This window comes from Triticum urartu, chromosome 6A (assembly GCF_056163025.1).
Source record: "Triticum urartu cultivar PI428250 chromosome 6A, HENAU_Tu73, whole genome shotgun sequence".
In the NCBI taxonomy this organism is placed as follows: Eukaryota; Viridiplantae; Streptophyta; class Magnoliopsida; order Poales; family Poaceae; genus Triticum; species Triticum urartu.
In genome coordinates, this window is record NC_141878.1 from 39,196,179 (window position 1) to 39,340,357 (window position 144,179).

The following is a 144,179-nucleotide window of genomic DNA, read 5'->3' on the forward strand; positions in this document are numbered from 1 at the left end:
CAGCCAGGCCTCTCTTCATTGTCTAGTAGAAACTAGCATATGATATGCAGATTTAACGGAAAAGGTGCCATTCCTCTCATGCACCCAGCTCCAAAAATCTGGGATATTCATTGTGCATATAGGAATATTAGCTATGATCTTTGCATCAAAAGGCAGGAAAACAGTCTGGAGCATATGTTTGTCCCACGTGGCCGTGGTAGTGTCGATCAGTTCTGAAACTAGTGTTGGAGGGTTCGGGTGTATACATCCACTAGGAAAATGGCCCGTGCGTTGCAAGGGGAAGACAACCGTGTCTGGGTTGACACCCTTTTTGCCCTACCAGGGATCCATCCTAGCCTCGCAATGAAGCCCGACTGTCCACACGACCGTAGAGCATGGCAGTCTCAAGAAGGTCCTCAAGGAATCGGTCAGACCCAATGCGACCCATGGCCTCCTACTACCCATCTGCCCAACAATTCGGCCTATGGGAGAACATGAATGCGCGGTGGTGTGAGGCAGGTGTCCTTGCCGAGGCCTAGCTACATGAGCATCCAATCTATGGCATCCTCCCTCGTCGCATTAGTCCAGGCAGGCGGGTCGGCCGATGGCATCGTCATTGTGTGTGCGTTGCTATGAAAAAAGTGTTTAAGTTTATATCCCGAAGGGGACGTTCAAATGAGAACGATGCGGCTCACATACCCAGGTCATTGTGTCTGAAGTTTCTATTTATTCAGGATAGCATTGGAACACATTCAATAACGAAATATAATCTAATTATAGTAAGGCACTTTATATCAGCTGTTTGTGTTTTTTCTCCAAGTAGCACAGAAACACATCCCATGACCATAATTAATATAATATGTGGTAATAAATAGAAAGGGACTTACTGGTTACTGTCAACTCTCCATGTTGTTCTTACCTTACAAAAGAAAAACATTTTTACAGCTTCAGGAGATGATGACCTTTCTTTAGATAATAAAACTTGGCAAATCTCATAAAGCTTCTACGTTGCAGCCATTGAAATGATCAGCTGAAGGGCTTATATAAGTTAATAAATAAGTCTTAGCCCTGAGAAGAATTCACTTTGAACACATTTCTCTGAGACGGGATAGAACAATCCTTGCGATTTAACTTGTCACTAATTTGTGAAAGGAAAGAATTCACTTTAAACACATTTCCCTCTGCCAGTAAGGAGAAAATTAACATCAACAATCTCGGCAAATGCACATACGCTGCATTTAACTTGTGACTAATTTGTGAAAGGAAATGAGAAGATCACTCGTGCTCATTCCTTTCACATTAACTTCAGGTACCTAACAACCACCAATCTTTGAATAATCATTCTGATTAATAGAGAATTATAGATCGAACTAAAAAATGAAGAGCAATGGTGTTGTCGCTGCTGAACATGACATTTCCCGTTGTTTTGTGTTTTGCAGACTACTTGTGCCTACTTATTCCTCGAAATAGAATTTTCTCAGCGTGGCTCTATGTATGACTAATAGAATGCAGTAGCCAGTAATTGCACGTGTCGGTAATTAATCATGATTCCCCAAGAAAAGGTAATTAGCCATGGTCTCTCTCCATTAAATCTCCACCATTTGTGTCAAATTCCTGAACATGAAGCCTGCCGGCCTATTACTTACAAAATAGCTAGAACACCGGTCAGTGAAAGTCAAGAGAGATGGTGATGAGATTCCTAGACTTGTGCTTTGCCTACGGCATGCTGGAGATCCCACGGCTGGAGCTCAATGACTCCAGCGAGTCGCTGTTCTGGAATGTGATTGCGTTCGAGCAGACATACACATACCTGAATATTATCCTTTGTGAATCTGAATCTTCACAGGAAAGGGTTAATGACATGCAAACAATTTTCCTTCATTCTCGGAGAGAATGTTAATTATATTCTCATACTGAGAAACCATCTTGAGGTTCATTTTCTTCATAATCTGCTTCATCCGACTATATTGATAAAGTATGACCAGCAGCTACATTCACCTCAACATAACCGAGAAGAGAAATATTTTTTACAGTGGAGAAGACAAATAATGATTGATAGAAACCTACCCAACTATGAATAGCTCAGATTAGCTATTTATAATTTATATAATGCTCTCAAAAATCATAATTTGATCAAAAAATAACTCATCCAAGGTTGTGTTGCAACGGATTGCTCTAAGTCCATCAAGGAATTTCGGATTTAGGACCACTCTTTCTGCGGCAAATCAGCCACAAGATTGGGCATCAATTTATGCCAACAATGTATATACAACATTAAAAGATTAATCTAAATAAATAATTTACGGCTATGTGTATGTAGTTTATAGCCAGAAAGCTATATGAAAGCTACAGGACACAACAAATGCTGGACAAAATGAAGGGCGACCAAATTCTAACAATTTGCAAGCATCCGGAATTGGTCCCTAGTCAACATGAACTTAATTAGTAATTATGTAATTACAAAAAGGCAGGATAGTCTACTACAGGCAGAATAGTAAAAGGAACTTGGATTATTCGTGTAATGTTACCATACGTTCAAATCTTCTAGAAATTGTGTGCAAGAGACACAATCACCAAACAACAGTTAAAAAAGAATTATTTATATGCAAGCCTAAATATATATTTAATGGCTCTTGCACAATTAACTTGGTTGCACAGAGAGTACATAGTAGAGACTATATATGCTGAAGAAACCATGAGCATCGAGATGGTATATCCTATTGAAAATTCCCACTATGGGGTACAGTCTGGATATAAAATCTTCTGTTATGGCATCGTTGGTCATCGTTGGTCTGGATATAAACGATTCCACAGGGCTTGTTATCTACATGAAATCTGATTTTGGTGGCACAGCTGTGCATAGAGTGGTGGCCAATGTTGTGACAACCGGGGGACCAGGGAACTCACTCACCTCAGACTCACACATGGCAGCATGGGCAATTTTCCTTTTCTCTCAACTAATCTCATCTAAACAGTCCATGGTTGCATGAACCTCCTCGAGGCCTTCTCCTCTCAAATTCAGAGGAAACGCTGAGCGGAACAGATGGCCACCAGAGGAAACGCAGTATCGCACAAATAGATGGGTCCAGACAAAGCTCGATCTAGAGCTTGAGAGCGGTGGGAATTGGAGTCCGGTGAGCAGCCTGGGGGCAGCGACCTGCTCGACCAGGATGATCCCGTCCGGCCGCATGGCACCACCTCCGCCACGCCCCACTGTCACAGCCTCCCGCTCTCGACCGCACCACCCTCTCCATCGATTGTGAGTCTGGCCGGCCGGCTCCAACGCCACTCCGCCGCCTCCCGCGCCTAAATTGACGCAGCCGCCGCACAACTTAGCTGGCTCCACATACGCATACCATGGCTGAACTCGTCGCCTTAGTTGTCAACGCCGCACATGCACCTGGCTGCCACTGCCGCATGAGCACCCAAGCTCCACGGTGACTTCGATGCCGTCGGCCTCGGCTTCACTCATACCCGGATGAATCGCCCCGTGGGATCGGCCTCGCTTGCGCACGATTCGGCTACTCCTCCGCTCCACGGATCCACCCTTCCCCACCTCTCTCCTCCGCCCCTTGGATTTACGGGAGATGACTGGGAAAGCTGCCATGGATGTTGTGTTCGATTCCAAGTGATGGACCATATTGTGATGGGTCACGAGAAAAATAAACGAGAAAAATAAGATATATTCTTTCCAAAAAGATCCAGGCAAGTCCTAAAAAAAGAAATCCAGGCGAGGCACGTGGAGGTTTGCATGCGTGTGGGATGAGGGAGACATACGAAGCAGACATGAACATATATGTAATCAAACCGAACTTAAACATTGACTCACATGAATAGTACCACCTCGGATGTAGAAAATAATAATATAGATGAAAAAAACTGAAAGCGTAAATTCACGGGAAGAAAGCGTATTGTGACGGTGAACCCACTGAGTCAATCTGTGCTTTATTATTAAAAAAAATAGGGATAGACTGTGCTTTATTATTAGGGATAGATATGGTTTCATCATCTCTTCTCTAGGGATCCAGTTATCCTCCCATATATGTGTAGACTGGCCATCTCCAACCCTCTTTATAAGGCCTTGCTTTAAGATATCCCTCCCCTCGATGATGGCTCTCCACACTTGGCTTGGGTGACCCCCTAGCGTGGCTTGTAGTATAGATGAGTTTGGGAAGTACACTCCTTTTAGCACACGTGCAGCCAGAGAATCAGGATTTTGAAGCAGACGCCACGCCTGACGAGCTAGCATAGCCAAATTAAAAAGCTCAAAATCTTTGAAACCTAGGCCACCCATTCCTTTTGGCTGTGTCATCGCTTTCCAAGAGACCCAGTGTGGTTTATGATGTCCGTCTTTGCTCCCCCACCAGAATTTCCGTATCAACATGTTTAGGTGCTCACATAAGCCTCTAGGAAGTTTGAAGCATGACATTTAAAAAACTGGCACTGCTTGGGCAACCGACTTCACCAAAACTTCCTTACCCGCCAAAGACATTGTCCTCTCTATCCAGCCCTGTATCTTGCTCCATAAACGATCTTTGAGGTATTTGAAAGCACCATTTTTGGAATTTCCAATGTCTGATGGCATGCCCAAATATTTTTCATTTAGAGTTTCATTTGGTATATTCAACAGGTCCTTTACCTCAATTCGAGTGCTCTCTGGCACTCCCTTGCTGAAGAACACCGAAGACTTGGTTGTATTGACACACTGCCCTGTGGCTAGACAATAAGTTTCCAAAACCTGGTTGACCTTGGTAGCTTCCCCACTATTCGCCTTGATAAACAGCAGGCTGTCATCTGCAAACAAAAGGTGGTTTACTTGCGGCGCTGACGGTGCCACTTGTACCCCCCCCCCAAGTTTGGTGACTCACTTCTTGATTTTAACATGCACGAAAGGCCCTCTGCTGCTAACAAGAACAAGTATGGAGATATCGGGTCCCCCTGTCGGATTCCTCGTGAAGGGTTGAACTCTTGAAGTTTCCTTCCATTAAACATAACTGAGAATTTTACAGAGCTTACCATACCCATGACGATGTTCACCCATGTTTCTGTGAAGCCCAACTTAAGCATTATGGCCCTTAGATATGCCCATTCAACTCTATCATAAGCTTTCATCATATCGAGCTTCAAAGCACATGTTTGATGTTTCTTTGCCTTATTGCGGTTCATGAAGTGTAGGCACTCATACGCAGTTATGATATTGTCAGTGATAAATCTACCTGACACAAAGGCTGACTGTTCCTGGGATATGATGTCAGGCAAGATAACCTTTAATCTGTTCGATATAACCATTGAGGCAATTTTATAGAGCACATTACACAGGCTAATCAGGTGAAACTGTGATAACAGTGTTGGATTTTTTACCTTAGGGATTAGAACAAGCACTGTCTCATTGATACATTCAGCAGATTCTGTCCCCTCCACTATTCTCAGTACCACCTTGGTCACGTCCGCGCCACACATGTCCCAATGGCGTTGGAAGAAATGCGCCGGAAAGCCGTCAGGCCCCGGGGCCTTGATAGGGAACATCTGGAAAAGAGCCTTTTTCACTTCATCCTGGCTATACGAGGCATTGAGCATGTCATTCATTTCAGGTGTTACTTTAACTGGTATCGTATCAATTACCCGATCCATGTTCTGCACCCCCTCAGACGTGTATAAGTTTTTGTAGAACTCTATAGTCATCTCCTCCATCTCTACTACATTTTCTTTCAATTGGCCATCTGGTTTCTGCAACATTTTTATTTTATTTTTCCTCCGTCTGCGGCTTGCTCTCAGATGGAAAAAGTATGTATTTTTATCCCCGTGAACGAGCCAATCCAAACGTGCCCGCTGCCGCCACAGGATCTCCTCACGATGATAAAGTTCAATCAGTCTGTCACATACCTTGATTTCCTCACGGCTTGGGCCAGAGCGCCCATTGGCAGCGCAGCACCTGAAGTGCATTGTTTAATTGATGAATCTTAGACTGCATTGATCCAAAGTGTGTTCTCTATCCCATCTGGCGAGGTCGCCCGCCAACTCGCCTAGTTTTCCGCGAAGCGAATCCACAGTGTCGCCCGCCTGCTCTGCTTATCTGCTACTGACCACAGTAAAAAGATTCTCATCCCTCTCCCACATAGTCTCATATTTAAAGGATCTGGCCCCACTGCTGCATGCATGCACGTCACATAGCCGGAGCAGGATAGGCAAATGGTCCGACCCGACAGCTGTTTTGTGCTCAAGATTGGTGGCCGGGAAGTTGAGGAGCCATTCATTGTTTGCAACACATCTATCCAGCCTAACCCTTGTATAAGTTCCTCCTGCTACCCTCTTCTCAAAGGTCCAATTCAACCTTGTGTAACCAATATCAGAAAGGCCGCAGGTATCCAATGCATCTCTGAATGTATCCATCTGGGCTTGACTCCTATTGCCTACTCCATCATGTTCATGACCATGCAGTACCTCATTAAAATCTCCCACCACGGCCCATGGCCTACTGTGAGAACCTGCAATACCACAGAGCATATCCCAAGTTTTGTATCTCTCGGGGACCTGAGCCTCCCCATAGACAAAAGTAACCCTTACTGGAGTTTCAGCAAGATCATCAATCAAAGTGTCAATGTGGTACTTCGAATAGCCAACAACTTCCAATTTTATTTCGTCATTCCAAAAAATGCCAAGTCCACCACTCCTACCAGAGATACTAACTGCATAACTTTTATTGAAACCGAGTGTGTCTACTAGATTTTCTACTCTCGTACCCTCTATTTGAGTTTCCAAAATATAAAGTATAGAGGGGGCAAACCGCCTCGTTAGGTCATGAACCTCTTTAACTGTCGCGGGGTTGCCAGCCCCGCGGCAGTTCCAGGATAAGATACTCATTGCGCTGGGCGCGGCACACTGAGGGGGCCCGCCAAAAGCGCATCATTGATTTTTGAAACTGTGCTCTTAACCAGAGCATTGTCAGGGGTTGCTGGACTCGGCTTGTTCCTCTTGGGTTCCTGCTTCGGTGGTGGGCTATGTGGGATCTCAGGTGGTGGCAGTAGAGGTGGCATCACCCCTGAGGTCGAGGATGATGGGACGGTCCTCGAACCTTTCAGCTCAGAAGTAGCCACACCCCTCTTCCTGTTCCTGTCTGCTTCCTCCATTGTAACATCAAAAGCCCTGTTATCTCGTCCCTCGTGCTCGTCTTGCTCAGGAGAGTCGTGTTGTGAAGATCCACGCCCACGCCCCCTTCCTGATCTGCCTCTTCCGTGGCCTCCCCTGTCTCCTGAGCCTTCACCCGGGCCTCTGCCTGGTCCCCTGAACCAGGTTGCTCGGAGATCTTTGAACACAAGAGCTTTTGGAGGGTGCGCCCCATCTCCACATTCCTTGAAAGTATGTCCAAGATTTCCATAGACTGCGCACCAATCTGGCAGCCTTTCATATCTCACACGGAAGATGTCTCCACGGTGTCCTTCTTGCGTATCACCAGCGACACTGCGTTTTTGAGGGGCTTGGTGACATCTAGCTTGATCCTGACAAGGACGAAATTTCCTTCAAAATCTTGGGATTTTGGTTCAACATAGATAAAATCACCAACTGTAGCCGACAACGCCTTGACCTTAGGGAAAAAACCGTCTGGTAGGTCATGAATCTGAAGCCAAATATCTATCTTGTTGAGATTGATCAACGAGGGCTTCGTGAAGCCATCATAAGGTGCCATGATCACGGCTTTCCCTTTGTACTGCCATGGACCTTCCTCCATCACCCGTTCCCAGTCCCCAAGACACGAAAACTGCATTGTATAGAGATTGTCCTCAAGTGGCCTGATCTTCACCTCCCGGGCCAAGTCCCAAGCCACACGCATGTTCCTATAGAACCAACACTGACTATAGGGTTTATCTGTGTGAACCCTAGCCAGCGCCATCCACCGGGCTGCCTCCCGTGGCAGTTCATCCTCTTCGATGACTACATCCCGCAGATCATCTTGTTTTAGCCCCAACTCCGCCATCAGTTCTTCCAGATCAGAAGTTGCCACCGATCCCGTTGGGGTCGTCGCCATTGATTCCTCTTGCCCGAGGGTTTCTATCCGCTGGCGGTATGGACCCTAGCAAAAACCCCACCCGCATCGCGCCCCGAGACCCTTGCGAGCCTTGGCAGCCGGCACGGCGAGGAGGAGCAGGGGAGATGCGTTCTCTATGGGAGGGGCAACGCCGCCGCCGAGAGGATAGGAAAAATCCTAACGAGAGGGGAGATTTTGAGTCGTTCTAGGTTCTAGGTTATACTCCGTGACCAGACACCGCGAAGTCTCCCGGCCCATTCCTCAGTTTCGACGGGCTGCCGTCCCCCACACCAGAAGTCCAAACCCCCGGAAAATCCCCAAATCTCTGCCAACTGCCGGCGAGGAGGAAGGCGGCGGCGGCGATGGCGGGGACGATCTCCCGCATCCGGCTGGAGAACTTCATGTGCCACTCTAGCCTCGACATCGAGCTCGGTCAGCACGTCAACTTCATCATCGGCCAGAACGGCAGTACGCCTCCGCTCAAACCCTAGCCCCCCTCCCCCCATTCCCCAATCCCCCTCTCACCAATGCGCCTTTTCTTCTTCGTGCCGGCGCAGGCAGGAAGAGCGCGATCTTGACGGCTCTCTGCATCGCCTTCGGCTGCCGCGCCAAGAACACGCAGCGTGCCGCCACGCTCAAAGATTTCATCAAGACTGGCTGCAGGTCGCGTCCGCCTTCTGTACCCGCTCACATCTTTTATTTTATTTTCTGCAAATAACTGTCGATTGCTGAGTCATTGTCCAAAAAGAAAAGATTTTGCTTCGAGGATAGCTTTTCGTTGGGAATAGCTGCTGTGTGGTGCAAATTCCTCTCGTTTTGCAAAACATTTAGAGCTTGTTAGTTTAATCCCTTACCCAAGGGGGCTGGAGAGGTTTGAAGGGGATTGGGGAGGAATTTGACTTACAGGGGATTTAATCCCTCACAATCCCCTTTAATCCCCCTTAATAAACCCAATGCAACTGAACAAGGCCCTAGGAATATTGAAGGCTAGGCAATCTCTTCGGTTGGGTCTAATCCCTGTCGATCCTAACAAGCAGTGCAATGCTGCTACCTGCTACTAGTATTCAGGTGGATTTTATATGAAAATATTTGTTGAACATATGAACAACATGCATTGCTGTACTACCACACACCAAGTTACCTGTCCGTACCCTTGCCACTGCACATGACGCTAACAATCGTCAAAATTTCTTAGCTGAAAATCTGCCGGGGTCATTTTTAGACCATGCCACAGTTGTATGCTTCAGAGAAAAGAACAGAGATCACATGATTTATCAGAAAACTTAAAGACCGGTCTTGTTCTATCGTATTATAATTGATGTATTTTTCAAACAGGGCACAAACTGTCACACACCAAATTGTTAATACTAACAGAGTAAGTGAGTTGTACTCTGCACTAGGCAGATTGCCAATAATTTCACTTTGCAGCATGTGCCATACGGACACATGTTTGAAAAGACCCATAAAAGTTCATACATGTGTATTATGGTATTAAATGTGTACCTATAGTTTTGGTTAGAAAAACACAATTTTGGTTCAAAATTTCATCCATGTTCAGAAAATCTAGACAGCGTTCTATTTGCTCGGATCACATAGTATTCTTTTAACAGAAAATATGCAGGTATACATTCTGCCCTATAATAAACATGTAGCATAATTACTCAGTTTATCGTGAAGATTTTGATGGAAATATCCAACAGATAGCCTGCCTATTAAAAGCAGACAGTCTCTGGGGTTAGACCTTTGCAAATTGGTGAAATAGCGGCTGAATCTGCTTGTTCACCAAAGAACTGCCCTTGGTCGAATAAAATTATATTAAACAATTCCAAATGGTCAACCACCGGCTGAGTGACTGAACAATAAATCAGAATGTTGGCTGGGTAAATGACTGTACAGGTTCCAGTAGTTATCATCTTATAGATGATTGTGGAGCTGATGTCTGCATCGATCACACGTAATATGTTTCTACTGTACAACCTCTGGTTAATGGTTTTGCATTTATCCTCCGACTGTCATATCTCTCTTCCTGTGATCGATTGAAAAATAGTTTATTCTTTAAATCACAGCGATGCAGCAATTTCTGTTGACATCAACAACCAAGGGGAAGACGCGTTCAAGCCTGACGTATATGGAAACTTAATTAAATTGGAGCGCAGGATTACCAAGTCATCTAGTTCTACTATCTTAAAAGATCAACATGGTACTCATACTTGATCCTTCTTCCTCCCAGTTGTTGGTTGTGCCCGTCTATTGTAAGCATTTCTCCTGCAAAGTTGTTTAGATCTCTTTTAGCTGTCATACTAGTACTTTAGGTTTCCATTCTCACTTTGTCAACTTGTATTGTTTTAAGGGTAATCGTATTTCTCTGTGACCCTTCAGAGTTCTCACGTAGTTGTATTTTGCTATTCAGAGATGATACATTTCTGAACTTAGGATTGTTGCATTTCTTATTTGATTATCCATTCTTGTGTCCTGGCTGCATATCTTTATTCTATTTAATGGCTATTTCAAGTTTTAATGTTAAATTATCACATCTTTCCCATCCTTGGTTCTATCAACTTTTCATGTTGGCAAAAGACCTATATGTTCGTTGTGCTTGACTTATACTGTACATGTTTGCATGGCCGCAGAAAATCTCCGGTCCTTTTTAGTTCGCATATAAGATTTGACTGAAGTCAAGCCTCGTAAAGTTTGACCAACTTTATAGAAAAAAGTATCAACATTCACAATCTAAATCAATACCAATAGATGTGTCATGACTTAAAGTTTCATATTGTATAACTTTAGCATGGCAGATGTTGATATTTTTTTCATATAAATACGGTCAAACTTTGTGAAGTTTGACTTCAGAGAATTCTAATATGCAGAGTAAAAAGGACCGGAGGGAGTACCATTCTGTGGAAGTACCTTGTTAGAATGTAATGAATGTGTTATATTTCCACATCCTGATGCGTACACAACTTTTCAGATTGATGTTGAAAATCCTTGTGTAATTATGAGTCAAGACAAAAGTAGAGAATTTCTGCACTCAGGAAATGACAAGGATAAGTTTAAGGTAATCAATTTACCATTATACCAATAAGTGTGCTTTCCCTAATTTATTTGATGCGTTGGAATATCTATGGTTTGACGAACGTAAATGGAATTGTATAGTCGTACTCCGCAGGGTTTCCATGGTATTTTATTCGCTTTTAGATGTACTCGACCATGAAGCACGCCTTCAGTTAGTCAGTTTGTATAATACCATGATTGCATTTTCATTTGCCTCTCGACATCTTTCTAGTTGTGCAGGTAACCAATTAGCATGTTTATATATTCCAATCGATCATCATTTTATGAGAACACGACACTCTATGTATTCAATGCCAGAACAGATATATTTTGGTAGCTTACGACTTCATATGAGTGTATGACCCGTGAACTGAACTGCTATTTGACGCAATGTTGTTTCTGAGTTGAGCTCATAATTCTGCCTTATACCTGTGCTTGCTATATCCCTTCTCTGATATAACTCTGAGCATTATTCCTTTTCTTTCACTGTCCATACATTATGTCTTGTTGCAGTTCTTCTTCAAGGCTACTCTTCTTCAACGACTCAAAGAGTTGCTTGAGACAATAAGAGATCAGGTGCACAAGGCAGACTCTGATGTTCAAGAACTGGAGAAGTCAATTAAGCCAGTGATGAGAGAACTTGATGAATTACGAGAGAAGATAAAGAATATGGAACACATAGAAGAGATAGCACATGAAATTGATAATTTGAAGAAAAAGTTAGCCTGGTCATGGGTTTATGAAGTTGACCAGCAAATTGAGGAACAAACAGTGAAACTCCAGAAACTCAAAGGGCGAGCTCCTGCGTGCCAAGAAAGAATTGACCGAAATACAGTAAGTCGTGTCCTTTTTACTGGGAACCCATTGTGCCATTGTATCCTCTAGAATAACCGGTGTGTTTTTACTGTAATTTTTTTGGTAAACCAAAATAAATCCATGCAAGCTTGCTGGCACATACATCTATTGCCAATTTGAACGTCATTTGTTTGACTAGGGCCAATTTCAAGTCATATTTAATGGAGTGAACTACAGCAATAGTGTGCCAAAACCATCCTGTATAGTTATGTTTGAAAATACATATTCTGAAATAGTAGTCATATTTAATGGAGCTTATTGTTATGTCTGAATTATTTTTTAACCTTTTAGGTTGTTATTGATAAACTGAAGAAAGAACTAATTGAAAAGGAAGAAAATCTCAGATCTTTGGTGGGTAAGACTCGTGAAGAGAACAACATGAAGAAAAGTATGGAAAATAACATTGCTGAGGTATGTGAGTAGATGATGTAGCATCCGGTATGTTCAGAAAAAGCAGCTGTATTTGGACCAATAGGTGGTAGAGCCACATACAGCTCTGTTGTCTTTGTACATGGAAGTAAAAAAGTGATGGTCATGATAAATGTAGCAAGTTATGACCGTCAAGTCTTTGCAATCCTTCTGGTTGTCATATCTTTGTGTCTTCAGTCCTTATTAAGCCTATAAGCTCTGATGTTGGTCATTATTGCAGAACTAAATCTGCAGTAATTTCTGGCTCAGTGATATGTTCATAACATTTGCCTCGAAATATTGCCACTCATCATGAAGTGTTGAGATTCCTATTGTTGGCAGCTTAATTTTTCCTAGTAATACTTCTTTTTGAAATTTAAGGATTATATGTTTGGTAATCTTGTTTGAATATAACGCGTGCATGTAAATTCAGTCATTTTCTCTCCTTTCTGAGTAAACACCCGCACTAACTGATTCCTTATTTTGAAGACATTGACACCATGGGCATCTATCTGCTATGGACATGATTGTGCAATTATTTAACTTGTCTTTCTTAACAATTCTTCATGTTTTGTTTACAGGCTGTGAAGCGGGAGATAGAACTAGAGGCGGAGCATGAGCGTGGTGCACACATGCTGCAGAGAAAGAATGGCCGCCTGAATCAATTGCAGGCACAACTTCGTGATTTCCAAATGCAGCATATGCAATCTACTCAAGTGAGCTGTTATCTAAAACCCATAAAAACTAAATTCACCTTACAAGTATGAAGTTAATAGATAGTGTTACTCCCTCTATCCGGATATATAGGGCCTTATACGTATTTCGAGATTTACTTTGACCATTGTTTAGACCAATAGTATATGATATGTGTTACAAAGAGTATATTGTCGAACTCGTATTTGGAAGGAGTTTCCAGTAATATAATTTTTATACCTACATCTAATACAGTATTAATCTTACTGATGGTCAAAGTAAATCATGAAATGCGTATTAGGCCCTATACATCCAGATGGAGGGAGTATGAAACATTGAGTCTGGCTATCACAGCAGCCTGCATGAATTGGTGAAGATAAAGTACACTGCAATTCACAACAGCCTGCATGTCAGGCTAATATTAGCTAGTACAGGCTGCTGTAGCTACAGCATGGCTCTAAGGGCAGTCCCAGTGCACTATATCTTAAGCTATATCTGATGACATTAAATAGATGTTTACATATAGGAGTCTCAGTGCACTATATCTTACTGTTGTATATAAAACAACCCTCATTTAGTGTCTTTTCTGAGAGAAAAGTTATGAGATGTTTTGGATTTGGTGCTAAGATATATATCCAGATTAAGATGTGGTTGCTCCCTATTTCCTCATTAAATAGTGTCACATCAGATATTTACCAATGAAACTTTGTGAAGATACAAGCATTGGGAGTGCCCTAAAAAGTGCACAGCACATCACAGGCTGGAGCAGCGAAGGAGTGAGCTGCAATCTGGACCCACAACAGCTAGCACGGAGCAGGGGAGCCAGAACAATGGGAGAACATGGCTCTTAGGGCGTCTTTCTGATGTACATACGTGTCAGTGCTATGGTGCCCGGGATTGTAAGGCGTAGCCCTCGCCTTAGACATTTAGCACAGGACTACTATAGAGAAGATCCTTGGCTTGGCTGTGTGCTTCCTCTGCAGCGCGCTCCCTCCTGCGGTCCACCTGCCGGCCGCCTGTTATGCTCTCTCCTGCGGCTGTTCGCTGATATCGCCTCCTGTGCTGCCGTTGCCACCGCTGCTTGCCAAGGCTGAGGCTGTAAGCTGCTCGCCAAGGCTCTAGCTTTTGCTCCTTGTGCTGCTTGCCCGTGGCCCTCCGCCTGGCTCTCCCTACTTCTGCTACTAGCACTGCTTTGCTGCTGCTTTGCTCCCGCCGCTGCGTCTCCCAGCATGGCTCTCTCTGTCTGCTGCCCCGCGTGCAACTCTTCCTGCAGCTGCAGCTGCAGCTAGCATACTTGCCTGCTGCTGCTAGCGTACTACTCAGCCGCTGGTGTACTACTTAGGGTGTCTGGCTCCTATGTGTGCCTATTAGATTCCTTTAGCAAAAAAAAAAGTCATCCGACATCTGTTTTCCCTCCTCAATGTTATGTGATTCTTGACGGTGATCTTTTCCTTGACTCCGTCTCGCCCATGCACCTTCTATTGGTGTTGCACATGCTCATTCGCTAGTTGCTACTCATCGCTGCTCCTCCACCTGCACGGCCTCCTTCGTAGCCTCTCACACATCCACGATGGCTCTTGCATCTTCATCTTGTGTGTGCTTCCTAGCTTCTAGCTCTATATTTTCCGCTACGTCCACCAAATCCGTTGCTATTTCATATTTTTATGTCATCCTTGTCTAACAAATCTTGATACGCGAGCCTCCCTTTTCTCGCCATGGTCCTTTCTATACAATTTGTGGCCTTTTCTGGTCCTTGTTGTTTTATATGGGATTTTTGTGGCCTCTTTTTGCGTTGTCGCACCCATTCTCTTGCCGCCGAGCTTCTTTAGCCGCGGGTTTTCATGGGCTATGATTTTCTACGCAATGCTTCATTCTCTTGTGTTGTCTCAACATAGCTGGTCCCATGCCCGGGTAAAGGAGGAGGGTTGTGATAGGCTTGGCGAGCCAACGTCAAAAATTAGCCACTCTTATGGAGATGAAACCCAAAATAAAATTGTTGGGGCGTAACCCTCTCAGCAACGTGCCATATCGGTACCCGGGTGTGGTGTCAAATGGGCAAGGGCCGGGCACTCACCCCCTGGTGGCGCGCCATATCTTGATCTGGATACGCTGGCAAGTAAGCATCGTTGCATCCTTAGTGGCGCACTACATCGACTCGTTGGTGTAGTGGAAACTGAGCAAGGGTTTTTGCATTTGACTCGACGAGTGCGAAGGGTAAGGAAGATAGCCGAGCGTCGGAGGATCCGCTTAGGCAGCTGGAACGTAGGGTCCCTAGCAGTTAAGCTTCGAGAGCTAGTTGATATAGTGGTGAGGAGAGGTGTTGCTATCCGTCCAGAAACCAAATGGAGTGGACAAAAGGCAAAGGAGATGTAGGATACCGGATTCAAGCTGTGGTACACGGGGACGACTCCAAACAGAAATGGAATAGGCATCTTGAAGTATGGAGTGGTACACGGGGAGCCTCAAGTATGGAGTGGCAGACATTAAGAGGCATGGGGACCAGATTATCCTAGTCAAGCTGGTAGTTGGGACTTAGTTCTCAATGTTATCTGCGTGCATGCCCCGGAAGTAGGCCATGATGAGAACACCAAGAGCGAGTTCTGGGAAGGCGTGGAGGAGATGGCTAGGAGTGTAGCTATTGGTGTGAAGCTCTTCATATGAGGAGACCTCAATGGTCACGTGGGTACATCTAACACAGGTCTTGAAGGGGTGCATGGGACCTTTGGTCGTGGCATTAGGAATCAAGATGTCTTAAGCTTTGATCTAGCCTATGACATGATCGTAGCTAACACCCTCTTTAAAGAGAGAGAATCACACCTAGTGACTTTTAGTAGTGGTCAACACTAGCCAGATTGATTTCATCCTCTCGAAAAGAGAAGACATGTGTGCTTGCCTAGATAGTAAGGTGATATCTGCAGAGAGTGTTTTCCCTCAGCATAAAGCTTGTGGTGGTTGACTTCCACTTTCGGATTCATGTTCAGCGAGATTGTTGGGGAACGTAGTAATTTCAAAAAATTTCCTACGCACACGCAAGATCATGGTGATGCATAGCAACGAGAGGGGAGAGTGTTGTCTACGTACCCTCGTAGACCATTCGCGGAAGCGTTATATCAACGCGGTTGATGTAGTCGTACGTCTTCACGTCCGACTGATCCAAGTACCGAAAGCATGGCACCTCCGAGTTCTGCACACGTTCGGCTCGGTGACGTCGTCGCCTTCTCGATCCAGCAAGAGGGGCGAAGTAGTAGATGAGTTCCGGTAGCACGACGGCGTGGTGACGGTGTTGGTGAAGAACAATCTCTGCAGGGCTTCGCCTAAGCACTATGAAAACTATGACGGAGGATAAACTAGAGGGGACGGGGTTGCCGGCACACGGCTTGGTGTTTCTTGATGTGTCTTTGGTGCTAGCCCTACCCCTCTATTTATATGTTGAGCCCTGGGGTCGAAACTTGGAGTAAAAGCCTCCTCAAAGTCGGTTTCACCCGAAAGGCAAGAGTCCTTCTCGGACTCCAGGGCTAGACGCAGAGTTCCCGGCGTCTACCCCCTAGACGCCAGGGTTCCTGGCGTCTAGCCTCTGGTCTCCGCAAAACTTCCTTTTGCACTTTCCAAAAGCCTCGTGGGCTTTCCCCTTTGGCCCAGATAAAGTGTTCTCGTGCCCAAACATTTCGGAAAACATCCGGAACCCCTTCCGGTGAATTCCAGAACCCTTCCGGAGATCAAACACTACTATCCCATATATCAAACTTTATCTCCGGACCATTCCGGAGTTCCTAGTCATGTCTGTGATCTCATCCCGGACTCCGAACAACATTCGGTCATCAACATACATAACTCATATAGTACTATATCGTCAACGAACGTTAAGCGTGCGGACCCTACGGGTTCGAGAACTATGTAGACATGACCGAGACACCTCTCTGGCCAATAACCAATAGCGGGACCTGGATGCCCATATTGGCTCCTACATATTCTACGAAGATCTTTATCGGTCAGATCGTATAACAACATACGTTGTTCCCTTTGTCATCGGTATGTTACTTGCCCGAGATTCGATCGTCGGTATCTCAATACCTAGTTCAATCTCGTTACCGGCAAGTCTCTTTACTCGTTCCTTAATACATCATCCCGCAACTAACTCATTAGTTGCAATGCTTGCAAGGCTTATAGTGATGTGCATTACCGAGTGGGCCCAGAGATACCTCTCCGACAATCGGAGTGACAAATCCTAATCTCGAAATACGCCAACCCAACAAGTACCTTTGGAGACACCTGTAGAGCACCTTTATAATCACCCAGTTACGTTGTGACGTTTGGTGGCACACAAAGTGTTCCTCCGGTAAACGGGAGTTGCATAATCTCATAGTCATAGGAACATGTATAAGTCATGAAGAAAGCAATAGCAACAAACTAAACGATCAAGTGCTAAGCTAATGGAATGGGTCAAGTCAATCACATCATTCTCCTAATGATGTGATCCCGTTAATCAAATGACAACTCATGTCTATGGTTAGGAAACTTAACCATCTTTGATCAACGAGCTAGTCAAGTAGAGGCATACTAGTGACACTCTGTTTGTCTATGTATTCACACATGTATTATGTTTCCGGTTAATACAATTCTAGCATGAATAACAAACATTTATCATGAAATAAGGAAATAAATAATAACTTTATTATTGCCTCTAGGGCATATTTCCTTCAGAGATAAGCGTGCCAAAGTCGCTAGAACGAAGTGGTGGAAGCTCAGGGGGGGGGGGGGTAGCTTAGGCGTTCAAGGAGAGGGTCATTAAAGAGGTTCCATGGGAGGAAGGAGGTGATGCAGACAATATGTGGATGAAGATGGCAACTTGCATTCCTAAGTTGGCCTTAGAGGAGTTTGGAGTGTCCAGGGGAAGTAAAAGCGAAGCTAAAGATACCTGGTGGTGGAGATGATGTCCAGGCGGCTATTAAGGAGAAGAAAGAGTTTTTCAGACGCCTTTACCTTGATAGGAGTGCGGACAACAGGGAGAAGTACAAGGTGGCATAGAAGGCCGCAAAGCGAGCTGTGACTGAAGCAAGGGGTTCAGGTGTATGAGGACCTCTACCGGCGGTTAGGCACGAAGGAAGGCGCAAGGGACATCTATAAGATGGTCAAAATCTGAGAGAGGAAAACGAGTGGACAAGGGTGCATGGAAGCTTGCTATCCATGTGCTAGAACAATGAGTGGGTTGCGAGATCATATGGGTTTCAGCTCTAGCCTACCCCAACTTGTTTGGGACTAATGGCTTTGTTGTTGTTGCTTCATTATCTTGTGTGCCATCTTTTGATAACTCATCTTCTCTTGTTACTTATCTTGTATCTTCCACTGATGCGGTGTCTTCCTTCGATGCACCATCTTCTGGTTATCCCCTTTGGCTTGACTCGACAGGTTTTGAAGGCTCTCCATGCCACAATGACACTCTCAAGATGCGCTTCTTCAAATGCAGTGCTATAGAGCATCCAAGGGTGTGTGTTAAGTAGTGGTATTGGTCTAGGAGTCTGTATTAGGCTATGTTTTCTTCCTTGTACCCCATGTCTTGTGTGATTCCCCTTGGGCTATACAATAGAGATAAGTTGTATCGTAAAATAGTTTGTTTTCAATAAGGGAGCATCAGTCCTGTTAACTGGACTAATCACATTTTTGGTTTTCACGTGAGCTAACTGTTACCACTTTGTACCTGTTCCTCAGAAGAAGTTGGGCTATCTCCTAAAAATGACATAATCGGTGAACCTTGATATGAATTGTTCTAAAAGATTCACTTGATAGCATGCCTCTTGATTTATTTATTTTGTATTTCCTTGGCTTTGTATGTTTGAATTTAGCTATTTTGTCTGAATCATGTCTCTATCAATCTGAAGGCTGAGGCATCTCAAATGGAGAAAGATATGCAGAACATACAACAACAGATTGATTATCTTCATTCAAATGTTACAAGGTCTGTGACGCCCCCGATTCAATCGTAGACTAATCATACACGCAAACGTGTATGATCAAGATCAGGGACTCACAGGAAAATATCACAACACAACTCTACAAATAAAATAAATCATACAAACATCATATTACAAGCCAGGGGCCTCGAAGGCTCCAATACAAGAGCTCGGTCATAGACGAGTCAGTGGAAGCAACAATATCTGAGTACAGACATAAGTTAAACAAGTTGCCATAAGATGGCTAGCACAAACTGGGATACAATCGAAAGAGGCGTAGGCCTCCTGCCTGGGATCCTCCTAACTTCTCCAGGTCGTTGTCAGCGGGCTGCACGTAGTAGTAGGCACCTCCGGTATAGTAGGAGTCGTCGTCAACGGTGGCGTCTGGATCCTGGGCTCCAACATCTGGTTGCGACAGCCAGGTAGAAGGGATAGGGGAAAAGAAGGAGAAAGCAATCGTGAGTACTCATCCAAAGTACTCGCAAGCAGGGAGCTACACTACATATGCATGGGTATATGTGTAAAGGGGCCATATCGGTGGACTGAACTGCAGAATGCCGGAATAAAGGGGGGATAGCTAGTCCTATCGAAGACTACGCTTCTGGTAACCTCCATCTTGCAGCAGGAGAAGAGAGTAGATGGTAAGTTCACCAAGTAGCATCGTGTAGCATAATCCTAACCGATGATCCTCCCCTCGTCGCCCTGTGAGAGAGCGATCATCGGTTGTATCTGGCACTTGGAAGGATGTGTTTTATTAAGTATCCGGTTCTAGTTGTCATAAGGTCAAGGTACAACTCCAAGTCGTCCTGTTACCGAAGATCACGGCTATTCGAATAGATTAACTTCCCTGCAGGGGTGCACCACATAACCCAACACGCTCGATCCCATTTGGCCGGACACACTTTCTTGGGTCATGCCCGGCCTTGGAAGATCAACACGTCGCAGCCCTACCTAGGCACAACAGAGAGGTCAGCACGCCGGTCTAAATCCTATGGCGCAGGGGTCTGGGCCCATCGCCCATTGCACACCTGCACGTTGCGAACGCGGCCGGAAGCAGAACTAGCCCCCTTAATACAAGAGCAAGCTTACGGTCCAATCCGGTGCGCGCCACTCAGTCGCTGACGTCACGAAGGCTTCGGCTGATACCACGACGTCGAGTGCCCATAACTGTCCCCGCGTAGATGGTTAGTGCGTATAGGCCAGTAGCCAGACTCAGATCAAATACCAAGATCTCGTTAAACGTGTTATTTTGAAATAACCGCGAACGCCGACCAGGGCCAGGCCCACCTCTCTCCTAGGTGGTCTCAACCTGCCCTGTCGCTTCGCCACAAAGATCCACTCAGAGGGCCGACGGGACAAACGTCCTTTCAGACCCAATCTGTGGATCACTCGCGGGTACTCCTACGAGCCAACCTGACTTTTGTCATCACATGTATCATGTATAAAGTATATAGTATATACCCGTGATCACCTCCCGAGTGATCACGGCCCGATAGTATAGCATGGCAGACGGACAAGAATGTATGGCCACTGATGATAAACTAGCATCCTATACTAAGCATTAGGATTGCAGATAAAGGTAACAACAGTTGTAGCAAGGACAGGTTATGCATCAGGATAGGATGAACGGAAAGCAGTAACATGCTACACTACTCTAATGCAAGCAGTAGAGAGAAGAGTAGGCGATATCTGGTGATCAATGGGGGGGCTTGCCTGGTTGCTCTGGCAAGAGAGAGGGGTCGTCAACACCGTAGTCGTACTGGGTAGCAGCTGCGTCGGTCTCGGTGTCTAGCGAGAGAAGAGGGGGAAGAAACAATAAATATAATGCAAACAAATGCATGACGATGCATGACATGACAAGGCGTGATGTTAGGCGTGCCCTAACGCGGTACGAGGTGGTACAGGTGAAGGGGGGGAACATCCGGGAAAGTATTCCCGGTGTTTCGCGTTTTCGGACAAATGAATCGGAGGGGAAAAGTTGCGTGTTCGCTATGCTAGGGATGCGTGGCGGACGAACGGGCTGCGCATCCGGATTCGTCTCTTCATTTTGAGCAACTTTCACGTATAAAGTTTTTCCATCCGAATTACAGTTTATTTTATATTATTTTTCAAAATTTTAAATGATTTTCTAATTTTTTGAATTAATTAAATTCGAAAATAAATTAATATTTAATTGCTAAGTGTACACAGAGAAGTGTACACATCAGTGAGCTTTAAAGGCTGACAGGTGGGCCCAGCCCCCTGAGTCAGCAGGTCAAGTGTTGACCGGTTGACTAGTCAACAGGTCAAGTGTTGACCGGTTGACTAGTCAACAGGTCAACATGGGGCCCACCTGCCATTGACTGGGACTAGCCCAATCAGCAGCTTAACTGGTCAACTAGATAGAGGTGTGGCCCACATATAATTGACTCAAGGTTAATTGACCCAATAACTAAACTAACTAATGCAGGGGCTTACATGCATGTCGTTGGTGGATTCGGCTTGCCTGCTCTTTCTCCATGCTCTCATCTGTGCTCCCATTTTATCCTACGGCTGTTCTTTTTCCTTTTTCTTTTTCAATCTAATCATCTCCCTCCCCTGATTTTCAGAGAATGGGGCCGAGCCTTATTTTCTTTCAATCAAATCAAGTCATGTATGCGAAAACACGGATGGAAGCATGGGAAGAAAGCAGTCTCGTCCGTCGTTGGGCCACCATGCCAATTAACCACTAATTATCCTAATTAGATGGGCCGGCTCACTAGACACTAGCGGCTGTGCACGCACGGGGCGCACAAGCACCATGGCCGAGCACAAAGGCTCGTCAGGATTCGTTTGCGGGAGGAGCTGAAAGGCACGCGGGCCGGCAGTACACGCATGGACAGCGCTTCGGTCAGGGCAACGCCGCGGACGGCTGGAGCATCGAGCGCGCGGTCCTGGGGCGGTGGACGAGCAGCCGGCTGCAACGGCGCTAGCAACGGGTAGCGAGAGAACGCGGGCGGCCAAGTCAGCAGGTGCAGGTATGGGCGGCTGCGGGGCGCGGGTGGCAGAAGCAGCAGTCAGCGTAGGCAGCAGCGGCGACCGAGCATGAGTAGCAGCAGCAAGTAAGCAGCGACAGGAGTAGCAGCGAGGAGGAGTAGCAGTAGCGAACGGTCGTGGCTGCGGCGTGCGTACGCGGATGCAGAGCTACAGTTGGGACTATGACGAGCACAAGGCAAAGGCTACGGCTACAGATCGAAGGGGAAAATGAGGGGAATCGCCTAAGGAGCTCACCGCGAAGCTCGTGGACGTACTCAGGAGGTCGGGGCGGCCTGGAGCAGCAGCAACCGGCGACGAGATGCGGCGGCCGTGGACGAAGATGATGATGATAGCGACATGTGCAAGGCGTCCCTGCTCTATTCGAAGCGCGTAGGCGAAGGAGACATCGATGTTGGGGCTCTTGGACAATTTGGCGCGGCGCGGGACGGCTCCGGAGCACAGGATCGACGACGTGCGTTGCGGCAGTGGTTCGGTCGTGGACCAAATCGAGAAAGGTGAGCAGGAGAGGGGAGAACGAGAGAGGTTAGGGTTCGCAGGGGCGTCGAGGGGGTCTTATAGACGGCAGGGAGGCAGTGGATGGCCGGCGCGTGCACCCCTCCAGCTATGGCGCCGGTGGATGGCCACCACGCACCTCTGTCCTGTACAGAGGAAGGGGATGAACCCCATTGGGCTGGGCCATAGCACTGTTGCACATAGAGCCCACTACTACAACACTAGCTCGGCCCCTTTTTTAATTGTTTCTGTTTTATCCTATCTCCACTATTTTGTATTAACATTTGCTGCCCATTGACTTTTCTTAAATATGGTATTTTACACATAAATACTAGGCATTATTTTGAGCATGCCCACATAGTTTAGAGGCAATCGGAGTTAAATAAATAATTGTTTATTTCGAAAAGGCCATTTATTTGATGTTGGACCATTTATTAATTTACTAGGAATTTAGTTGTTAGTCAAATTAAGTTTGTTTCAACATGAAAATTGATCCAGGTAATTTATAGAATAATACGAACATTTTTTTTACTGTTTGAAGAATTAATAATTGACTTGCAATTTGGATTTGAATTTAGGTTTGATTTTCATCCAGGGGCAACTAGGCTTGGCAAACATGGTGATATGGCATCATTAGGTTGGAATTACTGTTGCTTAATTATCCAGGCGTCACAATTCTCCTCCACTACAAGAAATCTCGTCCCGAGATTTAAGAGGTAGAGTAAAGGGGAAAGACTAGGTTACGCAATTTCTATCGATTCTTCTTGGTCTTGCTTGCTCTTCTCGAAGAGGTCGATCCACTACGTTGATGCCTTCATTTCTCTGCTCCAGGTCATCATGATGAAATTGTCGTCCTTCCTTCAGGATCTTCACCATACTTACGAGAGGATAAGAGGGGAAAACTCTATAGGGACGGATTCTAACAGGATTGAGCATCAGACGGTTAACTCAAGGGAAGAAGCATAAGTATCTCTCGAATTGAAACTTAAGAAGATATTGAGAGCAAAGTAAGAGGTACCATGAGAAGTTTCAAACGGATAGGCGATCGTTCGATGCCTAATCAGACGATGAATGGGTTTCAGGGCAACGAGAATTAAGTATTGCGTCTGATACCAGAATAGATCACTAGGAAGGTGGCTCGTGAATTATCTACGAAACCAAGAGCAAGGGATAACTTTGTCAACAAGGTTTACAGGAGAGTGATATTGTTCTGTCAGTTTGGAAAATAGTTTATCATCAATAGCTTATTTTGACTGGAGGAATTGTTTCCATATCTATTGTTTACTGTAATTATATTACCTTTTGTATTTTATTTACTTAGTGGTACCCTGTCCCTCTATTGATGTATGAATGTGGGTATATGTGTTCCAGATAATGTAATTATGTATAATGTTATTATTAGAGAGTATATGTGTTTTGGATAATGTTATTCTCATAGAATATTTATCTTTTTTGCTAGTTCTCATATGTTATGCTTCTTTCTGATTCCTAATGCTTAATGTGAAAAAAAGAGCGACAGAGTGCGATCATGCACAGTAATAATTAGGCTTAACTATACATTTTCATGCACACATCAATTCTGATTTGATCTTATTTCAATTTCCAAATAGATTTGCACATGACACACAACACACAATGTATGAAAGAAAACCATGTCCACGCGATGCCCCTTACTCATAGTTGACGCTCCATTAACCCTGTCTGTTTATCACATTTCTCCATTTTGTTGAACTTTAAGAACATAGCTCTACTTGTTCAAAAAGATATTTTGAGCGAGGCTGAAAGTGCAGAGTTAGGGGTAAAATACATCTGGGTCTAAGTTCGATTGCCTGTTTAGGGGCTCTTCTGGTATGAAAATGCCAATTATCATGATTCTTGTCTTGAATTATTGGTTACTCTTGAATATGTACTAATAATACCATGTGTAGTAACTTGATGCAAATGATAATTTGGTATATCATTTAGCACTTGTTCTGATCTGCTGTATTTAGCAATAAACTTCATTAATCCACATTGCTTATATTATTATATTGTATTGTTTTATTATTTATAGCATGTCCCTTTAGTTTTGTCATCTTTTAGACTGGTAAACAGTCAAGCCAGGCGTCCACATCACCCATCGGACTGGGGCAAACGGCGGCCTCCTCGCGGCACAAACACCGGAGGCGTGTGAGAGAGGGGGTGTCACTGTTGAAGAGCATCCCATTGTAGTGCTTCCATAGCCATGAGAAGCAAAGGAGAATGAAGGTTGATACCAACCACTTAGGTTATAGCGAGGGAGAGACAGACGTCCTGTAGAGATCGAAGCGAGGCCTCGTGCGACGTCGGCGCACCAACAAACGCCCAGAAGTGCTAGGCGAAGGTGCACTGGAAGACTAGGTGATCTGCAGTCTTGCAGGGCGCCTCACACGGTGGACAACCGGCCTCGGCAGTGGAGGTGATGCTTTTTCGGAGCAACGCACTCCGGGTGTTGATCCGGCCCTGAACCAGGAGCCAAGTGAAGAAACGAACCCAGGAGGGGGCTTGCCTCCGCCATACGTAGTTGTGGAAGGTGGCGACCACCCCACCAAAAGAGCAGAGGTAGTAGAGCTGGGCGGTCTGGAACCCATGGGCAGGTAAGGAACAACGCTCAAGCACCTGGTCATCAGTTGAAGTGGACAGCTGAACCCTGTCTAGAGCCATCAGCAGGGCATTGAGATGACGAGCCCCAGCGGCGGTGAGGCGGGGGATGAGTTGGGACCACACCTCCAGCAAGGCCGCAGGCATCGAGACCATGACGCTCGTCACATGCGAGAACATGGTGGGCATAAAGCTACAAAGGGGGTCGACAGGCAGCCAGTTGTCGTGCCAGAAGGCGGCCCGTTCACCGTTGCCGACTGCAACAAAAGAGATAACCCTGTAGAGCGGCATGAGCTTGATGAGAGCACCCTAGTGGCTCCCAGGTAGCCGCGCGATCGCAACATCACAGACCGGCATCCGGTCCAACGCAGACTAGAGCCACACAGACCAGGGTGTGTTGTCGCTCGAGTGCAGCCGATGCAGGAGCTTCACAAGCAGGAACTTGTTTTGCGTCGTTAGGTCCTGGACATCAGAGTTCTCATCCAGCCTACTACTTTATTACTGTGACTGGGCATCCATATTCTCTGTCCTCTATTCTTCCTAGCACCTCCTACTGCTCTAGAGCTTGTGTTGACTCTGTGAAGTACAAAAGTCTGTATATGTCCCAAGTGCTTCATATTAGAACATGGAAACTTCAAAATTTGTTCCAAGTTTTGGGCCTTTTGGCCGTTTGTGAATTGCAAAATAAGGACAGAAGGTTTCCCTAATCTCTAAGACAATCTTTTTTTTTGGTACAATGGAAAAAAGATCTAAACCTAATCGGCTACTGATACAATGTTAGAGGAATAACAATTTAATCTATTGCCAAGGATCTAGGGCCTTGTGTTAGGAGATAAATTAGGAATTCGAAATACAAAAAGGAAATATAAGAAACTTAGTACAGTAAGTACCTCTCTGTAACAGCCTCAATGTTGACTAGTCTCTGCATCCTGAGTTCTTGAGTCTTGACCCAATCAATTCATTGATCCCTTTAGAAAATTAAGCAATTTGTTTGATCTTTTATGTCATTGATGCTAGTTCATTGGAGTAACTGTAATAATATTTGTTCTCGTTGCATCAAATAGCATGAATGCAAAATCGATTTGTTTCATATAGTATTGCTTTTTCTAGAATGTACTCCGTCCATTCCTAAATATAAGTCTTTCTAGAGCTTCCACTACGGACTAGATACGGAGCAAAATGAGTGAATCTACACTCTAAAGTACGTCTGTATACGTCCGTATTTAGTCCGCATTGAAATCTCTAAAAAGACTTATATTTAGGAACGAAGGGAGTAGGTTATAGCTGTATTACTTTTTCCAGACCTTAATAATGCTTGTTCCATGCAGCAAATTGCTAGTGAGTCCTGGTCCGTGGCAGTTGATCGCGCATGTGGGGGGCTTCTGGATGCATTTATTGTCACGTGTTATAAGGATATACATGTTTTGCGAGAATGTGCAAGTAAAGTGAATTTCAATAACCTTCGAATTATTGTGTATGATTTTACTAGGCCACGGTGAGATTAAAGGCCCTGTATCTTATTCAATATTCTGTTACATTTTGATGAATTCTAATTCTGTGACCTTCTATAGATTGATCATTCTGATGGTTCACTTCCTACAACAGAGCACCCTACGGTACTATCAGTTATTCAGTCAGAAAATCACACTGTGCTGAATGTATTGGTGGATCAGGTACTGCATTATATAATAATCTCAAACAACTACTCTGTTTGGTTCAGAAAAGTGGTCATTTATCATATGCTAAATACCAGGAGGCACAAAATTTGAGTATTATATAATGGAATTGGACTGCCTTTACCCCTACTTATGTCATATTTCAACCATTTGATATCTTCTGTACTATTGACTGTGCGGGTTGAGGATGGAAAAGTTGCAACAAGCCAACAACTGAAATCTTCCCTGAATGGATAATTATTTTGAAACTAATAATCCAAATAAACCTGACATCTGTTATGAAATAATTTTTAATTATGAGATATCAATAAGCATCACACTGTTTTTTTTGCCAGATCCTTCAGTTTGACATGTTATTATTAGAGCAACATTTGCAAAGTTCCTTTGTTTCAGGGGCATGCTGAAAGGCAGGTCCTGGTTAAAGATTATGAAGTCGGAAAATCTCTTGCATTTGATGATAGGATGCGGAATATAAAGGAAGTGTATACTTCTGATGGGGACTAAATGCAAGTCTCGGTGGTGATGCTCATATTAGTTTGGTCATATTCCAGCCATTTACTTGTTATATCAAGCAGTTTACCATAAATAATCCTTGCTAGAAGTAATTCTAGAATCCTTCTAGGCGTTTCTATCTCCATGTGCCGCCAAATATTCATGTAATTGCAGATTCCTGCTTATCAATTTAGATTTGATGAATTACCATCTTGCAATTTTAGCGGGAGTACTCCCCCTTCTGAAAAAAACATCTTGCAATTTTATTGGACCGACTAGCTCGAATGCACCGATACAGATACGGGTGTCAGTATCGGGCCAATACGGATACGTAAATTCGACATTTTGAAAAAGTGCCAATACAGATACGTTGTATTATTTTTAAATAATTGATTTAGTGTTGGCCCCTCCAGTTGATTTCTCTATGATTGTAACATGGCTCCACAATGGTGCCCTTAGATTTGTAGGTACAGTAGGAGGTTCAGCAGAGCCATCTGGAGGAGATGAGAATATGAGATCTTCAGAGATCAGAGGAGAAAGAAGAGGGGATGAGCTTGGCTCTGCAGGAGAAAAGGAGAGGAGAAGTGCACGTACCTGGCTGCTACGTGAGAGGGGACGTTGGTGAGGAGGAGCAGCAGCTCGTCGCCAGCTGGCCGCTGCCGGCGCCAGCCCTGGGTGAGGAGCTGCTAGGCACACAGACGCCGGTCGCCGCCTGGTGTGAGCTCGGGAGGGAGGAAAGAAACTGGGAGGGAAAGGATGGGGGGCATTGGGGTACTAGGATTGCTGGCTGCTTCTTAACTGGGAGTGGGCGCTTAGATGGGCTGAGCCGTATCCAAAACGAATTGAGAAAGTATCCTTCAAATATCTGAATTGTTTTAAATCATTCATTCACAGATACTCCATGGATACGTAGCGGGGGTGTATCGGTACTAGATACAATATAGGACACTGATTCGCTGGTCGCCTGAAGTATCGGTGCATTCGAGACGACTAGTGACTTGAGATCAGTTTCTGGAGTTCCCCAGTTGGTTTGATGGCACACGGGGTCATTTGGAGGGCCAACTAACCACAGTTCCCTGATTCGCAATCCGCTTGTTCATGAGTTGTTATTCATGCTTCGTCGCTTCCTATAAGTAGAGTTATTTGGAGTATGTGCATCTCTAATCGAAAAGCTTACCTCACATGCATTAGATGCAGAGCGAATGGTCAGAAATGATGGTCGGCAGACATACCATCATCGCCAACTTGGTCTTTTATTTTTTTTGAAACAGAGGCAAAAGATTTGCCTCATTCATTAATTAAGAAGGAGAGTTTTGATTACATGAGAACCGGCTTTACAACATAGCCCATCAACAAAAGGTGCAAACGAATTACTCTCGCGGCATGATGATGTTCAGATGTCTAGCCCCCGCGGTGACCCACGTCCTGGCCTCCTCCTGGATGAGTTTTAGAATGTAGTGTGGCGGCGTCGATTTCTTCTGGAAGACTCTAGCGTTTCTCTCATTCCAGATGACCCAACATACAAGCATGGTGAGTGAGGCCATGGCCTTCCTGTTTGTTGTATTTGGTTTGGACATGCTTGTCCACCAACACTTGATGTTGCGTTCCGTCCCCCATCTATTCATCTCCAGCGCCCCAAGTCCAAGCCATGCTTTGACCATTCTCCAAATACGCAGGGTAAACCAGTATTTAAAGAAGAGGTGACCGGATGTCTCGTTGGCCCTCCTGCAAAGGGCGCATAGGCCACAATTCTCCCAACCCTCTTCTGCAGCCTATCCGCAGTCCATATCCTGTTTTGGATGGCCAATCATGAGAAGAACTTGACCTTGGGAGGCGCCCAAACCTTCCAGATGGTCTTGTTCATGACTGTGGAGGTGGAGCCCAAGAATTGTGCCCTATAAGCAGAGCCTGCCGAGTATTCTCCATTTGCCTCAAATTTCCAAGTGATGTCGTCGTCAATGTCCATTTGTAATTGTATGTCTAGAAGCCGCACCCAGAGATCAACAAACTGGACAATGTGCCCCACCGTGAGGTCGGTAGAAGGGTTAATCTTGTGCACCCAAGCCTTGTCGCGCATGGCCTCCCTCATGCACCATTTTTTTCGCTTGCAGGCCGCAAAAATGAGTGGGGCAATATCCTTTGGCCTTTTCCCTCCCAGCCATGGCGCATCCCAGAAAGGTGTCTTCCCTCCGTTGCCCAAGGTGATGACTGTGGATGCGTAGAAAAGGTTCATATCCACCTCAGAGCATGGGTTGCCCAGGCCAACCCACAACTTAGACGGGTCCTTCCATGCCATCCAGGGCCATCTCAGCCTGAGAGCTCTCGCGAATTTCCCCAAATGGAGTATGCCAAGCCCACCGAGCTGTGTAGGGCGGCAGACTGTCTCCCAATTGACCTTGCATTTTGCTCCTGTAGTTGTGTCGCTAGCTGACCACAAAAATGCCCGCTCAATCTTGTTGATACTTTGCAGCACACCAGGGGGGATTGTGAGCGGAGTGATGTGGTAGACAACTTGTGAGGTGAGGACCGATTTCACCAAGGCCGCCCGCCCAATCGTGGTAATGTTCCGCCCCTGCCAGGGGGGCAATCTCGCCGCAACCTTATCCTCAAGGAGTTGAAAGTCAACCCTTTTGAGCTGCCAGATCGAAAGGGGGAGGCCCAGGTACTTCATCTGAAAGGATGTCCGCATAGCAGGAAGGCTGGCCAGAATGTCATCCAGGTTCATGTGACCACACCGAATAGCAACTACAGAGCTCTTTTGAAAGTTGGTTGACAGCCCGGTGACCTCGCCGAAATATCTGAGGATGGCAGCAAGGTTATGGACGTCCTCCCGCGTCGGCAAGATGAAAATCGCTGCGTCATCAGCATAGAGGGAGGTCCGAACAAGCGATGACGAAAAGCAAGGGAGAGAGAGGGTCTCCCTGCCTAAGTCCACAACCATGGAGGATCGGGGGCTCGGCAATACCGTTGAGAAGAACGCGTGACGATGAGGTGCAGAAAAGGGCAGCAATCCAATCCCGAAAGCGGTCCGGAAAGCCCAAGCGACGAAGCAGGTCCAAGATATATTCCCATCGCACCAAGTCGAAGGCCTTCCGAATGTCCAACTTGAAAAGCAAGGATGGGGTCTTGTTTCGGTGCAGTCGTCGTGCAAGGTTTCTGACGTACATGAAGTTGTCATGGATGCTTTTTTTTATGAAAGCACTTTGCGCGTTGGAGACCAAGTTGTTCATGAATGGGGCAAGACTAACAGACAACACCTTGGCAATGATCTTGGCGATAGCGTGAATGAGGCTGATGGGGCGGAAGTCCCAATCTCTTCCGCCCCATCCTTCTTCGGGAGCAAGACAATATTTGCCGAGTTCAGCCAGTGTAGGTTGGACGTTTGTAGGTTGCTGAATTGATGAATAACTCGCATGACATCGTCCTTGACAATGGGCCAACACTTCTTGAGAAAAACGCCCGTGAAGCCATCCGGCCCCGGGGCCTTCTCGCCCGGCATGAGGTTAATGGCAGCCATGGCCTCCAGGTGGCCGGGACGCAGCCGTTCGCGTGCTGCCCGTGACCACGACGGTGGCCGTGGTGACGACCAGAGGCGGGGACACGATGACCGCGATGGTCGGGATGGACACAGGCGTCGGCAAGCTGGAGCCTCTGACTCTTCCACCAGCCCTACCAAGAGTCCACGGGGTGGCTCTTCGCATTGCACGCACCCCCTCGACGCGGCGCGCTCGACTTCCCCCACGTCCGTCCTACCAACTCCGCCATCTCCGGTGTTAATGCCAGAGGAAGCTGCCGCGGTCGGAGGCACGGCTGTTAGCCCCGTCCTGCGCATCCTTCTGGTTCCAACCCCTGCCCCGACGCTGTCTGCCTCTTCCTCAACGCCAGCACGCCCACCAGGATACGAGCTCTCCACTCCGCTCAACTCGCCTCGTCAGGCTACTAGCCAGACACGCCCCTCGTTGGCCACGCCTCTTCATGTCACAAGCCAGCCAGCTCGCCGCACCCCATCGCCGACTTGCCACGGCCACGACAGCTTCGACGCCCTCTTCAAACAGCCGGAGGCTGCGCTCCTGTCTGCACCACCTCCTATGTCACGCGCGCAGATCACTCGAAGGAAGACCATGGCAGGCGTCACAATCAACTCCAGCATCGGCTTCTCCCTGCAGCGCACCGTTGCGCGCGCTAAGGAGCGACGGGCTGCTGCTCCGGTCTCGGTGGAGGCTGAGAAGCTCGTCTGCCGAAGCCTTGGGATCGTGCAAGACGGCAAAGATGTCACAAAGGATGCACTGGATGAACTGGGCCGCCGTTTCCAGCACGAGCTATCGCCGACAGTGATATCGGCGCTACGTGCTCTGTTCAAGCTTGATGACGAGGAGGCCACGGCTGTCGAAGACGCCCTGATCAGCCGTGGTGGTCAGGCTGCTCTGGACCACGAGGTGGTCGAGGCTACAGGAGTTGCCTGATTGTTCAACAGGCACCAACCGAAGCGAGTTTTAGCTAGTTTCCAATGTTATCCTTCTTAGCTCAAGTTAATTGTTCCAGTGATCGGTGGCCAAGCTTCCCTTGCCTCCCTGATGGTTGTAACCGTGTGTCGGCCTGCTGTACCTCTGTAGCTGGTTGTATCCTCGTTGTATTGCTTCCTAGTTTGATGAAGAATGCATGTGTTTGGCTACTTGCCTCTGCTGTGCACTGGAGCCTTCCCCAAGTCAGTCCACACTCCATTGCAGCTATGTCTTCACCTATTCCCTGTTCCACTGTGATGCAACCTTGCTGGGCGCTGTTCCACAGTGCCATGAGAACCATCGTTTCCCCATGACAGAACAAAAAATCGACTTCCTCAGTTGGAATGTGCGAGGGCTGAATGATCCTCATAGACGCGCGACGGTGCACGAGATGATCGCCTCCTCGTCCTGTCACATGGTTTGCCTCCAGGAGTCTAAACTGGAGGATGTTGACCAATTTGTTGCCACCTACCTAGGCGGAAATCGGCTACGGAGCTTCGCCCAATGGCCTGCGATGTGCACTAGAGGAGGCATGCTAATGCTTTGGGATGATAGTGTCGTCCGTATTTCGGATGTCCACACCTCCGAATTTTGCTTGTCGGTAACTGTCAACGTGCTTCACTCCGAGACGTCATTCAAGTTAACTACTGTCTATGGACCCACGGCTTCCAACAGAAAGGATGATTTCTTTGAGGACTTGATCGCCCAAAAGCCAACTACTGGAACCAAATGGATTGCCATGGGCGATTTCAACCAAATCTCAAGAGCCAGAGACAAAAACAATAGAAATGTCAACCGCAGCCGTATTAACCGCTTTCGTGATGCTCTCGACTCATGCGAACTCAAAGAAATTCACCTACAGAACAGACGTTTCACTTGGAGTAATGAGCGACAAAACCCCACTTTATGCAAGCTTGACTCGGTCTTCTGTAATGCTGATTGGGACATGCATTTTGGCTCGCACGTGCTCCACGCCATCTCTTCCTCACTCTCAGATCATTGTCCTCTCCTCCTCGCTGATGATAAAGGGCCAAAGCGACCAAGATGCTTCAAGTTTGAGAATTTCTGGACATGTCTTCCAGGCTTCCGAGACATCGTGCTCAAAGCTTGGGCGGATCCATGCGAGCATACTGAGCCTTGCCAACGGCTTTTCTTCAAGCTAAAGCACACAGGATGGCTCCTGGCTAAATGGAGCAAGGGTCTTTTCTCAAAGGTGAAGCTTCACCTGCATGCGGCCCTCTTCATCATCCTCCATCTCGACATTTCCCAGGAAACACGCCCACTCTCTATGGCGGAAAGGGACCTTCGAGGTCGCCTCAAGCGTCGAGTCATTTCCCTCGCCTCGGTTGAAAGGGCAAGAAAGAAGCAATGCGCTCGCATAGCAAATATCAGAGAGGGCGATGCCAATACCAAATTCTTCCACCTCAGAATAAATGGGCGCCGAAGGAAGAACCACATTCACCGACTAAAGAGAAATGGTGGATGGGTCACTGATCACAAGGTCAAAGAGGAAATCATCCATGAGCACTTTGCAGGGACATTGGGTGGAGGCCAACACAGCCAAAGGGACCTAAACTGGGAGAACCTCAACCTGAGGACGGTTGATCTGACCGGTATTGATGCCCCCATAACTTGGTCTTTTATAGGAGTAGAGAAGTTAGAGTATACACTCATGGAGTGTTTGGCTGGGCTGTGGCTTTAAAATAAGCAGCTGTTGTCTGTCGGTTATTGGAAAGCTGCTGTGAGGAGTAGAGCTATTTGGAGAGCTGGTTGTCTGGGATGTGACTAGTACAGTAACTAGAATACTCGTCCAATGCTGATATTCTGTTTATGTACTGATTTAATGACAATAACCTCATGTTTTCCCGATTTAGCTCTATTTCCCCGACTTGTGAGCTGTTGTATGCATAGTTTTAAATAGCGCGCTAAGCCTCTTAGCGGCGGTCCTCTTCTAAACGCCATAGCGGAGGTATAGGGCGCTATTTAAAATGTTTGTTCATTCGTTTGGACCAAAGTCTCTTAGCACAACACCTTGTGCAGGCAGTCACTTTGTCCACCCCCTCTCTCCTCCATTCTTTCCACTGAACTCCCTAAATTCACTACAGGAAAATTCCAGTTTCCCGTGTGTTAGCCTATTAGCCAAGTGCTTTTTTTCGGGCACCCGGCTTATGCTCCTCTAAGCCGAGTCTCGAGAAAAAAAACATCCGGTAAATACGAGGAACTCGGCTTATGGTCATCTATAAGCCGAGTTTCGCAAAAAAAGCTCACGGCTTATATGAAACACATGGTATCTATGGGAAAAGGCACCCGGCTTATAGCACACACTCGGCAAAGACATCTACCACGTGTCTGCAATGGCAGTGGTTGACGGCGCCGTTACGGAGCAGCCTATAAGCCGTGTGCCGAAACAAGCACTCGGCTTATAGGACATATAAGCCGTGTGTCCGAAGCAGGCACTCGGCTTATAGGACATATAAGCCTGTACCCGATGAAAGCACTAGGCTTATATATTTGTGCATTTTTTGTAACGCGTAACATTTGTGCGAAATTAGTTTAAGATGGTTTTCATTGCATTTATATTTACCACATAATTAGTATTATTATTCTAACCTATTTTCTGTCGACTAGTTTTCATGGATTTTATTTGTGAAATTCTTAATTTTAACGCCACTTTAATATTTTCATGACTCTTTCGACACCCTAGCGTACCCGTCACCACACTTCTAGACGTCTAAGAGGCCCCAACGCAAGATTTGGCGGCATGGCTAGCCCCCGGAAGCTGCCGTTCACAATTGTAGACACGCGAAGATCAATCCGCATAAAGGGAATTGTTCAGATACTTCTGCATCATAAAAAAATTATGAAAAATTATCATCCGTCCTATATCACATGTGCCCACGCCGTGTAAGAAAATCATGATTTTATCACGCTCCGAGTGTTCAATAATATTCATGCCGCACCGTTATCGCAGAACGTTTACTATACCCTGTCATCGCTGTCTGTGAGGGGGGCCACACCCGGAGCCGTGTGCTGCCTCCTCAGACATGCCACCGCCACACCTTAAGGCATATATGAGGGCACCACGCAATGATCCGGTGGCATTGCTACCCCCCAAGGCCCCTGTCCCGCCCAACCCTAGAGCGGTTGACCAGGAGATCTTACCCTTTGACTTTCACCAGACGGGCTTTGACTAATGGACCTCTCCACCCGCTGTGGTAGGTCAGTCCATAGGAACACTTCGGAACAAGCTAGTCCGGGCCAAACCCACCGCAAGATTCCCTTAGTGTCGACCCGACACGGCCGTTTCCCCCCTCCAGGTGCCGGCGGCGTCGCCGTCCGTGAAGGGGTCACACTCCGGAGATGCTTGTCGGGTGTTGGCAGCCGCCACCACACTTCTAGACGTGTAAGAGGCCCCGACGCAAGATTTGACGGCATGGCTAGCCCCCAGAGGCCGCCGGCCACAATGGTAGACACGCAAGAGCAATCCGCGTAGAGGGAAGTGTTCAGATACTTCTGCATCACCAAAAATTATGAAAAATTACCATCCGTACTATATCACATGTGCTCACGCCGTGTAAGAAAATCATGATTTTATCGCGCTCCGAGAGTATTCAATAATATTCATGCCGCACCGTTACCGCAGAATGTTTACTATACCATGTCATCGTCGTCCGTGAGGGGGGCCACACCCCGGAGCCGCATGCTACCTCTTCATACATGCCACCACACCTTAAGGCATGTATGAGGGCCCCGCGCGATGCTCCAGTGGCATTGCTACACCCCAAGGCCCTCGTCCCGCCAAACCCTGCAGCGTTTGACCAGGAGATCTAACCCTTTGACTTTCGTTGGACGGGCTTTGACCAATGGACCTCTCCACCCGGTTGTGGTAGGTCAGCCCATAGGAACACTTCGGAACAAGGTCCAGGCCAAACCCACCGCAAGATTCCCTCCGTGTCGACCCGACGCGGACGTTACCCCCCTCCAGGTGTCGGCGGTGGCGCCGTCCGTGAAGGGGGTCACACTCCGAAATGTGTGCCGGGTGTTGGCACCCGCCACCACACTTCTAGACATGTAAGAGGCCCCGACGCAAGATTTGGCGGCTTGGCTAGCCCCCGAAGGCCGCCGGCCACAATCGTAGACACGCAACAACAATCCGCGTAGAGGGAAGTGTTCAGATATTTCTGCATCGCCAAAATTATGAAAAATTACCATCCATCCAATATCACATGTTTCCACGCAATGTAAGAAAATCATGATTTTATCGCGCTCCAAGTATTCAATAATATTCACGCCGCACCGTTACCGCAGAACGTTTACTATACCGTGTCATCGTCGTCCATGAGGGGGGCCACACCCCGGAGCCTCGTGCTACCTCTTCAGACATGCCACCACACCTTAAGGCATGTATGAGGGCCCTGCGCGATGCTCCCGTGGCATTGCTACCCTCCAAGGCCCCGTCCCGCCAAACCCTGCAGCAGTTGACCAGGAGATCTAACCCTCTGACTTTCGCCGGACGAGCTTTGACCAACGGACCTCTTCACCCGGTTGTGGTAGGTCAGCCCATAGGAACACTTCGGAACAAGGTCCGGGCCAAACCCACCGCAAGATTCCCTCCGTGTCGATCCGACGCGGCCGTTACCCCCCTCCAGGTGCCGGCGGCGGCGCCATCCGTGAAGGGGGTCACACTTCGAAGACGCGTGTCGGGTGTTGGCACCCGCCACCACACTTCTAGACATGTAAGAGGCCCCAACGCAAGATTTGGCGGCATGGCTAGCCCCCGAAGGCCGCCGGCCACAATCATAAACACGCAAGAGCAATCCGCGTAGAGGGAAGTGTTCAGATACTTCTGCATCACCAAAAATTATGAAAAATTACCATCCGTCCTATATCACATGTGCCCATGCCGTGTAAGAAAATCATGATTTTATCATGCTCCGAGTATTCAATAATGTTCACGTTGCACCGTTACCACGGAACGTTTACTATACCGTGTCATCGTCGTCCGTGAGGGGGGGCACACCCAGGAGTTGCGTGCTACCTCTTTAGACATGCCACCACACCTTAAGGCATGTATGAGGGCCCCGCACGATGCTCCGGTGGCATTGCTACCCCCCAAGGCCCCCGTCCCGCCAAACCCTTGGAGCGGTTGACCAGGAGATCTAACCCTTTGACTTTCGCAGGAAGGGCTTTGACCAACGGACCTCTCCACCTGGTTGTGGTAGGTCAGCCCATAGAAACACTTCAGAACAAGGTCCGGGCCAAACCCACTGCAAGATTCCCTCCGTGTCGACCCGACGCGGCCGTTTCCCCCCTCCAAGTGCCGGCGGCGGCGCCGTCCGTGAAAGGGGTCACACTCCGAAGACGCGTGCCTCGTGTTGGCACCCGTCACCACACTTCTAGATGTGTAAGAGGCCCTGACGCAAGATTTGGCGGCATGGCTAGCCCCCGGAGGCCGCCGGCCACAATCGTAGACACGCAAGAGCAATCCGCGTAGAGGGAAGTGTTCAGATACTTCTGCATCAACAAAAAATATGAAAAATTACCATCTATCCTATATCACATGTCGTCCGTGTAAGAAAATCATGATTTTATCGCGCTCCGAGTATTCAATAATATTCACGCCGCACCGTTACTGCAGAACGTTTACTATACCGTGTCATCGTCGTCCGTGAGGGGGCCACACCCCGGAGCCGCGTGCTGCCTCTTCAGACATGCCACCACAGCTTAAGGCATGTATGAGGGCCCCGTGCGATGCTCCAGTGGCATTGCTACCCCCAAGGCCCCCGTCCTACCAAACCCTGTAGCAATTGACCAGGAGATCTAACCCTTTGACTTTCATCGGACGGGCTTTGACGAATGGACCTCTCCACCCGGTAGTGGTAGGTCAGCCCATAGGAACACTTCGGAACAAGGTCCGGGCCAAACCCATTGCAAGATCCGCTCTGTGTTGACCCGACGCGACCGTTACACCCCTCCAGGTGCCGGCGGGGGCGCCGTCCGTGAAGGGGGTCACACTCCGGCGCCGAAACACTAGCAGTGCAATAAATGTCTCAAATATTCTAGGCGGGTCCGAAAAATGCGTGGGCCTGACACGTGTCATTGGATGGCCTTCTTTGAGAGCACAAGAAGTTCCGAGGCCAACGGAGTAACAGGGCCCACACTACTTTCACAAACCCGACTTGTTCCCTCTCGGTACCTAGAGATTACATCGGATATGTCGTGGTTTACAGGTGGCCTCAGGTGAGGCCTACTCGAAACAGGCCCAAACTTTTACCACACCCTACAGGGGCCATGTGATGACACCGTGCCAGCTCTCGAGGGTTTCCGACATTATATAATTTTCCAAGGATTTAAGCGGTTGGATCAGGCATGGAGCCGAGGTAATTTTGCCCCCCGGTGGCTAGGCCTGCCCCTCCCTCGCCTGCAAAAGGCCTACGCATGTCGCAAAGACATCACATAGGATTTTATATGCCGCTTCTGGGCATGATTTCATGTTCCGCCTTGCAGATCTGCAATTTCCGGCTCCAAAACCCTAACAGTGCAACAAATGTCTCAAATATTCTAGGCGGGCCCGAAAAATACGGGGGCCTGACACGTGTCATTCGATGGCCTTCTTTGGGAGCACGAGAAGTTTCGAGGCCAACTGAGCAATAGGGCCCACACTTCCCTCACAAACCCGACTCGTTCCCTCTCGATACCTAGAGACTATATCGAAGATGGTGTGGTTTACAAGCGGCCACAGGTGAGGTCTACTTGAAACACGCCCAAACTTTTACCAGAATATTGACTGATATTTTAAAGAGTGGAAATAATGAAATAAGGGAAGAGGGTATCATTTATAAAAACAATGAAATAAAAATAAAATAAGAGTACAATAAAAAGAAAACTAAAATAAGTATCTAAAAATACAATAAAATGAAACACATAAATTACTAAAAGTAAAATTAATAAACTTTTTGTATTGAAATAAAACAAAAATAAAAAATATTTTTATAAACCGTGTGTTTTTCCTATGGAACTAGGCTTACCCTTCTACACCAGGCTTATCAGTGAGCGCGGGACTTAGCGAAAATAAACGCGCGGAGACCTCATTTTGGCCCAAATCGACCCGCCCATTATCTCTTCCCCGCGCCTCCCGTCTCAACCCCTCGCCCTCCCCTGTCTCCCCCCACGCGCCGCTCCTCTCCTCGCGCCGCCGTCCATCCTCCATCCACCGGCCGCCTCGCCGTCACCCCGCCTGGCGCCGCCCTCTCCTCGGCGCACAGATCCCCCCGCCTCCTCTCCATCCCCGAGCATGGGGAGCCCCTAGCCGGCCCTCCCACCGGCGCCGCCGCCCCTCCCCGTTCGCTAGGGTTCAAGCCGTCCGGCCATCTCCAATGCCCCACCCTCCCTCCGCCGGTGCACAGATCCCCCCCCCCCGCCCCCTCCCCGAGCATGGGGAGCCCCGAGCTGGCCCTCCCATCGGCGCCGCCGCCTCTCCCCGTTCGATAGGGTTGAGGTCGTCCAGCCATCTCGGCTGCCCCACCCTCCCTCCACCGGCAAGTCTCTCTCTCTCTCTCTCTCTCTCTGACATCATCTTTCTCTGTTGACCAGGGCCCGGCTCCTTAGGCGGCAAGGTGCTCCGGCGTGCCCCTGCTGATCTCCTGCTCGTGGAACAACTACATCAGCAGGAACACATGATGCATCTGGTTTTGGTTCCCCTCCCTCCCACAATTGCATCTTCAGAACACCTGCATCACACACATACACACAGTGCTCAGGGTTTATAAAACGGGGAACACCGCACCCCGCACACACCGCCGACCGAATTCCCACCGTACTGCCTGGGCAGCGTTGTCGCCGTCGTGCGTGGGGAAACCAGCACTGTACCATGGTCAAGTGCACTGAGCTCATCCATTGTGGTTTAGATCAGCTTTTGCCTTTCCTTGAATGCTCTTGTTCATATTTATGCATGTTTCCTGATTCCCCTTTTCTCATCTGTGATGTGATGCTCATATGAAAAGGAAGAGTAAGAAGAAATCTATGAAAGATGGTAAATTGGCAATAGAAGAACATGTAGGTGTAGAAGCTGGTTGATGCTGGCAATTGGACTCTTATCTCAGAGTAAATTAGCTTCAGATATCAGAATAGTACACTGGTTCAGAAATCAGAATAACTACTATCTGGGTGCAACTTGCTGGCAGGGCAGTTAAATTAGATATCTTATTTTTCATTGTATCTTGCTTATTACTTTTACAAATTAGTCTTCAAGACAATCTTCTGTTGTTGCATTCCAGCAAGTTAGCTTACAGCCGAAGATAGTTTATTCAATCCAAATGGTGTAGGTCGAACAAAACTTATGGCTGGGGTAAAAATATTTGTGGTGATCAGCATCTTCCTCTCGCTTCGCTGTTAAGATGTCGACGCGGCGCTACGCACCGGATGATTTATACTATTACCATGTTTTTTATGTTGGGTCTGAGAAACTAGAGAATTCATGCCTCTTTGCCATGCCAAGAGTATTCTAGGGATTTCTTATGAATATACTGTATGTAATATGGGTGGCTATTTTGATTAAGAGATCAATTTTTATGCAGGTTTATCTACACTCTTCTCAGCCTGGGAATCATCATGTGCTTGCTGACCTGCTCTGGCCACATCGCCGCTGAAACTGCAAACAGCCCCTGCCTGTCTTGTGTATCCTTGGAAGCGTCTGATACTAGGAGTTGCGTTATCCTATTTAAGTGTGCTTACATGGCAGCTGCTACTGGTTTAACAAAATTCCTCAAAGCCTTTTGCGTTGTCACATAAAGACCAAACCTTGCGTGCTTTTTTCCAGATATATCCATTTCAAAAATATAAATGATATTTCAAAAAGAGGGTCACGTCTCTAGCAGTTAAGTTTTGAACTGGAACTGTTGACTCCTAATAATAGTTTGCTGAAACCTTAAGTCCCAGTTGTGTTCTTGGAGCTCTGTGACCTTAGATGTACTGTGTCTTGGTGATATGGACTATTTTGCCTTAACCTGCCATGTATGTAGCACGTGATCTTTGTATTCTTGCTTGTGATACTGGAAGCTGCAATCGCCGCCGATGTATTTCTGAATAGCTACTGGGAGGAGGTAAGGAGCACTTCAGCTGCTATATACTTGATATTTCTGTGTGTATTTTAGAACCAAAATAAGGTCTCTTTTGTCGCCAATTTTTTTGATGGAATGGAAGTCGTCTTAAGAACAAAATAAAATTATGACTGGTCGAACCTGAGAAAGTTTACTTCTAAAATATATCCATATGTCATCTTAAGAATAAAATGAAATTATGTCTGCTTGAACCTGAGAAAGTTTCCTTCTAAAAATATGCCCATATGTAGTTTGCATAGTATGGCCTTTTCTTTTCACGTAGTATGAGAAATACATGCAGTGCTCTACTTAAGATATTCTCTTCAAAATGACATCTCTAAAATTACTTGATCGCAGATCATTATTGAGACATGTTTGTTGCATATTTTTCCTTTTTATTTTTCACCCTTGCATCGAGTGGCTTATTTATCAGGTCTGTTTTATGTTATTTTCTTTGTTCCAATATAAATATTCATTTTAAAGGTTCGCTTACTGGTGTTCTAATTTGTGATTTCTTGCCCTACTTTTGGCAGTACCTCCATCAAAATTAGAAAGACGTTTTAGTAATGTTGTGTTTTTTGGGCCATGCTTGTGGATATATTCACTCCGTTCTTGAATATAAGCCTTTTAGAGATTCCATGCAATTTATAAATTATAATTTGAGTGATGTCTCATCCTTCTCATTTGCTGTCCAGTTTTTTCTTAGAGCAATGGTCTTATGATTCTGTTTGTATCTAATGCCATTTTCTATGTTTTTCTTACTTATTTTCAGGACAAATCCCACCAGACTTGGCTCTAATTGAAGTTATCATAAGAGTAAGTAATCAGCACTTGTTGTTCTGTTTTCTGATTCTATTGGGAAAGCTCAAAATTTGCAGTGTAAGATCAAACTTTTGCTTGCAGAATATTGAATGTGCGCTAAAAAGTATGTAGATTTACTCATGAGGGCAGAATCCTGTGAATTTCTTTTAAATCGATTACTCAATTAGGAATAATAACTTACATGATAGACATTTTATTTTATGACACCCGTGATGAGGACATGTGGTGCGTAAATTCTATTCATAAGTTCTGAGGCCATAAATTATATCCTCGCTGTCCAGTTAAACACAGTGTTATATGAATCTCCATCAGCAGATCCTTGCAGCGCAACACGCAGGGTGAGCCAGATGGCATGGCGTTCAAACAAAGCCATATTTTTATTTAGTCTACTATATAATGTACTGCTATCACTATATGACATAGAAGAACCATATAAATCTGTTATCCTGGACTGCCATTGGCTTGCTTTTGGTGTATCAGTGTATTTTTGAACTGGATGAAGAAAACCTATCACCATATGTAATCGACTTGGTACTACGGTACCATTTTCTATGAGATGCATGTATTCTTCTTGCTCCTACCTCTTTCATTACAAAATATCAAATGTTGGGTCAACCCGAGACAGGCAGCGCGCCCCAAAGTAGTATTACGTTGCTGTGGCTATGTCACAGATGCATAATTTTGTATATGTGTGCTCAAACATAGGGTTGGACAGGGCAAACTCCCTATATTGGATACAATTATGTTATCTATAAAAGCAATTTCATGCTTTCATGCATTAAAATGATCTATTCTTGCAACAATATGTACTTTGTTTACTTGAGCCAGGCACCGCGTGCGAATGCGTGTTTTAGATTGATAAACACAACTGCATTATGTTATTTTTTATATTTACAATGCTTCAATGATTGTATTATCGGGTGGGATATGACTATACCCGACAGCACCGCTGTCGGGTGCGGCAAGTCGCAGTTTCTACCTACTTGTTGATAGTAGAGCCCACAATTGTTGATGCTTATATTGTTCATACTTCTTAGCTTCAATTTGAACCTTATATGTTGATGCTTGTTGACTCTTATGCCTTATCGATCATTTGAAACTTGACTTTGGAAACTCATGTGTTTGGTAATGGACTTATAGGTCTGCATCGTGGATGCCGTTGACGGTGGGCATACATGCTATAGTGGAGCTCATTGCATCTTTGAGCTTCATGCTTTGTGTGAACTTGGAACTCGTGCTTTTGTTTGTGAAACCTTGTTGGATATGTACGCATGTGTGGACTCGGAACTTATGGTCCTTTTGTTTGCGAACTATTGTTGCATATATACGCATGTGTGGACTTTCGTTGGATATATATTGCTTGCTGGATCTATATATTGCTGCATATATATTGTTGGTCATTTTGCTTGCTGGATCAATATATTGCTGGATATATATTGTTGGTCTTCTTGCTTGCTGGATCAATATATTGCTGGATATATATTGTTGGTCATTTTGCTTGCTGGATGGATCAATATATTGCTGGATATATAAGCCATCTTGCTGCTGCTCGCTGAAGCATGCAGGGAAAAAAAATGCTATTTGGCATATAAACCGAGTGTCCCAGGGACATGGCACCCGGCTTATAGGCATATTATGCCACGGGGAGCTTTATAAGCCGAGTGTTCCAGATAGATGCAGGCACCCGGCTTATAGGATATGTTTAACAGTGGATGTCCTATAAGCCGTGTACAAAGGCACCCGGCTTATATTTAAACCGTGCAGCTTGTGCAGACACAAGGTTTATATTTAAACCGTGCGGCTCGCTTAGGCACTCGGTTTACACTTAAACCATGCAGTGCTCGTGGGCACTTGGTTTATATTTAAACCGTGCGGCTCAGTTAGGCACTCGGTTTATATTTAAACCATGTAGCGTTAAAGGGCACTCGGTTTATACGGATGGTGATATGTGGCCGTTATCTCCCGGCTGCCGTCATGTTACTTTAGTAAGCCGAGAGCCTCGTATAAACACACGGCTTATACATAAATCGAGTGTTTTCTTACTGGCACTCGGCTTATAGTGTATAAGCCGATCAAATGTAAACCGTGTCATATAAGCCGGGAGTTTGACTCGGCTTACATATAAACCGAGTTTATATCGACATAAGCTGAGTTCTTTGGGTACACGGCTTTAACGTTTTTTCCTGTAGTGATTGCTCATGCGGCAAGTTGAGGTTGCTTCCTCCAGTTAGTGCAGTTATGTAATGAGACACATATATTTAGTTCACCTCTTGATAACATGATAAAAAGGTGAGAAAATTCGGGGAAGTAAACGCTTCTATAGAAGCATCTCATAAACTGATTTTTCCCGAAGCAGAGCTCACCAGTGTTGCTATGTCTCGTGTGTTTCAACTCTCACGGCAGTTTTACAGTTTACTGACGAATTCTCTGTTCATGAACTTTTGGGAAATAAAACATCATGCAAATTGCTAGATACTCTCTCCGTCTGGGTTTAAAAGGCCGGAGGGCCATGAAGCCATGTCCTGATTTTTAGGCGAGGTATAATTAAGATCCTACTTTTTTGCTGGATTCAATTGGGGTTTTCTTCGCTGATTTAATTATCGAGAGAAAATGCGATGCATGCAAAAGCTAGGGGCGAGGCTGCATGCAGAATTAGCCAAAGCATGGCTGAATTAAATGGACTCCTTCTCATTGGTGCATGCGGCCAGTGGAGGATGCAGAAAAAAGATTCTTTCCGTAACTAACAATGGATTAATTCCTCCTTGGTTCAGTGTTTTGGCTCATAGGCTTTTTAAACACGGGCGGATGAAGTAACTTATTTCGCTTAGGAAATGAGCATGCTGTGATCTGTTCATTCTTTGATGATTCTGCTGCCGTCGAATTTTTCTTGTAGATTTTCTAGACGTGCTGTTCAGACTTTTTATCCTCCTGCAAGCAAAAAAGGAAGACCTAATCGTTTGTGCAGTTCACTGGGAGAAAAAAATTGCTGAACTGAAGAATGAAGCAGAAGGTATTCAAAGAACAATCATGGAAAAGAACGGTCAGAAAAGCAAGTTAGTTAAAGATCGATGTGACCTTGAACAGAAAATAGCAGATTCGAAGGTAAAATTCTTATTGATGTGCAATGCATTTCAATTATCTCGTAACTTGCCATGTTGCTTCGCAGAGAAAACGAGAACCTGATGAGCATCGTTTAGAGAAAAAAATACTGGAACTTGATGACGCCAAGAGAGCTTTTGCTGAAATTAATAGATATGCTGCTGTGGATAACACTGAACTAGAGGAGGACATAAAGGTTTGCTCCCTTTTTCCTTTCTTGAGGAACCATCTATCTCATTTCACTGCACTAGGTATAATGATCCTCGTTATCTAAGCAAAAAATTTATCAGTTTTGTCATATTACCATTTTCTGCAGAAAGAGAAGAATATCATTGTGGAGAGCGAACAATTACTTCAGAAGATTACTGTGAAGTTAGCAGCGGCTTCACGAGAAGTGAACGATAGAAGAGAAGCTTACAAGACCTTTATGGGTATGATAATTTACTGGCATGTGCACTGTGAAGTTGTTTAGCATTTGAGTTTTTACATTTCGATCTTATATTTGTGAACAGAGGGAGTACAACTTAGAGCAGTTTCTAGCTGGAACTTGTTTCTCAAGTAATTTTTTTTCTGCATTCCAAATTTACATAGGTTTCTTTCATTTACGATAGACTCTAGTATTTAGAAACAATTAGCCTCTTCCTAAGGCAAGCACTAGTTTTCTATTCTTTCTATTGAAATTTATGGATGGGCCTTGAACTCTTGAGGCCTACCTCATCCTTTTTTACCGAAAAGGAGGTTAAACCCCCCGGCCTTTGCATCCCAGGATGCACACAGCCATCTTTATTATATTATTCAACAGATCTAGACAAAATAAATATATGGATCAACCCAAAGCCACCTTGCTGGTGACCTATGTCATTGGCGCCACCACGACGCCAAACAGAGCCACCGCCCTGCACTCGTTCATCAAGACGCGTCTGTCGCTGAATGCCGCCGAGACCCACCGTCGTTGACGTGGTAGATGCCACACCGCTCCACCTCGTGATGACTCTAGCAAGCATCTACTCCAAAACGATGCCCTCAAGAGGGATAACGACACCAAAATCGTCGCCATCGTCTAGGAGATCCAGATCAAGGGTTTCCCCTCGTAACAGCCCGAGCTAGGAGATGATGACTGCAGCGACGATGCCTTCAACAAGGTAACGAACATAGACATCGCCCGCCACGACCGAGGTCAGAGCTTGGTTTTCACTGGGGCCTTTTCTCCCTAACTCCCAGCCGAATGGATCGCCACCAAGTCGCTCAGATCGGCTCCGCGCAACCATCAAGCCACCACCACTGCTTGGCGTGGGATGCAAGGATCTCCCACCACTAAATCTGAGAACGGCTTAATAACTGGACCATAACTAAACTATGCCCGTACACGTATCTCTCTAAATGAAACCTGAACCATAACCAGCTAATACCATTTTCAGCCTAACCAAAACTGCACCCAATAAATTTTCCACCCAAACCGGTTCACACCCAGTACATAACCATGGGTATAAAGTATAAACCCAATACATAACCATATTCAACTTCAGTTTAACAGTAACATGCCAAACAATAATTTAACAGAAACATTCAACTACAGTTTTACAGTGACATGTCGTTTCTGAATAGGCTACTACTGGTTAGGCTACTTTCTCTGCCACACTGAAACAGAACAAAGTAGAACATCAAACAAACAGCGGCAATAGAACAAACAAGCAATATTGGCAGAATCATCAGCATCTTCGTCGTCGGCATATGTGAGATGACTTTACTGCTTGATAAGGTCCGTATCTCACAAACCAAGCTGCAACACTTTTGGACCACCATGCTAAACCACTGTTGCATCACAGAGAGAATTCTATTAGATCAATACAAAACCACAATTCCATATAAAAATCAGTGATAAGCATATCTACAGTATGGATGCATCCAGCCAATAAAACAAAATATGTTTTTTCTATCAATGAAAAAAGATGAGAAATGAAACTAGCTACTGTAATTGGCAACAACAAACTTTTGTTTCTGGGGTCCTAGAATGCCAGTTATGAGCTTTTAAAGATTTAAAGACATATTTTTTTAAGTACATCATCTTTTATTTCTAAGCAACAATACTGACTATGCTCATGATTTGTGTTGCTACCGTACAACTTAAACCACCCATCTCCACAGCAGTACAACTCCAAACAGAACCTGTGTACTTGGTCATGCTAGTACAGTGAATTTTACTCTGACTTTAAAACTGAATTTCATCAGGTTTGCCTCTTGTATGCAGCTTCCAGGCATTATGTTCTTTAAGTCTTGGATCAACAACATCAACATGTTGGCGTGACACCATCCAAATCATCAGGGTAATGAAGAATGCAAATCACAGAGGAGAGGAAAGGACAGGTGAGATTACCTTACTCCTTGGGGAGGTCGTGGACAGAGGAGAGGAGGAGCAGTAGCAGCAAGCTTGGACTGGATGACGGCGCCATAGACGAACTTGAGGGCAGGGGCACAGGATGCTCCTCGTTGATGGGGGAGGGGAGGCGAGCGGGAGGAGGGGAGGGGCTCGACGAGGGGACGCGGCGAGGTCGTGGGCGGAGGCGAACCCTAGCCGCCATGCGCACGAGTGCTGCAGCTAGGTGGAGTACCCCCTGCCGGAGACGATGGAGCAGGTGGCCGGCGCCGTGGTCGGTGAGACAGGATGTGCCGTCGAGGGAACCGGCCAGGCCTGCGAGGGAGAGCGCGAGGAGGAGCACCCCGTGTGCAAGGAGGAGGCCCGTCGGCGAGGCGGCGCCGCCGTCTGAGGAGGCGGCCGGCGGCGGTGGAGGCCTGGACCCTGGAGGATGGAGGGAGGGAGAGAGATGGAATCGGGGTTGCGGTGTCGCCTTGAGTTAGCGTGAATGCGTGATTCGGCTTTCTCCGGGTCGAGGAACCGGTTGGACCTACAGTTTACACCCGTGTTAGACTAAACTTGTTAGGGTTTTTATCATTTATGCCACCGGTTGTGTCTCACTACTCAGTTTTGCCACTAGGAATTTTCAACTGCTCAAAAATGCCATCGCTTCGTTAGACACATGCTAAAAAATGCCACTGGACATCATTATTGTGGTCTCAAATCTCTTTTGCCATGTTATAATGACATAAATACCTATGAATCAACATGCCAGCTCTCCCTCTATCTCACTACAATAAAATGCGGGGTCCATTTGTTCCCAACAACGTTCTTATTTTCCTGTAAAATTATTCGCTTGGTTACTCCTGACAAGTGGGGCCACATTTATCATTGTGAGATAGAGAGAACTAACATATGGGTCTAGGCTTATTTTTGTCATATAACATGGTCGACGGGTTTGACGTGAAAATAGCAGTGTCTAATGGCATCTTTGAGCAAACATCTAACGGAATGATGGCATTTTTGAGATATCTAATGGCATTTTTGAGCAAGCATCTCACGAATCGATGGCATTTTTAAGTAGTTGTAACTTTTAATGGCAAAACTGAGTAGTGGGACACAACTAGTGACAGAAATGATAAAAACCCAACTTGTTAAGCCCATAACCAACTATACCTAACTTAGTTTTTCTAAGTACCCAAAACCAAACCAAACTAAGAAAAGCTTAGCCCTAAAAAAACTGAACCGATCAAAACCAGAAGAAAAACCAAACCATTTTACCCGTTTATTTAAAAACTGTTCTCAGATTTACCCACCACCGACCATCGGCTGGCCAATCACCCACGAAAGGAGATCACTGCCATCAAGTCCGGTGTTGGTTCCTCGATGATCTCGCACAGCATGCAAGCCGCACACCCAAACTCGCATGTGCGCTGCGGCTGGAGTGATGTTTAACGTACCGGCATGGCGCAGCCCGTATGCCCATCTGGGCCGAGATCAGGCCCGCCCGTTGCTAGCAGCCTCGCCACCACCGCATTTGGCCAACGCCAACCTGCCGCACACCCGCCAGAGGAGTCGGCTGTTGGAACTCGCACTGCTTGCCGTCGGTCAGATCAACGTCGAACGCCGGTGCAACTAGCCAGAACAAGCACGTACGCAGCTAGCTAAGCACACAAGCAGGTAGATGGATGCTTTTCACGCAGGCTAGCTTATAAAGCGAACTAATCTCCGGCGGCTAGGTTAATCGATCTGTAGGGACAAGAAAAACACAGCACGCATAACGGCATAAGATTGATCTTTTTTCCCCTCTGCCGTAGCTTCCCTGGGGATTTTCTCCTTTATTTATAATAGCTGAATTACAAAGACTCCAACACAACCACGTGACTAGTTGCCGACTTGGACTACCAATATGTATAATACCTTGACTCTGTGTAACTTGACACATACGTTTGGAATACCTAACATCGGCCCGACCTCCTCACTCCAAGTCAGAGCCTTATAGATCCACCGCCACTGCAACGCTAGGGCTTTACCCGACGACTTCATTGGCGGCGGCGAGCGGAGGGAAGGGCGGAGGTCGGGCTGTAGGAGGGAGGGTGGGGAGCGCCCCGGAGCGGCCCGACGCGGCTGCACAGGGGTGAGAGGAGGGTTACGGTGATTTACTTCCGCCAGTACCTGGCCTGCCTCATCCTACAAGCTGCCCTCGTTGTGTTTACTAGGTTGAGACCGTTAAACATGTGAGGGTTGCATGTCTTTACTAAACAAGTTTGGGTGAAGATCTTACAGCGTCTAGTCCAGGTGGCGCTTGTAGACCGAAATAATTTTTCCTTCCAAAATTATGGTTTGAGGCAATGCGTCTAGTCGAAACTCATCAGCGAAAGGGGTTCTTGGTCACGCTAGTAGCTTGGTTTCTTTGGAAACACCATAGTGGATGTGTTTTTGAGGGCAGAAATTCTGGGGTCAGCCAGCTTGTCCAAGAGACCAGAGAGGAATCCACTCTTCAGTGTTCTGCTGGCTCCTATGAGTTTGAGTCTCTTTGTCCTTGATCTTTGTTTGGTCTGGTGGTTGTTTGTTTGATATGTTCTGGCGCGCTTGTAATCTTTTCTGGTGTCTTTTGAGTTTGGTGACTGTGTGTTCCGTGTAATTGTTAAGGCCCTTTTGGGTCTATTATGTTTTGTGTTTTTCTCTTCTTAATACTCCATCCCAAAATAAATGTCTCAACTTTGGTAGTTGAGAAACATTTTGGGACGGAGGCCTCTCCGGCTGGTTCGATAAAAAAAAAACTCTTTTTTAACCCAGAGATTACCTAGTACTAGAATATCAAATTAATTTCCCTTTACCTTCTACATTAGATCCATAATGTAGGCCCCCCCCCCCCCCCCCTGAAAAAAGAAGCCATAACTACGGAGCATGCAAATATGGATTTTTGTTTGTTCACTAAATCTCTGTTTTAAGTTCCTTTCATCTCATACTTGTGGACTATGTTTTCCTTTACAGAATATACATTCTTCCATGCTTGAAACTGAAGTTACTGTTCTGCTGCCTGTGGCTGCCTCCTTAGCTTTAATTACCATTCTCTGCGGATTCTAACAGTAATTTTTTTTGTTTCAGATTCTGTGAATGAGGAGACGGGGCATCGTGCTAGCGCAAATGATGAATTAGAACTTATTAAGCGTAAACTAGATGCAGCTGAGCAGGTGCTTCTCCTTATCCTGCAGTCATAACTCATAAACGATATACAGTTCGCTCTTGATTTGTGTTTCTATGGTCTCTGACACTAGTATAGCTGAGATGTACTGGAAAGCATTTGTTTAATCTATCAGTTTCATGAAAGCGTCAATGAGAAACACATCTTCCCCTTTCCTTTCTTACCCTATGTAAACACTGTATTGTAAATGACCCCCTTTTGCTCAATTAAAGCTGTCATCCATTTTTTCTTACAGCTGTATGGTTCCTATGGTCTGTGACCCTCCCCACCTTAGTACCACATTTCATATTTCCATTATTCGTTTTTATTTAACTTTGTTTCAAATAGAAAAATATTTATTATATTGTAGAAGAAGTCCATCACATTTTAGTTTCGTTAGAATATGACACTAGCTCTTCACCTACACCACTTTTTATATGGATATTTTGTTAAAATTTGTCTCTTCTGGAGACAAACTATCACCATCAATAGCTTGGTCAACCAAGCTCTGGCTATTCCTATCAGGAAGAAATTACTCCCTCCGTTCCTAAATATAAGTCTTTTTAGAGATTCCAATACAAACTACATACGGATGTATATAGACATATTTTAGAATGTAGATTCACTCATTTTGCTCCGTATGTAGTCCGCATTGGAATCTCTAAAAAGGCTTATATTTAGGAACGGAGAAAGTAGAAAATTGCAATCACTTAATTGTCTGTAGCATGTATGTACTGATGGTAGTTTCTTCCAATCTGTGAACCAGGAGAAGGCTCACTATGAAGGTCTCATGACAACCAAAGTTTTACCTGCTATTAAAATGGCTGAAGCAGAGTATGCAGATCTTCAGCAGCTTCGACAGGTTTTTGTTCTGTTACTGGCTTTAATTGCCTTGTTTTACTTTGTTGAACTATGATTGTTTCTGTATGATTCTTCTCTAAGAGAAAGTGTGTTCTGTTATAGTTAGAGTCAGTGTGGGCCTGAAAATTCACATTGCCAAAAGAATTATAAAACTTGATAAGAGAACAGTTTCTTAATAAGTAAATAAGATAAATACAGTGTCTAACATTCTGATGGAATGAACCCGCTGCAAGAGGCAATAAAAGTGATGATTCTTGATTTTATTAATTGACAGGATGAAATACAAAGTAGTAAGATTAGCGTGAGTGTTCACGTAATTTGATTTTTACCTATTGAATGGACAGATGGTGTTTCAGGATGGTCTAGAACCACCAAACTCATGTTTTTTGGGTATATTTTTGGAAAAGGTCATACCTTGAATAGTGGCCGAACTTAAAGCAGCAACTTCATCCTAGCATTTATGTACTGCAATTAGAGTAATGCTGGACTTACTGTCAACTTAATACATCCAGCGTATGTGTTCCGTTAATTTCTACGAAGCATTTTTAGCACCTGGATGTATCAGTGACTCACATGTGAGTGATGACCTTATATTCTGCAGGATAACTTCAAGAAGGCTTCAACTATTTGCCCTGAGAGCGATATGGAAGCTCTGAATAATGTTGCTGGATCCACCCCCGAACAATTAAGTGCGAAGTTAAATAGACTGAAACAGAGATTTGATCAAGAAAGCAGAAGGTTTGGAACCAACAACTTGGTCATAGTGGCAGGAAAAAGTTGATGCCCATGAGTTCTTATCCTTTGTGAATAATAACAGTGATAATAATCTGAGCAGACATGCTGAGTCCATAGACGATCTGAGGGCATTGCATGACAAAAAGGAGCAGAAAATCTTAAGTAAGCAACAGCTGTATGCAACTTTTAGGCTGAACATTAATGTAAGTTCATTACTTCATGTTTTCCTACCTATGTTGGCATGTTTGACTTTGATATGCTCATTGCACTCTACTGGATCTGCTTTTGACCCAAGTATATTGCTGTGCAGTCGTGTGAAAAATTATTGGACTTGCGGTGGAAAAAGTTCCAGAGAAATGCTGGCCTTTTGAAGAGACAATTGACATGGCTGTAAATACAAGTTTCTTTCTTGGATGTTTATCATCTGTTTTTCTGCTGCCTTTGATTTCTCTTATCCATCAGTTGAAACGGTTAGTCCTGATAGGTCGTCCACTTTTATTGTTTTGAAGGTTCAATGAGCACCTGGGAAAGAAAGGTATCAGTGGATTCACCAACGTGGATTACCAGAGTAAAGTTTTATCAATTGAGGTGTAAATCCTTCATAATATTGCCATTTTGCCGTGTACATAGAGGTCGGAGGATTTGTGCTTCATGTAACATTTGTCTATGGTGTTTGATGTAGCTAACGATGCCTCAAGATGCATCTCATGATACCGTCAGAGACACTAGAGGACTGTCAGGTACCTGTACCATGGTTGTAACTTGCAAGATGGTATATTCCACATTTCATTTATTGCTCAGAATACCATTCACCAAGTCGTGTTTCTTTAGGAATCTTTTGCTAGTATTTCATACCCATGTTCTCGATAACTACAACTTTTGCTATGCAACTTGGTCCAGGGGGAGACCAATCTTTTTCGACACTTTGCTTCGCTTTAGCTCTTCATGGGATGACGGAAGCACCTTTTAGGGCCATGGATGAGTTTGATGTATTCATGGTGAGCAAACACGACGCTTTCTACATCCATCCTGTTAATGACAAACCAAACCTTTTTATTGGCGGTATCTGATTTGCGCAGGATGCGGTGAGCCGCAAAATAAGCTTGGACACCCTTGTAGATTTTGCTGTTGCACACGGGTCACAATGGATATTTATAACGCCGCATGATATCAGGTCTGAAAATCGCCTGTAGTTTCTCTAGTTCGAGTTCTCGCAAATGGATATTTATGACATTTATGTTTCCTCAGCATGGTGAAGCCTGGAGATCGGGTCAAGAAGCAGCAACTGGCCGCCCCTCGCGGTTGACTCGGGACTGGGTTGTCTTCATTGTGCTCAGTAGTGTATATATCTTCTTAGCCTTAGGATCCACCTGCTTTGACAGAACCTGTCGGGAACTGCTCGCTTCGTATTTAAGTTGTACATAGCTTTTTTTTTTTGAGACATAAGCTGTACATATAGCTTGTTTCCAAATGTGAACTCATGTCCGCTAACTGTATGGGCCAAGTGCCCGTACAGCAAGGTCCAAGGTATAGATAGTTTCATGTTTATTCATGGTACATCCCTCCATCCTGAATTATTTGTTGCTTACTTGAACAAATTGTTGGTTGTTCATTACTGTTGTTAATTTGCGAATAGTCAATACTCCCTCCGATCCAAATTAATTGACGCAGCTTTAATTTGGATCGGAGGAAGTAGCAATTTTTTATTTTATTTTATTTTGAAAAAGAACGGGCATGACTCTGAATGGAGAATATTGGTGATACAGAAGATGGCCTTCCACTTGCACGTATTTTTACTCGGCCAAGGAGCCGCCGGCGCCGTATCTCCCTCCCCCCGTGCTTGACGCGCTCTGTGTCCTCGCACCTAAGCAGCTCGGAAGCTAAACATCATCTCCAACGCCCACGCCACCGGCGTCGTGTGACGCGTGCTGCACGCGCGACCACAGCCGCGCGTTGACGTGCTTGTCAACAATGCATGCATCGGGTGCAGCCTCCAAGCAGCAGGGTAGACAAGCATGGGTTCTGGCCGGCAGGGAGTCCTGGACTACCTGGCTGAGCTCGTTTCCTTCTACCGTCGAGACAACGAGAACGAGCCATCGAGGATTCCCTCTGCCGCCTCCACGTGCTTTCCATCATACCCACACACCTCCGGACCAGCGGCCTACCAGGCTCTCGCTTCGGCAACGAGCACCACACAACACCATCGAGCATCCGCGACGAGGACGCATGTAGAGGTTCGGCCGGTGTTGCTGCTGGCATGCTCCTAGCTGTGTTGTTGCCTAGTCGGACGACACGTTGGTGCAGGCGCACGCACGCTAGTTGCTCGATCAAATGTCCACTAGAGAGATGAGAGGAAAAAAATAATCAAGAGATATGATGAGTATGAGAGAGCAAAGACCGGTCAAAACTGGGTTGAGTCAGCAAAGATACCGGGTTTGCTAAGATGAGGGACTAAACTTGTCCGGTTTATAGAGTGAGGGATCAAATCGAGACTTCCAGAAAAGTTGAGGCACAAAAAATATTTTTCCCTTCTTCTTAACTAAACTACATTGCTAATTATATATATGTTACTGCTACTTCTTGAGCTTGCGCCTTGGTTTTTCCTTAAAAAGGAAAGAGTGATGCAGCAAAGTAGAGTAAGTATTTCTCTCCGCTTGAGAACCAAGGTATCAATCTTGGAGAAGACAATACACAAATCACCGAATACCTGCACAAACAATCAAACAAACTTGCACCCAACGCGATAAAAGGGGTTGTCGATCCCTTCACGGTTACTTACAAAAGTGAGATCTGATAGAGATAGATAAACGATAAAGTAAATATTTTTGATATTTTTGTTTATAGATCGAAAAGTAAAATATTGCAAGAATAGTAGATCGGAAACTTGTAAGATGGAAAATAATATGGTGGATGGACAAATTACTACGGAACAGTTGATAGAAAATCGCAACGTTATGACGATATCTAAGGCAATGATCATGAATATAGGCATCACGTCCGTGTCAAGTAGACCGACTCATGCCTGTATCTACTACTATTACTCCACACATCGACCGCTATCCAGCATGCATCTGGAGTATTAAGTTCATAAAGAATGGAGTAACGCATTAAGTAAGATGATATGGTGTAGAGGAATTAACTCAAGCAATATGATGAAAACCCCATCTTTTATCCTTGATGGCAAGTTAGCAACAATACAATACGTGTCTTGCTGCTTCTACTGTCACTGAAAAAAGACACCGCAAGATTGAACCCAAAGCTAAGCACTTCTCCTATTGCAAGAAAAATTCCCGGTCAACGCGCCACAAAGACATGAACTTTAGCGCTTGCGCTGGCCCTCTTCATCGACTCAAAAAACCCATGGACGATTGTGCATTCCGGTTTCAATGGATCTCCGGTGTCGTGACTGGTTTTCCGATGGTAGGTAGTTTTGTCGGCATATGCAGGGACTTGCAGATACTTAGCAGTTATTTCTTGTTGAAGGTGTTTTCTGCAAAGTTTGAGTATGGTTGTATTCTCTCATGCTCTCTTGTTGTTTCCGCGTGAATTGTTTGTAACCTTGTTTTTCTATGAATATATGCGTGGTTAACTTAAGAAAAAAAACGAACCTGTATTTCTTAGTTATGCTCCCTCCGTTACACCATAATGTAGCTCGTATAGCTTTTTTGAGAAATAAAACTTTGCAAACTTTGACCGAGTTTGTAGAGAAAATTATTTATATCACAATTCCAACAATGTAAAATATGAAACTACGTCTTATTGTAAATCTATTAATATGGCATTTTAGAAATAAATATTTTTCTTCACAAATTTAGTCAAATTTGTAAAGTTTGACTTTCAAAAAATCTATATGCATTACATTGTGGATGGAGGGAGTATATTCTTTTGAATCGTTCTAGGTTTTTTTTTCTTTGTAAAGTTTGGGATTCTTGTTTTTTTAGTCTTTCTAGGTTATACTCAGCGACCACACACCGTGAAGTCTCCCGGCCATTCCGTAGGGCCTATTCGGCAGCTCCCCAACTCCAATAAATCTCGATGCGCAAAAATAAAAATGAGGTGACGCAAGGAGTGCGATCGACAAGGGATCGAACCCACGACCTCTTCGTTCAAATGAACTTTTCTCGAATTTGTGAACTTTTCCAAAAAAAATTGATAAACCTTTTTTCAAATGGATGAACTTTTTTGTAAATCTTTAAACCTTTTTAAATTTCCCAATTTTTATTTCTTAAACTTAGAAAAACCAGGCGGTTTTTTCTTACCGGATCAACTGCAGAAAAAATGAAAAAAAAACTTTTCCTTAGCGAGCGGGCGAACGAGCGATCGAGCCACAGAAGCAAGCGGGCGAAGGAAGCGAGCGAATGAAGCGAGCGGGCGAGAGAACTCTGCTGTGCCGCGGCCCGCTAGTGGCGCTAGTGAGCGCCAGCTCTAGTTGCGCGCGCTTAAGGCGCCTACAGGAGCGCTCCAGCTTTCCTAAGGGAGCGCTAGTGCTCAGAAATCCGTTGGGTGTCTCAGCTCCAGGTTTTTGGTCGCCACACATGGGCTGACAGTCATCTCTATTCTTAATGGAGCAGTTGGTAGTCTCCGTCGGTCAATTTTCGTCCCACATTCGCTGATTTTTTTCGTCCTAAAAAAATCTACGAAATTTCGTAGGTTAACCAGGAACAACTATGACTAGCGAACAAAAAATCGGACGACGCCCTAGCCTCCCTGGCACGAAAAAAAACCCTCCTCTCGATCCACCCCTGGCGCTGACCCCATCTCTCGCTCCGCCGCCGCCGCCGCCCCTGCTTCCCTCCCGCTCAGCCACCTCCACCGCTCCCACCCTTCTCCCCATTGTCGGATCCGCTTGCTTGTCAAGGTTAGGCGGTGAAGCTCCACGTCCGCGAAGCGGACCTGCTCGTAAAGGAAGCGGCTCCCGGATCTGAGATCGCGCGGCCATGACGGAAGGGGCTCGAGGTGGCCGCCGAAGACCAAGCCGTTCACGCAAGCCCTGGACACGATCCTCCCGACGCATGCACTCCTCGCGTCCTCGCGCTGCCGTTCTCTTATTCTCTTTGATCTCCTCGCCCTGCCCGACGACGCGGACTCCTCAGCGCGCCGGGCACTGGCCGACGCTCGCGAGTCCTCGGTGCCCCGCCGTTGCCGTCACATCCGGGGCGCATAGGGGCCAGAACTTAGTGATCTGCTGCCTCCGTCGGACTCATCGATCGTGCCCTGGTCGAGGGCCCCGAATCGTGGGACGACGGTGCAGACCGCCGCAAGGGCTTGGCGGCGTTGCGGCCAGTGAGCAGCCCCTGAAGTGCGTGCCCCCTGACTCGTGGGACGACGGCACAGAGGCAATCGCATAACCCAACGGCAGGGCGTGGCGGCGTTGCGGCCAGTGAGGAGCGGCGGCGTGCCCTGAATCGAGAGGAACAGGTATGTTCACTTTCTGTTCGCTTTGTGTTTGCTTTCTGTAGTCTCAAAGCAGAGCAATGGTCACTGTAAATTTTATCCGAGAATGTGCAACAAAAGCATGTTGAGAAGTTCCTGTGAACCCTAATTTATTTCTTGAGAAAGCGAACTTATTTATCCTTGCTCTGTTTTTTGTGTACTATAAGATTGTTCGTTTGTACCCAGCATGTGTACGTGATGTGCCCTGCCGCTGTGTGTGCTTCCTGCTAATGTGTGTGCTTCCTGACGCTGTTGAGCATGCATGTGTGTGTTCATTGTCGCTGTTTATTAACATTGTCATGTTCTTCTTACTTTTTGCTTAACAATTCATGATCAATACTGAACACTATTTTTTGAATAGATGCCACTTGAACTTAGTTTTAGCTCTCATGTTGTTCAATGAATCATCAAGTAATGTTTTGCATGGCTTTTATAATTGACACAATGTTTCTGATTTAATAAGAGCCAACCATGCGTTCCTGGCTTACCCGGCGATGCCGACATGGCAGGGCAGGACCCAGTGGCCATCTTCGGCGCCTTCATGGACTTCGTCAGCACCGACCTCTGCTTCATCATCTACGACCACGACCCCTTTGCCGTCGGCATCATCTGGTACCTTGGAATGCAAATTAAATGTGTTCATGGAGTGGGGTGTAATTGCGATTTGTGCAATGGCTGTCATTCGTGTTCAGCAGGGGCTGCAAGTTCTATTGCTATAAGCCTGACTTGCAGCGGCAACAACAGATTCAGATGTGGTAAGCTCATTCATTCATTCTCTCAGGAGAAGAGGACCAAATTGATTCAAATTTTGTGTTCTGATCTTCATGTTGCGAGGTTTGCGATCGCATGTATGGTCGGGACTGCATGGGTCCGGCGACCAATTGCTTGCATCTCTTGCTGTATGGTGATGATGACCGGCTCCTGTTAAATCCAATACGACTGCACTTCTTCGCTTCAGGTGGCCGTGAAGCTCTGACTCCATCCTCACGACAATCAAACCTGTCTTGATGATTGCATCAGATTGCAACTCTATTATCTTTTCATACGATGATATGTGTGCATGTCTCTTCGGTTCTCAAACAAGAAATACTTTTAGTTTTAGTTTGCTTTGTAGGTAACATGCAGTGTACAGTTGGTAGCAGATTATGATGCAAGTTTGTTTGTTTTCACTCCAACCATGATTTTTATGATACATGATGGGGGCCCTGGTGGTCCTCTGAAATTTGATTCTCTCAATGGTCAAGGATCATTTTGCTTTGAAGTCTGATGTACATTTTTTTAATCTCATGTAGGAAGAAGGTATCCCCCTTATACGAAGATTTCTAGCTTGCCTATGTGTTGTAATGTTAATAAGTGCATTCGGCCAAACAATTTGTGGACCAAACGAACTTGTTGCGGATATAGAAGAATAAGGCGGCACACAAGGAGTTGCCTGAATTGCAGTGGCAGCGGTGCTGTAATATGTAAGAGTTTTGCATCAACTTGGTCTCTTTTCTATGCATAAGTTTGATGCATGGGCCCTTGATTATCAGGAATCAAGCTTGTGAAGAACAATTTCGTTACTTTAATGACACACACTTGCAGTAAGTCATTCAGAGATATATTCAGTACATGCTAGGTTGCCAAGCTCAGAGCCACCTATTGTCTCCATAAATTCGCTGAAAGCAAAAATCATTTGCCCATAGTCATGTGAAACCTTCTAGAATTCTTTTTAGTATTTTGCATTGCTTGTGCATTTCTTTTTTTATCACTTCTAATAACCTCATTGATTCATTTTTCCTATCGTCATGTCAGTCCTTGCTCTAATTTTTTTGTTAATATGTTGTACTTCTTGTGCATTTCCATTTTTATCACTTCTAATAATCTCATTGACTGTTTACATCTCATCGTGTCTACCAAGAACACGAGTGATAATTTGTTTTACAAGAATACAATAGTGACAATTTTATTTTATTTTATTTTCTGACATAGTTCTCAATTAGGGGCTTACAAATATTTTACATTGGCAATAGTTCTGCCATCAAGCTTATGTGTAATGTATTTCTTAGAATGGTGTTTCGGCCATTTCTATGTATGTGGCATGTGTGATGGCACGTATTTCAGCCATATCGATTTAGGTGGCATGTGTGCTGGCACAAGAAAAGGAAGGCCCTGAACTGAAAGGAGCAACATATATTAATGAATTGCCCTGAATTGAGAGAGAGAGAGAGAGAGAGAGAGAGAGAGAGTTCAATTCTGGTCACTTGATTTCCTGCCCCAACTCCTCTAATAATCATTGATGTGTGTTTGTTCGCTCTAATCCACTGAATGAAACCATCTGTCTGGTTTAAACATAATCAACCATCTGTCTGGTTTAAATATTTATGAATTTAATTTGTTTGTGCCTATAAACCGATTATAATCTAAACAACAAGTGTGCATTGTAATATGTACTCCCTACGTTCCTAAATATAAGTCTTTTTAGAGATTCCAATGCAGACTACATACTAAGCAAAATGAGTGAATCTATACTCTAAAATATGTCTATATACATTCATATGTAGTTCTTATCGAGATCTCTTAAAAGACTTCTATTTAGGAACAGAGGGAGTACAGTTTAGTAAACTCATTGCTGTACAATGCCCACCTACTTGGAAATTGAACTTTTCCTCCTTTCCAAAATACATTATTATTCATGGAGTTTCCTGGGAGTGACAACTTTACGGTGCTTCTTTGCCAGGCTTACAATATTTCAGGCCTCTATTCCAACACACACATTCCAGTTTCCATTGGTGAGCAAATGAGATATGAAATTACCAGCGATTTTCATTATACGTGGTAAAAATAATGCAAATCATGCTTTATAGAGAGTTGAAATACTGACTATTGATCGGAGAAAATTTAGTGGTGACAACTACCCAAGGTGCGTGTAAGCATCTGAAGTTATATTTTAGATTATCATATTGGCTACTCTTTTAGAAGTAAAAACAATAGCATTATTTCATTTCTACTTTAGATTTTTGGGCATCCTTGTACTATTATCATCTGAGATTTGCATAATTATTTTGAGAATAGGGAGAACTGCAACTATGGTTGCCAACTGCCATAGTCAATATATATACCTCTGAAATTGCAGGAATAATAAACATGACCACCATCAGACATGTCTGTTTTAGTTTCTCTAATCTCCATCAAATCTTAAGACCATAAATGGGAGGCAAATTCACCTTCATATCAGTACGCACATGCCCACATTCACCTTTATAAGAACAATCAGCTTCTAAAACAGGCCCCCCATGTGGGGCATCATCAATACATGCCTCCATGAACCGATGGATATACTAAATATATTTCACTTTGGTATTTTGGTACGTCTAAAAGTAGTACCTTTTTCTAGCATATGAGAATTTATAGGACAGGTTTTGATAATCCATGTACAAAAAGGAAACTTTTTTAACAAAATGAGAGATTATGCTTATACTTCAGTATGCATCATGTACATATATAATGTTACAGATAATTCCATTGCGTGTGAATGAACAGAACATTGAGAATGGCGCCAGAAATTCCTTTTGCTGATATCACAAATTTTGTGCCATGGTCCATAAAGAGAACAAGTGCTGGTGTGTGTTCCGATCCAGTAAATTTTCTTCATGTGCCACACAAGTGGAGACGACTCTGCTTTTTTACCATGATCTTGAGAGGTACAACTTTATCTACGTTCTATATGTTCATAGACATGCTAAACCCAAATAAAGATGCAACTAATATAACATCTTATATTGTCTTTCAGTTATGAACTTTATGACAATAATGACTCTCAAGTCCAGCAAGAGCTCGCACAAAAGATATGGAAAGTGTTTGAGACTATACTAGAAGAGGTAATTACTTCTCTCAGTTCATAGTGCCTTCTTTTGCTGATACCTCTTGGGTTTTGATTTCTTGTAACATTTATATGCACACAGACTGGCAAATTAAGGGAAGAAACCAAGGAATGCATTTCTATAGCTATGTCCATTGTAATCATTTTGGATTGAAATTCACGCTTGGCAAAAGGTCTTGATATATGCCTTGGTCACAGGTCTAAATGTTATAAGCATGGCTCCCCACGTCCAATTTTTCAGGCCATGGAGCTTCTATGGTTGGTTCATATGTGGTTATCGAAGCAGGATAAGTTCTTGAGGAGGACTCTAATTGCTATGGACCACAAGATTTCAGATGTCACTCCCTATTGCGTATTGTTGTTGAAATTGGACTTGCTATCCAGTAAGAGGGACATTGGGATCATTGTTCATCTAGAGAAGTCAATGCTATATCTACGTCAGAATATTGGGATGTTAATGATTGGAGGTGATGTTTTTCTCTTCCATACCTAAATTGTCTTTAGTATAAGTCCATATAAAGAAAACTGCAGTGTTCCAACTATTGAACCACAATTGTTAAATTAATTAATTTTAGCTATGTTATAGTTTGAGATGAGGGCTTCTTACCATTTTTACTTCTACTAGATTCATTTGTCACCGAGTTTTTAGAGCAGGGTACTTGACAAATGAGTTAGATCACTTTTCTGTTTGAGAGTCGATTTTTTGTGCGTTAGATGGATTGACAAGTACCAAATATTGATGCCAAGCAGAACTAAAACCTGTTCATTGATTACCTTCAGTCCCGCATTCCAATCAACAACATTGGGCCGAGCGAGCGCGCGGGTGGCGCAAGAGGCAATGGGCAGCCGGTGCGTGAGTGTGTTAGCAGTGGGTATATCTGAAGATTATTTCTCAACTCAGCATGTGGGTAGAGACTAAAAAGACGATGCCATGGTAGCATGGCAGACCTGGCAAGTGCCACGAACATCATGATATTCTTCCTTTTCTTAATTCCTTGATTTGAAAAATAATTTGCTCTTCGTGTGTAGGAACATAGCAGTCGGGCAAATGACACTTTGGCATCTTGATCTATAAGGGAAATAATTTCTTTACTTTAGAAAATGTGGGTTTGGATTGGTCTGTTGAGTTATGGCTGGCTGATCGGAATAATTTTTCTATTTAGAAAAATGTAGCAAATAGCATTTCTTAGAGATTGGTCTGTTGAGTTATGACTGGCTGATCGGAATAATTTTCCTATTTTAAAAATGTAGCAAATAGCATTTAATTAGAGATGGCTCTGCAGCAAATTACAAATCGCGCAAACCAAGCCATCGCCGCCTCATTGCTCTCGCCGGGAGCGACAACAACCGCCGGTCTCTTCTTCGCCTTCTTAGCCGGCATCTCCCCCATCCGGATGCCCTGCGGCACGAGCCACTCCGCCACCGCCTGGGCCTCGACCTCTGGGAAGTTTAGGTCCGTCTTCGGCCGTCCGGCACGCCACACCGCCACGTCGTAGGCACGCGCGGCCTTATCGGCGGTGGGATACGTGCTGAGCCATGAATGCTACCCGGCGTCGGAGAACTCCAGTCCGAAGTTCCCGGAAGCTTCGCCCTCATGCCGAAGAAACCGGACTTGCCCTTCGGCCTCTTCTTCGGCGCCATCGGTGAGCGGGCGGCGGCCGAGCGGGGAGCGAGGCGGCAACGTGCGGGGCGGCGGTGTGCGGCGCGGGGCGGAGGCGGAAGGAGCGGGCGGCGGACGGAGCAGCGCCAAAGAGGAGGCGGACGGAGCGGGGCCAGGCGGAGGCGGCCGGAGAGGAGGCGGGCAGGGTCGGGGCTGGCGGAGGCGAACGCGATGGGGCAGCGCGGCGGCAGGCGGTGGCCAAGGCGGGGTGGAATCAGTGGCGGGGTTCTGGATCTACGGCGGGGCGAGGCCTTAAAAAGTTAACATGTAACTCTTGCAAACTATTTCAAGAGCCCGTGGCAACGCATGGGCACTCTACTAGTATTCAGTGGTATTGTTGGGAAGTGAGCCCAGGATGGAGGCTAGGGTGAAAGCCACGTAAGGCCCAGTCCCTAGGAGCTGGAAAGATGGCTAAAGGCCTAGTTTGGACTGCCTGGAGGGCATTTTTCAGCCCAGTTCACAGGAAGGCAGAGTTTTTCTCCCTTTTCTCTGTGTTACTTCAGTGACAGAGAGGAGTTTTAGTCTAGTTTGCAATGCTTTCAAATATATGAATTATGAATAATGCAGCCCGAGATGTTATTTTGAATGAAAAATAAAGAGTTGGCAACTCATATTTCAAGGATCAACACAGTGCACACATATTCCATATAACAAAAGCATAATATTTGCACAAGTTTTGCAAATCAAAAGTGGTACATTTTCTTAACATTAATCTTCACTAACCTAGAGCAATGTCAGTAGCAACCTGGAATGTCCTGTAATACAACAAAGATAACATTTGTCAACAACAGCTAATGAGAAGAAAGATATGGTATGCAGAACATTAGGATGGAACTCACTATCAGAAGATTGTATGCTCTCATCTATAAAAATTCATGTCATCTAAAAAAAATATGGTATGCAGAACATAAGGATGGTACTTTGACATTCCAAACATGTTTCGAACTAGGAATAGAGCTAGAGTTGATAACATCCAGATACATGGATTTAACCGTAAACTCTCCATTCCCGGTTAGCTTCCAGCACAACTGGTCTGGACGTTGAGAAAGCTGCACATCCATCAGTCTTCTCACCAGATGGAGCCAGGTTTCCCAACGGGCTCCGACAAGTGTTCTCCTGAAATGAATATTGAGAGGAGTGGACTGAAGCACGGTTGCAACGAAAGCGTCTCTTCGTTGAACAATGCTATAAAGGGAAGGATATTGAAGCACGAGGGGTGTTTCCCCTAGCCATGTATCCTCCCAGAATCTCGTACAGGTACCGTTTCCGACTAGAAACTTTGTCGTGTTGAAAAAGACTTATTTAACTCTCATCAGTCCTTTCCAAAAAGGCGAGTCCGTCGGCCTGACTGTCACCTGGGACAAAGTTTTCGAATGAAGGTACTTATTATGCAGAATCTGCACCCACGTGGCCTCCGACTCTACAGATAGCTTATACAGCAACTTGCTGAGAAGACATATGTTCTTAACCTCAAGATTTTCGATACCTAGACCCCCTTGGTCTTTCGGTCGACAAATAATATCCCATTTAGAGAGTCTATACTTTCTTTTCAGGTCATCACTCTGCCAGAAGAAGCGGGGTCGATAGAAATCCAGTCTTTTCCGAACTCCAACTGGTACCTCGAAAAAAGAAAAGAGAAACATAGGCATGCTCGTGAGTACCGAATTAATGAGAATTAATCGGCCCCCATATGGCATCAGCTTTCCCTTCCAGCAACTCAGTTCTTTTCAAATCGATCCTCAATACACTTCCATTCTATATTTATTAGCTTACGATGATGAATTGGTATACCCAAATACATGCAAGGTAAAGCTCCCAGTTCACACCCGAACAATTGTTTGAATGCCTCTTGTTCCTCTTTGGCTCTTCCGAAGCAGAACAATTCACTTTTGTGGAAGTTAATCTTTAACCCGGTCAATTGTTCGAATAAGCATAACACCAGCTTCATGTTTCTCGCTTTTGCCAAATCATGCTCCATGAAGATAATAGTATCATCGGCGTAAGCGTACTGTAGGATAGACACCCCTCCATCAACTAGATGAGGTACCAGGCCACCTACTTGACCAGCATCCTTTGCCCTTCCTATTAGAGTTGTCAACATGTTGACTACAATATTGAACATAATAGGTGACATTGGATCTCCTTGTCTCAGGCCCTTATGTGTTTGGAAGTAGTGACCTATGTCGTCATTCACTTTGATTCCAACACTCCCTTTTTGCGTGAAAGATTCAACCTGGTGTCTCCAGGCCTGATCAAAACCTTTCATGTGCAATGCCTGTTGCAGAAATGGCCATTTGACTTTATCGTATGCTTTTTCGAAATCCACTTTGAAAACAACCCCGTCTAGTTTTTTCGTATGGATTTCATGGAGCATTTCATGAAGGATCACAACCCCTTCTAGGATGTTTCTGTCCGGCATGAAAGCAGTTTGGGTCGGCTGCACCATAGAGTGCGCAATCTGTGTGAGTCTATTAGTCCCAACCTTGGTAAATTTTTTGAAACTAACATTAAGAAGACAGATAGGCCTGAACTACTCAATTCTCACAGCCTCTGTTTTCTTCGGAAGCAAAGTTATTGTTCCAAAATTCAGGTGAAACAGCTGAAGCTTTCCGGAAAATAGATCATGGTACATCGGTAACAAATCCCCTTTAATTATGTGCCAGCATTTTTTTAAAACTCCACCGGGAATCCATCCGGCCCCGGAGCTTTATTATTCTTCATCTGGGAAATAGCTTCAAACACCTATTTCTCCGAAAATGGGGCGGTTAATATATCATTCTCATCTGTAGCCAACTGAGGAACATCCTCAATCCTAGACTCATCCAAGGACACAAAATTATCCTCTGGAAGCCCAAATAGCTGCTTGTAATAATTGGTTATGTATAATTTTAGGTTTTCCTGTCCTAAAATCTTCCCCTCATCTTGCTCAAGCTAAAAGATTCTTTTCTTTCTATGCTTGCTATTGGCGATCATATGGAAGAATTGAGTATTGGCGTCCCCTTGGACAACATTGCGAACCTTAGCTCGCAATGCCCACTTCAACTCCTCTTCTCGCAGAAGTTCTTTCAGTCTCATCTCCGCGTCTACTTTAGCGTGAAGCTCCGAGGTTTCTAAAATTGTGGACTCGGCTTTTAAATCTAGGGACTGAATAAGTGTAAGGAGCCTTTCCTTTTCAACCTTATAGATCCCGCTGAGATGCTTAGCCCACCCTCGCAAGAAACTTCTCAAGTTCCTAATCTTATTCTGCCATCTCTCAATAGATGACCTCCCCCTGCATCTTTCGCCCATTCCCTGGTTATCAGATCCAGGAAGCCTTCTCTTTCAAACCACGCTAGTTCAAAAGAGAAAGCGTTTTTATTACCCACATGCGTTGCCTCACCAGAGTCAACCAGCAAAGGGGTGTGGTCAGAGATTCCATGAGATAATGCTTGGACTGTTACCAGAGGGGATTTTTGTTCTGAGTCAACGCTCGCTTGGACTCGATCCAGCTTCTCATACGTCGGGTTTTGCAAGGTATTAGCCCAAGTGAATTTTCTACCCGAAAGCTCTATCTCTCTGAGATCCAAGCTTTCAATAATGGTATTAAACATGAATGACCACCTGGCATCAAAATTATTTTTGTTCTTTTCTTCTCTCCTTCTAATAATGTTAAAGTCACCCCCAACCAAGATTGGAAGCTGCTTAGCCCCACAAATACGGTCGAGATCCGCCAGAAAGTCTGGTTTAAGTTTCGGCCGCGCGGCCCCATATACCGCTACCAGGCCCAATTAAAGCCATCGACCTTGGATCTAACCCGAAATTTGATGGCGAAATCACCCATAACCACACTTCGGACTTCCAACATCTCACATCTAACCCCAAGTAAGATCCCCCCTGATCTTCCTCTTGGGGGAAGACAATGCCAATCAAAATCGACACCTCCCGATAAAGTGCTTAGTAACTGAGGAGAGAAATTGTCTCTTCATGGAAGCATCTGCTAGAAACCTTCTTTTAGCCAAGTCCGTCATACCTTTGCTATTCCAAAAGATGCCTCTCATAATTCATCATGGAATTTTTTAGTAGTACAGATCCTAGCACTTCTGCGCACCGCGGATGCTGGATAAATCTTTCGCCTCCACTTACGTTTAGGCTTGTTCTGATCCTCTATCCGGTCCTCACAACCGGTCTCCGTGGATCTAACAACCTGAACCTTGACCAGGGCAACATCCCCTAGGGTCATAGAACCATCCTCCTCCTCTATCTTAGGGAGGGATGGGGCAAGATCCATACAGAATGTATCTAGCACACTGACTCCCAAAGCATCTATGTCAGAATCGTTCATAGGTTTGACCGCTGCTAAGTTGCGAATCAACTCTAAAGCATGTTCCGCTTCCAGGTCCAGGATATCATTAGCGGATTTAGAGTTTTCACTTTCATTACTACCTAGCGAAACTCCTAACTGATTTGCATTGTGAATAATCTCATCATTTGAAAAGTGCAAAATGGAATTGGAAGTGTTGGCACACATACCAGTAGTGACCTCAATGTCACGAAGCTTGGCCGCCCGCATGGCGCACCTCAGCTGCATATCATCAACATCCGGCTAGTCCTGGAGGCGACAGCTCATCCGTCTCCCCTCGGACACAGGATTCGGAATACCTCCAAAAGCAATGACCTCCTCCCGAGTCGCCCCGTTTGGGGTGAGGCCTCCTGCCCCACCCCCAACGCACGGCCATGCCGCTACAATCGGAGAGTCACCGTGATCCGCCGGCAAGCGCGGGGTTAGTGATTTTAGGATGTTCAGATTATTAGCACATATCCGCATGCACCTGGGTCTAGCTTGAACGGTGCCGATAGAAGGTGCCATGTAGCTTGTGCAACGAAAAACCACACTCCAAAAATCTGAACCGAAGTGCAGCATCTGGACATCCAAACATCTTAACCAAATGGAGAGGGTGTGGGGGTTGCACATCTGCAGGAGCTCATTTGAGCTTCACGAGCGGCCACGGCGGTTAAGAGAAGCAGCGTCACGGAGGGCGGGGGTGCCAGCTGCTGGCAGGTTGGGGCGGCGGGGGAGAGGACAGACTCAAGGATGAGACCGTCGCCGGAGTGGTGGCAGGGTCGCCGGACGAAGTTCACCGGCGGCGAGTAGATGGCGGCGGCGGGATGGCCTCATCGCTGGTGGCTAGGGTTGATGACCGACGAGTGGCACATGATAGAGGAGCATGGGGATCGGGGAATTGTTTCGAGCATGTTTGTTGAACGGGCAGGACACGCGCCCTTGTCCTCCCCTGGCCCGCCCGTCGGGGGCACGATCGCCCCACTTCACCCAAAACCCTCCCGCACCCTCTCTTCCCTCTCTCCCTCCACCATGATCAGCGCCCCAACGAATCCCAGCAACCCAGTCGCGGTCGTGCACCCCACGGCGAAGAAGAAGGCTACCAAGTAGCCGCGGTCGGAGCTGACGTCGGTGGAGCTCGCCAAGCTCGACGCCGAATATGCCAAGAGGAGGAACCGGTGGGCAAATGTGGAGGAGAAGAACGCCGTTGCCGACTACACTGCTGATGAACTACGTCGATATTTCCCAAAGAGGAAGGGATGATGCAGCACAACTACGATAGGTATTTCCCTCAGTTATGAAATCAAGGTATCAATCCAGTAGGAGAACCAAGCAACACTATGTAAACGGTACCTGCACACAAAGAACAAATACTTGCAACCCGACGCTTATAAGTGGTTGTCAATCCCTTTTTTTGGGTAACGACGCCAGATATTGTCAAGTTGACGGGATAAAAAATGTGATAGAATTGATAAATAGATCTTGATAAAACGTGAAATAAAATAAATAGAAAAAAAGTGTAGCAAGGTATTTTTGGGTTTCTATAATAATAGATCTGAAAACAAAAGCAAATAAAAATAGATCTTAAAGCAAATATGATAAAGAATAGAACATGCGGCGTAGATTTCACTAGTGGCTTCGCTCAAGAAATAGCACACGGTGGGTAAACAAAGTACTGTTGGGCAATTGATAGAAGATCGAATAATTATGACGATACCCAAGGCAATGATTAATATATAGGCATCACGTCCAAGATTAGTAGACTGACTCCTGCCTGCATCTAGTACTATTACTCCACACATCGACCTCTATCCAGCATGCATCTAGTGTATTAAGTTCATGGAGAAATGGAGTAATGCAATAAGAACGATGACATGATGAAGACGAGATCTATTCATGTAGGAATAGCCCCCATCTTATTATCCTTAATAGCAACGATACATGCGTGTCTTGCTGCCCCTTTTGTTAGTGGGAAAGAACACCGCACGATCGAACCCATCACAAATCACCTCTTCCCATGAAAAAAAAATCGATCTGGTTGGCCTAACTAAACCAAATATTCAAATAAGAAATACGAGGCTATAAATAATCATGCATCTAAGAGATCAAAAGAAGACTCAAATAATATTCATGGATATAGATATAAACTCAAAGTTCATTGGATCCCAACAAACACACCGCAAAAAAGAGTTACATCAAATAGATCTCCAAGAGACCATTGTATATATATTGATAATCAAAAGAGAGAGAGAGAGAGAGGAAGTCATCTAACTACTGACTACGGACCCGTAGGTCTATGATGAACTACTCACACATCATTGGAGATGCACCAATGAGGATGATGAACCCCTCCGTGATGGTGTCTAGATTGGATCTCGTGGTTCTGGAAATTGCGGTGGCTGGAATTATGTTTCGTCGACTCCCCTAGTGTTTCTGAAATATTTGGGTATTTATAGGGCGAAGAGGCTGTGCGGGAGGCTACCGAGGTGGGCACAACCCACCTAGGGGCGCCCTGGTGAGCTGTGCTCCCCTCGGAGCCCCCTCTGGTACTTCTTGGCCCATCAGGTGTCTTGTGGTCCAGAAAAATTCTCCAAACAGTTTCACTGCGTTTGGATTCCGTTTGGTACTGATATTCTGCGAAGCAAAAAACAAGTAAAAACAACAACTGACACTAGGCACTATGTCAATAGGCTAGTCTAGAAAAGATATAAAGTTGCTATAAAATGATTGTACAACATCCAAGAATGATAATATAACCACATGGAACAAGCAACAATTATAGATACGTTGGAGACGTATCAGCTGCCGAGGTGGCCTCGCTGTGTGCCGCGCAGCACTAGGCCGACGTCGACGACAAGGATTCCATCGTCGCCAAGGCACACGTCCTCCTAATGTTAGGGTTGTGCCGACCCCTGCTGGCTATTCTCTCGGTCGCTGCCATGGCCGCGGCCAGCACAGGCTCGTCGCCCATTTGCCCTCCGCAGCACTATTCCCGAGCTCGTCCGTCACGCCTGAGACGCCAGGGTATCATGCGCTGCCGCTACACAGCCATGGGCAGACATAGTTCTCCACGTCGCCAGACTGCAGCGTGGTCGCTCCGGCCACACCCGCGGGCGTCATCGACCTCAACGTCATGTGGGGGTTTAGTGGCGCTGGCCAACCGTCCGACGGAATGCAAAGGAAACAACCCCAGTCGTTCTCTTCGGCGAACAAGGCCGGCGCCCGCAGGCTGTTCGATGAAAGGCCACTACCGACGCTAACGGTCGACGACCCTGACTACGCGACGTTCATGGTGAACGTCATCTTCGAAGGCCGTTGTGAGGCCTTTCAAGTCGATGGCCAAGGCCAAGCTTTTGATCCCGACACTACCCAAAGCAAGGACGACTGTGACCACTATGAAGACATTCAATTCTCCAACCATGATGGAGATAATGACGACCATGGAAACTCATGGCATGAAGATGATGACATGTATTGTGAAGATGAGGAAGAAGAGGTCGACATTTCGGCGGAGCCATTGGTGTTTATCGATGAGCTCACCCAAAGGCCCGAAGCACAAAATAAGAGGCAAAGCATTCACACGGGATCGTACGCCCAAGAGGTGGACACTTTGATTTGCGAGAGTTGGATGGAGATAGCATAAGATCCAATGAAAGGTGCCGAGCAAAAATGATCCGTCTTTTGGACAAGAGTTCATAAGAACTTTCATGAGCGAATGAAGTTGGGTCTTTTACATCTGTGTCCCTAACTCGAACCCACTACTCAGATTTGCCTCTAATTTCGAGGCCTGCTCAAATTTGCCCTCCTCCGTTATGTGCCCTTACAGAAATGCCCTTCCGTGCCGTTTCCGTTAGGTCAAAGGGCTTTGACCATTTTCTAGATGTTAGTCGGACATTTTGCCCCTGACTCCATGTGACACTTACATGCAGGACCCATTCAAAATAAATAAAAGGAAAACTAGGATAGCTCAGATCTACCATGGGTCACCCACTTACACATGGGACCTACCAAGGAAAAAGAAAAATACACTTTCCCTCATCCCTTCTCTTTCCCGGCCGTCAACGGATGTGCTCGCCGTAGGGAGGCAGTTGACCACGCGGGGAGGGCGCCAGCCATGCAAGCTACGCGAGGCGCAAGCTCACCGTGCTCAGTAGGGTGTGGATGCACGCACGCATGGCCAACACACAGCCAAGGTCAGTCATGGCGGCCGGCTTCGAGTAGGGGGCTCCGGGCACAGAATCGGGCAGGGGATGATGAGAGTAGGGGTGTGAGATTTGCTAGATGACTTGAGAGAGGCCGGGTTGGTGAAGAATGGCTCATGGCGGCCGAATTTAGGATGGGAAGAGCGACGGCCTTGGCATAGTTCGACGTCCCGGGCGTTCGTCTACGGCAGCTCCAGGCCCGATTCACTGCGCAGGACGGAGGGCAGGCACTCGACGAAGCTCATGGACATGCTCGTATGGCTGGATTTGGACTCCGGCCGCGGTGGCTAACGGCGTCGTCGACCGAAGCTCTCAGGCGCTCTCAGGCGATTGCTCCCATGATAGCTCCAATGATAGCTACGGGCGACGACTCCACCCCTTCCGCCGGACGACCCCGAGCCTCCCACAGCGGCCCTCACACGCAGGTGCCTGTCCCTCGCCGGCAACGGCCACCGGCCGAGCCGCCAAGCCTCGCTGTGACCACGTGCGAACAGGAGTTGACCCTGACATTGGGTCCAATGGCCCACATGTCATGGAGAGAGAGAGGGAGACATTTTTTTGTTGGTGGGCCCCACATGTAAGTCTGAGAGAAAGAGGGAGTTTTTTTCTTTTCCTAGGTAGGTCCCACCTATAAGTGGGATGTGCACATAGGGGCAAAAATGTCTAGCAAATGTGAGGAAAACGGTCAAAGTCCTTTGACCTGACGGAAACGGCACAGAAGGGCATTTCTATAAGGGCACCTAAAGGCAGAGGGGTAAATTTGAGTATGCTTCGAAATTAGAGATAAATCTGAGTAGGTGGTTCGAATTAGGGAAAGAAATTCAAATGGCCCAATGAAGTTTGCTCCCTACCAATTTGCGAGTAGCCGCAACATCAATTCAATCCAAAAGAGATGGGGGTTCATCCAACAAGTGCAATAAATATTTGTGCCGCGCTTGAGGACGTTCAAGCACGTCCCGTGAGTGGGCTAGGCATTGGTGACTTGGTATGAACCTCTTTTTTATCATGTGTCCTTTCATGTCAGTATGCCATTTATGTTTGATGCATTTTGTGTCCTTCCATGTTACAATTGTGGCCGCATCTTTGATTGTGTAGGCATTCCAATCTTTGGAAGCCTTCAAGGTCCAACACAAGAACAAGCCGTTTATTCTCATGCATTGTTGGTCGCTCATCAAAGATTGCCTCAAGTTCAAAGACCAAATATGGCGCTCATAAGAAGAAAGGAGGGAAGGCGGCTGTGGGTGATGAGGGAGACTTGCTCAAGAGGCCGAGGGGCAAGACAACTCAAAGGCTGATGTGAAGCGTGATGCGTTGTCCATGGCCTTGCAAGGAACTTTGGAGAATGTGATGAGGCAAAATGGAGTGAGGGAGGAGAGGAGGAGCAACTGAATATATACATAGATCTACAAACGAAGAAGCTTGACATGGAGAAGGCCGTAAAAAGGAGGAAGCTTGACATCGAGGAGGCCGCTCAACTGAAGAAGCTTGAGATCGAGAACACCAATGCCGAGACCAAAGCAAAACAGGTAGCACTCGCGTTCATGAGCGTCGACAAGAACAACATGTCACCGAAAAGGACGGCTTGGTTCTCGAACCTGCAGAAGGAGATGTTCACTTGTGACGGCCTGAACTAGGTGAGACCTCGGCCGCGATGGCCATCCATTTTCAAGGCTGCTGGCTGGTGTGCCGGTCGCTGGCTTTGTTGCCGGCGTCAAAAACTTGTCCATTTTAAAAGTTGTCTTCTGTGTCGGCTGCGGGCTTTGTTGCCAGCCCCAAAAACTTGTCTATTTCAAAGGCGAACTAGTGTGCCTGCCACTGGCGTTATTGCCAGCGTGAAACTTGGATGACCATTTTGTAGGCCGCTAGCTTTGTTGCCGGCCGATATGAATTGGCGTGAATGCGGCCGCTGGCGTGAACTATGGCCGCTGCCATTTAGCTATATTCTTTGCTCTTTTCATATTTGCATGCACACGGAAGAGGTGCGGCCGAAGATGCGACCGTGCGTTGTGCGCACATCCGGCGTATTCACAAATAAGGATAAATACGGTCTTATTTTTCATCCTAAATGGTTGAAAAGCGAACGAAACAGACGATGGTTTGGGGTGCGTTGGAGACTTGGCCTGAGATCGCCTCAACTGCCGCTCCGAGTTTTCGGGAAGTCCGCGCCGTTCGGGCCAGCTCCTCTCTCAAATTCGCAGATGCTAGGAGCTGCCGCCCCCCACACCAGAAGTCCAACCCCCTGGAAAATCCCCAAATCTCCGCGAACCGCCGACGAGGAGCAAGGCGGCGGCGGCGATGGCGGGGACGATCTCCCGCATCCGGCTGGAGAACTTCATGTGCCACTCCAGCCTCGACATCGAGCTCGGCGAGCACGTCAACTTCATCACCGGCCAGAACGGCAGTACGTCTCCACTCGAACCCTAGCTCCCCTCCCCCCATCCCCCGTCCCCCTCTCATCAATGCGCCTCTTCTTCTTCATGCCGGCGTAGGCGGGAAGAGCACGATCTTGACGGCTCTCTGCATCGCCTTCGGCTGCCGCGCCAAGAACACGCAGCGGGCCGCAACATTGAAGGAGTTCATCAAGACTGGTTGCAGGTCACGTCTGCCTTCTGTACCCGCTCACATCTTTTATTTTATTTTCTGCAAATAACTATCGATTGCCGAGTCATTGTCCAAAAAAGAAAAGATTTTGCTTCGAGGATAGCTTTTCGTTGGGAATAGCTGCTGTGTGGTGCAAATTCCTCTCGTTTTGCAAAACATTTAGAGCTTGTTCGTTTAATCCCTTACCCAAGGGGACTGGAGAGGTTTGAAGGGGATTGGGGAGGAATTTGACTTACAGGGGATTTAATCCCTCACAATCCCCTTTACCCCCCTTAAACCCAATGCAACATAACAAGTCCTTAGGAATATTGAAGGCTAGGCAATCTCTTCGGTTGTACAACATGCATTCCTGTACCACAGAACAAGTTACCTGTCCAACCCTTGTCCGTATCCTTGCCATTGCACATGACACTAACAATCTTCAAAATTTCTTACCTGAAAATCTGCTGGGGTCATTTTTAGACCATGCCACAGCTGTATGCTTCAGAGAAAAGAACAGAGATCACAGGACTTATCAGAAAACTGAAAGACCGGTCTTGTTTTATCGTATTAATTGATGTATTTTTCAAACAGGGCACCAACTGTCACACACCAAATTGTTAATATTAACAGAGTAAGTGAATTGTACTCTGCACTAGGCAGATTGCCAATAATTTCACTTTGCAGCATGTGCCATACGAACACATGTTTGAAAAGATCCATAAAAGTTCATACATGTGTATTATGGTATGAAATGTGTATCTATAGTTTTGGTTAGAAAAACACAATTTTGGTTCAAAATTTCATACATGTTCAGAAAATCTGGACAACGTTCTATTTCCAACCGGGATCACACCCCTTTCCATTAATTGCTTAACGGAAGTACAGCAGTCTCAATAGTTTTTACAGCCATCGCCCATTGGGCTACTAGAAAACGACTAAGCAAAAGGAGACCGAAAGGGGAGAGCGAGTTGGAGCATCAATAGGAAACCCGCAACAAATGACTCTAGAACGAGTCATCCACCACGGGGCAAAAACCTGTTGACACCAACCATCCCATCCTCAAAGCGAACAACACGAAACGAACATCCCACGAAACCAGGAAGCCAAGTACGGGACACCACCACCAAAAGGAACCACCGAACATCTCAGCGGGCATCAAACCCCAGTGAGATCACAAACTTCTAAGTCTACTGGGCAGAACAACTTCAAGCACCATTTCCCAGCATGAGCCTCCCCTGGTAGCAGAACGATCCGCCAACGAAGCAGCCACGCGCACCATCTTCTGCACTCCAGCCTGGACGTTTTCCTTGTCGATCCCTTTCAGCAGACCTGACCAATACATCAAAAAGGAGCATGCAGTGAAAACAGCCTCCAACGGGGAGCGAATGATACATTTGTCAAACGTTGCCCTGTTACGAGTGCACCAAATGCCCCAACAGACAGCAGCAATAATAGTCATGTAATGCTTTTTACCACCAGGAAGATATTTATAGATCCATGCCCAACTTTGCCAAATGGTTTTAGGAGTGCAGGATGCTCCCAGGGCTGACCCAATCGCCCCCCAAACAGACCGAGCAAACACACACCCAAAGAAAAGATGATCCGCAGATTCAATATCATGGCAAAATGAACATGTTGGGTTCCCGGGCCAGTTCCTTTTCCGCAAGTTGTCCCTAGTAGGGATGGCATTCTGAAACAGCTACCAGAGGAAGATTTTAATTTTCAAAGGAATCCTAGCTTTCCAGATCAACTTGTAGTCAGGTCCTGACAAATCTTTTTCTAACCACTCATAAACAGATTTCATGGTAAAAACCCCCTTGCTATTAAACTTCCGGACAACATGGTCAGGAGAGCCATTCAAAGGAAGCTTTTTGGCCCCATCCACCACACGAGCCCATTGATCGGAAAGCTCCGCGAAGAGATTGCGCCGGAATCCCATCACGAAGTTATTAGCGACAAATTTCGCTATGGTGCAGTCCTGATCTTGACAAATATCAAAAAGAATAGGATAACATGTTTTCAGAGGAGTCTCAGACAGCCAGGGGTCATACCAGACCCTAGCCAGGTCACCCATGTTAATGCGGATTCCTCTGCCCTCCATATAAACCTCTTTAACTTCCATAATAGCTTTCCAACAAGGGGAGTCATTGAATCGAGTCTGTACATTAGCCACCGTCTTGCGTTTAAGATACCAGGCCCGTACAATTTTTTGCCACAACCTGTCTCCTGACTCCAATTTCCACCACCATTTAACAAGGAGACTAATGTTCTGCTTATGAAGATCTTTGATACCCAATCCCCCTTTCTTCTTAGAACGACAGACCCTAGCCCATTTGACCCAATGATAAGCCCGTTTATCTTTCTTCTTCCTCCAAAAGAAACGTCTTCGATGTTTATTCATCTTCTCAATGAACGTTTTGTTAAGGAGGAACATAGACATGAAATAAGATGGAATCCCATCGAGGCTAGAGTTAACCAAAGTTAATCTAGCACCAGACGAAGCAATATAGCTTATCCAAGCTGCCAGTCTTTTAAGGAGTTTGGCATCTAGGAAATCCCAGTCCACAGTTTTAAGCATAGCATACGTTACTGGGACCCCCAGATATCTCATAGGAAGCTTACCAATCTGGCACCCAAACATCTCGGCATAAATTTGGTCAATATCGTTATCCCCACCGATTGAAAAGACCTCACTCTTATCAAAATTAATTTTAAGCCCAAACATCAGTTCAAACAAATAGAGAAGCAGCTTGACATTCAACGCCTTGCCCACATCATGGGAGAAGCAAATTACTGTGTCGTCTGCATACTGCAAAATCCCCACTCCCCCTTCAATGAGATCAGGAGCTAGCCCTTCAAACAACTTATTTTTCTGGGAAGCCAAGACCATCTTGGTCAGACACTCAGCGGCTATATTGAACAGGAAAGGGGAATGAGGGTCACCCTGACGCACCCCTTTGGCGCTTTTAATATAGGGCCCAAGTTCATCGTTAATCTTGACACTAACCGTGCCATCTTGAAGGATCTGAGATACCCACCCACACCACTTAGGGCTAAACCCTCTTTTGCTATGACAATCAAGAAGGAAGTCCCAATTGACTTTGTCGTAAGCTTTTTCGAAGTCCAGCTTAAGAACAATACCCGTCCTTTTTTAACATGGGTATAATGCATGACTTCATGCAAGGATAAAATCCCATCCATAATGTTCCTCCCTTTAATGAAGGCATTTTGCTGAATGCTAAACAATTTGGGGGCATATACACTCGCTCTCCTATCCATGACCTTGGTGATCAGCTTATAAGGGCAACGCAACAAGCAAATAGGTCTGTATTGTTGAATTCTATTAGCCTCGGAGGTTTTGGGCAGAAGGGTGATAATGCCATAATTCAAATGCTGCACATCAAGTTTGCCTTCATGAAATCACTCAAAAAGACTAAAGAGGTCCATGCAAACAACATCCCAGCAGTGCTGGTAGAACTCAGCAGGAATGCTATCGGGGCCAGGCGCACGATTAGGCTCCATAGCAAAAAGAGCAGCTTTGATTTCCTCTAGGGAAAAGGGTTTAATTAACTCTTCATTATCACTCGAGGATATTTTTTCCTCATTAGACCACAAGGAAGCGTCAACACTACACATATTGCCAGGTGCAGGTCCAAACAACTCCTTATAGAACCCAGTAGCATGTGCTAATAAATTTTTGGTTCCTTCGATAATAACTGAGCCACATTCAAGAGAACGCATCGTATTTTTCCTATGTCTCCCATTAGCCACTTTATGGAAGAAATCAGTATTATTGTCACCTTTTAGCAGCCACCTTTCGGTAGGCTTTTGGTGCCAGGATAACTCCTCCTCTGAGTAAATATTATTGAGTTCCACCAGGATATTAAGTTTTCTCATATATGCCTCCCCACTCAAATCAGATTTCTCTTCCAAGAGCTCCAGCTCTTGGAGTTCCAGCCTAAGTATATTTTTCTTAATCCTGATATTGCCAAAATTGTTAGAGCCCCACCCTTTAAAAAATTTCTTCACCCTCTTCAACTTGATATTCAGAATATCAATAGGGTTGTCCGTGTACACAGGTTTAGCCCATATTTCGGCAACCAGAGGGAGGAACTCTGGGTTGCTCAACCAAGCGTTGTCAAATTTGAAACACCTATTGCCTGGGGCCCTAGATGAGGCCACCCCTCCATCCAGTAACAGAAGATTATGATCAGAGAGGTCCTTGACCATCTTCGCAATCGACACTAAGGGATATAAATCTTCCCAGTCAGTAGACATTAATACCCTATCAAGTTTTTCTAGAGTAGGATGCTCATGTTTATTAGACCAAGTGAAACAGCCACCAGCCATGAAAATCTCCCTCAAGCCCAACAAATGAATAATGGCATTAAAAACATCACAAAAGTGGGATAGAGAAGTCTTTTTATTCTTTTCCCCACAATGTCTAATGATATTAAAATCACCACCCACCAAATATGGAGTGTCAACTCTATGACAAAAGGAGGACAACTCAGCTAGAAATTCAGGTTTATTCTCATCCTGAGCAGCACCATATACTACCAATAAAGCCCACTTGCATTTCTTAGCTTTATCAAAAAGATTGATCTGTAGTATATATTTGCCACGCACCACGTCTATCACTTCAAGTGTTTCTAGCCTCAAACCACATAAAATCCCACCAGATTTCCCAATCGAAGGAATCCATTCCCACCTGAATTCAGAATGAGGGTCGAACCTCCTAAAAAAGGAGGGCTTATAATTCTTTTTCATGGTCTCTTGCAAACCAATGAAATCCACTTTATTGGTATTAATGATATCAGTGAGGCAGGAAGCCATACCACTTTTTCCTGCCCCCCTACGATTCTAGAAGGCCCCAATCATTTATAACGTTTAGGTTTCTCTCTCACCCTGGTAGGCCTACTAGGATTCAGAGTAGCCCTACCATCAGCCTCTTTCTTTTGCCTCCGAGTCACAGGTCTAACTGTGATGTTAGGGGACGAAATCACTACTTTATCCTTCATAGGGGACTTTTTCTTCTTTCTTCTAGAACGAACAGGAATAAATGGGACATCATCTCCCGTGTCCTGATCTTCCCAGGTTAAGGAAAGAGGGGCAGCGTTACCTAAGCCATCTTTGATGGTGATATCCGTAGGGTTGGTTTTTTTCTCATGAAGCAGTTGTCTAGATGTTTCAAGTTCACGAAGAATATCAATAGTATTGAAGTTATCATCAGGTATATTGACCCCCATAAGAGAAGCACGTAACATGATAGCAGTATTGGACAGAGCAGAAAATTGATTGCCATTAGAAGATGGGGGAGTACCTTCGAAGTTGCGCTTCTTCAGCCGATCAGCTGCCCTCTGCTCCACCCTAGCAAGCTTCTGGTATTGGTTGCGACCCTCAATTCCAGACACCTCACGCTGCATTTCATGAACAGGAGATCCAGTAGGAGACTCAATAGTATACATACTGCGAGTCTCACTCCCCTCTTTAGATCCATCCTCCGGCTCAACAACCCGAGGCATATTAGGCCATGCCACATAATCTGACAAACGAAGGATAGTATTCGCATCATTTTCTCCATCATAACACATAAATGCAGGCGAGGGAGGGACAGGAGTCAAAGACCAAGCACCCGGATTCTTTTTCCCCTCATACCTCGGAGAGCCACCCAAGGGAGCTTTTTCATCCATACCAAGGTTACTTTCTGTGCTCACATCAGTCTGTCCACAGGAATTCAAAGCCTCATGCTCATCAGCCATAGTATGAATCAGAAGCTCGGTATGATTCTCTTCATCAATCTCTTCTTCCTCTTCATTTTCGGAAACAGCAGACAACCGAGTGGTGGCAGAATAGTTCTGACAAAAGGAATCCCCAACAGCAGAAGCACTTGTCCCTCCTTGCTCATATGAGGTGGAAGCATGGAAATCAAATCTCGCTTTTTTAGGAGCAGAAGGAGAATTACTGTCAACGGGAATGGAGTATTGACTCGCAGCAGGGGCCCCCACTACCAGACGTTCCACTTCATAATAGAAATCATAGAATTGCTCACCCAACATTCCTTCAGCAGATGGTTGAATTTTATCCACTTCCCTGCATCCCAGAAGAATGCAGGCATACTCAGGTTTATGCAACGTAGCTTTATCCACTTCCAGAGTGACCCCTACCACTGCCCCAGCATATGAAACATGTTGAACACATCGTTTCTCCAAAGGGACATTTCGGACGCGAACCCAAGCTTTCTGCAGATCAGCTTTGGCCCCTACAGATGCTGACCAAGGAGAAATGGATACTATGACAGAATCATCGAGAATAGGAAGTTTTTTGCCATAGCAGCAAGCTCTTTCAACCTCACGAGCATTAGGAAACCTCATCACAAACTGCGTAGGACTGATTTGGCGCGCAGTGCAACGCCATTTCTTAGGCTTTTGCGCAAAGAAGCCATTAAACTCATTCTCAATGTCTTTCACAGAAGCCACGCCCTTCACCAGAGTAATCACCACAGTGTTAGTTTTCTCACCAGCCTGCTTATTCGCACATCAATCAGGGATGAAGAAGAAACCCTGACCAGGGGATTGGAAACCGCACATGAATGGGACACATTCCCATGGCTAAGGAATCTGACACAATTGCGCCATGTGCCCAAGTTTACCACACTTCTCACATCTAATGGTAGGACAACGAGGAGCAAAGTGACCTGTAAGGTTGCAGTTGAGGCAGCGTTCCTCCGCGCCCTTGTTGACAGGAGCAGGCGGAGCTGGTGGGGGAGCCAGATCTCCGTCTTTCGTCGCCGTCTTCGTGTGCGTAGGCCACTGGTCCTTGGAGCCCCCACCTTGCATCTTCACCGCCGCATCCCATCGATCTCCAGTCGCCGCACCTCCAGATCTGGCGCCACCGGGTGGCGGGGGGGTTCGTGCGCCGCCACACCAGATTACGTCCCTGGCTAGATGAGGCCTGCGCGCGCCCCCCGCCGGTGTTGCCGTGGCCCGCGCCCTCGCGACCCCCGAACTTGCCGCCGCCCCGATCCGCCATCTCTTGAGATGCAGCCGAGCCGCTCGCAACTTGAGCGAAGGATCGCACGTCCCCGGCAACCTTCCCTGGCCACCACTGGAACGAATCAGCAGGTGGATTAGAGGGAGGGGAAACCCTAGATCTGGCCCAGAGGTGGAAGAAGAGATGTCGGAGGTGCGAGTCGCCCGCTCCCTGGGGTGGGGGATCTGCACGCGTCTTCTTATCCTTCCCGTGCCCTGCGCTGGGGTCCTCATGGCAGCCTGATGGCCATGGATCTGGCCCTCCCTCCCCCAAACTCGCGCCAGGTGGAGCGCACCGAGGGGTGGTCTGCCGCCATGCCCCACCCCCATGCAAGCCGGCCCCAGGAGCAGCGGGGGGCATGCATGGCTGGGGAATTCGCCGGTCAACCCTGACCAGGTGACACGGAAAGGAGATGGCATCGCCGTCATATACGCCTTCTCCTTCCCGGAGCGCCCGCGCGTCTATCGTCTGCCCGCCGGCGTCGAGCAGCACCAGTAGGAGCGCCTTGTGTCGGAGAAGCAGAGTCCCTGGCTGAAACAGGATCGAGCGCCGCGATCGGAAATCAGGAGCAAACGAGACCTCCCATCTCGTATCATCAGGATCGCCCGCATCGCCCCCCTTCCTCGACAGCCGCTCGCCACGTGCGCCGAAGTCTCCGCTCGCCGCCGCGCCGCACACGGTGCCCGCGCTCGCCGCCATCGCCTAGCTAGGTACTAGCTCTGCACCAAATATTTGTTGCGAGTGCCCCGGTCCAACAGCGTTCTATTTGCTCGGATCACACAGTATTCTTTTAACAGAAAATCTGTAGGTATACATTCTGCCCTATAATAAACGTGTAGCATAATTACTTGAAGATTTTGATGGAAATATCCAACAGATAGCCTGCCTATTAAAAGCAGACAGTCTCTGGGGTTAGACCTTTGCAAATTGGTGAAATAGCGGCTGAACCTGCTTGTTCACCAAAGAACAAAATTATATTAAACAATTCCAAATGGTCAACCACCGGCTGAGTGACTGAACAATAAATCAGAATGTTGGCTGGGTAAATGACTGTACAGGTTCCAGTAGTTATCATCGTCTTATGGATGATTGTGGAGCTGATTTCTGCATCGATCACACTTAATATGTTTCTACTGTACAACCTCTGGTTAATGGTTTTGCATTTATCCTCCGACTCTCCTATCTCTCTTCCTGTGATCTATTGAAAAATAGTTTATTCTTTAAATCACAGCTATGCAGCAATTGCTGTTGACATCAACAACCAAGGGGAAGACGCGTTCAAGCCTGACATATATGGAAACTTAATTAAATTGGAGCGCAGGATTACCAAGTCATCTAGTTCTACTATCTTAAAAGATCAACATGGTACACATACTTGATCCTTCTTCCTCCTAGTTGTTGGTTGTGCCTGTCTATTGTAAGCATTTCTTCTGCAAAGTTGTTTAGACCTCTTTTAGCTGTCATATTAGTACTTTGTCAACTTGTATTGTTTTAAGGGTAATCGTATTTTTCTGTGACCCTTAAGAGTTCTCACGTAGTTGTATTTTGCTATTCAGAGATGATACATTTCTGAACTTAGGATTGTTGAATTTCTTATTTGATTATCCATTCTTGTGTCCTGGCTGCATATCTTTATTCTATTTAAGACTATTTCAAGTTTTAATATTAAATTATCACATCTTTCACATCCTTGGTTCTATCAACTTTTCATGTTGGCAAAAGACCTATATGTTCGTTGTGCTTGACTTATACTGTACATGTTTGCATGGCCGCAGAAAATCTCCCTTTTCACTTTATAATTAAATAAGCTTTACGTGTCCCAGGCCTTCATTTACATGTTGCATCCATTTCCATACATTATTAAATGCTAATTTGGGATGAAAAGAAACAATGTAGCAATTAATTTTATTCTTTTTCAGAGGATTACTAGTACGTATTTTCATTATTTTACTACAAAATATTATATTTTGACAATTGTTTTACTTGTGCTGGAATAGGGAGGAAGGTGGCACATGGCAAGGATGATCTTAATGAGATAGTCGAACATTTTAATGTAAGTCGCTTGTTTGCTGATGTGTACTATATTGTCAGTAGTTATGTTTCTCTCATTCAGTCATTTGTTCTGTTGTTTACTTTCTGTATTTGGTAAAATATGCAAAACCGGTGTAGATACTGATGGACCCTCTCATCTACCTTTCGTCGCCGCACTTTTGCCTTTGTTTCTATAGGAAAAAAAATGCCAGGTGAAGATGTTTTTCATACAGATGCATCTGCAAGAAGAGACCATAGCGCCTTCCTCCCTAGTTTTGCTCTCTCGCCCCACCTCAGCTACGCTATTGGTCTGCTTCGCAATCACATATCTATCACCCCCTTCCTCTTTTTTTTTTGTTTGAGAAACACAGGATAGCCGCAAAGACTCACATACAAACTAGTACATACACCCCTATGAACGCACACACCCTACTCCTATGCGCACCTCTGAGGGACCGAGATTGACGAAGTCAGCACATGCACCTCGTATTCGACGGGCACGTCGTCTCCCACTAAAAGAACATTGCCAGAAAAGTGTGCAATATGGGCTCTGGTCTTGGTGATCTTGATCAATGGTTGCTCCCAGCTAACACAGCATGAGTCCAGTTTGGAAACCTTTCACATGATATCTCCTTGAAATCTACTTTGATCTTTATGCATACACAGACTCGATTTGACATGATTCCTTTGAACCAAACTAACCTCCTGAGGAGCAACATATCTATACATGTCTACAGCTAACTAATCTCCGTCATCGTATCTCAGGCGCAAGAACCTCGGAGTGTAAGCTATTGGTGCATCATTAGTTTTTATATATAAGCGTGGTAGTATCAACACCTGCAGTTTGTTTTGTCTGTTTTCACTGCCATGCATCAGCATTATTCAATCATTCATGATATGTGCATTGTTTATAAAGCAGCCTGCTTCAGACGTTCAAGAGTCGCGTAAGCGATAAGGCGCCCTGGCAGCACCTTAGAAGTATGCCCGCTTAGGTGCTTAGGCGCCCGCTTTAGGCGCTTAGGCATCAGTTATGCGTCAGAGCGGGTGGTGCTTGCTTTAGATCGCTTTACCATTGTAAACCATGGATATGTATCTCCCAAGTGTTTTTGTTTTTGTACTATTCTGTGGAAGTACCTTATTAGAATCTAATGAATGTGTTATATTTCCACATCCTAATGCGTACACAAATTTTCAGATTGATGTTGAAAATCCTTGTGTAATTATGAGTCAAGACAAAAGTAGAGAATTTCTGCACTCAGGAAATGACAAGGATAAGTTTAAGGTAATCAATTCTTTCAGTTTTCTGCCAATACCATTATATCAATAAGTGTTTCCCTAGTTTTGTTTTATGTGTTGGAATATATATGGTTTGATGAACGTGAATGGAATTGTATAGTCGTACTCTGCAGGGTTTCCATGGTATTTTGTTCGCTTTTAGATGTACTCAACCGTGAAGCATGCCTTCAGTTAGTCAGTTTGTATAATACAATGATTGCATTTCATTTGCCTCTCGACGTCTTTCCAGTTGTGCACGTAACCAATTAGCATTTTTATATATTCCAATCGATCATCATATGAGAACACGACACTCTATGTATTCAATGCCAGACCAGATATATTTTGGTAGCTTACGACTTCATATGAGTGTATGACCCGTGAACTGAACTGCTATTTGACGCAATGTTGTTTCTGAGTTGAGCTCATAATTCTGCCTTATACCTGTGCTTGCTATATCCCTTCTCTGATATAACTCTGAGCATTATTCCTTTTCTTTCACTGTCCATACATTATGTCCTGTCGCAGTTCTTCTTCAAGGCTACTCTTCTTCAACGACTCAAAGAGTTGCTTGAGACAATAAGAGATCAGGTGCACAAGGAAGACTCTGATGTTCAAGAACTGGAGAAGTCAATTAAGCCAGTGATGAGAGAACTTGATGAATTACGAGAGAAGATAAAGAATATGGAACACATAGAAGAGATAGCACATGAAATTGATAATTTGAAGAAAAAGTTAGCCTGGTCATGGGTTTATGAAGTTGACCAGCAAATTGAGGAACAAACAGTGAAACTCCAGAAACTCAAAGAGCGAGCTCCTTTATGCCAAGAAAGAATTGACCAAAATGCAGTGAGTTGTGTCCTTTTTACTGGGAACTCCATTGTGCCATTGTATCCTCTAGAGTAACAAGTGTGTTTTTACCGTATTTTTTTGGTAAACCAAAATAAATCTATGCAAGCTTGCTTACGTCACATACATCTATTGCCAATTTTAATGCCATCTGTTTGACTATGGGCAATTTCAAGTCATATTTGGCCAATATATTGATGAATGAGTGAACTACAGCATTAGTGTACCAAAACCATCCTGTATAGTTATGTTTGAAAATACATATTCTAAAATAGTAAGTTTTTTTTCCTATCAGGTCTTCAGTGTTGGTGGATCATTTACTAAATTGTTTTTTAATCTTTTAGGTTGTTATAGATAAACTGAAGAAAGAACTAATTGAAAAGGTAGAAAATCTCAGATCTTTGGAGGGCAAGACTTGTGAAGAGAACAACATGAAGAAAAGTATGGAAGATAACATTGCTGAGGTATGTGAGTAGATGATGTACCATCTGGTATGCTCAGGAAAAGTAGCTGTATCTGAAACAATAGGTGGTAGAGCCACATGCAGCTCTATTGTCTTTGTACATGGAAGTAAAAAAGTGATGGTCATGATAAATGTAGCAAATTATGATTGTCAAGTCTTTGCAATCCTTCTGGTTGTCATATCTTTGTGTCTCCAGTCCTTATTAAACCTATAAGCTCTGATGCTGGTCATTGTTGCAGAACTAAATCTGCAGTAATTTCTGGCTTAGTGATATGTTCATCTTGCCTGTGTCATAACATTTGCCTCGAAATATTGCCACTCATCATGAAGTGTTGGGATTCTATCTATTTGAAATTTAAGGATTATATGTTTGGTAATCTTGTTTGAAAATATAATGCGTGCATGTAAATTTATAGTCATATTCTCTCCTCATTTCTGAGTAAACACTCACACTAACTGATTCCTTATGTTCAAGACATTGACACCATGGGCATCTATTGCTATCGAAATGATTGTACAATGATTTAACTTGTCTTTCTTAACAATTGTTCATGTTCCTTTCGTTTACAGGCTGTGAAGCGGCAGATAGAACTAGAGGCGGAGCATGAGCGTGGTGCACGGATGCTACAGAGAAAGAATGGCCGCCTGAATCAATTGCAGGCACAACTTCGTGATCTCCAAATGCAGCATATGCAATTTACTCAAGTGAGCTGTTCTCCGAAACCTATAAAAAATAAATTCACCATACATGTAGTAGATAGTGTTACTCCCTCTATCCGGATATATAGGGCCTTATACATATTTTGAGATTTACTTTGACCATTGTTTACACCAATACTATATGATATGTGTTACAAAAATATATTGTCGAATTTGTATTTGAAAGAATATTCCAGTGATATAATTTTTATATCATGCATCTAATATTAGTGAAGATAAAGTAGATAAAGTACACTGCAGTTCACCACAGCCTGCTGTGATCACTAATATTATTGATCCTATTGATGGTCAAAGTAAATCTTGGAATACCTACTGGCCCTATACATCCGGATGGAGGGAGTACAAAACATTGAGTCTGGCGATCACAGCAGCCTTCATGAATTGGTGAAGATAAAGTACATTGCAATTCACAATAGCCTGCATGACAGGCTAATATTAGATAGTACGGCTGCTGTAGCTACAGCATGGCTCTAAGGGCAGCCCCAGTGCACTATATCTTACGCTATATCTAATGACATTAAATAAATGTTTACATATAGCAGTCTTAGTGCACTATATCTTAGTGTTGTATATAAAACAACCCTCATTTAGTATCTTTTGTGAGAGAAAAGTTATGAGATGTCTTAGATTTGGTGCTAAGATATATATCCAGATTGAGATATGGTTCCCCTCTATTTCCTCATTAAATAGAGTGTCGCATCAGATTTTTACCTATGACACTTTGTGAAGATACAAGCATTGAGAGTGCCCTAAAAAGTGCACAGCACATCACAGGATGGAGCAGCGAAGGAGTGAGCTGCAATCTGGACCCACAGCAGCTAGCATGGAGCAGGGGAGCCAGAACAACAATGGGAGAACATGGTTCTCAATCTGATGTACATACGCGTCAGTGCTATGGTGCCTTAGGATTGTAAGGCGTAGCTCTCGCCTTAGACATTTAGCACAGGACTACCATAGAGAAGTTCCTTGGCTTTCGCGTGCGCTGCCTCTGCAGCGCGCTCCCTCCTGCGGTCCACCTGCCGGCCGCCTGTTACGCTCTCTCCTGCGGGTGTTCGCTGATGTTTCCTTCTGTGCTGCCGTTGCCGCCGCTGCTTTCCAAGGCCGAAGCTGTCCGCTGCTCCCCAAAGCTCTGGCCTTCGCCCCTTCTGCTGCTTGCCCGCTGCCCTGCACATGGCTCTCCCTACTTCTGCTACTAGCACTGCTTTGCTGCTGCGTTTGCTCGTGCCGCTGCTTCTGCCCAGTGTGGCTCTCTCTGTCTGCTGCCCCACGCGCAGCTCTTCCTACAGCTGCAGCTAGCATACTTGCCTGCTGCTGCTAGGGTACTACTGCAGCCGCTGGTGTACTACTTCAGCTGGCTCCTATGTGTGCATTAGATTCCTGTAGCAAAAAAAAAGTCGTCCGGCATCTGTTTTCCCTCGTGGATGTTCTGTGATTCTTGACGGTGGTCTTTTCGTCGACTCCGTCTCGCACATGCACCTGTATTGGTGTTGCGTGCTATTTCACTAGTTGCTATTCATTGCTGCTCCTCGCCGGCATCTCACCTGCACGGCCTCATCCGCAGCCTCCCACGCATCCATGATGGCTCTTGCATCTTCATCTCTTGTGTGCTTCCTAGCTTCTAGGTATATATTTTTTGCTGCGTCCACTAAATCAGTTGCTATTTCATATTTGTTATGTCATGCTTGTCCACCAAATCTTGATCCGTGAGCCTTCCTTTTCTGGTCCTGGTCCTTTCTATACAACTTTTGTGGCCTTTTCTAGTCCTTATTGTTTTCTATAGGATTTTGGTGTCCTCTTTTTGCGTTGTCTGTTGGGCCCAGACCCGTACGCTGAGTACTTTCCGACGTACTTTGTAAGACACAATTCCGACTACCTGTGCTTTCGGCCGTTGAGATACACGCGTACGTATACAAGGAGCAAGCAGGCAGACAAGCTGGTCAATGGATTCTTGACGTGAACTAGTACATGCACATGCACGTATGAAACAATCACGCCGGCTCCTTGATCGCTAAAGCAACTCGCCAGGAACTCACGCACACACGCGAAACAATACGAGGCGCCGATGGATAGCAATAGGTGCGTGTCGCACCTAATACTTTATTTCTTTAATCTGAGTTAATCTTACAAGGGTATACCTCCGTATATATAGTATCCAGGACCAACTCAATCTAACCTAGCCGGTTACCAAGTCCTAGTCCTAGTAGTACTATTAGGTGATTGTACCATGTCCGAGCCGGACAAGGCCGCACATCGTGGTTATTTCCAACAATCACCCCCCTAAACACGATGTCCTCACATCACAGCTTGGACGCCGATCCTTCGCCGCATCTTCACGAACTTCTGTCGTTCCAAAGATCTGGTTAGGATATCTGCAAGCTGGTCATCGGTGCAAACATAGTTGACATCAATCTTACTTTCTTCCACGCACTCCCGTAGGTATCGATACCTCGTATCGATGTGTTTCCATCTACCATGATGACACACTAGATTCTTTCACAGAGAGATTGTAGACTTGTCGTCAACGTTGAGCACCACTCGTTCTGGTTCCTTATCTGTGAGGTCACCGAGTAGTCTTTCTAGGCACATGTCTTGACACACCGCGGTTGCAGCTGCAATATACTCTGCTTCACGAGATGATAATGCGACCACCTTCTGCTTTTGTGATAGCCAACTCACTATGCTTCCTCCCAAGAAATATGCCACGCCCGAGGTACTTTTACGGTCGTCCACATCTCCTGCCATGTCGCTATCACTATAGCCAAGTAGCTCCATCATCTCCTTCTTCTTCTCTCTCAAATAGACACAACCGAAGTTTGTTGTCCCTTTGATGTACCTGATTATATTTTCCACAGCTGCCCAATACTCCATCGTGGGTGCTTCCATGAAGCGGCTCACTATGTCAACAGAATAGGCCAAGTACGGTCTTGTATTCGTGAGATACCTCAGCTTTCGGACCACACTTCTATACTCTGTTGCATCAACCGCGGGTTCTTTACTCTTCTTGCTTAGTATGAGATGAGGCTTCATTGGAACATGACTTGGATTGCAATCTTTCATGCCACAACTTTCAAGTACTTTCTTTGCATATGCCTCCTGGCATATTGTGATCCCCTCCGGCTTTTGCTGTACCTCGATCCCAAGGTAGTAATTCAAGAGCCCTAGATCAGTCATCTTGAATAGCTCCTTCATTAGTAGCTTGAAGTTTGCAATCACCTCTTCGTCTGCTCCAGTTATCAACAGATCATCCACATATATGCCCACTAATAGACGATGCCTTCCTTCACCTCGCTTATACATTGTATGCTTCAGTGGGGCTTTCTCAAATCCAAGAGAAATCAATGTACTGTCAAGCTTCATGCTCCATGCCCAAGGAGCTTGTTGTAGCCCGTACAACGCCTTGTGTAGCTTCAATACCTTGTGCTCTTCTCCTTCTTCGATGAACCCTGGTGGTTGCTTCACATACAACTCTTCTTCTAACTCCCCAGTCAAAAACGCAGAGTCCACATCCATATGATGTATCCTCCAGGATTCTTGAGCCGCGAAAGCTATAAGTAGCCTCACCGTGTCCATCTTTGTAACTGGGCCGAACACTTCTTCGAAGTCCACACCTTGCTCTTGCATGTATCCTTTAGCCACGAGCATTGCCTTATGCTTCACCAAGTTCCTTTCGGTATCCTTCTTGACTTTGTATACCCACTTGAACTCTATGGCATTATGTCCGTTGGGAAGATCCGCGAGCTCCCATACTTTGTTGTCTCGGATCGACCTCAACTCCTCATCCATAGCACGACGCCAACACTCTTTCATAACTGCGTCTTCAAAATTTTTTGGTTCCTCGATGTGCAAACATCGTTGCCCTTTACTCTTCATCTTCACCGAATTTATTCGAAGCGCTTCCTCTGATTCATGTGGCTGTTCTTCTGTCTCCAATGCTGTCGAAGACGTCACATCTTTTGAAGTTGCCAAACCTCCCTTTACTGGCATTCTAGCCACATCCAAACTGCTCTCTAGAGAATTTGCAACAGTAGATGGGCTGATCTTTTGAGGCACGTCTATTTTTCTTAGACGTTGCCCACCTTGTAGTCCATCCACTAGGTCATCACGTGGATTCCTTAATGTGGTTGTTGTATGCAGCTTGTAGTGGCCCGCTCCTTCTGGCACATGCGGAGCTGCACAAGGCCATGCAGCGCCTCCGTCGCTGCTACTACATACGGTTGCTGCTGGGCCGCTCAGTGCAGCACCCTTTCCAGCCGGCGTAGCGTTTGTTGTGCTATCAAGCAGACCTGACACGACTGATTCGAGCCCTCCTGGCCGAGCGACGCTTCCTTTTGGATACTGGTTTGTCTGCACCATGTTCCTATACGAGTTTGACATGTCCCAGCTCGTCACGCCGTCCTCAGGCGAGACGCCCGCGCTCCTTGCCGCTCCCGCATATGATTTTCCTGGTGGGTCCATACCGATCTGCTTTGTGTTGTGAACTTCTGACATCACAACTTCGCCTTTTTCTAGCGCGACCACACCATCACGCATTGTGTCATAGACTTCTGGCACCACGTCTACACCTGAACTTACTGGCGTGACCACATCATCACGCCTTGTGTCATGGTCTTTTGGCGCCACAACATCGCCTGCTTCTAGCGTAACCATACCGTCACACCTTGTGTCATGGTCTTCTGGCACCACAATTTTGCCTGGGGTTACTGGCGCAGATGCACTCACCGGATCCGTGTCCAGTTGATCATGATCATCTGAATCCTCTTCGTCCACTAGCTCGCACATCAGCATCATATCCCCATCGTCTCCTTCCTCGGCCATGAGAGCCCGTTGCTTCGGTGCTTCCTCGCAGTAAGCCTTGAAGTGGCCGAGGAGGCCACACTTATGACACCTCACTTTTCTGATGTCAAACTTCCTCCTCGGTGGTGCAGGCGCATCCTCGTCGTCCGAGTCGGCGAAGTTCTTTCTCGCCGAGCGCTGCTTCCCCTTCCCCTTCTTCTTGCTGCTGCTCGTGGATCCACCTTGCTGTTCTTTCGACAGGGCGATCCATTGCGCCTTTGTCAGCATCAGGTGCTCACTCGCTTCCGCGTCGCCGAAACTGAGACGAATTCTCTTGTCATGGGCCTTGAACCTTCCGACGAGATCCTCAACTGTGAGAGTCTTTAGGTCGAGACATTGTTCGATCGACGTGACAATCTGGATGTAGCGTGCCGGCGCGGCGCGCAAAAATCGTAGGACGATCGCAACTTCTTCTAGGGTTGAACCATAGCTGCGTATGCCGTTGACGAGGGTCTTGAGACGGGAGGCAAACTGATCAACCGTCTCACTTTCATCCATCTTCAGGCACTCGTAGCTTCTCATCAGAGACTGAAGGTGTGCTTCCTTGACACGGTCATGACCCTGGTGCAGGATCTTAATGGTCTCCCATGCATCCTTCGCCGTTTTCTTTCCGACGAGGTGTTGCAGCACATCCTTCGGCATTGCGGAGTAGATCGCCGTTAACGCCTGACGATCAATCCGGTACTTCGCCGCGCCCTTCGCATACTCGGCGCCGCCGGGGTCCACGGCTTCCCAGAACTCAGCCCCTTCCATTGCGACCTCCATGTTCATCGCCCATAGTGCGTAGTTCTCTCGATCCAGATGGGGGAATTGCGACACCCCCACCATCGGCATCGGTGCTCCCGCTGCCGTCGTCACGATCTCCTTGCCTGTGTTCGACATGATCCTTTGAGTGCTTTCCGAAGATCACGACCGACCAAACTAAGCTCTGATACCAATTGTTGGCCCAGACCCGTACGCCGAGTACTTTCCGACGTACTTTGTACGATGCAATTCCGACGACCTATGCTTTCGGCCGTTGAGATACACGCGTACGTATACAAGGAGCAAGCAGGCAGACAAGCTGGTCAATGGATTCTTGACGTGAACTAGTACATGCACATGCACATACGAAACAATCACGCCGGCTCCTTGATCGCTGAAGCAACTCGCCGGGAACTCACGCACACACGCGAAACAATACGAGGCGCCGATGGATAGCAATAGGTGCGTGTCGCACCTAATACTTTATTTCTTTAATCTGAGTTAATCTTACAAGGGTATACCTCCGTATATATAGTATCTAGGACCAACTCAATCTAACCTAGCCGGTTACCAAGTCCTAGTCCTAGTAGTACTATTAGGTGATTGTACCATGTCCGAGCCGGACAAGGCCACACATCGTGGTTATTTCCAACATTGTCAATTTACACCCATTCTCTTGCCCCCGAGCTTCTTTCGCCGCGGGTTTTCATGGGCTATGATTTTGTGCGCAATGCTTCATTCTCTTGTGTGCCATTGATAACCCATCTTCTCTTCTTACTTATCCTGTATGTTCTACTGATGCGGTGTCTTCCTTCGATGCACCATCTTCTCTTTATCCCCTTTGACTTGACTTGACAGGTTCTGAAGGCTCTCCATGCCACAATGACACTCTCAAGATGCGGATTCTTAATTATCATTTCTTTTGTAGTGTTACACTTCTTCAAATTCATTGCTATAGAGCATTTGAGGGAGAGTGTTAAGGAGTAGTCATATTGTTCTAGGAGTCCGTATTAGGCTATGTTTTCTTCCTTGTACCACAAGTCTTGTGTAATTCCCCTTGGGCTATGCAATAGATATAAGTTGCATCCATAACCCCTCAGAAAAATCTTAGTAGTATCATAAACTAGTTTGTTTTCAACAAGGGAGCATCAGTCCTGTTAACTGGACTAATCACGTTTTTGGTTTTCACATGAGCTAACAATTACCACATTGTACCTGTTCCTCACAAGAAGTTTGGCTATCTCCTAAAAATGAAATAATCGGTGAACCTTGATATCGGTTGTTCCAAAAGACATTTGCTTGATAGAATGCCTCTTGATTTTTTCTGTATTTCCTTGGCTTTGCATGTTTGATTTAGCTATTCTGTCTGAATCATGTCTTTATCCATCTGTAGGCTGAGGATTCTCAAATGGAGAAAGATGTGAAGAACATACAACAACAGATTGATTATCTTCATTCAAATGTTACAAGGTCATTCAATTGTACTTCTTACTTTGCTTAATCACATCCAAGTAAAACTTCTTGGTTGTTTGATGCCACCTTGTGTGCCATTCAGGTTAAGAGAGGATGAAAAAGAATTCACAGAAGAATTATCAGGCATCCAAAAATCTACCAATGAAATATCAAAAGAGGTATCTTAAACTCAATGTGCTACCAGAAATACCGCTTTCCTGCATAATGAACTTTAAACTCTAAACACAGTAAAAGTGATAATGTTACTCCATCCACTCCAATCGCAAATAAGCCACATTTTGAGCCATAAACATTGATAAAGAAAGTTCCCTAACCCATAAATGTGAATTGTATTTTTAGTTTTATATTAGAAGTATTTCTTGAGGAATCTACTTGTGCCATTTTCCTATGGCCTAAATGTTCATCATGATATTGTTCTGCCAGTTTGGAAAATAGTTAATCAGCAGTAACTTATTTTTAACTGGAGGAATTGTTTCCATATCTATTATTTACTGTAATTATATTATCTTTTGTATTGTATAGTTACTTAGTGGCACCCATTCCCTCTATTGATGTATGAATGTGGGTATATATGTTTCAGATAATGTAATTATGTATAATGTTATTCTTAGAGAATATGTGTTCTGGATAATGTTATTCTCAGATAATATCTATCTTTTTTGCTGGTTCCCATATGTTTTTATTTCTTTCTGTTCCCTATTAATGCTTATAATGTGGAAAAAAGAGAGGCAGAATGTGATCATGCACAGTAATAATTAGGCTTAAATAAACATTTTCATGCACATGTCAATGCTGAATAGATTTTATTTCAATTTCCAAATAGGTTTGCACATGACACATGACACACAATTTATGATAGAAAACCATGTACATGCTATGCCCCTTGCTCATAGTTGACACTCTATTAACCCTGTCTGTTTATCACATTTCTTCCTTCTGTTGAACTTTAAGAACTGCTATCATAGCTCTACTTGTTCAAAAAGATATTTTAAGTGAGGCTGGAACTGCATAGTTAGGGGCAAAATACATCTGGGTCTAAGTTCGATTGCCTGTTTAAATACGTTCTCCTCGCATGATTTCAAGCTCAGAATAATCTTTGGCACAGTATTAGGTACCTTTGAAGAAGTGTTCGCCCAACATTTATCTAAAAAGCATCACTTATAATTATCCACACTATTTGAATTCACAAGTCTTCTGTACTTTCTTGTGAAGTTGGCCACCTTTTTTCTGCACTGAAACATGTGGGTCATGTATCATTTATGCCATTAACTTTTATTTCACAGATAGCTGAAAATGATAGAAGGATAAAACAAGTAAAATCTGACATTGGAGACCTTCAACTACAGCAAAGTAATAAGGTATATTCTCTCTTTACAGTGACCAGTAAGCAGTAGATGCCCTTTTCTTAATGATCATAACCCTGCTTCTCAGGATGTAATTGATTTTAGTAGCAACTGGCAACTGCTCTCTAAAATATTTTTTTATATACAATTAATGCTTCATCTTAGGTAACGGCATTTGGGGGACGAAGAGTTCTGAAACTCTTGGAATCAATAGAGAAAAACCACAAAAGATTCAAACGCCCACCTATTGGTCCGATAGGGGCTCATCTGGTATGAAAATACCAATTATCATGATTCTTGTCTTGAATATGTACTAACAATACCATGTGAAGTAACTTGATGCAAATGATAATTTGATATATCACTTAACACATGTTCTGATCTGCTGTATTCAGCAGTAAACTTCATTAATCCACATTGCTTATATTATTATACTGTATTGTTTTATTATTTATAGCATGTCCCTTTAGTTTTCTCATCTTTTATCTGTTTATTTATCCACGGCTTAATAGGTGGCAGCCTAACTAGTGTTCCTAGCTACAGGTCAATGTTGTGATGTTGAGTTCCCTTAGTGCAGCTGCATTGGTTCTTACAAAGTTCTTTTTTTTTAAAGGTCATCGGAGGGGGGGGGGGGGGGGGGGTAAAACCATACCTGAATCATTTTCATTTATTCGTATGCGGAAGGGCACAAACTCGGGTAGGGGTGGGGGTAGAGATTTAGGAGAGAGCCGGAGGGGGAGTCAGCTGGCTCGAACCGGTAAACAGTCAAGCCAGGCGTCCACATCACCCCTGGGGCAAACGACGGCCTCCTCGTGGCACAAGCGCGAGAGGCGTGTGAGAGAGGAGGTGTCACTGTTGAAGAGCATCCCATTGTGGTGCTTCCATAGCCACCACCAGTAAAGGAGAACGAAGGTTGATACCAATCGCTTAGGAATAATGGGAGGGGGACATGCGTCCTGCAGAGATCGTACCAAGGCATCGTAAGGTGTTGACGCACCAACAAACTCCCAGAAGCACTAGGCGAAGGTGCACCAGAAGACTAGGTGATTTGCAGCCCTGCAGGGCGCCTTACAGGGTGTACTACCGGCCTCGACAGCGGATGTGATGCTTTTCCAGAGCAACACACTCTAGGTGTTGACCAGGCCCTGAACCAGTAGCCAACTCAAGAAACGAACCTGGGAGGGGCTTGGCTCCACCATACAAAGTCGTGGAAGGGGGCAACCACCTCACCAAAAGAGCAGTGGTGGTGGAGCTAGGTGGCATGGAACCCACGTACAGGGGAGGTACGTACAACGATGAAGCACCCCGAACGTCAGTCAAAGTGGACGACTGAAACTCGTACAGAGGCACCAGCAAGGCATCAAGCTGACGAGCCCCATCGGCGATGAGGCGGGGGATGAGTTGGGACCGCACACCTCCAGCAAGGCTGCAAACATCGAGACCACGACGCTCATCACATGCTGAGAACAGGGCGGGCACAAAGCTACAAAGGGGTCTGAGGGCAGCCAGTTCTCAAGCCAGAAGGAGGTGAGTTCACCATTGCCGACTGCAACAAAAGAGATGACCTTGTAGAGCGGCATGAGCTTGATGAGAGCACCTTAGTGGCTCCCAGGAAGCCGCGCGACAGTAAGCATCACAGACCGGCATCCCGTCCAATGTCGCGTAAGTGTAGCCGATGCAGGAGCTTGACAAGCAGGAACTTGTTCTGCGTCGTTAGGTCCTGGACGCTTAGGACTGCACATCTGAGTCCAAGCCACGAGGTACTAGGCTCCAAGGCTTTGTCGGAGGCCGGCCCAATGCAACATGCTGAGGGCCTGGATGATGGACAGAGAGAGCTCCTAAGCAACCATGGCATATGTTAGTGAGGCATCCAAGACCGCGTTGAGCAGGATCAGCCTCCCTCCAGCATTGAGCAGCTGAACGCACCATCCCAACATGTACTTGTCGGCTTTGATCAACGCAACAAAGGCGGCGAAGGCGAGTTTCTCACATGAGAGGGGGAGCCCCAGGTATATTTGGGGGAACCCCTCAACCGCGCTACCCAAGCAGGATTGCAGCGCCGCAACAAGCTCATCGCCGACATGCATGAGAACCATGGTGCTTTTGTGGAAGTTGATGATGAGATCGGTTGCAGCAATGGACATGTCGAGGATGACCTTGAGCCAAGCGAACGCATGCACATCAGCACACATGATGATTGATGTATCATCGGCGTATTGCAGCACCGGAGGGGATGAACCAGTACGACACCATGTTGGATCAACCGTTGCAGCACATCCATCCATCCATCACTAGGGAATATTGTTGAGGAGGACGGTCGAACCGGAAGAGTGGAAGATCATGTGCATCAGGTCCAGAATGCCGCGGGTGCCAAGGATAGCGCGCACACTCCCCAATGGATGGAGCAAACAACCTTGGCGAAGTCTAACTTCAGCACAATCGTCGACACTTTGTGCTTGAAGCAGCACTGGACCGGCTCCAGAAATTCTCTGAGATGCTCTGGCCGGCGATGAAGCCAGTTCGGTTGACCTTGATGATTGCTCTGATTTGCTTTTGCAGGCGAGTGGTCAGCGCCTTACAGATAGCCTCGACATTGCAGTTTTCACCAACCCTACTATATTACTGTGACCGGGCATCGATATTGCTCTTCCTTCTATTCTTCCTAGCATCTCTAGAGCTTGTGTTGATGGAGGGGAAATTTTGGTCTATATTGAAGAAAAATATTTAGTAATTAAATAAAGAGTCAAAAGAATAGAAAATATTTTTGAAATAAACTTGATCTTCCATTTTTCTTGTAATTTTTTTCCACAAAAAGTAAAACCCTAGTTGGCTTCTTTTAGAAAGAAAAAACAAATTTTTTGACCAAAATAGTGTGAATAGTGACCTATAATAACAATAAATTTTGTTTCCCCCTGAAGTTATCATTGGTTTTTTATTCGTGAAAATTTACATACTAGTGCAAAAGAAAGTCAAGTTTATTCTAAAAATACTTCTAAACTTTTTTCAGTTTTATTTTATTTATTATTATTTTTCTCATGTGAGGTGTATATATACACCCAGGAACCAAAGGGTATTTCCCTCGTGTTGACTGTGTAAAGTACAAAAGTCTGTGTATATCTCCCAAGTGCTTCATATTAGAATATGGATAAGTCTTGGGCCTTCTGGTCATTTGTGCATTGCACAATAAGGACAGAAGGTTTCCCTAATCTTTAGGACAATCTTGTTTTCTTTTGGTACAACGGAAAAAAAGATCTAAACCTAATCGGTATTGATACAATGTTAGAAGAATAGCAACTTAATCTATTGCCAAGGATCTAGGGCCTTATGGTAGGAGATAAACTAGGAATCCGAAATACAAAAAGGTAAGAAACTCATTACAGTAAGTAGCTCTCTCTAACAGCCTCAATGTTGACTAGTCTTTGCATCCTGAGTTCTTGACCCAATCAGTTCATTGACCCCTTTAGAAAATTAAGCAATTCTATTGATTCATTGGAGTAACTGTAATAATATTTCTTCTCGTTGCATCAAATAGCATGAATGCAAAATCAATTTGTTTTATGTTATCCTGTAGAAATAGAAATGTAAGATTTAAATGATCTTACCAGGGATGACTCATTTGCGGTTGCCACTAAGTTGCAGTAATTATGCTTGCAGTCCTGGTCGAAGTTTGGGTACTGCACTTACTTTATGATGCACAGTATTGGTGTAAACTATAGCTGGTTCTTTCATTTAATGTAGGTAATAGCTGTATTACTACTTCCAGAGGTTAATAATGCTTGTTGCCGTGCAGCAACTTGCTAGTGAGTCCTGGTCTGTGGCAGTTGATCGCGCATGTTGGAGGCTTCTGGATGCATTTATTGTCTCGTGTTCTAAGGATTTACATGTTTTGCGAGAATGTGCAAGTGAAGTGTATTACGATAACCTTCGAATTATTGTGTATGATTTTACTATGCCACGGTGAGATTAAAGGCCCTGTATCTTATTCAATATTCTTTTACTTTTTGATGAATTCTAATTCTGTGACCTTCTATAGATTGATCATTCCTGATGGTTCACTTCCTACAACAGAGCACCCTACAGTACTATCAGTTATTCAGTCAGAAAATCACACTGCTGAATGTATTGATGGATCAGGTACTGCATTATATAATCTCAAACAACTACTCTGTTTGTTTCAGAAAATTGGTCCATTTATCATATGCTAAATACCAGGAGGCACAACATTTGAGTATTATATAATGGAATTGGACTGCGCTTACCCCTATTTATGTCATATTTCAACCATTTGATATCTTCGGCATCATTGAATATGTGGGTTGAGGATGGGAAAGTTGCAACAAGCCAACAACTGAACTCTTCCCTGAGTGGATAATTATTTTTAAACTAAGAATCCATATAAACTGGACATCTATTATGAAATAATTTTTTATTATGAGATATTGATAAGCATCACACTGTTTTTTTCTTCAGAACCTTTAGTTTGACATATTATTGTTTTCTTCAGAACCTTCAGTTTGACATATTATTATTGGAGCAACATTTGCTAAAGCTCCTTTATTTCAGGGTCATGTTGAAAGTCAAGTCCTGGTTAAAGATTATGAAGTGGGAAGATCTGTTGCATTTGATGATAGGATGCGCAACATAAAGGAAGTGTATACTTCTAATGGGGACAAAATGTAAGTCTCGACGGTGATGCTCATATTAGTTTGGTCATATTCCAGCCATTTACTTGTTATATCAAGCAGTTTACCATAAATTATCCTTGCTAGAAGTAATTTTAGAATCCTAATAGTCATTTTTATCTCCATGTGCCGCCACATGTTCATGTAATTGCAGATTCCCCTTATCAATTTAGATTTGATGACTTACCATCTTGCAATCTTAGCAGGGGTACTCCCCTTTTCAAGAAAAAACCATCTTGCAATTTCGTGGGGCCGACTAGTGTCTTGAGATCAGTTTCTGGAGTTACCCAGTTGGTTTGATGGCACACGAGGTCATTTGGAGGGCGAACTAACCACAGTTCCCTGATTCACAATCCGCGTGTCCATGATTTGTTATTCATGATTCACGGTTTCCTAAACGTAGAGGTATTTGGAGTTTATACATCTCTAATTCACAAACCGGGAATGGGGTTCCCAAATTGGTAGATCATGGTCATGTCATAAGCAATATAGGAATCAATGTCTGTCACAGCAAGCAAAATGACCACAAAAGATTGTAGCAGTAACAGGAAGAAAAAGGAAAATTAACAAAGAGAGAGGTTGGCCGGCTAGGCATCCAGCTTACGATTGTAGCTTAACAAGACAAAGAAAAAGGAACGAGGAAAGAGAAATTGGATGGTGGGGCATCCCCCTTAGGACCTCATTGTTTGTGCCTCTTCTTTTTTAGCCGTATCCTCTCTGGTAAGCTGAACTAACCCTTAGTTCCATGATATACTGAAAAAGGCTTTTGCCCCGCTTTAAAAAGCAACGATCAGACATACAGAATGCAAATAACCCGACATCACACACACACCCAAGACAGATACTAGGAGGCCGGCGATGAGCAACACTACTCCAAAACCCCAAAGCAAACAACTAGTAGACATAAGAGCATAGCTAAGGAACTAAGGAGCTCTCCACCATGAACGAAGCTCTCCACCGTGAACGAGTCACCGCGAGGAGACGAAGCCGAAACTCGACGACCCAGGAACTCTAATGCGGTGCTTCCAGGAAAGAAACGACACCGGAGAGCTGCCACCGCCCGATCCATTGAATCGAGGTTTTCACCCGGAGTAATGCGAAGGACCCAGGGCTACCGATATGGAGACGCATGGACGCCGCCGCCATCGGTTTGGTCTGAACCAGACGAGGTTTTCACCTCGATCGTGGAAGGCCCGCCCCCATGACGCCCATGCGGCCATGGCAACGAGCCTGTCAGCGCCACGAGCCCGCAACTCCCGCCACTAGGGCCGCCGCCCTGCATCCAGACAATTCAGAGACCATCAAAGGTATGGGATTTGAGCCGACAAGCAGAACCCAAGCACCATCGGAGCGCCGGTGGTCGTCCCACCCCGAACACCGATCTGCAGCCAGGTGGCACAAGGTCTGGAAGAGTGGAGGGGGGAGCGGAGCTCGTCCGGACCGGCGCACCCCTGTTGCAGTGACAGGTAGTTGGTCTACCCGTCTCTCCAACAACCTCCCCTGCGTCACCCCTGACACCCTAGCATGGCCTCCGGTCAGATCCACACGAGGGAGAGGAAGCCACCTGTCCACCGGCTCGGGCCCCCGGATCAACCGCACCCTTCCACCGAAGAAAGCCTCCAGAGGTGCCAGCACCCTGACCCGCACCACTGTCGTGACGCTCGGGCGCCTCACCGCCAGGCACCGTCTCCAGAGCCGCACACCGGCCGGCAGGCCCGCCACGAATTGAGCCGCCGCAGGCCGCGCCGCCCACCGGGCAGATCCCGCCGAAGCTGATGCCGCCACCCTGGCCACGCATCCGCCCTGCACCACCAGGCCCTCCAAACCCGGCTTGCAGCTCCGCATCTCCGCCGCCGTGCACCAGATCCTTGGCGGGCGGTTGGCAATGGAGGACCAGGCGTGTGGCAGGGATGAAGCGTTGACCGCCGTGCTGGCGGGCCAGATCTGGGGCCTCCGGGCTCCCATCATGGCGGGTGTGGCAGTGGTGGATGGTGCTTCTTGTGGTCTTTCGGCAGTGGCCGTCCAGGGGTGTTTGTGCGGGATGCCTTGAAGGACTGGACCTTTCCCAGTTGTTGTCCACTGTTGAGGGATTGATTTGTCGCCAGGTGGTCCTTCAAATCATCCTCCAAGCGTGTCTTGATGTACTTCGTCTCGGAGGCGAAGAGGGCTTGCCAGGGTGAAAACCCTCTCTGTCTTTGCCAGGACGACGGTAGCGGCGCCTATGGGTGCTGTCTACTTGAAAGCGTTGTCGCGGTTCCTCTTCGTCCTCCTCATTGCTCCGGGGAGACCTTGATCCCTCGATCAGGCGGTGGCGGTGTTCCGGTGTTGTGTCCTTCCTGAAGGTACCACGATGCAGCGTGTGGTTCGACATACATGGCTTCATCTCTTCGCAGTGACTCGTTCACGATTGAGGGCTCCGGGGACTTCAAGCGGCTTCCTGTAGCTTGGTTGGTGTTTTTGGGTAGTGTAGCTGTTTGTAAACACCCTTGTATCTTGCCTTGGGTGCGTGTGTGGTAGTGTCAAGTTGTATGTTGGTCGTTGCTTTCTCTATAAAGCGGAGCGTGAGCCTTTTTCGTTATGTCTCGTGCGTTTCAACTCTCACGGCAGTTTTACAGTTTACTGACGAATTCTGTGTTCATGAACTTTTGGGAAATAAAACATCATGCAAATTGCTAGATACGCCCTCTGTCTGGGTTTAAAAGGTTAGAGGGCCATGAAGCTGCGTCCTGATTTTTAAGCGGGGCATAATTAAAATCCGACTTCTTCACTGGATTCAATTGTTATTTTTTTCGCTGATTGGTGGAACTAATTACCGAGAGAAAATGTGATGCATGCAAAAGCTAGGGGTGAGGCTGCATGCAGAATTAGCCAATGCATGTCCGAATTAAGTGGACCTCCCTCTCTCATTGGTGCAAGCGGCCAGCGGAGGATGCAGAATTATATTCTTTCCGTAACTAACACTGGATTAATTCCTCCTTGGTTCAGTGTTTTGGCTCATAGGCCTTTTAAACACGGACGAATGAAGTAACTTCTTTCGCTTAGGAAATGAGCATGCTGTGATCTGTTCATTCTTTGATGATTCTGCTGCCATTGTATTTTTCTTGTAGATTTTCTAGACGCCATGTTCAGACTATTAATCCTCCTCCAAGCAAGAAGGGAGGACCTAATCGTTTGTGCAGTTCACTGGGAAAAAGAATAGCTGAACTTAACAATGAAGCTGACGGTCTGCGAAGAACAATCTTGGAAAAGAACGGTCAGAGAAGCAAGTTAGTTAAAGATCGACGTGACCTTGAACAGAAAATAGCAAATTCAAAGGTAAATTTCTTATTGATGTGTAATGCATATCAATTATCTTGTAACTTGCCATGTTGCTCCGCAGAGAAAACGAGAACCTGAGGAGGATCGTTTAGAGATTAAAAGACTGGAACTTGATGACGCGAAGAGAGCTAATAATAGACATGCTGCTGCGGATAACACTGAACTTGAGGATGACATAAAGGTTTGCTCCCTTTTTCCTTTCTCGAGGAACCATCTATCTCATTTCACTGCACTAGCTATAATGATCTTTGTTATCTAAGAAAAAACTTATTATTTTCTGCAGAAAGAGAAGAATACCATTGAGGAGAGCGAACTATTACTTAACAATATTAATGTAAAGTTAGCAGCAGCTTCACGAGAAGTGAACAATAGAAGAGAAGCTTGCAAGACCTTTATGGGTATGATAATTTACTGGCATTACACTGTTAAGTTGTTTAGCATTCGAGTTTTTGCATTTCGATCTTGAGATAACTAACCATGCTTGCCACATTGTAGCATTTTACATCAGAATTATGCTCTTTTTCATGTTAGATTTGTATATATAATGTACGGCAAAATGCAAGAAGGTAATAAATAATGATAGAGGAATTGGCGTTAGCGTCTTTGAAGTAGGCAAGGCAACAAGTCTGTAAAGGATTCAATATATCTTAGTTATAAAGCTAGTATGTTCGATTTGTTAGGCAATATCTGTCCTCTGATGAAGATAAAACACCCGCTCATTTTTTATTTTATTGTGTTATTCCGGTGAGTCCATAGCCCCGTACATGCACGATAAAATATGCAGAAAACCTCTTATACGACTGGGATATTACATGGCTATTATGTACAACTTAGAGCAGTTTCTATTTGGAGCTTGTTTCTCAAGTTACCTTTTTGCATTCCAAATTTATCACAGGTTTCTTTCATTTACGATATAGTATTTAGAAACATTGCCGTCACCGCCCCCCCCCCCCCCCCCCCCCACCCCCACACACACACACAAGCACTAGTTTTCTATTCTTTCTGCTGAAACCTACAGATCCTACAAGCTGCCCTCTTTGTGTTTAGGTGGTTGAGACCATTACACATGTGATGGTCACGTGCCTTTGCTAAACAAGTTTGGGTGGAGATCTTACAGAGTCTGGTCCAGGTGGCGTTTGTAGACTGAAATCATTTTTAATTCCAAAATTGGTGGTTTGAGGCGATGCTGTTAGTTAAAACTCATCGGCAAAAGGGATTCACTCCTTGGTCACGGAGTAGCTTGTTTTCCTTGGAAAGACCACACTGGATATGTTTTTAGGGGTAGAAATTCTAGGTTCAGCCAGCATGTTCAAGAGATCAGAGAGGAATCTACTCTTCAGTGTTCTGTTGGCTCCTTTGAGTTTGAGTCTCTTTGGCCTTGATCTTTGTTTGTTCTGGTGGTTGTTTGTTTGATTTGTGCTGGCGCGCTTGTAATCTTTTCTGGTGTCTTTTGAGTTTGGGTGTGTGTGTGTTCCGTGTGAGTGTTAAGGCCCTTTTGGGTTTATTATATTTTGTGTTTTTCTCTTCTTAATAATATAATGACGGGCACCTCTCCTGCTGGTTTGACAAAAAGAGACCTATGGATAAACCTGTTTTTTAGCCTAGAGATTACCTAGTGCCAGAATATCAAATTAATTTCCTGAAAGTTACTGTTCTGCTGCCTGTGGCTGCCTCCTTAGCTGTAATTACTATTCTCTGCGGATTCTAGCAATGATTTTTTTGTTCCAGATTCTCTGAATGAGGAGACAGGGGATCGTATTAGCGCAAATGATGAAGTAGAACTTATTAAGCGTAACCTAGATGCAGCTGAGCAGGTGCTTCTCCTTATCTTGAAGTCATAACTCTATACTCCCTCTGTTCCAAAATAAGTGTCGTGGTTTTAGTTCAAAATACCACGGCACTTATTTTGGAACGGAGGGAGTAAATGCTATACAGTTCGCTCTTGATTTGGGTTTCTATGGTCTTTGATATTTTGAGTATACGTGAGATGTACTGGAAAGCATTTGTTTAATCTGTCGGTTTCATGAAAGCATCAATGAGCAACACGTCTTCCCCTTTCCTTTCTTACCCTATGTAAATACTGTATTGTAAATGACCCCCTTTTGCTCGATTAAAGCTGGCATCCATTTTGTCTTGCAGCTGTATGGCTCCTATGGTCTGTGACCCTCCCCACCTTAGTACCACATGTGATATTTCCATTATGCTTTTTATTTAACTTTGTTTCAAATGGAAAATATGTATTATATTGTAGAAAAAGTGGATAACCATCACACTTTTGTTTCGTTAGAATATGACACTAGCTCTTTACCGACACCACTTTTTCTATGGGTTTTTTGTTAAACGTTGCCTCTTCTAGACACAAACTATCACCATCAACAGCTTGGTCAACCAAGCTGTTGCTATTCCTATCGGGAAGAAATTAGAAAATTGTGATCAATCAAGTGTTTGTGGCATGTACGTACTGATGGTAGTTTCTTCCATTGAATATATGTGAACCAGGAGAAGACTCACTATGAAGGTCTCATGACAACCAAAGTTTTACCTGATATTAAAATGGCTGAAGCAGAGTATGCAGAACTTCAGCAGCTTCGACAGGTTTTTGTAAAATGTCATGTTTTTTGGGTATATTTTTGGAAAAAGTCATACCTTGAATAGTGGCTGAACTTAAAAGCAGCAACTTCATCTTAGCATTTATGTACTGCAATTAGAGTAATGCTGGACGTACTGTCAACTTAATACATCCAGCATGTGTGTTCCGTTAATTTCTTTGACATTTTTAACACCTGGACGTATCAGGTCTTCTGTGTTACCTGACTCACATGTGGGTGATGACCTTATATTCTGTAGGATAATTTCAACAAGGCTTCGACTATTTGCCCTGAGAGCGATATGGAAGCTCCGAATAATGTTGCTGGATCCACCCCCGAACAATTAAGTGCCAAGTTAAATAGACTGGAACAGAGATTTGATCAAGAAAACAGAAGGTTTGGAACCAACTTGGTCGTAGTGGCAGGAAAAAGTTGATGCCCATGAGTTTTTATCCTTTGTGAATAATAACAGTAATAATGATCTGAGGGCATTGCATGACAAAAAGGAGCAGAAAATCTTAAGTAAGCAACAGCTGTCTGCAAGTTTTAGGGCAAACATTAGTGTAAGTTCATTACTTCATGTTTTCCTACATATGTTGGCTACTTTGACTTTGATATGTTCATTGCACTCTACTGGATCTGGTTTTGACCGAAGTACTTTGCTGTGCAGTTGTGTGAAAAAGCATTGGACTTGCGGTGGAAGAAATTCCAGAGAAATGCTGGCCTTTTGAAGCGACAACTGACATGGCTGTAATTACAAGTTCCTTTCTTGGATGTTTTTCATCTGTTTTTCTGCTGGCTTTGATTTCTCTTATCCGTCAGTTGAAACGGTTAGTCCTGATAGGTCGTCCACTTTTATTGTTTTGAAGGTTCAATGAGCACCTGGGAAAGAAAGGTATCAGTGGATTTATCAACGTAGATTACCAGAGTAAAGCTTTATCTATTGAGGTGTGTATCCTTCATAACTTTGCCATTTTGATGTGTACATAGCGTTTGGAGGATTTGTGCTTCATGTAACAGTTGTGTATGGTGTTTAATGTAGCTAACGATGCCTCAAGATGCATCTCATGATACCGTCAGAGACACTAGAGGGCTGTCAGTTACCTGTATAGTTTGCCACGGTTGTAACTTGCAAGATAGTATTTTTCACATTTCATTTATTGCTCAGAATGCCATCACCAAGTCGTGTTTCTTTAGGTATCATTTTTTGCTAGTATTTCATACACATGTTTTCGACAACTACAACTTTTGCTATGCGTCTTGGTCCAGGGGGAGAGCGATCTTTTTCGACACTTTGCTTCGCTTTAGCTCTTCATGGGATGATAGAAGCACCTTTTAGGGCCATGGATGAGTTTGATATATTCATGGTGAGCAAACACGATGCTTTCTACAACCATCCTGTTAATGAAAAACCAAACCTTCTTATTGGCGGTATCTGATTTGCGCAGGACACGGTGAGCCGCAAAATAAGCTTGGAGACCCTTGTAGATTTTGCTGTTGCACAAGGATCACAATGGATATTTATAACCCCGAACGATATCAGATCTGAAAATTGCCTGTAGTTTCTCTCGTTCGAGTTCTAGCAAATTGATATTTATTGTGACATCTATGTTTCCTCAGCATGGTGAAGCCTGGAGATCGGGTCAAGAAGCAGCAACTGGCCGCCCCTCGCGGTTGACTCGGGACTGGGTTGTCTGTCAATGCGCTCAGTAGTGTATATATCTCCTTAGCCTTAGGATACAGCTTCAACAGAACCTGTCGGGAACTGCTTGCTTTGTAATTAAGTTAGTGGTGTTGGTTGAATAGGTAGCATTAGGAGCAAAATAATTACAGATGACAAGGACGAACATAAGAACAGAACAGTTAGTTTAACTTTTCTGTTGTAAACGCCTGGAATTTGGATAACAACTCTACAGTGCATAACACTGTATCAGGCGTGTAAAGAGAGGTGCTACATTCTGGGACGAGCTCTCTGCAGATATGTAGCTTCGTTGCCTGTCATTCTGCGCCCAGGTTCAAAAAATAGCACAAAACAAAAAAAAAATCTGTTTTTTGTTGACAAACATTCTTTGGTGTTCTATCCTACATATAAATTCTTCTGGAGAAATCACATTTGTGGCACTTCAGGTAAAAACCCAAAACAGGTAACCCAAAATGCTTCAGAAATGACGTTTTTCATAGTATTGCTTTTGTTTCCTCAAAAAAAAAGTATTGCTTATTTCATCATGAAATTTTGCACAGGAGTAGAACATTTAGACATGTGTGTTGTAAAAACATTTCAGATTCTTTTGATCCTTTTACTATATGATGAAAGATCTCTGCCTCCTGCCATGTAAGCATTGTGCCAGTGTAATAGGTCTTGTTTACTATCTTTCATGTTTTTTTTTGGAGCTAGAAAGTAAGTTGTCCAATTTGAAATAAGCGAGACAAGTCAGGGGTGAATAACAGCTAATTTTGAGTGACCTAAAGGCTATTTAACAAGTTTCTTTAATAAACATACGCAGAGGAAGTATTCAAATCATGTACAAATCCATCCATTTGTCTTGATTATTGTTAGGAAAGTTGCCAACATCAAAGGTTATATCCATACCAGGCTCAAATTTGCAAGCTTTGGCCAATCCTCAACAACTAGAACAACCAAAATACGTGTGGTCTATGTGATTAAAGATTGTAGCTTTGAAACGGAAACCATATTTCGTTTTGAAGTAAGCAAGAATCTTAGTATGCTTGTCCATGTCGCAGACAATATACTTATCTAGAACATCATTCTTTGCAAAGCAGGGGACGCACTAGTCCAAATTGAAAAAACAAAAATTACAATTTAAAAGGAAAACCTTAAGACATGCTTAAGAAAGAAATATGTGCACAAAATGTTAAACTAATTACTGTATAATATTTGTAGTCATGTCTAAGCGTGAGGGAGAAGCGATTGTTGTCCAGTCCAGGATTGTCGCACAAACCCCGCGTGACGGAGTAGCGGCACTGAAAGTGCAACTATCCCTGGGTGATTTTGATAATTCCTAACAACATATAGCTCATTGAGCTAACATTATTCCCAGATTAATATTTCAGGAAAAACTTAATGAATGGCATGGCATGGATGAGGAAAGTGGATCTCTCAAAATACTAAAGACAAAAAGTTTGGCTCAAGCTTGAAGCTCAAGACTCTACATTTTATATTTTAGTGATCCAAGATTACATTGAGTCTATAGGAAAAGCCAATACTATTAAGGAGGGATGAGGTGTTGCTTAATGGCTTGCTTGCTCAAAGTGCTTAGTGATATGCTCCAAAGCCCTCAACTATCTTTCCCACATCCACATATGACCTAAATCAAAAGTCAAACTCGGCCCCATCGATTCTTTCTATCCGGCGCCACCGAGTTTCAAATGTCATAGCCACTGCCACAAACCCTAGGCAAATCGGTTTTACCGATAGGGATCTCGGTCTCACCGAGATGAGATTGTAATCTTTCTGTTTCCCTTCGTAACGTTTCGGTCTTACCGAGATGAGCGATCGGTCCCACCGAGATTGCAATGTAAACTCTCTGTTTCCCTTTTATAACATTTCGGTCTCACCGAGATGAGCGAATCGGTCCCACCGAGTTTACCTGACCAACTCTCTGGTTAGCTTATTACCAAAATCGGTCCCACCGAGTTTGTGTAATCGGTCTCACCGAGATCACGTTATGCCCTAACCCTAACCATATCGGTCCTACCGAGTTGCATCTCAGTCCCACCAAAAATCCTAACGGTCACTAGGTTTGCTGAATCGGTCCGACCGAGTTTAACTATTCGGTCCCACCGAGTTTGGCAAATTGTGTGTAACGGTTAGATTTTGTGTGGAGGCTATATATACCCCTCCACCCACTCTTCATTCGTGGAGAGAGCCATCAGAACGAACCTACACTTCCAACCTACATTTTCTGAGAGAGAACCACCTACACTTGTGTTGAGGCCAAGATATTCCATTCCCACCATATGAATCTTGATCTCTAGCCTTCCCCAAGTTGCTTTCCACTCAAATCTTCTTTCCACCAAATCCAAATCCTGTGAGAGAGAGTTGAGTGTTGGGAAGACTATCATTTGAAGCACAAGAGCAAGGAGTTCATCATCAACACACCATTTGTTACTTCTTGGAGAGTGGTGTCTCATAGATTGGCTAGGTGTCACTTGGGAGCCTCCAACAAGATTGTGGAGTTGAACCAAGGAGTTTGTAAGGGCATGGAGATCGCCTACTTCGTGAAGATCTACCACTAGTGAGGCAAGTCCTTCGTGGGCGATGGCCATGATGGAATAGACAAGGTTGCTTCTTCGTGGACCCTTCGTGGATGGAGCCCTCCGTGGACTCGCGCAACCGTTACCCTCCGTGGGTTGAAGTCTCCATCAACGTGGATGTACGATAGCACCACCTATCGGAACCACGACAAAAACATCCGTGTCTCCAATTGCGTTTGAATCCTCCAAACCCTTCCCTTTACATTCTTGCAAGTTGCATGCTTTACTTTCCGCTGTTCATATACTCTTTGCATGCTTGCTTGAATTGTGTTAACACTACTAGGAAAAGGGCTACTAGTGGCGCATCAGTTTTGCCTACTAATGGCGCACTACTGGTGCGCCACTAGTACCACGCCACTAGTATATTTTAGTAATGGCGCACCATAGGTGCGCCATTAGTATCTGGTATACTAATGGCGCACCACAGGTGCGCCATTAGTATCCCACAGGTGCGCCATTAGTATTTGGCATACTAATGGCGCACCACATGGAAGTGCGCCATTAGTAACAATTTTTATTTTTTTTTGTTTTTTCTTAATCTCAGGTCACTATTTCACATATGAGATATCCAACACACACACGCACACATATATATACAACAAGCATCCATATAACAATCATATCCAACACACAAGTTTCATCATATATACTACATAGCCAACACATAGTTCCATCGTTACATATTACAAAAGATTCACATTGTTCATCCAACACCGTTATCCATCAATTCACAAAAGTTTCACATTGATACAAAATAAAAACACAAATGGAAAAGAAGCACTCCATCCATGCAAGCTTCCGTGAATTAAATCAAATCTGCAAAATGATAAACAAGAAGTTAGAAGAAGAAGAAGAAGAGAAGAAGAAGAACAAGACTAGAAGAATCCTAGAAGAATATGAACACTAGAAGAATAGTAGAAGAAGAATAAGAAGAAGAATAAGAAGAATAAGAAGAAGACTATAAGCTTATTATGTAAACTTGATCATTTTGTGCTAACATAAGTTATTTTGGAGCTAACCTATAGGAAACTAAGCATATAAGCTCTAAGTTAGCATATTAGAGCCAACTTAGGTAAAATGAAGCTAACCTATGTCATTTTGGAAAAGAAGAAGAATAAGAAGAAGACTATAAGCTTATTATGTAAACTTGATCATTTTGTGCTAACATAAGTTATTTTGGAGCTAACCTATAGGAAACTAAGCATATTAGAGATAACATAGGTAACTAAGTATATATATATATATATATATATATATATCATTTTGGAGATCTGACATACCTGACATAGTTCAGTTCTCATTGTTCTTCTCCTTCTCCTTCCTCAGCCTGATGCGCCAAGAGCAGCGAGGCAGTGGAGGCAGCTGTGGGATGTAGTCTTCTACCACAATTGTCGTAGTCATGTCGCCCAGCTATGGGATCACCGGCGCCACCACCGGTGCGTGGTCATTGTCAGGCACCACCACCATCGCGAGGCCACCTTCAGGCAGGACGGGCACGACCATCACTAGGTCATCCTCAGCCACCACCATCTCTTGCCCATGGTCAGCCACCACCATCTCTTGCCCATGGTCAGCCACCACCATCTCTTGCCCTTGGTCAGCCACCACCAGTGCTAGGTCATCCTCAGCCTGATGCCCATCGTCATCTTGCAGCTCCTCATCCCCACTCTGCTCCTCTTCTCCCCCACTCCAGTCCGGATCATCCTTCTTGTTGTCAGAATCGCTGCTGCTTTTGCTAAAGCCAGAATCGCTGTTGCTTTTGCTACAGCCATAATCGCTGATGCTTTGGCTGTAGCTAGTGTCGGTGCTACTGCTCCCATTGCCTGTCCAAATGCAACAATGACCGTTAACAATCGATGTGAGACAAAGCCAAATGTAGAGGAATAAGAAGAGGCAGAACGCACTGGCATCTTCGTCGTCAGCGTAGCGCATGCGACACATAGTCGCGTTGAAAACCTTCACGATGAGCATTGTGGCGTAATCGTCGTACCTGAAGAGAAGAAAGTACCCGGTCCGCAGGTCGTAGGCATAGTAGAACTTCTCCCAGCCACGACACAGGTACATGTGGCCCTCCTCGATCACCAACTCCACGTCCCACAGCCTGCGAACCCCGCTGCCGGCCTGTCGGAGCTTCACATTATCTGGCGGATCTTCACCCAACATCTTCATAAAAGTGTCAGGCAGCCTCTGCAATTTGGGACAAGGAGTGATGTAGCAAACAACAGAGTTATCATAATGAGATGGGTGAAGGGGAGATCTCTTGTTTTATATACCTGCCTCGTGGCTGATACTGAAGAAGAAAGTATGATACTGAAGAACTCGAAAGCATCCAACTCGTACTCCGGTGAGGCAGAGCGGTGGTGGCTGCTTCCCCCCATCTCTGATAAGCAGCAGAAGAGACCAATTAGTACCCTTACAACATTATCATACAACATTATAGCAGCATAAATTTTGAGCAGAAGATAATCAACTACACCAATGCACTTGTGGACATATGATGGCTCTAGTTGAATTTATTAGTACCACTAGTCGTCAAAAAATGCAAAGTAGGCAACTAGCTAGCAGTATAAAAACATTCATCTAAAGAAAAGAAAAAACTAGCTAGCAGTATGATGGCTCGGTCAGTATACATGGACTGAGACTTCAGAATGGGACATCAGTGCGACAATTTTTTTTGCTGAATAGTGTATCTAGCTTATGGTCTAGAAGTTTGCATTGTATACCCGAGACAAAGTTGCAATTATAGATGGTTTTTCTTAGGCAAGGGACAAAAACCAGTTAAGATAAACATCGGGGAAAAATACATGCAAGAGGTTGTAGACAGAGTTAGTCTAGGCAGAAAGCAAAATCAAGGGGCATTATCCGTAAGCACAATTACAATTTTACAAATAGCATCAGTAAAGCAAATAAACACAAATTATGAGGCGAGATAAAGCTGCATAGGTATGAAAAGAAGTAGTCTGCACTGTCAAAATTCAGAGACTAATTACCGTTAGACACATCAGCTATTTCGGTGTCACTAGGTTCATCAGCAATGTCATATTTAATCACATCACTAGATTTTACAATTCTAGAAGACTTGTCTTCCTCTTGATATCTTGGAACTAGAAACTCACAAACATCTTTAAAGCCTGTATTTTTTTCTGAATGAACTCTTCCGTTGCAGCCTCCAACTTAAGCCAGACAGCCAGGTCACCCAACTCATGAATGGGTTATCATCCCTAACTAATGCCAAGAGATCCTGGTGTGCACCTTTCCAAGAAAGAGAAAAAATTACCAGTGATACTTGCTGCACTGCGTCTGCTTTCAGGCTGCTTAGCTACGTGTTATGCATTCCACCGGTTAGATTTACACACATTTGTAAGGCCGCTACGAAGGAGAGATCTATGTCTTACGGAAACTGCATTTTTCCAACAAGGAACGATCTCAAGTTACAAAGGAACCCACGAGATTGGCAGCATGTTTAAGTTTTACGACACTCATCCTACCATAATCCTACCATAATCAGTACTAACTCCCTCCTCTTGCACCCTGCAATTTACGCTAACCAAGCACCTGCATCTACAGATGCTCCATCCACTTATGCAGAATAGAATCGATCACACAAGACACAAGGTTAAACATAATAGAATCGATCACACACACATACACGAGAAATTTGCACTAAAAAACAATGGCTGGACAAAATACATAGTGGAGGCGCGGCCCGAGCATAGTGGAGGCGCGGTCGCGGTGCGGTGAGCGCGCCTGGGCGGGGCCAGGGCGCGGCCAGGGGCCGAGGGGAGCACGGCCATGGGGGGCGGCAACCAGGAGCTGGGGCGCGGTGGTGCGATAGTCTACGACGACGATATCGAAGGGGGAGGTGGGGAAGGGGAACCGGTGTAGCTCACCGAGAGGAAGACGATGGCGAGATCGTGCGGGGCCGGGGTTGACGAGGTGAAGCGGATTGACGGTGAGGCCGCGGTGGCCGGAGGTGGAAGAAGGCGCAGACACCGTAGACGGTGGAGGCGTCGGTGTCATAGATGCGCCAGAGACCTTGCCCTGCGAGACAGAGAAGGGGCCGTCAGCCCCGGCGCAGGCGGGGGGCAAGGGGAGGAGGAGGGTCGGGGGGGGGGGGGGGGCGTACGGTGCTGTGTCGCTGCTCGGCGCCGACGGCGAGGAGGAAGGCGAAGACGCTGAGGAGTCCGGCGGGGGTCGGGGCGGCGGGGGTGGGGGTGGGGGCGCGGGGGCGACGGGGGTGGAGGCGCGGGGGCGACGGGGGTGGAGTCCGGCAGGGGTCGGGGCAGCGGCGTCGGGGCAGTGGAGGGTGGTGGGGGCGACGGGGCGAGGGGCTGTGGGGCCAGGGGGCGGTGGCGGGTGGCGGCGGCGGCGACAGGGCGAGGGGAGGTGGGGCAAGGGGGCGGCGAGGGAAGGGGGGCGACGGGGCGAGGGGAGGAGGGGCTCAGCATTACTAACAATTTTTTTTTCAAAACTACTAATGGCGCACGGTGGGTGTGGTGCGCTATTACTATGTCAACTAGTAATGGCGCACTATACCACGGTGCGCCATTAGTAACAATTTTTTTTATTTTTTTTTCAAAACTACTAATGGCGAACCACGAACCAGGTGCGCCATTAGTAATATACTACTAATGGCGCACCAACACACAGTGCGCCATTAGTATATAGTAATGGCGCACCACATGTTTGGTGCGCCATTAGTGGCCATATCATCTATAGCCCTTTTCCTAGTAGTGTAAGATTGCTTGAATTGTGCTAAGATAACTAAAATATGCCAAGAACTAAAATTGGGAAAAGGCTAGATTTTTTTTGGTCAAGTAGTCTAATCACCCTCTCTAGACATACTTTCGATCCTACAAGTGGTATCAGAGCTTTGGTCTCCATTTGCTTTGATTTCCATAGCTTTTGGTGGTCATAGCCTTGGTTTCACAACCTAGGAGAGTATGGCGTCTAGCGAGGGAAGTTACCACCGTAGAGGTCCTTACTTTGATGGTACTAATTTTGCTAGTTGGAAGCATAAGATGAAAATGCATATTCTTGGACATAACCCCGCCATTTGGGCTATTGTGTGTATTGGCTTGCAAGGTGAATTCTTTGATGGGAAAGAACCAAACCGTGAAGCTACCACGGAAGAGTTGAAGATGCTGCAATACAATGCTCAAGCTTGTGATATCCTCTTCAACGGATTGTGCCCCGAAGAATTCAACAAAATCAGCCGTCTTGAGAATGCAAAGGAAATTTGGGATACTTTGATTGATATGCACGAAGGTACCGACTCCGTCAAGGAATCCAAATTGGATGTGCTTCAAAGTCAACTTGACAAGTTCAAAATGAAGGATGGTGAAGGCGTCGCTGAAATGTACTCTAGGCTTGCTCTTATCACAAATGAGATTGCCGGCTTAGGAAGTGAAGAGATGACCGACAGATTCATCATCAAGAAGATCCTAAGAGCCTTGGATGGAAAATATGATACCGTGTGCACATTGATCCAAATGATGCCCAATTACAAAGATCTCAAGCCAACGGAAGGCATTGGAAGAATTGTTGCTCATGAGATGTCACTCAAGGATAAAGAGGAACTTCACAACAAATCAAGTGGTGCTTACAAAGCCTCATGTGAAGCCCTCACTTCATCAAGTGAGAAACAAACCTTCAATGAAGAATTGAGCTTAATGGTGAAGAACTTCAACAAGTTCTACAAGAGTAGAAGCAAAGAGAGAAGCTCCAAGTCAAGGTCCTACAATGACAAAAGATCCTCTAGTCGAGAGTGAAACTGCTACAATTGTGGAAGGCCCGGACACTATTCCAATGAGTGTACAGCCCCCTACAAGAAAAGAGAGGACTCTCCCAAGAGAAGAAGTAGAAGAGAAGAAACACCACCTAGAGAAAGAAGGAGTAGAGATGATCGTTATGAACGAAGACCCTCACAGAGAAGCAAGGATTCGGAAAGAAATTACAAGTCATCAAGGAGCTATACAAAACGAAGACATCAAGCTCATGTTGGTGAATGGGTATCCGGTTCCGACTCCGACAACCACTCCGAGAGAAGCTATCACTCCGACTCCGAATATACTCAAGATGAAGGTGTTGCCGGTCTAGCACTTGTGACAACCAACTCCTACGACATATTTGACTCACCAAATGAAGGAGTTGGAACATGCTTCATGGCTAAAGCCCCAAATGTATCACACCCCGAGTATGTTGATTTCAATAGTGATGAAGATGACTTGTAGGTGATGATGATTTACTTGTTGACAACTCTAGTGATGAATACTATGATGAAACGTCAATTAATCATGCTAATCAAGATAAAACGAATGACAATGATAAGGAGAAGATTGAGTCTCTAACTAAAGAACTAAGCACTCTTAAGTTAGCTCATGAAACTATCTTAGGAGATCATCGAGAACTTTTAAGGACTCATGAGAAATTACGTTTTGAAAAGCTCAACCTTGAGCAAGAGCATGAGTTCTTAAAGGCAATCAATGATGATCTTCACAAGAAAAGTTCTTCTTACATTGCCAAGCGTTTACTCTTATCCACTTACATGCCTCAAGTCAAGTCTAGTAACAAGAACAAGAAATATTCTTCCTCTAGTAGTAACAATAATCATGCTAAATCCAATATTGTTGCTTATAGTAGTTCTCTTGATTCCACTAATGATTCTCTTAGCCAAGTTACACTTGAGCAAGAAAATAGCTTATTGAAGGGAATTATAGAGAAAGGTGTCTACAAGAGCCTTGCCGGGAGTAAGCAATTCGAGGAAATTGTATGCAAGCAAGGAAGGCACCGGAAGAACCAAGGTGTTGGTTTTGAACGAAAGTTCAATGCCAATGGAGTTGAGTGGGAAGAAGATCAATACCCCAAGACGAAGTTTGTTCCTCAACAAGGGAAGTATGATCCTACTTCTTTCAAAGGGACACAAGCTCAAGATGATCTTCCACCACAAGACCACAAGCAAAAAGGCAAGGATAAGCTTCAAGAGGAAATTGATGCATTTGAAGAAGCTCCTAAGGCCTTGGTCAAGTGGGTTCCCAAGACTACATCAAGTTCCACTTCTTCAAGTACAACTACAACTCCGAGGATTCCCATCAAGATGGTGTGGATCCCGAAGAAGAAGAACTAGAGAGTTCTTGAGGGTGACTCCGCCAACATACTTCACTCTTATCATTTTGGCAAGAACAAGTGCAATCAACTTCCACATCTTGCACTAGTTCAAGGAGTCACAAAACCTCTTGTTGGTAAGACAAGGGACAAGGTAACCTAAAGCTTTCATAGACATCATCTTGTGTGTGCATCACTCTATGTCTATGGATATCCTTGTTTGTTCCTTATGGGACTAACCCGTGTAGGTATTGAAAGTGCAACTCACTCCAATGGATAGCTCCAAATGATCTACAGCAAGATTGAGCATCCACATCTTCAACAACTACATGAAGTCATCATCGACAAAACCCAAGGTTAGTTCATCCCTCTTAGGGGGGATCTCACATCTAGGGGGAGCTTTACTCTAAGAATTGAGCTAAAGCAACTCTAATGGTGTGAACACAATAATGCTTTATGTAAAAGTGGTAACCCCACTTGTGCTTAAACGATGACTATGACCTATGATCAAATGTTCTCATTTGACTCCTAAGTCAATATACTCATATAGAGATGACCTAGTCATCGCCAGTTGCCTGATAGATGCTAGAATTGGTTGTGCATGCTTTGCCACATATTTCAATTGCCATTTTATTGTGTGAGCATGTTCATTGCATATTTTACTCATTCGAGGACATCCACTTATTGTTGTTTTGATTGATTGGCCTTCTTTTCTTTTGCCAAGTGGATGGACAAGAATGCCTAAGAACCTTCTCTAGCTATCTATGCTTTTCTCATCTCAAACTCTATTCATGCTACATCATAAAATTTGATCAAGTCAGATTCGAACCACTCTGTGCGAGGAGCACTCGGAGTCCCCGATTCGTCATAGACTTAAACTTCCAAAACTTCTTTGTGCATCTCGGTCTGACCGATTCACCCATTTCGGTCATACCAAGATCACTAAGTCGATCTAGGTTTTCAATCTCGGTGCAACCGATTTGAACCTTTCGGTCACATCGAGTTTCAGTAACTGCTTGCAGTTATGAATCTTGGTGCCACCGAGTTGTTCCACTCGGTCACACCGACAGGGTCGGGTTATATATATCCACGGGCAAAATTTTGGAAATTTCTCCGAAGTCTTTTCGCCCGCGCTTAGCCCGCTCTGCCTCCAGGGTCTCCGGATCATCCTCCTCGTTGCCAGTTGCCTCTTGCCGCTGGTCTCCGCCGCCGTCAACGGAAATCATCCCCGCTGTTGCCTCCGTAGCGAGTTCAACGCCAAAGTAGGGTATGAACTTGATCACTGTGCTATCCTTAATCTGATTCCTAGCACATTGTGTTCGCCATGAATCTTGCCACGATTGAAACGATCTTATCCAGTCAAAACACTCCGTAGATTAGAGTTGAATTGAAAATTTAGGGTTAGGTTTCCGCCGAAACCATCTCGGACCATCCGAGTTGTGGAACTCGGTACCACCGATTTGGCTCAGGCCATTGCACATGAGATTCTCAGTCTGACCGAGAATTGAAAATTGGTGTGACCGAGTTCAGGACTTTGTGAAACCCTAGCAGTCTCGGTGCCACCGAACTGTGACCCGGTCTGACCGAGTTCACTAGTTTAGGTTCCAACAACTGCTTCGGTATCACCGATTTTACAAATTGGTTGATCCAAAATGCTTTCTATGGAAAACTAAAACTAAATTTTTGATTCATTCTTTTGCAAAAATCTTTGTATTTTGTGATGCTTATCCACTCTACCTCATCTATAATCTATTCACAGGGTCAGCTGTCAGTGTTTGCATCATGTCTGATCAGAGTGACAGTCAGAACAAGTCAGAGGAGCAGATTCACATTAGTGAGGACACTAGTCCCTCTAGCAGCTCAGATGATGGAAGCAGGAGCACTCCCAGCAACTTGCCCAAAGCTGCCACCAGAACAAGGAAGAAGAAAACTTCAGAGTCTGAGGATGAAGACTATGTGGCAGATGAGAATGATGCCACATCAAAGAAGAAGGTGCTAAAAAAGGAATATGGCTCAGCTGCAACCACCAAGCCAGGTCTGAAAACCAAAAGGCCACCAGGAAGACAACCTATGTCTAAAGCTAGAGCCTCCTCTCAAGCATATTTGGAATCTCAACCCAAAGAGGATGCTGCTGAAGGGAAGAAAAGGAAGGAAAGGGTCAAGAAGACCATGGCCAGGGTTATTGGAAAGCCTTCCATGATGGAAGAAGAAGAAGAAGAGGTTGCTGCACCAGCACCTAAGGCCCAGAAGCTTATGGGTGATGCTATCAGGACAGGGGCTGGATCTTCAAAGCCCAAAGAAGCACCCAAAGCTGCCTCCAAGCCCAAGATTGCACCAAAGAGGAATACTAGAAACATATCTGCTGCTGAGAAGAACAAGGCCCCAGTGCCTGAGACTGTTGCTGAAGAAGAAGAAGATGAAGAGCATGTTCTGAGAAAATTGAAGCCAAAAATTCCAGACCACAATGATGCTCATCCTGTGGCTGAAAACATGAAGCTCAGGAAAGACTCAGGACTGAGGAAATGGAGAGAGACAGACCCATATGCTACAAGAAGAAGAACTGCTGTGGATTATAGGTTCCATACCAAGGAACAGCAAGATTTCTATGAGACAGTGCTGCTGGACAAGAAACCTATAGTGTGTGACATGAGGTGGGTCGACTGGAAGTACATGAAGGAGAATGAGGCACACTATCCTAGTGTGTACGACAATTTCAAGGCTTGTGGAGTTGATGAGTTTGTGGCTCAAAAGTTCACTAAGTGGAATGATGAGCTTATCATGCAGTTCTACTCCACAGCTCACTTTTACCCAGATGGAAAAATTGTTTGGATGTCTGAAGGCACTAAATACCAGTCTACAGTTGCAAAATGGGCTGAGTTGATCAATGCCCCAGAAGTGCAAGAAGATGACTTGGATGTCTATGCCACAAAGAAGAAGGATAAAAACACCATGGCACATATGTACAGAGAGATCCTAGATGCTGCTCTTGACACACATGAGTTTGGATCAGTACATTACCTTCTGTCAGGTATGCCCACTATCAATTGGATCCTCAGGCATACACTTTTGCCAAAGTCAGGTGATCACAAGATGATCAGAGGTCACTCCATCAATCTGCTACATATATTTGATGTGCCACAGAAGTTCAAGGTCATGAGTCTCATTGTTGAAACTATCAAGAGGACTGCTGCAGAACAAAAGAGAAGCTGTGGGTATGCCCCACGGATCCAGGAGTTGATTAACTCAAAGATGGGCACTGGCACATACTTGTTGGACAAGAAAAACTTGGACATCTACCCAGAATTTGAGGATAACACTATGGTGATGGATGACAATGAACCATCTTCAGTCCAAGCACAAGCAAAGAGGGAGAAAGCAAAATCTGAAAAGGCTGCAAAGATGCCAACCATGGATGAGGCATCTCAGTATCTTCTGAGGAGCAAGCCAGATCAGCTTGGCTACTTGATTGCATCCACTCTAAGGATTGAGAAAGGACTGGCCACCCTGACTCGAAACCAGGAGACCTTGGAAAGAATCATGGAGCAGAAGTTCTATGACATGGATGTGAAGGTAACTGAGATCCAGTCTGTTGTGGAGCAACTTCAGGATGACATGCAGGAGAGGAAGGGCAAGACAACAATTGAGGCATTTGCCAGAGTGCCTAGAGCTCAGAGGTCAACTGCAATACCAGTACCAGACACTAGAGCCACCTCATCTGCACTAGCTACAGCTTCAGTGCCACCAGCTCCAGCATCTACTCCAGCAGCACCATCTACTTCGACTGAAGCCTTCATTCTTGGAGTTATCCGGACACCACCACCTGAAGACCAAGCTTGAGAGACGTTTTAGTGCTATGCATTTTCTATGAACTTTTTGGTAACTTGTTGCCAAAGGGGGAGGAAAATGTATAGATCATAGGCTTCGAGAGAGAGCGTTGCTTTTTATTCTCTCTTGCTTTGGTGGTTGAACTTTATTTGCTTGTTTGAGATACTTTCTGCTTGTGTGTGATACTTGGATGATCATATGTTTTTGATCATATGCTACCTTAATGCTTTTTGGATGACATTATCCGTTATATTTCATATGATCATTCATTTTGCTTGGTGATGAGTGCATGTATTTAATTCTTATCATTTTGAGCGCTCCACCAAGATGTATGTGACATGGAAGAGTAACCCATGATCCTAACTCATTGTGCATTTGCAGTTCAAAGCAATTCTCAAGATATGCACAAATTTAGGGGGAGCTCTTGATTTTCACATACTTCTCAAAGCGACAATATTTTTCACTCTTATTATCATTTGTCGAAGCTTTGATCTATATGTTGTCATCAATTACCAAAAAGGGGGAGATTGAAAGTGCAACTATCCCTGGGTAGTTTTGGTAATTCCTAACAACATATAGCTCATTGAGCTAACATTATTCCAAGATTAATATTTCAGGAAAAGCTCAATGAATGGCATGGCATGGATGAGGAAAGTGGATCCCTCAAAATACTAAGGACAAAAAGTTTGGCTCAAGCTTGAAGATCAAGACTCTACATTTTATATTTTAGTGATCCAAGATCACATTGAGTCTATAGGAAAAGCCAATACTATCAAGGAGGGATGAGGTGTTGCTTAATGGCTTGCTTGCTCAAAGTGCTTAGTGATATGCTCCAAAGCCCTCAACTATCTTTCCCACATCCACATATGACCTAAACCAAAAGTCAAGCTCGGCCCGACCGATTCTTTTATCCGGCACCACCGAGTTTCAAATGTCATAGCCACTGCCACAAACCCTAGGCAAATCGGTTTCACCGATAGGGATCTCGTTCTCATCGAGATGGGATTGTAATCTCTCTGTTTCCCTTCGTAATGTTTTGATCTTACCAAGATGAGCGATCGGTCCCACCGAGATTGCAATGTAAACTCTCTATTTCCCTTTTGTAACATTTCGGTCTCACCGAGGTGAGCGAATCGGTCCCACCGAGTTTACCTGACCAACTCTCTGGTTAGCTTATTACCAAAATCGGTCCCACCGAGTTTGTGTAATCGGTCTAACCGAGATTACGTTATGCCCTAACCCTAACCATATCGGTCCTACCGATTTGCATCTCAGTCCCACCGAAAATCCTAACGGTCACTAGGTTTGCTGAATCGGTCCGACCGAGTTTAACTATTTGGTCCCACCGAGTTTGGAAAATTGTGTGTACCGGTTAGATTTTGTGTGGAGGCTATATATACCCCTCCACCCACTCTTCATTCCTGGAGAGAGCCATCAGAACGAACCTACACTTCCAACCTACATTTTCTGAGAGAGAACCACCTACACTTGTGTTGAGGCCAAGATATTCCATTCCCACCATATGAATCTTGATCTCTAGCCTTCCCCAAGTTGCTTTCCACTCAAATCTTCTATCCACCAAATCCAAATCCTGTGAGAGAGAGTTGAGTGTTGGGAAGACTATCATTTGAAGCACAAGAGCAAGGAGTTCATCATCAACACACCATTTGTTACTTCTTGGAGAGTGGTGTCTCCTAGATTGCCAAGATTGTGGAGTTGAACCAAGGAGTTTGTAAGGGCAAGGAGATCGCCTACTTCGTGAAGATCTACCGCTAGTGAGGCAAGTCCTTCGTGGGCGATGGCCATGATGGAATAGACAAGGTTGCTTCTTCGTGGACCCTTCGTGGGTGGAGCCCTCCGTGGACTCGCGCAACCGTTACCCTCCGTGGGTTGAAGTCTCCATCAACGTGGATGTACGATAGCACCACCTATCGGAACCACGACAAAAACATCCGTGTCTCCAATTGTGTTTGAATCCTCCAAACCCTTCCCTTTACATTCTTGCAAGTTGCATGCTTTACTTTCCGCTGCTCATATACTCTTTGCATGCTTGCTTGAATTGTGTTAAGATTGCTTGACTTGTGCTAAGATAGCTAAAATCTGCCAAGAACTAAAATTGGGAAAAGGCTAGATTTTTATTTGGTCAAGTAGTCTAATCACCCCTCTCTAGACATACTTTCGATCCTACAGGCACTCATCTATTTTCTGCGTTAATATTGACAAGTATACATAAAAAATTAAAAATCAACAGAAAAAATCGGCATAACTTTTGCTTAATATTGGACATATTAATTACCAGAAATTTGATGAAATCAATCAACACCTCGCCAAAAACATTGGAACTTGGTATGAATGGTTGTAAAAATTTGAACATACGTAGTACAACACAATATGAACATCATCATACATAGCATCCATACTAATTACCCTAGTATCCAGTAGCATCATCCAAAGCGTCCATAGCAACATCTAGTAGGCCATATCCATATAGCATCCAAACTAATTACTCTTGCATCCATATAGCATCCAAACGGCATCCAAACTAATTACCCTATCATCCAAACCGATTACCCTAGCATCCACACCATCCAAACAAATTATCATAGCATCCAAAATAGCATCCATATGCCATCCAAACTAAATATCCGAACATCCAAAATAGCATCCATAGCAAAAGCTAACCTCATGTATACTCCCTCCGTTCCTAAATATAAGTCTTTTTAGAGATTTATTGAAATCTCTAGAAAGACTTATATTTACGAACGGAGGGAGTAGAAGGCAATGCGCCGGCCGGTCGGCCTGCGCGCGGCGCCGCCGTGACGGACAGGGCGGTTATATACAGGGAGATTGGAGGTTACTATCTGCGAGGGAAATGCAGGTCCGGCGACGGACAAGGACTACAGTCTACGAACGCAGCGATAGCGGATCAGTGAAAGGGGAGAGTGGAGTGGTCAAGAGAGCAGCGCAAGCATGGATGAGCCCTCGGCACCAAAGCGGTATGTTTAATTAATTTATGACGGGCGACTTTGTGAGCCCTCACATTTGTTTCTGCATTTTACGTAAGCCTTCGGCGACCGAAATGATTTGGCTTCATTTTCAGTCGTACCATTTTGGTTCTTGTTGTGCCAAGTTATAGTCTATGTTGTTTCAAAAAAAGTTATAGTCTATGGAAGGAACTTTACTTCTTTACCAAACTTGCCAAGTAGCTTCAGTTTTGTCCATACGAACTTGTGCCAATTCTGCTGCTTAAATTTCTAATAATTTATTACTCATGCAGCCAACAAGTCATGCCGCCGAGTTACCTAACATTATTTTTTCTCGTGTGCAGTCCATAGACACCTCAACTTCTTTATCGCTCCTATTTCCCCTCGTCTTGTTCCTTTCTACTATCATCATGCAGATCTACTCTCTTCAGACTCGCACCGGACATTGCTCCCAAGGCTTGCCAAATGTCGATGGCGATGCAGAAAACCGTCAGATCCCTTGGTAGGGTTCCTCCCATAGCTGAAAGTCACAGATCGGAGATTGCTCGGTGAGTTTATCCAAGTCCGGCACTCTAGAGATTATATCCTATGTCCTGCTTGTTGTTGCTGTTCATGGTGGGGATACCTCATGCGATGGATTACATTTTAGTGTTAGATGGAGATTGCTACCGAAAGTTATTCTACGGAGAGTAGAGTTTGGGATGAGAGACCTCTCGCGTCCCATTATATACACAATGGAAGCTAGGATTTTTTGCAAAGGGAGATGCAATCTAGGTGGGCGCTGCCACCAACTTGGGGATAAAGATGATCCAGGGATGTCACCCCCTACTGTTCAATAAGTGGTGGACCTCCTGGTCACTAGCCTCCGAGCGCGACGGAGGTTGCAGGAGCTGGTCTTAGAGACCTCCGGTGGGTTCCTTTATAACGCCTTCGTCTTCAAATAGTGTTTCTTCGGGGATCTCGGCATTTTGGACCTCTTGTGATGTTTGACATGCAGTGCGGGCTCCATGAGTAATTTGTGTTTCGGGCTGTGTCCTTGGATGAAGCTTGTGGGAAGCAGCAGCCCGGCTCTATGCGTTTTGGAAGGTCGTACCACTAGTATCCGCTCCTCATGCCAAGACTACATCAACTGAAGCCTTCACAGACTTTCTCATCACCACTCCATCGACCCACACAGGAGCTGCCAGTCAGAGATCCTCATAGCCAGATGCCATGGATCAAGCCTAGAGTGATGCTTAGACATAGATCACTTTGATTTTTTGGGTATTTTGATGCTAAAGGGGAACAGTGATATAGATCTATAGGGTTTAGAGAGAGAGAGAGAGAAAGAGAGTTTTATTTTGTTGGTTTTCATCCTTGCTACTTCATGTGATTCTCTTTGGATGTAAACTTGTTTATCTCGTGTCTTTGATTGTACTTTGCTTGTTTATCGTACTCATGTTACCCATTATTTGCATATGCATTTTATCATGGTCATTCATACTTGTGCTTGGTGATGTGTGCAAGTTTAAATTCTATTCATATTCTTTTTCGCACTCCACCAAGATGTATGTGACATGAAAGAGTTACTCCACAAACGTAATCGATTGTGCATTTGCATTCAAATGCAAATCCAAATAATGCACAAAATTAGGGGGAGCTCTTGCATATCACATACTCCCCAAAACGACGATATTATCCATGTTTCTATCTTATGTGGAAGCTTTGATCTGTATATTGTCATCCATTACCAAAAAGGGGGAATCAAAAGTGCATCTAATCCCTGGGTGGTTTTGGTAATTCATGATGACATATATCTCACTGAACTAATGCCTACTCAAAAAATATTAGGAAATAGTTCAATCTAGGTACAACTTGGGATGTGAAAATGGACCCCTCAAAATGCTAAGGACAAGTGTTGGTCAAAGGCTCAAGACTCTTCATTTTATACTTGAGTGATCCAAGATCACATTGAGTTCATAGGAAAATCAATATCATCAAAAGGGGATGAGGTTATGCTAATGGACTAACTGCTCAAGTGCTCAGAGATATTGCTCCAAAAGACTCAACATTTTCGCACATTCCACTATGTCAAAACTATAAAGTTCATCTCGGTCCCACCGATCCACATCTACCTGGACTCACCAAGATACACATGGCATAGTCATTGCCAAAATCCTAGAACCTCGGTTCCACCGAGTTGGCCCTTCGGTCCACCGAAGTGCACTAGCCAATCTTCTGTGGCCAACTTAAATTGGCAAACTTAAATTCAATTAGGATTTCCGATCAATTTTAGTGGGTCACACCAAAGTGTGGACAGTTCTTAGGTGAGCATGCCTTGTCGCACCGAAAGGTTTCATCCGGTCTCACCGAAAATCCTAAAGTTTAAACCTCTTATATAGGCCGATCTCACCAAGTGGTTTCACCCGGTCCCACCGAACTATGCATAACACTGGTGTGCGTCGGTCCTAAACAAACGGTTTTAACCCCTTTCCGCGACGGCCTTCGGAACCGTCACCAAGTGAGTGTATGCGATAGGGGGTCCTTCCCACACGACCCAGAAACCGTCGGGGATATGGAACAGTGATCCAGAGGCCTTCCAAAATGTAATCATGTGCGATGCAGCACACACTAAATTCTTTCGCACGTGTGGTATCGGTGATTAAGCATTTCTAATGACGCAGTGAAACTGTATGGTCTGTCGTAACGAACCATTTGGGAAACAGTATGTAAGGCACACGGGCCAACATATGAACTGTGTGCGATTTGTGCCCCATCCCACACGAGTTTTCTGCGTAACCCGTCTGCCATGCTAGACTCAATCGCACATGTTTTCCAACGATTACCGTCTGCGATAATGTTCTATCACAAATGGTTCAGGAGCACCTTCGCACCCATACAAGTGCTGCAGACTGTTTGTGATTTGTTAGGTATCACCGACGGTTGCCGCAAGAGTGACATGTGTTTTTCGTTTGAGATCCCACACATTTCCTGAAAAAAATACGACTGGGATTGTATTTTGCATTGGGCACGGTTTACTCCCAGTTCTCATGTGCGATAACGCGAAATCACAAACGGTTTCGGAGAACCTACGCACACGTAGTAGCGCTGCAAATCGTTTGCGATCTGCTGTGTATCATCGACGGTTCCGCTACGATTGACATATGCTTTCCGATGTGGATCGCACACACTCATTTAGTTGAACCGTGTGCGGAGCAATTGCCAGGTTAAAACAAAAATATCCCATTTTGAATTGGCATGCAAAAAGCAAATTCGTCACAATATTCAATTGAACAAATAAACAGAAATATCCCATTTTGAATCGGCATGCAAAAAGCAAATTCGCCACAATATTCAATTGAACAAATAGTGTCCACAGGAAGAACAATCATCAGATTTCGCAACAATTGCAATTGAACATATGGTAGCTAAATTCCAATGATTTGTCCACACATATATGCATTACATAATTAATCATAGTGTATGAAATACAAAGACCTCATCAGATGGAAAACAATGGATCCATGCGTTATATGTTTAGCGGCTAAGTCTTACTCAATGTTTCAGGAGAACACATGCTGAAATCTTCATTATCACCAGTGGGATTGATGTAGTGATCCAGGAAGAAGTCGCTGATAAATCTCCGAACCATCAGCGATTCACCAGCAGGGAGCGGTTCAGGGGTCCTCGGTTTTAAGATGAGCTGCAATATTTTTAAGATCAGAATGTGCCATATGAGTGGAGTAGAAGATATTAATTAAGATAGACTTACTGGTACTAATTCATGAGGATCGACACAACTATCAGCAGATTTACAGATGGAGATCATGTGTCTGCAAACATAGTATCTACAAAGGTTGGTCCCTGCTTCTTGCTGAGGACACTGAATTTTTTTGTACAAAATTAGTCATGTATTTGTCCTGTTAGGAACAACCTAACCGGTGTTAGATGTATTATTTTTTCTTTGGACAAAATAGAAAGAGGTTTATTTAGAAGCTTGAACATTTGACTAGCGTAAGGAAAGGTATTTGCAGACTGTTGGATAAATTTTCCGAAAATAATGGATTTCGGTGTGTTACTGGAGAAACGATCTCATGCTGCAGAGGTAGTTTCCTCTTGAACAGGTTCCCATTTTTAGTTTCCCACAATGCGAGCACACTGCAAATGATGATGAATTTTGACGACATCAATTATTGAACCAGATATGAATGCAAATTAATTTCAACATCACAGAATTCAATACCTATACAAGAATTGCTGAAGATGCGTCAGATCCTGAGCGTTTGTTGACTCTCTGAGAGAATCGATGTTGTAAAATGTGTTCTTTGGAACAATGAATACCAATATCCAGTGATTACTACATATTAAGAAAGTCATGAACTTACGAATGATGTCGAAATGTGAAAGACAATCAGTGTATGCATGGTTGTTTACTTGACTTATCGTTTCATGATATGGCCAGAGAAATGATTCTGCATGAGACGTGTTTTCGAAGATACGGACGACTGTGTTAACGGCCTAGTCCCGTTGGTCCTTTTCATGTAATGTTGTGCCATTTGCTAATGCAGGATCTATGAAATACACACTCTCACTTTGTCTTCTCTACGTGTTCAATCCCCTGAGAAGAATAAAATGCAGTTAGCGGTTTATCATTTACACCCTTATATGGAGAAGTTGATCAGAGTTTTTTAAGTACTTACAAAATCACGCATCTAACAAGAGTGGCATCGAGCACGTTGAAGTTGAAGAAGAGATGTAAGTCCTCGAAACTCACAATGATGGAACCAGCATCGTGTCGGAAATGATCTCTGTTGTAGTGGACTAGCAAATGGTGATGACCTTCTGACATTTGATCCATGCAATATTCATGTAACTCACGGCAACTGGAGTTGCACTCATCAATGTATTCTCCAACAAGAAATGGCTGGCCATGGATGTAATTGCGTGCTTCAAGTACGTCTGCTTTTCTTTTAGCAAGCAACAATTCTACTTCTTAATCATCCATGGTGTCAGAAATAATATTACTCGCCGATTCGAACAAGCTGCTGTTACTTTGGTTCTGGGCGATGAGTGCTTTAAGTAAGAGGCAATCGTTCTCTTTCCTCTTCACTTTCCCGCTGTGCTTCCTTGTGGTCGTGGGTGTAGCCTTTTTGGCCACTTCCTTCTTGGTACTTGAAGCATTTCTGGCAAAACGTCTGGTTGCCTACACGGTAGACTGCCGAGCAGACGGTGAATCTTCGACGGACTTCTTAGTAGTTGGTTTATCAATGCCAGACCGCTGAGCCGGTGGTGCTGCTGTGATGGACTGCTGGGCTGTAGGAGCAGAGGCATCGGACCGCTGACCATGCGTTGAAACTATGTCGGGTTTCTGCGAAGGTGGTGCCAACTTGTCGGTGTGCTGAGGAGGCCGTGCCAACGCGTTGGTTTGCTGAGCAGGAAGTGCTGAGGAATTGGTATGCTGATCACACGCCTGCGGACCGACGGACTGATGAGCAGTTGGTTCTGGACCTACACACTGCTTAGCAGGCGGTTCCAAAGCATCAGACTTCTTAGGAGTCTGTTCCACGAGGTTGGTCTACTGATCATGTGTTGCAGCTGGGTCTCCCTCCGCTGCTTCAGCGGCCGGCATCTGAACCAGTGGTGCATCATTAGCAGTTGTAGGCCTTGCCACTGGCTGCTTTGGGGCGGAGGATGACATTGCCTGTACGCCACAAAGTCGGTCTGGCTGATCACATGTTGATGCATCAGCCCTCGAGAGCTGCTCTGGCAAGGAGAGCGTCACCGGTTGAGGAGCGACAGTGGTTGCTCTTGGTGGGGCTTCAGGAATCTCATCGATAAACTCTATTTCCTTTCATGGCCACTGGATGTGATGTAACAGTGTTTCTCCCAAAGTCCTTTTCTCATCAAAGTCTCCTAGGACATTCTTCAGGGCAAATTCATTGAATCCAGGCCTTACTTCAGTCACGTAGCACTTCACACACACTACTAGGGAAAACCCTAGCAGTAGCGCGGGTTTATTTCCTATCAGTAGCGCGGGGAACCGCGCTACTAGTAAGGCGCTACAGCTAAAGGTTAGCAGTAGCGTGGGTTAGACCACGCTACTGCTATATCGACTTAGTAGTAGTGCTTTCTACAATGAGAGCTACCGGTAATTAGTAGTAGCGCTTGTCCCAACACGCGCTTCTACTATTATTCCGTATTTTACTTCTTTTTTATTTCATGTTGTATTCATACACCTTCATACAAGTTTTCATACCGCAGCAATTTAGAGATTGTTTTTACATCATAATGAGTTATTACATCACTGGGAGAAAGAACCATGGACTAGTTTCAAGTGGATGGACATCCACTTGAAACTAATCCGCGGTTCTTTCTCCCAGTGATATAATAAATATCATCATCATCATCAGCATACCATTAATAACTTATCATCATAATACATCATTGTCATATAACACCTCCTCATGATCATCGTTTTCATCAATGAGACATCACATAGCAAGTTGGTCACTAGTCATAATCACAACTACTCCTCATCATCAACTCTCATAAACATATTGTACCTCATGGGACCTACTACATTCTCTTAGGACCCACTGTATTCTCTTAGGTAAAATAGCATAAAAAAGATAGCCCCTGACTTTCCATTATGGAGAATGGATATTATCCTGTCTCCAATTCTTGCCTTTCGCACAATGTTGCTTCCAAGAACCTTCTTACGACTGTCCATACATTTTTTCCATTCTTTTATTATCATGTGTTCACCGGTTTTAGAAATCCGGTATGAATAGGTGAGATTCGTAGGATGACCTGGCTGTATGTTCAAAACATCAAGGCGACCATTCTGATACATCAAATCAGGCACACAATCCATCGGGATTTTCTGTTGAAAACATAGTAATAACTTCATGGTTAGCAATGATGTACTAGTTTTAGAAGTATGAAAAGATGCACAAATGTAGTAATAGTAAAAAATCTTACCAGGGCATCTCCATGGAAGTTACCGTGGTTCAACACGTGCACTAGTGGCACGTATTGACCATAATTTGGAGGAGTATGATAATCAAAATAAGTTGTCAACTATTTTGAAATAAACAATATAAATTAGTTAACAACTATGTTTGAGAAACTCACATAGCGGTAGAATCGGAAGCGTATCAACAAGGACCCAAATGTCCATATTGTCTTGCTCGATGTCAGTAGCACCAAGATCCATGGTGACAATCATATCCTCATAAAAACCATATATCTTGCAAAGTGCTTCCCAATTTTGGCAACCAAAATGGGTTACGCTCTGAGAATTGTATAAATTTACTTCAAAATCCATATCATGATGGGTCCTTAGGTGTATTTTCTTTGTTTCGAAATTTTCATGGTCTTCAAAACTCATCCTCTCCAAGACATGGGGTCTTGCATGGCATGGGATAAGCTAGTCGACTTGTAAAAGATGAAAATTACACGTTGAAATAGTTGAAGTCGTTCTTAATTAAGAAAAAAACAATTGTTGTCGTTGCGTATTGTTTCAATATCGAAGGTCTTCTGGAGCTTAGTGCTGAAGCGCCGATCTTCGTCCAGGTGAGGCCTGTCGCACAGACCTCGGTCGTCGTTGCACCAGTCGCACTCCCTCGGGAGACTTTCGTCGTCCGAGTATGACATTTCCTATGTTCATAATTCAAAGATTAAACTTGTACAATTAAATATATGTACTACAAAAACTAAATTAGATCATTATTATTCATCACGGGTTGACTATCGGTCTATCGAGTCTTTTCTTGAAAACTCTCAGCTCATGTGGTGTATACATTCGACCGTTGGTGATGGTCGCTCCTCCTTTCCTTCCCAAGTGCATTACACCAAAATGTCTAGCACACGGGAACGAAGGAGAAGCGATACCCATGATAACAGTCAGGATTCTTCGTCCTCTCATATATGGTGAGACTCTCACTCACTGATTCCTCTCTGACATTTGCGACCGTCGGTGATGGTCGTTACTCCTCCTTCCCCTAGTGCATAACAAAGGTCTAACACATGGAGAAGAAGGAGAAATGACCCCCACGACAACAGTCGGGATTCTTTGGCCTCGACAGACTTAAAGTCAACCCGAAATATCGTTTAATTATGTTTCTAGAAAATCCAGGCCACTCGATACTTCCTACATATTCTAGCACAAGTCATGCCAAATTCATAGAAAATTCCGGCATGACCTTTGCTAAAAAAGGACATATCGAGCGCCTGAAATTTGCCGGAACGGAAATTAATCAACACTCTGGCAAAACATAGGCACTCGGAGGTGTAACCTGCAAACATGACCGGCCACTTGGGCAACCACATATCCTATTTGAGCAACACAAGATATACATGTTTTTATTTACATCATATCTTATAGGACTCATATTGACATGGAGATTTGGCTAGTCTCACCTCGAGGTCGGAGGGGGTCGGTGACGGGGACGACGACGGGTATGATGGAGGGGCTCCTCGATTTCTGCAAAAAACCCTATAAGTTATCACTAATACATCCTGAATAGTATCATACAGATAACATCACCAATACAACTAAAACCCCAGCGAACGACGGGTATCAACGACGAGGATGCGGGATCGGCATCGTCGATGATGATGCGGGAATAATTGCTTAAACTAAAAAAATAACAACAAATGTGACATGTTCAACTAGTTCTATTAATTCAACTAGTTCTTACTAAAAATAAACTTAATAAAAATAAAATAAACTAGCTCTTTCTAAAAATAAACTAGTTCAGCTAGTTATGTCAATTTTCTTACTAAAAATACATTAGTTATATTAATTCAACTAGTTCTTACTAAAAATAAACTAGTTCAACTAGTTTTATTAATTTACTTACTAATTATTTTGAACACTTACTAAAAACAGTAAAAAATCTACATTATACAATAGTAAAAAAACTACAGTAAAAAATAGAAAAAATGAGATGGAGGGAGGAGGGGAAGGGAGGAGGAAGGAGAGAGGAGGAGGGGGAGGAGGCCGGTTGAAAGCACAAGTGCTCCCTGGGTGATTTTGGTAATTAATATCAACATATCTCTTGTTGGACTAATCTTTTCATCTAGTATGTTTCAGATAAGTTCAACAATGGAGTGGCATGGACTAGAGGATGTGGAACCCCTTCAAGATGGTAAGGACAAAGGATTGGATCAAGCTCAAAGCTCAGGACTCTACATTTTCTATTTTAGTGATCCAAGATCACATTTAGTCCATAGGAAAGCCAATACTATTAAAACGGGATGAGGTGTTGCTTAATGGCTTGCTTGCTCAAAGTGCTTACTGATATGCTCCAAAACCCCCAACCACTTTCTCACATCCACATATGTCCCAAACCAAAAGTCAAACTTGGCCCCACCAAAACTTTCTATCCGGCACCACCGAGATCTGTTGACATAGACACTGCCAAACCCTAGCCAATTTGGTCTCACCGATGTGATCTCGGTCTCACTGAGATGGGCTTGCAAACTCTCTGTTGCCTATTGCAATAATTTCGGTCCCACGGAAATATGCAATCGGTCTCACCGTGTTTGCTTGGCCAACTCTCTGTTTCGCTTATTACCCAAATCGGTCCCACCGAGTTTGTGTAATCGGTCAAACCGAGATGAGGCTTTACCCTAACCCTAGCACATCGGTCCTACCGAGTTGATCATATCGGTCCCACCGAAATGCCTAACGGTCACATTTTGAACTGAATCGGCCTGACCGAGTTTTCTGATTCGGTCCCACCGAGTTTGGTAAATTGTGTGTAACGGTTAGGTTTTGTGTGGAGGCTATATATACCCCTCCACCCACTCTTCATTCATGGAGAGAGCCATCAGAACATGTGTACACTTCCAACATACATTTCCTGAGAGAGAACCACCTACACTTGTGTTGATGTCAAGATATTCCATTCCAACCACATAAATCTTGATCTCTAGCCTTCCCCAAGTTGCTTTCCACTCAAATCATCTTTCCACCAAACCCAATCCTATGTGAGAGAGTTGAGTGTTGGGGAGAGAATCATTTGAAGCACAAGAGCAAGGAGTTCATCATCAACACACCGTCTATTACCATTTGGAGAGTGGTATCTCCTAGATTGGTTAGGTGTCACTTGGGAGCCTCCATCAGGATTGTGGAGTTGAACCAAGGAGTTTGTACGGGCAAGGATATCACCTACTTCGTGAAAATCTACCCTAGTGAGGCAAGTCCTTCGTGGGCAATGGCCATGGTGGGATAGACAAGGTTGCTCCTTCGTGGACCCTTCGTGGGTGGAGCCCTCAGTGGACTCGCGCAACCGTTACCCTTCGTGGGTTGAAGTCTCCATCAACATGGATGTACGATAGCACCACCTATCGGAACCACGCCAAAAATCTCCGTGTCTCCAATTGCGCACACTCAAATCCCATCCCTTTACATTCTTGCAAAGTTGCATGCTTTACTTTCCGCTGCCCATATACTCTTGTCATTCTTGCTTGATATGTATTGTGAATGTTTAAACATGTGCTAAAACTCCACCTTAACTTGAAGAAATTAAAAACTGCCACTTTTCTTTGCTAAGAGTCTATTCACCCCCGTCTAGACACCTCTTCTCGATCCTTTCAATTGGTATCAGAGCATTGGTTTCCATTGCTTTGGTTTAAATACCTTTGGAGGAAGATGGATGAGTCTATGTTGGGGAGTCTTAGACATAGAGTTCCTATACTTGATGGAGAGTACTTTCATGAGTGGAAAAATGAGATGCTTGAGATTTTCAATGAATATCATTTGACCAAGTACATTACTACTCCTTGTGCTCGCCTCATTGATCCTTTGCATCCCCCACCCGATGAGGATCTTGACATGATTCACAATCTTAGAACTATCAATCTTATTATAAAAGGATTGCCTAAAAATTTGATTGCTAGCTTACCTGCTCTAGATTGTGCTTACACCATATGGAGATTTCTAGAGGAACGATTCCCAAATATTCCTTGAAAAATCTAGATGAGATTCTCCATAAGTCTATTGCCTTGAATAGGATGAGTACTAGTGATCCTAAGTTTGATGATTGCCTATTTGAGCTTCGTGATCTCATGCGTGCCAAAGGAGATGTTGGAATTATTAGCAATATCATTTCAGAAGTCATTAGAATTCAAAGAGATGAACATTGTTACGGTCATACTTCTAATGAATCACTCTTTTTAGGAATTGATTCATCACATGACGATGTTGAACATGAATACTATGATGAGGATGATGATAGTGACTATGATCTTGATGATGCAATGAGACACTTTTGTCTTATGGCTAATCTTCGCGGCTGCATGGCTGGAGGAAAGGAATGGGTCCTTGATATATAGTGGATGTACTGATCATATGACCGGAGACAAGGATATGTTTCGTGAGCTTGCTGAAAACGACGGCCCTCAAAAGTATGTCACTTTTGGTGATAACTCAAAGGCTAAGGTGGTTGGCCTTGGTAAGGTGGCCATCTCACATGATAGCTCCATACAAAATGTTATGCTCGTTGAATCTCTTGGCTATAATTTACTTTCCGTATCTAGGCTTGCTGAATTTTGTTTCAACGTCCTATTTACTGAAGTATATTGCCAAGTGTTTCATAGAGATAATCATAAAATGGTCTTTACTGGTATTCATAGAGGTGATCTTTACATTGTTGATTTCACTAAAAAGGCTCAACCTAGAACTTGCTTTATTTCTAAATCTTCGAAAGCTTGATTGTGGAATAGAAGGTTAGGTCATGTGCGTATGCGAAATCTTGATAAGCTTATTAAAGGTGATCATATCCTTGGTGTAAAAGATGTTATATTTGACAAGGATAGACTTTGTAGTGCTTGTCAAGAAGGAAAACAAGTTGGAGGAAGTCACCCCGCGAAGAACATTATGACCACGAGAAGACCGCTCAAGCTGCTTCATATGGATCTCTTTGGTCCCAATGCCTACAAGAGTCTCGGTGGTAACTCATTTGGTTTAGTTACAGTTGATGATTTTTCAAGATTTACATGGGTGTTCTTTCTTGATGATAAATGTCAGGTCCAAAAGATCTTCAAGAGCTTCTCTAGGAAGGCCCAAAATCAATTTGAAGTGAAGATCAAGAAGGTTCGCAGCAACAACGGAATGGAGTTCAAGAACACAAATGTGGATACCTTTCTTGATGAAGAAGGGATTTCACATGAGTTCTCGGCTACGTACACACCTCAACAAAATGGAGTTGTTGAGAGGAAGAACCAAACTCTTATCGAGATGGCGAGAATGATGCTTGATGAGTACAAAACTCCAAAACACTTTTGGGTGGAAGCGATTGAGACAGCTTGTCATGCAACAAATCGCTTGTATCTTCACAAGCTGCTCGGCAAGACGGCATACGAGCTTCTCACCGGTAACAAACCCCAAGTTGGATACTTTTGAGTATTCGGCTCAAAGTGCTACATTCTTGATAAGCATCTTCATTCTAAATTTGCTCCTAAATCTCGTGAAGGTTTCCTACTTGGTTATGGCTCAAACTCTCACACTTACCGTGTCTACAACAATTTCACCCAAAAGGTTGAAGAGACGGTAGATGTGAAGTTTGATGAATCTAACGGCTCGCAAGTAGAATAATTGCCAATTGATGTAGGAGATAAAGATCCTTCAGAAGCAATCCAAGACTTGTCTATTGGCAAGATTCGTCCAACTGAGGTGAATGAGAGTACCTCGTCTGTCGAAGTGGAAGCTTCTACCTCACGACAAGATGAACCAAGAGTTGATACGGAAGAATCCACAAGTGGGATGCACCAAGATGAAGAAAACGAGGAAGTACACCAAGATGAACCTCAGGAAACTCCTTCTCCACCAAGACAAGAGAACGACAATGCCAATAATGAAGAAGGCCAAGAAGAAGGACAAGATGATGAAGAATATGTTCCACCCCGACCCAAGCAAAAGCTCTCACGAGTTCGAGCAAGAGTCTCAAGAGACCATCCTGTGGAACAAATCTTCAATGATATTCAAACCGGGAGAATCACTTGCTCTAAAACTCGTTTGGCTAACTTTTGTGAACATTATTCAATCATCTCTAGCATTGAACCTATGAAGGTTGAAGAAGCATTGGAAGATCCGGATTGGATAAACGCCATGCATGAAGAGCTACACAACTTCGAGAGAAATCAAGTGTGGACATTTGTTGAGAAGCCCGACAAAAACCAAAACATCATTGGTACCAAATGGGTGTTTCGCAACAAGCAAGACAAAGATGGAAAAGTCATTCACAACAAAGCACGTCTCGTCGCCCAAGGCTACACTCAAGTCGAAGGTATGGACTACGGTGAGACATATGCCCCCGTTGCTAGACTTGAGTCCATCCTCATCTTACTTGCCTATGCTAATCACCATGATATCACCATGTATCAAATGGAAATTAAAAGTGCTTTTCTAAATGGTGAAATTGAGGAGGAAGTTTATGTTAAACAACCTCTCGGCTTTGTCAATCCTAAGAAACCCGATCAGGTTTACAAATTTCACGAAGCTTTTTATGGACTTAAACAAGCTCCTAGAGCATGGTATAAATGCTTGACCAAGTTCCTTATTGAAAAAGGCTTTGAGATTGGAAAAATAGATTCTACTATTTTTACTAAAAGGGTCAATGGTGAATTATTTGTGTGCCAAATTTATGTTGATGATATCATATTTTGTTTGACTAACCCTCATTTTAGTGAAAAGTTTGGGAAGCTAATATCAAAGAAGTTTGAGATGTCTATGATGAGTGAACTCAAGTTCTTTCTTGGTTTGCAAATCAAGCAAACTAAGGAAGAAACCTTTGTTTCTCAAAAAAAAATACACCACGGACTTATTCAAGAAGTTCAGTATGCAAGAATGGAAAGGTATGAAAACACCCATGCCTACTAGTGGACATCTTGATTTGACTAAGGACGGTGAACCGGTTGATCAAAATGTTTATCGCTCTATGATTGGTTCATTATTATATCTATGTGCCTCCCGTCCCGATATTATGCTCAGTGTGTGCATGTGTGCACGATATCAAGCGGCCCCCAAAGAATGTCATCTTAAGGCTGTGAAAAGGATAGTGAGATACTTAATACATACACCAAATTTTGGCATTTGGTACCCTAAGAGGTCCTCTTTTGATCTTGTTGGCTATTCCGATTCGGTCTATGCCGGAGACAAGGTTGATAGAAAGTCCACTTCGGGTACTTGTCAATTTCTTGGTAGATCTCTTGTGTCTTGGTCCTCCAAGAAACAAAACTCGGAATCCTTATCCACCGCCGAAGCGGAATACATTGCCGCCGGTTCATGTTGTGCTCAATTACTTTGGATGACCCAAACTCTTAAAGATTATGGGATCAATGTGAAACATGTTCCATAGCTTTGTGATAATGAGAGTGCTATTAAGATTTCTCACAATCCCGTGCAACATTCTCGAACTAAGCATATTGAAGTTTGTCATCATTTCATTTGAGATCATGTTGCCAAAGAGGACATTGATCTTAAGCATGTTCGTACCGACAAACTTTTGGCGGATATATTCACCAAACCGCTTGATGAGTAAGTCTTTTGCCGTTTGAGAGGTTAATTTAACATCATTGATGCTTCAAACTTGGAGTAGGAACTCCATTTGGATACATGCAAGGCATGAGCCTATGACTAATCCTTGACTCTTATCTTATGATGATGATCATTTGTCTTGGATATATTTGTACCCTTGCATGATATCTAACCCTTGTAGGTGCTTGGATGATTCTAAATCTATGAGATTGCAACTCACTCACATCTTGAGCAACCTCTACATCACTAAGTCACTATACAATGGTGGATGAAGACAAGGAAGCATGAAACCCTTCAACATATCCTTTGACAAATTCTATGTATCAAATTTCATTTGGTATCAAATTTCTTGATTGTCATTTTGGATACACAAGTGCTCTTCCTTGCAAAACTAACCCATGTAGGTAGATGAACTCGCTTCCAAGTGGTGCTCCCAACTCTTGATGGGCTACATCAACCTTGAGCAACCCACACAAGTTCAACTACATGACTAAGATCAGCACCACCACCCAAGGTATGCCATTCCATCTTAGAGAAGCTTTACCCCAAGATATGGGTCAAAGCAGCTCAAGAAGATGTGAATACATCAAATGCTTAAATGAAAAATGGTAACCCCATTTTGAGCTTAAATGATGAGTATGACTTATGATCAAGTGTTCTCACTTGATTCCTTAGTCAATATACTCTAACATAGGAGACTTTGTCACCGCCCATTTCTAGATGAAGTTCTCTAGTGTTTCTCTGAGTTTTTCATTTGTCCTTTGCATATTTGTTCCCCTTCTTCTATCAAAAAAAACTTCATCTAGATTTTCTTTTATCTATTTTGTTCTGCAATTTCTACATCCAATTCATTGCAAATCCTTCTGTTAATCCTTGCAAATCCTTAAGAGATGTTATTTGCCTAGTGAGCTGAGGTGACAAGTGTTCTCTCTGTGTTGAACTCGGTCATACCGATCTGTTGCTTTCGATCAAACCGAACAAATTCGGTATCACCAAAGACTACAACTCGGTACCGCCGATTTCACTACAGAGAAGACAATTTGCCATTTGTTCCTATAGTTTTATTCCAGCTCCACTCAATGATTCTTGTCCTCTATCAGAATCACATTCTATATGCTGCTTTGCTTTGTGACTCAAGGACCAAACCTAGTTTGACTCACACTCTAGAAGATCCCTTCCTGGAAATTGATGTCAAAGGGGGAGAGAGAGAGCACATCAAAGCTAATCACTTCAACAGGGGAGAGAATTCAGGCCCCAGATGCTTGGTATTCAAAGAGGAGAGAAGTCACACGTCTTTAGAGGGGAAAAGACATGTTCATGTTTGCTTATTTGAGTGCATTTGCTCTGATTTTCTTTGCTCTAATTTTCTGTTCCCTATCTTCTCCCAGCATCCCATACAAGTTTCAGAGGGGCAAGACATCTAAGGGAAGGAAATCTTTCAATTCATTGTATATGTTTACCTTCTGGGGACATGCCTATATCCAATAGGGTATTCAGTACTCTTATTCTACATGTCATCCCAATCTTGGTACTATTGTGGTTTGCTGTTCTTGCTCTGCTTAGTAGATGTTTCTGTTTTATCTAACCTTGTTTACTCAGGTTCATCTGTTTCAAAGCCAGCTCAAGACCACAAGGTAAGTATATGCATCACACTCATGTGCATGAGGGTTTCTTGCTGATGTACATACTGTTTGCAAGAAGGACTCATTAGCATGAAGGTACATTTCCCATACTCACACCATTTGCCCTGATGCATATAGCCAAGATACATGTAACTCATGGCTTACTCTATCATGCTTATGCATTCACATGCTCTTATATTCCATATTTACATGATTGCATACATGTAGGGGGAGCCTATGCATGTTACATGTCCTTCCAAAGCTTTACTTGTTACTCTTCATATCTTTACTTAAAACTTTGATGTATGTTGTCATCAATTACCAAAACGGGGGAGATTGAAAGCATAAGTGCTCCCTGGGTGATTTTGGTAATTAATGTCAACATATCTCTTGTTGGACTAATGTTTTCATCTTGTATGTTTCAGATAAGTTCAACAATGGAGTGGCATGGACTAGAGGATGTGGAACCCCTTCAAGATGATAAGGACAAAGGATTGGCTCAAGCTCAAAGCTCAGGACTCTACATTTTCTATTTTAGTGATCCAAGATCACATTGAGTCCATAGGAAAGCCAATACTATTAAAAGGGGATGAGGTGTTGCTTAATGGCTTGCTTGCTCAAAGTGCTTAGTGATATGCTCCAAAACCCTCAACCACTTTCTCACAACCACATATGTCTCAAACCAAAAGTCAAACTCGGCCCCACTGAAACTTTCTATCCACCGCCACCGAGTTCTGTTGACATAGCCACTGCCAAACCCTAGCCAATTCGGTCTCACTGATGGGATCTCGGTCTCACCGAGATGGGCTTGCAAACTCGGTGTTGCCTATTGCCATAATTTCGGTCCCACAGAAATATGCAATCGGTCTCACCCAGTTTGCTTGGCCAACTCTCTGTTTCGCTTATTACCCAAATCAGTCCCGCCGAGTTTGTGTAATCGGTCAGACCGAGATGAGGCTTTACCCTAACCCTAGCACATCGGTCCTACCGAGTTGATCATATCGGTTCCACCAAAATGCCTAACGGTCACATTTTGAACTGAATCGGCCTAACCGAGTTTTCTGATTCAGTCCCACCGAGTTTGGTAAATTGTGTGTAACTGTTAGATTTTGTGTGGAGGATATATATACCCCTCCACCCACTCTTCATTCGTGGAGAGAGCCATCAGAAGATGCCTACACTTCCAAAATACATTTTCTGAGAGACAACCACCTACACTTGTGTTGAGGTCAAGATATTCCACTCCAACCACATAAATCTTGATCTCTAGCCTTCCCCAAGTTGCTTTCCACTCAAATCATCTTTCCACCAAACCCAATCCTATGTGAGAGAGTTGAGTGTTGGGGAGACAATCATTTGAAGCACAAGAGCAAGGAGTTCATCATCAACACACCGTCTATTACCTTTTGGACAGTGGTGTCTCCTAGATTGGTTAGGTGCCACATGGGAGCCTCCGTCAAGATTGTGGAGTTGAACCAAGGAGTTTGTACGGGCAAGGAGATCGCCTACTTCGTGGAGACCTACCCTAGTGAGGCAAGTCCTTCATGGGCGATGGCCATGGTGGGATAGACAAGGTTGCTTCTTCGTGGACCCTTCGTGGGTGGAGCCCTTCGTGGACACCCGCAACCGTTACCCTTCATGGGTTTAAGTCTCCGTCAACGTGGATGTACGATAGCACCACCTATCGGAACCACGCCAAAAATCTTCGTGTCTCCAATTGCGTTTGCACACTCAAATCCCATCCCTTTACATTCTTGCAAAGTTGCATACTTCACTTTCCGCTGCACATATACTCTTGTCATGCTTGCTTGATATGTATTGTGAATGTTTAAACATGTGCTAAAACTCCACCTCAACTTGAAGAAATTAAAAACTGCCACTTTTCTTTGCTAAGAGTCTATTCACCCCCTCTAGACACCTCTTCTCGATCCTTTCAATTGGTATCAGAGCATTGGTTTCCATTTCTTTGGATTAAACAGCTTTGGAGGAAGATGGATGAGTCTACGTTGGGGAGTCTTAGACATAGAGTGCCTATACTTGATGGAGAGTACTTTCATGAGTGAAAAAATGAGATGCTTGAGATTTTCAATGAATATCATTTGACCAGGTACATTACTACTCCTTGTGCTCACCTCGTTGATCCTTTGCATCCCACACCCGATGAGGATCTTGACATGATTCGCAATCTTAGAAATATCAATCTTATTATAAAAGGATTGCCTAAAAATTTGATTGCTAGATTACCTGCTCTAGATTGTGCTTACACCATATGGAGATTTCTAGAGGAACGATTCCCAAATATTCCTTGAAAAATCTAGATGAGATTCTCCATAAGTCTATTGCCTTGAATAGGATGAGTACTAATGATCCTAAGTTTGATGATTGCCTATTTGAGCTTCGTGATCTCATGCGTGCCAAAGGAGATGTTGGAATTATTAGCAATATCATTTCCGAAGTCATTAGAATTCAAAGAGATGAACATTGTTATGGTCATACTTCTAATGAATCACTCTCTTTAGGAATTGATTCATCACATGACGATGTTGAACATGGATACTATGATGAGGATGATGATAGTGACTATGATCTTGATGATGCAATGAGACACTTTTGTCTTATGGCTAATCTTCGCGGCTACATGGCTAGAGGAAATGAATGGGTCCTTGATATATAGTGGATGTACTGATCATATGACCGGAGACAAGGATATGTTTTGTGAGCTTGTTGAAAACGACTACCCTCGAAAGTATGTTACTTTTGGTGATAACTCAAAGGGTAAGGTGGTTGGCCTTGGTAAGGTGGCCATCTCACATGATAGCTCCATACAAAATGTTATGCTCGTTGAATCTCTTGGCTATAATTTACTTTCCGTATCTAGGCTTGCTGATTTTGGTTTCAATGTCCTATCTACTGAAGTAGATTGCCAAGTGTTCCATAGAGATAATCATAAAATGGTATTTATTAGTATTCATAGAGGTGATCTTTACATTGTTGATTTCACTAAAAAGGCTAAACCTAGAACTTGCTTTATTGCTAAATCTTCGAAAGGTTGATTGTGGCATAAAAGGTTAGGTCATGTGGGCATGCGAAATCTTGATAAGCTTATTAAAGGTGATCATATACTTGGAGTAAAAGATGCTATATTTGATAAGGATAGACTTTGTAGTGCTTGTAAAGCAGGAAAGCAAGTTGGAGGAAGTCACTCCGTGAAGAACATTATGACCACGAGAAGACCGCTCGAGCTACTTCATATGGATCTCTTTGGTCCCAATGCCTACAAGAGTCTCGGTGGAAACTGATTTGGTCTAGTTATAGTGTCAGTGTACTAAAGTAGGGGCACTCCTTTGTACCCCTTACTTGTGCACGGGCAGTGAGAGCTACGCCCGCGGCCACACTTAGCAGGGCAGAGGGAGGAGTCAAAGCCGGGAGATGGTCAAAGATGCGACAAGACCAGAAACACCAAAGAGCAAGAGGGCGAGGGAGACCCCCCGGCAAGGCCCTTGCCGGGGCAGCCTCCGCGGCCCCGGCAAGAGCCTTGCCGGGGCAACTTGCCCGACACCAATAGAGCGAGCCACCCTTGAGCCCGCAGGTTCCGACCAAACCAACTAAGTTGGAACCAAGGCTCGGGAGGCACCTCTGTGGTGGCATGCAGATCTTTGTCAAGATCATAAACATGTGAGATCAGATGAGGACCAGAAGATGGCGACCCTCGGCGGGATCCCAGCCAAGGGAATCCACAAGACCCCCGGCAAGCGCCTTGCCGGGGACGGCTACGGCACCACGGCAAGGCCCTTGCCGGCCCCCCCGGCAAGGCCCTTGCTGATGACATCAGTAGGGCCACTGCCAGGCCCGCACCAGCCAAGACTCCACCACCGTCCCCAAGAAGCTGCTAGCTCAACCAGCTAGGAAGGCACCTTCGTGTCGACGGGCGGCCTCTACGCCAACTCAGCAAGCACCTGCATGGTGGCATGCAGATCTTCGTGAAGGCTCCACCACCGCGCCACCTTAGTTGCCTGCCTGCCTACATGGCGCCACATGCATCGTGGCCTGGGCGCATGTCAAAGCAAGGCGAGGCGGCGGCGGACGGGACAGGCCTCGTTCCCGTCCCTGATAAATCTAGGGGACACCTAAGCGACACATTGAATGCGTCTTGTCCTGTAATATGGGCGATAAGCTCGCAGCACTGTTGGCCTTTTCCACCTCCTGTATGCCACTGTGGCATCCCCTTTCGACTATAAAAGGAGGCCCATGGCGTACTGGAGGGGGATTCGGCTCTTTTGGGCAAGTTACACCCCGTAGCTAGCTCAAGAACACAAGAACACTCAATACATCCACCAAAGCAGTACTAGGGTATTACGCATCCTCGCGGCCCGAACCTGGGTAAACGATCCGTGTGCTTTCTGTTAGACCTGCTCTTCTCACAGCCTTGCGCCCCGCCAACCATAGTAGGGATTCCAGTGATCCCATATGTGTCATTTCCCCGACATATAGTTGATGATTTTTCAAGATTCACGTGGGTGTTCTTTCT

At 44.8% G+C, this 144,179-nt stretch overlaps 3 protein-coding genes, 3 long non-coding RNA genes and 2 pseudogenes across 6 annotated transcripts; 4 read left to right on the plus strand and 4 right to left on the minus strand.

Moving 5' to 3' along the window:
- Positions 1-5,872: 5,872 nt before the first annotated feature.
- On the minus strand, positions 5,873-6,369 carry LOC147963638 (uncharacterized). Its single transcript, XM_087529649.1, has 2 exons — positions 6,064-6,369; positions 5,873-5,911 (listed from the first exon to the last, which is right to left on the minus strand). Exons 1-2 carry the CDS (start codon positions 6,367-6,369, stop codon positions 5,873-5,875), a joined length of 345 nt encoding a protein of 114 aa, XP_087385775.1.
- Positions 6,370-8,364: 1,995 nt separating this feature from the next.
- Positions 8,365-53,255, plus strand: LOC125514855 (structural maintenance of chromosomes protein 6B-like; annotated as a pseudogene).
- On the minus strand, positions 46,299-47,632 carry LOC147963639 (uncharacterized). Its single transcript, XR_015609359.1, has 2 exons — positions 47,147-47,632; positions 46,299-46,584 (listed from the first exon to the last, which is right to left on the minus strand). It is a non-coding gene; the product is annotated as an uncharacterized LOC147963639 (long non-coding RNA).
- Positions 53,256-60,080: 6,825 nt separating the features above from the next.
- On the plus strand, positions 60,081-61,201 carry LOC125514857 (uncharacterized). Its single transcript, XR_007286642.2, has 3 exons — positions 60,081-60,243; positions 60,864-61,024; positions 61,114-61,201. It is a non-coding gene; the product is annotated as an uncharacterized LOC125514857 (long non-coding RNA).
- A 106-nt stretch (positions 61,202-61,307) lies between these two features.
- Positions 61,308-62,319, plus strand: LOC147963640 (uncharacterized). The gene is made up of 2 exons (XR_015608528.1): positions 61,308-61,670; positions 61,918-62,319. It is a non-coding gene; the product is annotated as an uncharacterized LOC147963640 (long non-coding RNA).
- An 11,359-nt stretch (positions 62,320-73,678) lies between these two features.
- Positions 73,679-106,995, plus strand: LOC125514854 (structural maintenance of chromosomes protein 6B-like; annotated as a pseudogene).
- LOC147963641 (uncharacterized) lies at positions 88,830-92,003 on the minus strand. The gene has a single exon (XM_087527620.1). It carries the CDS (start codon positions 92,001-92,003, stop codon positions 88,830-88,832), a length of 3,174 nt encoding a protein of 1,057 aa, XP_087383746.1.
- Positions 106,996-111,002: 4,007 nt separating the features above from the next.
- LOC147963642 (uncharacterized) lies at positions 111,003-111,761 on the minus strand. The gene is made up of 2 exons (XM_087527896.1): positions 111,497-111,761; positions 111,003-111,415 (listed from the first exon to the last, which is right to left on the minus strand). Exons 1-2 carry the CDS (start codon positions 111,759-111,761, stop codon positions 111,003-111,005), a joined length of 678 nt encoding a protein of 225 aa, XP_087384022.1.
- Between the last annotated feature and the right edge of the window lie 32,418 nt (positions 111,762-144,179).

Coding starts and splice junctions, on each gene's coding strand:
- LOC147963642 (XM_087527896.1), bottom strand. CDS start 111,761: ATGAAGATGTTGGGTGAAGATCCGCCAGATAATGTGAAGCTCCGACAG. Junction 111,416..111,496: donor CGCTGACGACGAAGATGCCA/GTGCGTTCTGCC, acceptor GCATTTGGACAG/GCAATGGGAGCAGTAGCACC.
- LOC147963638 (XM_087529649.1), bottom strand. CDS start 6,369: ATGGATACATTCAGAGATGCATTGGATACCTGCGGCCTTTCTGATATT. Junction 5,912..6,063: donor ATGAGAATCTTTTTACTGTG/GTCAGTAGCAGA, acceptor AATGCACTTCAG/GTGCTGCGCTGCCAATGGGC.
- LOC147963641 (XM_087527620.1), bottom strand. CDS start 92,003: ATGCCGATGGTGGGGGTGTCGCAATTCCCCCATCTGGATCGAGAGAAC.